This window comes from Podarcis bocagei (genome assembly GCF_964188305.1).
Source record: "Podarcis bocagei genome assembly, chromosome: 9".
NCBI lineage: Eukaryota > Metazoa > Chordata > Lepidosauria > Squamata > Lacertidae > Podarcis > Podarcis bocagei.
The window spans coordinates 78829364-78971355 of NC_138134.1; the positions used below are offsets into that span (position 1 = coordinate 78829364).

At 47.5% G+C, this 141992-nt stretch overlaps 4 protein-coding genes across 12 annotated transcripts; 3 read left to right on the forward strand and 1 right to left on the reverse strand.

Moving 5' to 3' along the window:
- Positions 1 to 3939: 3939 nt before the first annotated feature.
- Positions 3940 to 79846, forward strand: ATP6V1B1 (ATPase H+ transporting V1 subunit B1). The gene is made up of 14 exons (XM_081207147.1): positions 3940 to 4294; positions 28133 to 28188; positions 39719 to 39817; positions 50152 to 50245; positions 58002 to 58079; positions 59531 to 59670; positions 62494 to 62595; positions 65680 to 65777; positions 67831 to 67954; positions 68060 to 68210; positions 71971 to 72053; positions 75520 to 75624; positions 77314 to 77443; positions 79480 to 79846. The coding sequence occupies exons 1-14, from the start codon at positions 4183 to 4185 to the stop codon at positions 79641 to 79643; spliced, it is 1536 nt and encodes a 511-aa protein (XP_081063273.1). The 5' UTR covers positions 3940 to 4182; the 3' UTR covers positions 79644 to 79846.
- Positions 79847 to 81221: 1375 nt separating this feature from the next.
- Positions 81222 to 107592, forward strand: LOC308594216 (shootin-1-like). 7 transcript variants are annotated; one of them, XM_081207111.1, is made up of 16 exons: positions 81222 to 81342; positions 83436 to 83488; positions 84600 to 84660; positions 86683 to 86777; positions 90001 to 90157; positions 91257 to 91354; positions 91632 to 91713; positions 92236 to 92330; positions 93628 to 93774; positions 96269 to 96422; positions 97143 to 97266; positions 99691 to 99740; positions 101115 to 101230; positions 103943 to 103996; positions 105857 to 106130; positions 107379 to 107592. In XM_081207111.1, exons 1-16 carry the CDS (start codon positions 81306 to 81308, stop codon positions 107516 to 107518), a joined length of 1737 nt encoding a protein of 578 aa, XP_081063237.1. In that variant the 5' UTR covers positions 81222 to 81305; the 3' UTR covers positions 107519 to 107592. The 7 variants fall into 7 exon arrangements, with proteins under 7 accessions (XP_081063237.1, XP_081063233.1, XP_081063234.1 ...); XM_081207107.1 differs by lacking the exons at positions 81222 to 81342; positions 83436 to 83488; positions 84600 to 84660 and adding an exon at positions 84950 to 85183; XM_081207108.1 differs by lacking the exons at positions 81222 to 81342; positions 83436 to 83488; positions 84600 to 84660 and adding an exon at positions 84950 to 85183 and having other exon boundaries at positions 101118 to 101230.
- Positions 107593 to 112236: 4644 nt separating this feature from the next.
- On the forward strand, positions 112237 to 124007 carry ANKRD53 (ankyrin repeat domain 53). Of its 2 annotated transcripts, none has more exons than XM_081207220.1 (5): positions 112237 to 113437; positions 113852 to 114051; positions 119051 to 119215; positions 121287 to 121428; positions 123094 to 124007. In XM_081207220.1, the coding sequence occupies exons 2-5, from the start codon at positions 113906 to 113908 to the stop codon at positions 123844 to 123846; spliced, it is 1206 nt and encodes a 401-aa protein (XP_081063346.1). In that variant the 5' UTR covers positions 112237 to 113437; positions 113852 to 113905; the 3' UTR covers positions 123847 to 124007. The 2 variants fall into 2 exon arrangements, with proteins under 2 accessions (XP_081063346.1, XP_081063347.1); XM_081207221.1 differs by having other exon boundaries at positions 112242 to 113437; positions 121308 to 121428.
- Positions 124008 to 127413: 3406 nt separating this feature from the next.
- Positions 127414 to 135451, reverse strand: TEX261 (testis expressed 261). 2 transcript variants are annotated; one of them, XM_081209414.1, is made up of 6 exons: positions 135297 to 135451; positions 133046 to 133125; positions 131746 to 131899; positions 130734 to 130801; positions 129566 to 129604; positions 127414 to 128802 (listed from the first exon to the last, which is right to left on the reverse strand). In XM_081209414.1, exons 1-6 carry the CDS (start codon positions 135364 to 135366, stop codon positions 128467 to 128469), a joined length of 747 nt encoding a protein of 248 aa, XP_081065540.1. In that variant the 5' UTR covers positions 135367 to 135451; the 3' UTR covers positions 127414 to 128466. The 2 variants fall into 2 exon arrangements, with proteins under 2 accessions (XP_081065540.1, XP_081065541.1); XM_081209415.1 differs by having other exon boundaries at positions 128539 to 128802; positions 129566 to 129668.
- Between the last annotated feature and the right edge of the window lie 6541 nt (positions 135452 to 141992).

Consider the following 141992-nt stretch of genomic DNA (forward strand, 5'->3'; position numbering starts at 1 on the left):
GGGATGGAGTTATGTGACCCTGGAGCCAAGGAGTTAAGTAACTATACAACCTTTGGAAAACATCTGAAGGTAGCCCTTTATCATAGCTGTCAACTTTCAGATTTGAAAATAAGGGATCAGCAGCCTCACCTGTCCCGGGTACAGTCTACAGGATATCTAACAATCCGGGATAGCAGCGGAAAGCAGCGGGAAACGGTACTGGAATAAGGGAATTTCCCGCCAAAAAAGGGAAGGTTGACAGCTATGCCCTGTACAGTGGTGCCCCGCAAGACGAATGCCTCGCAAGACGGAAAACTCGCTAGACGAAAGAGTTTTCCGTTTTGGAGGTGCTTCGCAAAACGAATTTCCTATGGGCTTGCTTTGCAAGACGACAATGTCTTGCGAGTTCCTGCTGGTTTTTTCCCCTTTCCCCTCCCTTTTTCTAAGCCGCTAAGCCGCTTATCAGCTGATCCAATCAGCAGATAAGCCACTAAAAGCCGCTAATAGCGCTAATCCACTAATCCGTCAATGGGCTTGCTTCGCAAGACGAAAAAACCGCTAGACGAAGAGAATCACAGAACGGATTCTTTTCGTCTTGCGAGGCACCACTGTATAGGGAAGGTTTTTGGGGTTTTTTAATGTGTAAATGTGACGTATAAACAATACAATTATTATTATGTAATAGGACGTCCCTATTTTCATTGGAGAAATGTGGGTATGTTTCTCTGCTACCCGCATTTCTCTGTAGACCCTCATGGTCAGCCGGACCACCAAAAAGGGAGCATGCAATGAGGTTTCCCGGCCTCTCCCATCTCTGCGCAGAGACAAACAGCCGTCAGCAGGACCCGTAAAGCATGAGCAACGAACCATGTGCAGGCCGTTGAAGCTCTGCATCTGTCACAATCCTGCATGGCAACCATCGCACGACTTGCTTCCACAGAGGAGCTGTCCTTGTAGGAATTATACACCATGCAAATCAGATCCGAATGAGAAGTTTGCTTGCTTGATGTAAAGATGAAGAATTCTGGGCAATTCCAAAGTTTGCAATGTTCGAAGCCCAGATACAATCCTGCCTTTGGCTCCTCTGTTTTGCAAGACCAGGCTGCCAGTCTCTGTCTCAGTGAAATATAACTTTTGTCATAGTAATAATTTAAGGAAATTCCCTGGCCTTTTCAGGAGCAGAGAAAGAGAGGGATGTTGTCATTCCTTGCCTGGGAATTCCATGAATTTTTAACCAACAGCAGGGCATGTACAAAGCCCCCAAGTCTTTCAAGGTATGCTGCCAAAATATCCCTGTTTGGTGTTTTCTTTTGCAAACAGAAGAAAGGATGCATTTGCAATCAGCTGGTGGTTTAACAGAAAGCAGAAAGCAAAGAGAGTTAGTAGCGTTTCCCCTCCTGGGATCGAGTTAGAGAGGGAACACGGGTACTGCCAAGCCACTTAGCACAACGGTTTGGTGGTCCGGCTGGAGGTTGAAGTTACCTCATGGCTGAGTGGGCAGCCCGTTCCTCCTCTGGCGTTGTCTATAGCAGAATGGGGCGCCTTGCTGGAAAAAGTGCTAAAAGCAAAGCCCTGTACGAGATAATATTCCTGGGCAAAGACGCCTTCCTTCTGCCGGCCTAGTGCAACCCTTAAGATACATTAAGACCTCCTCCGTAGCAGGGGAGGAGAGGATCAGCCCCTCTGCAAGGAGGACTACAGCAGTGCTAATGCCTCCTGCAATTCTGCTGCTGTGTTTTATTCTAAAAGATTCAAAGAAACGATATATAAGATGGCAGGATCCCCAAGGAGGGGCTCTGTGGGGAGCAAGCTTCAGGCACCAGGCCCACTGGCAGACCAACACTGCATTGCAAAGATGTCTGCAAACACATACCCTCCAACATTTCTACGATGAAAATAGGGACATCCCATTCCATAATGATAATTTCCCTGTTTATATCCCACACAACTTACTGGGTTGCCCCAGGCACTCTGGGCAGTTTCCAACATATATAAAAACATAATACTGTAAAACATTAACTTCCCTATACAGTGGTACCTCGGGTTAAGAACTTAATTTGTTCTGGAGGTCCGTTCTTAACCTGAAACTGTTCTTAACCTGAAGCACCACTTTAGCTAATGGGGCCTCCCGCTGCCACTGCGCCACCGCTGCGTGATTTCTGTTCTCATCCTGAAGCAAAGTTCTTAACCCAAGGTACTTAGCAGAGTCTGTAACCTGAAGCGTATGTAACCTGAAGCATCTGTAACCCGAGGTACCACTGTATAGGATTGCCTTCAGATGGCTCAGGGGTCAGATAACTCCATACCCTCCAACATTTCTTCAGTGAAAATAGGGACATCCTAAGGAAAAGTGGGACATTCTGGGTTCAGATCAGAAACTGGGACAGAGTCTCCAAATCAGGGATGTCTCTGGAAAATAAGGACACTTCTTCCCTGTTTCCTCTGTGCTGCTCCTTCCCCCTCTGGCACCCATTGCCACCAACGACAATATTTTGCGTTCACAACATGTGCTGTTTATACTTTCAACAGCCCAAGCTTAGTACATTGTCAAGGAAAGATTAGTGTTTCCCTCTGGAGAGAGCAACATAGCTTGAAGCAACTGACCTTTGCTGGAAGGATCCACACACACCCCAAGTTCCCATCAAATCATCTCCCACCTTTTGTTCCTTCACAGAGCTCAAGGTGGTCATAGGTGGGGGCTTCTGGCGGGTGTCCCATTTAGACACTGGCTAGATAGCTCCTGCCCAACCTGGTTGAAGCTGCCAGACCTGCTTGCCCAGAACCAGCCGTGTGACAAAAGAAAAGAGAAACCTCTTTCTTTCTTTTTTACAAATTTATTTATTTGATTCTACACATTAAAGGTTACAATCATACCACAATACCTTCCACAGGTACAAGATTCCCACAAATCTCTGAACTTCCCTCTTCTTCCTCTGTGGGTCCCATTATTAAACCTTTTCTACTGCATCTTTTATAGTAATCCAAATTTTTATATATCTCTCTCCATTATAAACAGGGCTGCCTTCAGATGTCTTCTAAAAGCCCAATAGTTGTTTATTTCCTTCACATCTGAAGGGAGGGCGTTCCACAGGGTGGGTGCCACCACCGAGAAGGCCCTCTGCTTGGTTCCCTGTAACTTTTCTTCTCACAGTGAGGGAACCACCAGAAGACCCTCAGCGCTGGACCTCAGTGTCCGGACAGAACGATGGGGGTGGAAACACTCCTTCAGGTATACTGGGCTGAGGCCGTTTAGGGCTTTATAGGTCAGCACCAATACTTTGAATTCTGCCCGGAAATGTACTGGGAGCCAATGTAGGTCTTTCAGGACCAGTGTAATGTGGTCTCGGCAGCCGCTCCCAGTCACCAGTCTAGCTGCCGCATTCTGGATTAATTGCAGTTTCCGGGTCACCTTCAAAGGTAGCCCCACATTGCAGTAGTCCAAGGATAGATAACCAGAGCATGCACCACTCTGGTGAGACAGTCTGCTGGCAGGGAGGGTCTCAGCCTGCGTACCAGGTGGAGCTGGGAGACAGCTGCCCTGGACACAGAACTGACCTGCGCCTCCATGGACAGCTGTGAGTCCAGAATGACGCCTAGGCTGCGCACCTGGTCCTTCAAGGGCACAGTTACCCCATTCAGGACCAGGGAGTCCCCCACACCCACCCGCCTCCTGTCCCCCAAAAACAGTCCTTCTGTCTTGTCAGGATTCAATCTCACTCTGTTAGCCACCATCCGTCCTCCAACCACCTCCAGACACTCACACAGGACCTTCACTGCCTTCACTGGTTCCGATTTAAAAGAGAGGTAGATTTAAGAGAGAGGTAAATTCCTATCCTGTCGCCTCTTACTCAGTGAAAAAGGGCTGCAACCTTTCCCTCAATCATTTCGCTTGCCCTTTTCTGAACCTTCACAATCTCCTTCCTGAAGAAAGCTGGTGTATTCCCCAACTCGACATGGCAGTGAGAATATCGCTGCTTGGGAAAAAAAAGACTTACACGCCCCAGATTTCTGCAGCGAGACCTTTGCAACATGCATCTCAAACCTGCAGCTGCCGGACAGTTTACAGGCAACAAATAATTCTGTGTTCAGGGACAACACGGAGGAGGAGGCAGATCACTGCAGCTGGCCTCTGTCAGGCAGATCAGGTACAAAAACTTCAGAGAGCAGCTCTTCCATTTCGGCTTGCGTCGACTCCCCAAGGACATGGCCACCAAGGTGGAAGTGAGGGTCAACGGGCACCCCGGAGGAGTCCTGGCCGAGGCACGAGAGCACGTCCAAGCAGTGACCAGGAACTACATCACCCACCCGAGACTGAGTGAGTATTTTCGGGATGCCTTCAGGAAAAAGGGAGCTTGAGAAATCTCTTGCCTGTGCGCACTTAGCGATTGCTAAGACTTCTCCCAAAACTTTCTCACTTTCTCCCACTTTCCGTGGCTTCCTCCTTCTGAGGATAATGGAAAACATATTATGAAACTGAAGAGGAAGAGTGTGAGAAACTAGCGCAGGAGATCTCTCTCTCTCTCTCTCTCTCTCTCTCTCTCTCTCTCTCTCTCTCTCTCTGGGTTCTGTTCAGCCTTAGCCTCCTGGGCAGCACCTGATGATGATGATGATGATGATGATGATAATAATAATAATAATAATAATAATAATAATAATAATAATAATAATAATAATAATAATAATTTATTTGTATCCTGCCCATCTGGCTGGGCTTCCACAGCCACTCTGGGTGGCTTCCAACAAAAATTAAAAATACATTAAAATGTCACACATTAAAATCTTCCCTAAACAGGGCTGCCTTCAGATGTCTTCTAAAAGTCAGATAGTTGTTTATTTCCTTGACATCTGAAGGGAGGGTGTTCCACAGGGCGGGCGCCACCACCAAGAAGGCCCTCTGCCTGGTTCCCTGTAACTTGGCTTCTCACAAGGAGGGAACCACCAGAAGGCCCTCAGCGCTGGACCTCAGTGTCCAGACAGAACGATGGGGGTGGAGACGCTCCTTCAGGTAGCTTGGGTGCCTGGGGACCTGTCATTCAATGCGTTCATATGTTGCCTGGAGAATGAGGTGAACAAGAAATGGCGCCCCCAATTCCAAACCCCAGGAAAGGTTTTGCACCGTGACGAGAGAGGGAGGATTTGGGACTGGGGTCTGCAGAGCAGCCTTGGCGAACTTCTGCCTGGGGAATACCTTAAAGCAGATCAGCCCTTTCAGAGTCTGCCTCCCAGGGCCTGATCCCCAATTGCACAGGCGTGCTGCAAAGTGCAACACACTGGTGTGTGTTTGTGTGCGCACATGGACGCTTCCCTGTGGTTTGTGAGGTGTGTTGCGGGAGATGCATAATCACAAACACAATCGCGCTTCTGGGTATTGCTGAAAAAGTCCGCCCAGTAATAGGCGTTGGTGATGAGGGTGGCATGGGCGTAGCCCCCACCCACCCACCCCCATCAAGTAAATAAATAAAATTGCTTAACTAACCAAGGTAGGGCTGCCATACGTTTGCAAAAGAAAAAGCTCAACAACTGTCAACTGTGGCCAAAAAAAGCTCAATAACCTTTGTGCCTGGATTTTCACTTCTTGAAATATGGCAACCCTAAGAAAGGCTCTAGCTAATAAATCCTAGCTATGCCCATGAAAGGCAGTGGTTATTGTATCGTTACTCTCAGTGCTTTTTTTCTTTTAAAAAAATGTTTAGGGGTACTCTCATTTTGACTTATGAAAACCACCATTTTATAGTTTAAATTGGGGGAAAGAAATACGGTAAATGGACAAAAGTACAAAGATTCACAAAATGTTTAGGGGTATGCGTACCCCTGTGCCCCCCCCCCCAGAAAAAAGCAGTGATTACTCTAATTTTTAGTTTACATTTATATCCCACTTTTCCTCCAAGAAGCGCAAGTTGGCATAGGTGGTTCTTCCCCTCCCCTTTTAATCCCAACAGCCCCGTGAGGTAGGTCAGACTGAGAGGCAGTGACTGGCCCAAGGTCACCCTATGAGCTTCACAGCCAAGAGGGGATTCGAACCCTGGTCTCCTTGGTCCCAGTCCAACACTCTAACCACTAGGCCACACTGGCTCCCATGTGCCTCATCCAGTTGGAACACAGATATTGTTCTGAGTTTTATTCTTTGTGGATCAAGTAATGTGTTCCAGGCTGGGTAGCTCATGAGGATTTATTCTCAATTCACCTGCCTGCTCATGCATCTCTCTGTGTGAATACGAAACATGAAATAATAATCATCATCATCATCATCCACCCATCTGGCTGGGCTGCCTCAGCCGCTCTCTCCATACATGTGAAAACAGGCACCTAAGTCTGCAACACTGGACTTATAATATATTTGTGGGGCTGGACTCCCACAAAGTCAATGAGCAAAGTTGAAGTCCTTCTGGGCAAGGTGGCACCTATGGTCTGCAAGCACACACAAACACACGCACCTTCGGTAAGGCAATTCCCCAATGACCTTGGCAAGGTGACAGCTTTGGCCTGAAATCTCCCAGTTGCGGTTCCAGCCTGTCTGCATCTCGGCGCAGCAGGTCAGAAACAGCTCTGAGCTGCCCCAGCCCAACGTGGTCGGATGGGCTCTGGCAGGCTCCGAGGGTTTTATTATTAACCACAGCAAACAGGCGGAGTCTCGAGTCACAAGGAGTTGCTGGTATTTCCCCCCAGGTCTTGAAGGCGAGCTGACTGGGGCGTGAGAGGGAGAGAGAGGGAGAAACAGAATATTGCTGCTGCTGTTATTTCAGGCACTGTTTGATTACCACACGGGTGCCAGGTGCTGTACGTAGCAGAGCCAGCCTGTGAAAGGGCTGGCAGCCCGTTTCGCCTCCCAGCTTTGCCACTGGGGAGAGAGGGGAGATTCCACACACCCTCCATCACGACTTTGCATTGGCTTCTCCTGCAGCGAGGAACCGATGCAAAGCCCCGCTGCTGGGAAGCGGGGTGGCGCAGGATCCAGAAAGGATATTTTCTTACAAAGTAATCCAGAATGCTAGACTGGTGACTGGGCAGGCCGCTGAGACCATTTAACACCGGTCTTGAAAGACCTACACTGGCTCCCAGTATGTTTCTGAGCACAATTCAAAGTGTTGGTGCTGACCTTTAAAGCCCTAAACGGCCTCGGTCCAGTTGACCTGAAGGAGTGTCTCCACCTCCATTGTTCTGCCCGGACACTGAGGTCCAGCGCCGAGGGCCTTCTGGCGGTTCCCTCCTTGTGAGAAGCCAAGTTACAGGGAACCAGGCAGAGGGCCTTCTTGGTGGTGGCGCCCGCCCTGTGGAACACCCTCCCACCAGATGTCAAAGAGATAAACAACTACCTGACATTTAGAAGACATCTGAAGGCAGCCCTGTTTAGGGAAGTTTTTAATGTTTAGTATGTTATTGTATTTTAGTGTTTTGTTGGAAGCCGCCCAGAGTGGCTGGGGAAACCCAGCCAGATGGGTGGGGTATAAATAATAAATTATTATTATAAAGTTTGTGCAGCAGGGTGTTGAAATGCCTTGAAATGGTACATAGGGACAAGCAGAGGTGACAACTCCCTGGGGCCCTTTCAGGGTGTTCCCGGCGGCTCCCGTCTAGTTGCCCAGGAAATGATAAATACAAGGAAAAGTTTCCTATCGTCCTTTTTTATTTCAGTACTTACAGAGAGAGGCTATACAACCCAGCCTCTTGGATAATGGCGTTGTCCCAAGTGAATCTCCACCCACTTCCTCATTCGTCATTGTTTGGTTGTTTTTTTGTTGATCTAAATGAAAATCCCAAAGTTGTCTGCGATATTTTTCCAAACAGTGCAACCCCATAGACCTTTTCCTTATTGATAATTTACTTATTTCTTAAAATGTAAACTGCTTTGACGGGTTGATTCCATGATACGATTCTACAATGCCGTGTTGGGGGGGGGGGTTAACCATAAAGCAGCGTATAAATTTTATGAAATGAATAATAAACAAACAAGCAGACCAGGGCAGCTGCAATGAGTGACGTGTCAAGTTGGGCCTTGCATTTGGGTTTGTTTACCCCTCAGCTGCGCCCAGTCCATGTTCTGAGATTTAACATCTACTAAGACTGTCACACATCTGGAACTTCCCAAACATAGCTGGATTGCGGCAGTCGGAAACAATGTCCAGGTAGAAATGGCTGATGTCTGGGAACATCTGGAAGTACGTCATACCTTGGTTGTCTAATGCCTTGGTAATCATACGTTTTGGCTCCCGAACGACCAAAACCTGGGAGTGACTGCTCCGATTTCCAATGTTTTTTTGGAACCCGAATGTGTGGCGGGGCTTCCGCGGCCTTCCGATTAGCTGTAGGAGCTTCCTGCAGCCAATCAGAAACTGTCTTTTGGTTTCTGAATGCTTTGGAAGTCGAAATGACTTCCGGAACTGATTCCGTTTGACTTCCAAGGTACGACTGTATGGCAACCCATGTGAGACTCAACAATTTTGTGCCTGGATTTTCACTTTTTGAAATATGGAAACCCTAATCCAGGGGTTTGCAAGGTTTATCTTGCCTGGGCTGGATTGCTCCTGCAGAGATCCCTCCGTGGGCTGGATCGCAGGTGCGCCTGAGCATGCACGCCTGTGATTTTCAGAGTCTGTGTGTGTGCGCGCACCACAATTTTTGGCCTCTGCGTCTGTGCCGACGCGATTTACGGCGCCATGGAAGCGAGTCGCCATGCTGCGCCGGTTTAGCACAGTGCGTGAGCAGGCAGCTCGGTTTGGGGGCGGTTTGTGGGCTGGTCAAACAACCTCTGCAGGCCACTTCCGGCCCATGGGCCTTAGGTTGCTGACCCCTGCCCTAATCTAAGCACCCTTAATTTCTATGATCTGAAGCATGCACGGCAGATGGGCAACAACTCTAGCAGGAGCAAAGGCTAACCCACAAAGAGGGGGTGGGATGAACCAGGAACGCTGGGAGTTATAGGAGGTTGTGTTCCCGGCAAAAGGGCAGAGTTTATAGGTGCATAGGGAAGGAAGTGTGCATAGGCTTCTTCTCCCTGGGCGCAGGCAAGGATTGTGCATGGGTGAGCTGAAGAACATTCCCCCCCTCCCTTTCCATTCCCCTAACCCCGGAGACCCGTCTTCTGCCAGGCGTGAAGGCACACAGTGTTCTTAATGGGTGCAGCCACGGCAGGGTCAGGGGGTTACGACTGTGTCAGAATGTGCCTTTCCAATTGAAGCCCCCTCCCCTTCAAGGGCAGGCATTCACACCAGCGTAAAGGAGGAGGAGGAGGAGGACGAAGAGCGGCAAGGGGCACCCGGGAGAGCGCAAAGGCCCAGGAGGTCAAATCTGGGCTGGCAGAAGAGACACAGCCGGACCTTGCCAAAAAAAAATCCACCTTCGTGTTTAGTCGGCCCATCTCCCTAGAACCACCAAAAGTGGAGGGCAACATTGGCACCCTCAATGTGCGTGGAGGACGTAGGTGCCAGCTCCCTGGGTGCCCAAACACCCACAAAATTCCCCATGAAGGGGCCGGGCACCCACACATTTTGGTGCTAGGGCTATGCACATTCACAACCCGAGCACCCCCCAGTCACGCACTCCTAGTGGAGGATGAGAGGGATAGTATTCAGAATTCCAGCAAAGTTTAGAGAGCTGGTTTCACAACTTCTCCCCCACAGACGCCCACGTAACTGCATTGATCAGCAGAACTGGCCCAGGGCCACATAGTACCTGTTCTGCATTTTTAAGAACATCAACTTCTAGTGTGGGAGCAGCTGCCCTTTGGAACTCCCTGCCTATTGAAATCAAGCAGGCATCTTCTTGGCAGTCTTTTCGGCACCTGCTAAAAGCATTTTCGTTTAGACACGCCCACCCAGATGTTTAGAGAGATGATGCGAGTTTTTCCTTTTTGAATATTTTAAATTGTTGCTCTCAGCTGGTTTTTCTGATCGTTTTGCTCTCCTTTTCTTTCTATAAGCTGCTTTGAGGTTTTTCATTTTGCAATCTGGTGGTGGATAAGTTTTACAAAATAAATAGATAGAACAAGCAATTTAAGAGAAGTGTAAGACCAAAAAGCAGAACATAAAACCAGATAAACAAAACGTTAAAATAACTAGCATACAGCTGTATGTTCTCCATGAGATTTTACAGATAACAGTAATAATTATGATTACCATTACTATTATTATGTAGAAATGACTTGCTCAAAAAAGAGAAAAAAATCTTAATTCTGTGTCCAGATTATCATTATAAAAATAATAATATTAATATTCCACCTTTTCCCCAGAACTGGGGTTTGAGGCATACAACACAGAAAGCTGAAGTCATATAAAAGATAATAGTTACATAGTAATTAAACAGTAATGGAATTAAAATGATGCAACCCCCCACAAAATAATCTATTACAATACAGATAGTAAAAACAGTGAAGCATTATTAAAAGTCCTTTACTTGAAACCAGACAGCCCCCCAAAGCCTGTCGGAAAAAGAAAGTCCAGCAAATGAACAGCAAGGAAGGAGCCCGTCAAAGTTCTCTTGGGAGAGAGCGCCTAAGTTGTCTGGGAGGAGCCACCACTGAGAAGACCCCCTTCTGCGTCGCCACTTGGGGAAACGGCCACTCTTAAAGATCTCATAACCTAGGCAGGTTCGTACAAGGAATACTGTATTTCAAATAGCCTGGACGGATGCGGGTGGCGCTGTGGGTTAAACCACAGAGCCTAGGACTTGCCGATCAGAAGGTCGGCAGTTGGAATCCTGGCGACGGGGTGAGCTACCGTGGCTCAGTCCCTGCTCCTGCCAACCTAGCAGTTCGAAAGCACGTCAAAGTGCAAGTAGATAAATAGGTACCACTCTGGTGGGAAGGTAAACGGCGTTTCCGTGCGCTGCTCTGGTTCACCAGAAGTGGCTTAGTCATCCTGGCCACATGACCCGGAAGCTGTACGCCGGCTCCCTTGGCCAGTAAAGCGAGATGAGCGCTGCAACCCCAGAGTCGGTCACGACTGGACCTAATGGTCAGGGGCCCCTTTACCTTTAAGCCATATAGGGCATTATAATTCGGTGGCTCCCAGTTAGGGGTCCCAGGAACGCACCCAGGGGGTCTGCAGTCCCATTACTTGCCTTCCCCACCAACTGATTTCCAGCATTTTTGTGCAGTAATATAAAAAAAAATATGGTCTGTTCTGGCTTTTTTTTGAATACCTAAAATCATTTGCTTATTAGGAGCTACCCCACATTTTCTTCCAAAAATTGCTTTGCAGAGATAACTATCATAGAGTTATCAAACTTTTCAAAAGTAGAGGGTCTGTGGCTTGGCTTTTGAAAAATAGGGGCTTCCTCGGTAATTAACTAATTGGGAACCACTGTTACGGGTCATAACCTAGGGTTGCCGTATTTCAAAAGGTGAAAACCCAGATGCAGAAGTTGTTTAGCTTTTTTTTGGCAAAGTTGTTGAGCTATGCAAAGTTGTTGAGCTATTATATCTAGAGAGCACCATGGAATTGCCTATAGAACAGAACCAAAAAAAGCAGCAGCAAAAAATATGCCATTAAAAATTATCCTGACCTGTCCAATGCCTGGGGTAAGATGTACGTTTTTACCTTTCACTGAAAATATATATATATATATATATTTTAAAAAAGAGCTTTTTAGTGGGTTTTATGAACAGGTATCCTAGGAATTATTTAAATGAGACAAATAAACAGACCAATTCTTCTATGTCATTTGTACATCACAAAAATAGCACGATAAATTTGCAGTGATATCTACAACGTAACAGCTCCTTATCAGCGGTCAGTGTACAAGTTCTTGGTTCGTGGCCGTGGTTTAAAGGAAAGCAATAACAGGAACAAAGGAGAAACAGGCTACAGATGAACTATTATTTATTTATTGAATTTAAATGCCGCTCTATATCCGGAGGTCTCAGGGCGTGCACAGAACTAGGCGTTTGCATGAAGAATTCCTTTCTATTACCGGTCCTGACTCTCCCAAATTTTCCTCGGAGCCAAGTGCTGGGGGAAGGGGCCCCAATCCGTTACACGCACCTCCCGCAGCTCAATGTCCGGAGGAAAGTTTGGCATCCCTGGAAACGCCGCCGTGAGCGGAGCAAATTGTTTATTGCATTAAATTTTTTTGGAAAAGCTGGGATCTTCCTCTCTCCTTTTTTTTTGGCAGTCCAGCACATTTCGGTTCACGCTCGGGTAGAGCGGTCATTCTTTGCAAGCTCCCCACCCCCCTCCTCCCCACCCAAAAAAGGGGGGGATACCCCGTAGAGTCACATGACCGTGCAGGTGTGTATGGGAACCCTCTGCTGCGGGGTCCTAATTAGTGGCATAATGTGCAGCCCCCCCGCTGGGCCTTTCACAAGCTCCGCTCGGCTGGGACGGGCCGATGTGTTTGACAGCGCTGCGCGAAGTGACACATCGCACAATGACCAGGTTGCGCCGGGGAGGGAGGCGGAGGAAAAGCGGACCCACTAGGGACCATCGGGAAAGTTTTGGATGGCGAGCCGGGAAGGACGGAGATGTCCCTGGCGGTGATGGAGCACCCGCTTTGCAAGCGCAGAAGTTTCTGGGTTCAGTCCCGCGCGGTGGCAACTCAGAGAGCTGCCAGCCAGAGTAGGCGGTACTGAATTGCATATGGACCAACTCTTTTAATAATAATAATATTTTATTTAATAATAATAATATTTTATTTAATAATAATAATATTTTATAGTTAAAGCTATGGTTTTCCGGGGACGCGGGTGACACTGTGGGTTAAACCACAGAGCCTAGGACTTGCCGATCAGAAGGTCGGCAGTTCGAATCCCCGCAACGGGGTGAGCTCCCATTGTTTGGTCCCTGCTCCTGCCCACCTAGCAGTTCGAAAGCATGTCAAAGTGCAAGTAGATAAATAGGTACCGCTCCAGCGGGAAGGCAAACGGCGTTTCCGTGCACTGCTCTGGTTCGCCAGAAGCGGCTTAGTCATCCTGGCCACATGACCCAGAAGCTATACGCCGGCTACCTCAGCCAATAAAGTGAGATGAGGGCTGTAACCACAGAGTCGGTCACGACTGGACCTAATGGTCAGGGGTCCCTTTACCTTTACCTTTTATGGTTTTCCTAGTACAGTGGTACCTCAAGTTAATAACTTAATTCGTTCTGGAGGTCTGTTCTTAACCTGAAACTGTTCTTAACTTGAAGCACCACATTAGCTAATGGGGCCTCCTGCTGCCACGCGATTTCTGTTCTCAGCCTGAAGCAAAGTTCTTAACCCGAGGTAATATTTCTGGGTTAGCAGAGTATGTAACCTGAAGCGTATGTAATCTGAAGCATATGTAAACTGAGGTACCACTGTAGTGATGTATGGAAGTGAGAGCTGGACAATAAAGGAGGCTGATCACAGAGGAATGGATGCTTTTGAATTATGGTGCTGGAGGAGACTCTTGAGAGTCCCATGGACTACAAAAAGATCAAACCTCTCCATTCTGAAGGAAATCAGCCCTGAGTGCTCACTGGAAGGACAGATCCTGAAGCTGAGGCTCCAAGACTTTGGCCACCTCATGAGAAGAGAAGACTCCCTGGAAAAGACCCTGATGTTGGGAAAGATGGAGGGCACAAGGAGAAGGGGACGATGGAGGACGAGATGGATGGACAGTGTTCTCGAAGCTACCAGCATGAGTTTGAGCAAAGTGTCTCAGTGTCCGAACAGAACGATGGGGATGGAGACGCTCCTTCAGATATACTGGACCAAGGCTGTTTAGGGCCTTAAAGGTCAGCACCAACACTTTGAATTGTGCTCGGAAACGTACTGGGAGCCAATGTAGGTCTTTCAAGACCGGTGTGATGTGGTCTCGGCTGCCGCATTCTGGATTAGTTGTAGTTTCCGGGTCACCTTTAAAGGTAGCCCCACGTAGAGCGCATTGCAGTAGTCCAAGCGAGAGATAACCAGAGCATGCACCACTCTGGCCAGACAGTCCGCGGGCAGGTAGTGTCTCAGCAGTAATGAAATGAGTAATGAAAGCCACTAAGGGATTTAGATGCATGGAAAGCATGGAAAGAACAAGGAGGATGCAGGTTGGACGGCTGACTCTCATGGATGCTTCCGCTGAGATTCCTGCATTGAAGGGGGTTGGACTAGATGTCCCTTTCGGGTCCCTTTCAACACTACAGTTCTTTGATTCTATGACTTATTAGGTGGCTGACAATAGAAAAGGCCGCTCACCACCTACCTAGCATCTGAAGTTGGGGAGCCTGGGGAAGGAAGGAGGGTCCTTAAGAGATTAACACAAGAGGCTTGATTTAATTGTTGGCTTGCAATAGAAACAACTTTGTTGACCATCTCTCAAAGCAACAGGAAACCCCCAAAGCATCAGACCTCAAGGATGAAGATGCAGAAACAACGTGAAAATACCATGCGGGTGATCAAATAGTCACCAGGCAGCAAGGACCCCTTTCAGTTTCTCCCCAATAGGTCTTCTCATTGAAGGCAGCAACATGCACCCCAGTGCCAAAGGGGGCAGGATTCTGCTCCCAGCCCATTGGAATAGAAGGAATTCATACATATATGAGAAAACCCAAGGGAGTGTTCAGGGATACAGCTAGAAGAAGAGTTAAACTTCTGTGGATCCTCACACAGGCCTCAATTCTGGGCTGGGTGGAGAGTAGCTCTTGATGCAACTCATTTATTTATTTGTTCAACACAGTTTTATAATGCTTTCCCAAAGTAACTATGTGTATGTACACACACACACACACAGAGAGAGAGAGAGAGAGAGAGAGAGAGAGAGAGAACACACAATAATCAATAACTAACTTCTTCCCTATGACAGTTACAATTAAGCTTAAATGCATGGAATAATAATAATAATAATAATAATAATAATAATAATAATAATAATATGGTTGGGTTGCCTCAGCAGGCCCTTAAGTTCCTTTTTCTTTTTTAATTTGTCTCTGTTGATTTAAAATATCATCTTACATATATATTACAAATAGTTACATCAAAATTAAGCACAAAAATACAATAGAAAAAAGATAAAGAAAATAAAAATAAAATGCAAAGAAGAGTTAACAATAAGAAATGAATATTGGTTATAACATCCTGTCTTTTCTAATGAAGTCTTCTGAAAGAAACTTCTCGTTGTACTTTTTCTATTGTCTTAATTTTATCGCACGGTTTGTTTTATAACTTTTCCTGTATATTTATCTAGTATATTTATTCCATTATATACAAGTATCATTCAGTTCTGCTAGGATAATGTCATTTTTACAATATAATCTTATATGTTCTTTGAATAGTCTCCATTCTCTGAATATTTTTTGATTTGGGGCTCCTCTGACTTTTCCGATCAGCTTTGCTAATTGAAAGTACTCAAGCATGAGTGATTGCCAATCTGTTATTGTGGGTGTTATTTCACATTTCCAACTTCTGGCTATCAGTATTCTTGCAGCCATAACTGAATACAGGCCCTTAAGTTTCTAAGAGTTGTCAGGACAGAATAGTGCCAGGATCAGATAGTAAAACCGGGCTGCATGGTCCTTTAAGAACACCAGGAGAGCCGGCTGGATCCAGTCAATGGCCCATACCTAGCCAAGAATCCTGGTCTTGCAATGGCCAACCTAATGCTATAAATGTGTCTAATCCTCTTTTCAAGCCATCTAGGTCACTGCACGCAGTGGCAGGGAGTTCCATAGTTGAACTCTTCTCTGTGTGAATAATAAATCCTTTCCTTTATCTGTCCTAAATCTTCCAATCTTCAGCTTCATTGAAAGTCCACAAGTTCTAGCATTAGGACAGGGACAGAAACACTTTTCTCTCGCCATTCTCCTTCTATTCCATGCGTAATTTCACAAATTTATAACATCTTGCCTCTTCGAAACAGAGAGGCCCCTGAACAGCCTTGCTCCAAGAAATAAGTCTTAGGGTTGCCATATTTCAAAAAGTGAAAGTCCAGACACAAAAGATGTTGAACTTTTCTTTTGGGGCCAAAGTTGTTGAGTTTTGCTTGCAAAATCTCCCCATCCCCCCCCCCAAAGAGAAAGAAAATGTTTTTGAGCAAATTTTAAGGAAATTCACCAAAATCAATATTTCCAACGTGGGTTTCCATACGTCCGGATTTCCCCAAACATTTAAGTGGTTTCCGGACACTGTTTCCAAGGGCCGAATCCCTGCAATGTCTGGGAAATTCCAGACACATGGCAAGCCTAAATAAGTACCACGCAAAGAGGTGGCCAAGACCCCCCTGGAGACCCTCCTGTCCTCCTGCCTCTGAGTAAATGAAACCTCTGCAGGCTGAATACCAGCTAATTCATGGCGAAGGCTCCAAGGCCATTCAGCATAAGCATCTCAGGTTCTGGGCAGATGAAGTGTCCTTAAGCCCCCTTGAAATCCATGGTGCTTGAGTGCATTTGTATCATGCTCAAGAAGCAGCGTTGACAGAAAACATCCCCTCCAACTTTGGGCAGGAGAGACGACGGTGCTTGTTTTGCTCTCGGTAGACAAGGGTGTTCCAATATGGTAGCGACTAAAGGAGAGCAGTCGGGAAAGGAGCACAGCACAGCCATTTATTATTATTTATTATTATTATTATTAAAGATTTTCTTGTTTTACAGAAGTATGTGTAATGTCTCTCGTATTTTTTCGATGTAATATTTTTACAAAACAGTTTCATTTGATGAGACATGGGGGGGAGGGGATGGAGGGGGAAAGATGGGTGGGGGGGATGGAGGGGAAAAGATGGGTGGGGGGTGTCGGGTGGCGATGTTTCTATTATGCTTAATGTATGTCGGATTTGGTGTCAGTGTTGCTTGTGCTGTTCACTTGTGTTCCTTTGGTGGTGAGAGAGGTTGGGGTTGGCCTAGGGTGTGGCTGTTCATTTGTGGTTGGCTGTGGTGGTCTTTGTTTTCGTGTGTGAGTGGGGTGGGTGGGTGTTTTGGATCAGGTTAGCCATAATGATTTGTATGCTGTTGGTGGATTCTTATCATTGTCTTGTTGGGCTGTGTATGTGATAAAGGGGAGCCATACCAGGGTAAAGGCGTCTTCTGTTTGTCCCCGTGTCAGTTTCAGTTTGTTGGTTAATTTTTCTAGTAGGGCTGTTTCCCATACTATTTGGTACCATTGGTCCATGCTTACTCCTGACAGGTCTCTCCAGTGTCTGGTTATGGGGTTTCTGGCTGCTGAAAGTAGGTGGCTTACGAGTTCTTTGTGGTGTAAATGGGCATTGTTGTCTTGGAAGATGTTTAGTAGGGCCAATTCTGGGATGATGTCTAATACTTGCAGAGTTATTTTACTTATTTCTCGTGTGGCTGTTGTCCAGAATAGTTGGATTTTGGGGCACTCCCACCACATGTGGAGGTATGTGCCTGTGGAGGTGCACCCTCTCCAGCATTTTGGTGAGGTTCCTGGGCGTATTAGTGCTAGTTTTCTTGTTGTTAGGTCAGAGTTACCATTTTTGTGGGATGCCCGGAGTACAGAAGGACAAACCTGTCCATTCTGGTTGCCTTAATTTTTTCACAATCATCAATTCAGCTCTCCACACTTTCGCATCAGTTTATGAATTCAATCATCTCTGATGCAGATCAACGCTATGAATTTTATCTCACGCACAAACATTTTTGTACACAGTCTTGCACAGTGTAGACATTTTTGCAATGCTGTTTCCCCTCCTTTACCAATATAAGCAGTTATATGCACACTAATGCCTGCATTTTTGTATACGGTGCATTAGTCAGATGGGGAATTGCATTGCAAAATTCAAGAAAGTGCGAATTTTGCAGGATGGCTGCATTTCAGTTGCAGATTATCGTTATTATTCAGTTTCAGGTTATCGTTTCTGGAAGAGAAAATTTGGTTGGTTCTCCTTTAAGAACTGAACTTCTCCTCCACTGATTCAGAAAGTGCATTGATCTGCCACAAAATGTCTTGCACTTTTATTGCCTGTAAATACTTCACTGCCAAAAAAACGAAGGTGAGAGATCCAGAATTCAGAAATTCAGTACGGTTTTGCGACCTAGTTTGCAAACCAGGCCACCAAAGTCAACCTTTATTCTCAGCCCCTTAATCAACTCAAAATTTCAGTTGATTAACTGAAGCCATTTTAGCTCTCCCGATAAAGGAAACTTTTTGTTTCACGAGGAGTGATAGGTTCGAGAGCACCCAAAGATCACCCACGCAGAAGTTTTGGGGATATGCAGAATTATTTAAAGTTGACTGTTGTTGTTGTTTAGTCATTTAGTCATGTCCGACTTTTCATGACCCCCTGGACCAGAGCTCACCAGGCCCTCTTGTCTTCCACTGCCTCCCGCAGTTTGGTCAAACTCATGTTGGTAGCTTCGAGAAGACTGTTCAACCATCTCGTCCTCTGTCGTTCCCTTGTCCTTGTGTCCTCCATCTTTCCCAACATCAGGGTCTTTTCCAGGGAGTCTTCTCTTCTCATGAGGTGGCCAAAGTATTGGAGGATCAGCTTCACGATCTGTCCTTCCAGGGAGCACTCAGGGCTGATTTCCTTCAGAATGGAGAGGTTTGATCTTCTTGCAGTCCATGGGACTCTCAAGAGTCTCCTCCAGCACCAGAATTCAAAAGCATCAATTCTTCGGCGATCAGCCTTCTTTATGGTCCAGCTCTCACTTCCATACATCACTGCTGGGAAGACCATAGCTTTAACTATACGGACCTTTGTTGGCAAGGTGATGTCTCGGCTTTTTAAGATGCTGTCTAGGTTTGCCATCGCCTTTCTCCCAAGGAGTAGGCGTCTTTTAATTTCGTGACTGCTGTCACCATCTGCAGTGATCATGGAGCCCAAGAAAGTAAAATCTCTCACTGCCTCCATTTCTTCCCCTTCTATTTGCCAGGAGGTGAGGGGACCAGTGGCCATGATCTTCGTTTTTTTTGATGTTGAGCTTCAGACCATATTTTGCGCTCTCCTCTTTCACCCTCATTAAAAGGTTCTTTAATTCCTCCTCACTTTCTGCCATCAAGGTTGTGTCATCTGCATATCTGAGTTTGTTGATATGTCTCCTGGGAATCTTAATTCCGGCTAGGGATTCATCCAGTCCAGCCTTTCGCATGATGAATTCTGCATATAAGTTAAATAAGCAAGGAGACAATGACTGGCAGAATCCAAGACCAGGGAGAATAGTCGGTGGAAGAAGACTGGAAAAAGTTTAAAGAGTATTTACAGAAATACTGTAAAATTAATGAATGTTAGAAAAATGTTGGAATGAAGTTATATGGCTTTAATAGAAATGGTATAAGGAATTAAGTATAAATAGATTAATAGAGTATTAAAGGGAAAAATAAGGTTAGAATGTGTTAAGACAATTATAGGATAGAAAACAGAGGAAGATGGAAAGGAATTGCTGAAACAATTAATAGAAGTGGAATACAAAAAGGGAGGTGTGAGGAGGTCGTGGAAATAAGTGAAAGAAAGATAAGATATTGAAATTGGACTGTGTTTTAAATGGTTTTTGTTTTGTTTTGTTAGTTGTATGTGTTAGTGTTTTGTAGTTTTTTTGTATTGTATTGTATTGTTGTTGTTGTTTTGGTTTTTTGTAGTGTTGTGTTTAATTTGTTGGAAAACTAATAAATATTATTAAAAAAAAAAAGGAGGGAGACAATATACAGTTGGTTCGAAAACCAGGCAATGAATCAAGTAACAGCAGGTTGAAAATCGCCAAGCGGCCTGAATTATGTGTCCCTCTCCAGAAAAAAAGGAGACGAAGAGTCTGGGTGCCACCGCTGAAAACACAAGGAGATGTTCTCTGGCCTAGAGGGAAGCCTGAACTTTGCAGAGGACCCCTTAGGCTTGTTTGAGAAGGGGGGACCGACCCAACAGATGCCGGGAAAGGAGAGGGGGGGCTGGTGGAGTGGAAGCAATTAGCGACTTGGTGTCATTGGGCTGGTGCCCCCTTTGTCAGCACGGTCAATTTCCTTTGCTCCCTGCTCTGCCCCCCTCGCCTCTCCCTCCCGCCCCATGGGACACAATGGTCAGGGTTAATTCAGATTGTCAAGGATGGGAGCTGTGAATTTGAGGGGGGAGGAGAGCGGGCAGAGGGGAGCCTCCGGGGGGAGAAAAAACACCCTGCGCACACACACACACATTTTCCTTTTTTAATTTTTTTTATGGCATCCACAATTGGGCCCAACAGCTTTGGAGACACCTTTTCCCCTCTCCCCCTGACTCCCTTCACCTCTGCCAAGGAAGCCCACAGCCCACCCACTCTGCAGCCCCCAGGAAGCCTCAAATCCTCTTTTTCTTTTTTGCAGCGGCTCAAGCCCTTAATGATCTGAATTGGTGCTTTCCGGTGGGGCTGTGGGGGGGGGGCAGCATTCTCCCTGCCTCATTTTCCTGCTTTAAAATGAAAAATGGAAAGTCTTCCTTCTGCAAAATTCAGCCCGGTGGGCCATTCCGTCTCGCAACTTCTCCCACGGAGAGGAGCGGTTCTTCCCCTGCATATTTGCTGGGCGGGGATTTGAATTGGGCCGTGAAGTCGTGTTGCTACGGCTTATCTGCTTTGGGTTGATTTGGCCAACACTTATAAACCGCTTGCTCCAAAGAGAGGGAGGGAAAATAATATCCTTCAAGCTGCCTGTCATTCATATCATTATTATATTTATTTATATCCTACCTTTTCCCCAGACTCAAGGCGGCTCACGCAAGTTAAAAACAGCTAAATAAAATAAAATGCAAGAAGTTTAAAAACTTATAGCAGGTAGTAATTAAAAAGTAATTAAATTCTAATAATTAAAACAAGATTTTAAAAAACTAAATCTATTAAAACACATATAATAAAAACAGCACAGTGCTATTATTATTATTATTATTATTATTATTATTATTATTATTAATATGAATAAAAAAATTCCTTCCAGTAGCACCTTAAAGACCAACTAAGTTAGTTCTTGGTATGAGCTTTCGTGTGCATGCACACTTCTTCAGGTTTTTTTTATTTTGACTATGGCAGACCAACACGGCTACCTATCTGTAATAATAATATGAATAGCATTAATGTAATTAATTAAATTTGTATACTGCCCTTCATCTGTAGATCAACCCTTTCCTTTAAATCGCTGTCAGTTCCCAAAGGAAATTGTCTTCTCCTGCTGGTGGAAAGACAACAAGGAGATTTAATTATATGCAAATATTCAATTATATATAAAACATGACTGAAACGCACAAACCAATTTTTAAAAAAACAACAAAACAAAATTTGCATTGTTAAACATATCAGTAAAGCATTTAAAAGAAGCTTTAATTAAATCATCCTGTCTGGATATTCTTCCTGGAACAGGAAAACTTTCAGCCGGTGTCTAAAACAGCATAACAACAACAACAACAACAATTTTATTGTTTGTGCCCCACCCATCTGCCTGCGTTTCCCCAGCCATTCTGGACGGCTTCAAGCGGATACAAGAACACAATAAAACATCATTATATTCAAAACTTGCCTATACAGGGCAGCCTTCCAATGTCTTCTAAAAGTTGTGTAGTTATTTTGAGGGTTGCCCTACCTTGAAGAGCAAAAAAGAGGGAAGTCTGGGCTGCTGCCTGCCTGAGACAGGGGAAGAGGTGTGCCTTTCCCCCCAGCTTAGGCTGGCAGTGGCTGCAGCATGCAGACCAACCTGCCCCCCCAAAACCTTGACATTTCCTTTAAAATGTAAAAATCTCCCCAGAATGGCATGTTGCCCCCCCAAAAGAGGACATGTCTGGGTTTTCCCGGACGTATGGCAACCCCATCTCCTTGACATCTCATGGGAGAGTGTTCCACAGGGCAGGTGCCACCACCAAGAAGGTCTTTGAAGACGCTCGAACTCAGGACGCAAGGGAGAAACGTGCTAAGAGGAAGGCACACTTGGCAAATCCACACCATGATCAACTCCCGCCTGGAAACCAATGTCCCCACTGTGGAAGGACGTGTGGGTCCAGAATTGGCCTCCACAGTCACATATGGACTCATTGTTAAAACCGTGTTTATGGAAGACAATCTTACTCGGCTATGAGGGATCGCCAAAGAAGAAGAAGAATGCAGGAATCTCAACTCAGGCATCAGATGGCCATCCAACCTCTGCTTAAAAACCTTCAAGGAAGGAGAGTCCAGTTCATTATATATCAGCTGGATCTATAATGATCTATAATGAAATGAAAAGGGTATTTAAATATACCTTCCTGAAGAAACCAGAGGCCTTTCTCCTGGGCATGGTCGGCCAATTGGTGCCAAAGAAGGACAGAACTTTTTTTATGTATGCTACAACAGCAGCAAGAATACTCATTGCAAAGTATTGGAAGACACAAGATTTACCCACTCTGGAAGAATGGCAGATGAAGTTGATGGACTACATGGAATTGGCAGAAATGACTGGCAGAATCCGAGACCAGGGAGAAGAGTCGGTGGAAGAAGATTGGAAGAAATTTAAAGACTATTTACAGAAATATTGTAAACTTAATGAATGTTAGAAGGATGCTGGATAGAAACTAAGGGGTTTCCAGCTGTAATGCTTTAGGAGATACGAAAAAAAAGGTTTATAAATGGGTAAAAGCTTAATGGTAAGGATTTGCTGAACTAACAAATGGAAGTGGAATACAAAGAAGGGAGGTATGAGGAGGTCTGGGGAAATAAGCGTAAGGAAGATATGTTATGGAAAACTATTTGTTTTTTAACTGTTTTTATGTTGTATTTTGTATTTTGTTTCTTTTTATTTTTATTTTTTTTCATTGTTATATTTTAAAAACTTTAATAAATATATTTGGGGGGGGAGGAAGGAGAGTCCACCCCCCCACCCCCCCAAGGGAGACCCATTCCACTGAGTTGGGTGTGAGCAGGGAAGTGGCAAAGTTTGCGGACGCTCCTAAATTGCTCAGGGCTGCTAAAACCCAAAGAGATTGCAAAGGTCTCCAAGAAGAGCTCTCCAAATGGAGAGCTGTTCTTGTGCCAGATAGAAATGGGGGGAAAGAGTTGGGTGGATCCATCCCCTCTTTCATCTCAGGGGTTAATGATGATAATGATAACGATAACGATAATAGCCGTGTGTCCCAGAAATTCTTCTGGCCTCTGAGGACTTTCCGGGGAGGCGCGTTTTCTCTGGCAGCTTCCCCCCCCCCGTCCGCCCGCGTCTCGCAGCCTCAGCCCCATTAGGCCTGACACGTACAGCCACCATTTCTGTAAAGGTCGTAACCTGCTCAGTGGGGCTCGGCAAGGCCAGGTTCCTTGAGCTCACACATCTGCGCGCTGGAGCCTAGACTGCCCCGCGGAGAGGAGGACAGAGGCCAGGAGGACGGAGGGCCCAGGAGGATCCCACATGCACTTTTGGGGTGGTGCATGTTCCCTGGAGCTTTTGGAGGAAGGGCTTTCCGTCTCTCCCTCCCATAAATAAACAGAGAGAGTGGCCTCTGCAACACCAATGTGTCTCTATATTTCTATTATTTCTATTATTTCTATTATTTCTATTATTTCTATTATTTTCCTGTTTGTAGAACGCTCTCCCCAGGAAAGTTCGCTGGGCGCCTTCACTATACACTAACACCTTTAGGCACCAGGCAAAAATGTTCCTTTTTAACCAGGCCTTTACCTTTACTTTGCCTGACTTTATCTACATCCTATACTCTTTTTAAAATGCTGGCTCTTTTTTTGGGGGGGGGGGGTTATTGGGTTGTTGTTTGATTTTGTGTACAGTGGTACCTCGGGTTAAGAACTTAATTTGTTCCGGAGGTCCGTTCTTAACCTGAAACTGTTCTTAACCTGAAGCACCACTTTAGCTAATGGGGCCTCCCACTGCTGCCGTGCCGTCGGAGCACGATATATATAATGGGATATATATATATCCCATTTCCCCCATCCCCTCAAGGCAGGGAGGGCTTACTGCTAAAACAGAAACAACTAAAAGCAGAGAGGCAGCAGGGAAGTCAACATTAAAAACCAATTAAGCATTAATAGAATCTATCTATCTATCTTGCTATCAATCTATAACCAGTTTGTTTTGTTTTGGTTGGTTGGTTTGGCTTGGCTTGCTTGTTTGTAAGTCACATTGGGTTGCCTTGGGTAATAATAATAATAATATTAATAGTAAGTTATTATTTATATGCTGCCCATCTGACTGGGTTGCCCCGACAAAATAAAAACACAGTGAAACATTGAACCAAAGCAACTAACAAATTTAATAGGGTAATACAGTGGTACCTCTGGATGTGAACGGGATTCATTCTGGAGCTCCGTTTGCATCCAGAAGCGAATGCAACCCACGTCTGCGCATGCACGGGTCGCGATTTGCCGCTTCTGTGCATGCGCCTGACGTCATTTTGACCGTCTGCGCATGCACGAGCGACGAAACCCGTTACTTACTGCTGGGTCGTCGCAGCACGCAACCCGAAAATACTTATCCCGAAGCTACTTCAACCCGAGGTATGACTGTAAATAAACAGCCTCAGCACCAGCCCTCTCCTTAAAGGGCCACAGCAACATGTGCCCCATTCTGCGCCCACATTCCACCGCCACAGATGCCCCCCTCAACCCCCGCCATTGGCCAAATTGCCTAATGTGTAATTAACGTGGGATTAGCACTCCTCAGCGTCCCCCCCCCCAACACACACAAATTCCTCTCTGCGCTGAGGATTCTGGTGACATCATTTGCAGTGACAGTGGAGTGACTGGGCGAGAAATTAGCTGCGCACGCTTCAAAATGTCACCGTGCGCCTTCTGCTGCGGCAAATCGAGAGGCGCGGCCTTCGGTGGCAAAAGCCCCATCGCGGTTGAGCTTGGAAAGTCACCGGATCGGAAGCAAATGGCGTCAATAAATAAGCAAGGGATCTTGTCTTTTTTCATGGGGGTTTCCTTCCAGTAACTGGAAGATGGACAAAGCTCAATCAAAATGGGTTTGCTTGCAGCAGCTGTGCCTGTGTGTCTAGAGCAGGGGTCGGCAAGACTTGCCGAGCATGGGCTGGATCACTCCTGCGGAGATCCAACATGGGCCGGACCAGCACAGCGCGACACCAGAAATAGCTTCTGCGCATGCCCAGACGCTGAAAATCACGCATGCACAGAAGCGATTTCCGGTGTCTGGGCATGTGCAGAAGCACTTTCTGACGTCTGGCCATGCGCAGGTGTGATTTCCGGCATCTGGGCATGTGCAGAAGTGATATCCAGCGTCTGGGCATGCGCAGGTGCGATTTCCGGCGTCTGGGCATGCGCAGAAGCTATTTCTGGTATCTGGGCATGCGCAAAAGTGATTTCCAGCGTCTGGGCATGCGCAGAAGCGATTTCTGGTATCTGGGCATGCGCAGAAGTGATTTCCAGCATCTGGGCATGCGCAGATGCGATTTCTGGCATCTGGGCATGTGCAGAAGCGATTTCCGGAGCCACAGAAGAGAGTCCCCATGCTGCGCCGGTTTAGTGCAGCGCGCGGGGACTCGCCAAGTGGGCAGCTCTGTTTGGGGCAGCTTGGGGGCCCACTTCTGGCCCACGGGCCACAGGTTGGGAACCCCTGATCTTGAGGCTGGAGGAAGAAGCAGGCTGGAGGCTGTGAGGGAGAGACATGCCTGATTTCTGCTCACATCCAAGGCCATGGCGGCGGGAGAAGCAAAACCCTCTTGGGGTGTCAGTGCTGTGAACCCCTCAGGATGTGTGTGAATAAATCATATATCATACAGCTGCACATATGCGCAGCTTGCAGACTTAACATATAGAACAAGAGAACAAGAAGCACATGTGTTTAGAGAAGATCGCAAAACGTTTATTGAATATATGGGGGGGAATTGAGTACACTTGAAAACGCTGGCAGCATTAAGATCAATTCAACAGCGTCAATAAGTTTTGATGCATGCAGTAATGGAACAATGAATGGTTTGGTTTTTGTAAAATATGCAGAGGTTTGTGATATGCAAAATGACCCATGGAAAGAGAAGAAGGGAAGTCATTGATATTTTAAGGATGTAAAAATGAGTATTTTAAATTGTAAAATAGAAAAATTAATTTAAAAGTGTGTGTGTGTGTGTGTGTGTGTGTGTGTAATATATCTTACAGAAACCGCAGTCTGCACTTTCCCTCATTCCAAGGAAACACAAACTTTGCATAAGCAAACCATTTTTTGTTGTTATCTATAGATACAAATTGCTTTTTTAATTTTAATTGTTCATTTTCACTTTTTACAAATATGTTAAACAATAAAAGCAAAACCTTTACGAATCTAATATACCTTCCCCTCGTCTTCCCTCCCCTCCTTTCTGTAGTTATTCATTTCCTATCCTTTTATTCCTGCGTATCCAATTCAAATCTATTAGCCAATTTCCCCTTATCTTCCCCTTAAGTATCTCTTACTGCATGCGTTTATATCAGTCCCACTAATGTTTGAATTTGTTTACAATTTATCTTCAAATAATCAATACATTTCCCCCATTCAATTTTTAAAAGCCTCTCTGCTTGATTTCTTATTCTTCCGGTGAGTCTCGCCATTTCTTCGCACTCCATGGATTTTAGTTGCCAATCTTCCTTTGTCGGAACTGTTCCTTCCTTCCATCTTTGGGCGTAAATCCTTTGAGCAGCCGTGGTAGCAGACTTGAAGAATTTTTTTCTGCTCGCTGAGTACTTCTCCAAGGATTATACCTAAAAGAAAAGCTTCTGTTTCTTTTCGTAAAAGTCATTTTAATCATTTTTCTCATTTCCCAGAAAGTCCTATGTACATTCATGCAAAATGCAAAGCTCCTCTGTCCTCTGAACTTACCTATTCAGTGCTGCTATTATTATTATTATTATTATTATTATTATTATTATTATTATTATTATTGTTATACCCCACCCATCCGGGTAGCTCCCAACAGAATATTAAACAGAATGAAACTTCAAACATTAAAAGCTTCCCTAAACAGGGCTATAATAACAGCCACTCTGGGAGGCTTCCAGCAAAAGATTTAAAGTACATTAAAAAATGTCTTCTAAAAGTCAGATAGTTGTTTATTTCCTTGACATCTGATGGGAGTGCATTCCACAGGGCGGGCGCCACCACCAAAAAGGCCCTCTGCCTGGTTCCCTGTAACCTCACTTCTCGTAGGGAGGGAACCACCAGAAGGCCCTTGGAGCTGGACCTCTGTAGTGCTCCCTAATGCTTACTTTTTTTTATTCTCATATAATGCATCCTTATTCTCCTTATTCTAGTCCTCCTGAAATCTATGGTGCCTGACACCAGGGGCAGAGGAAGGGGGTGTGTGGTGGGGGTGAGCCGCCACAGGTGTCACCATTGAGGGGGGTGACAAAATGCTGGGCAGCACTCACCGCGGGGTCTGGAGTGTGCCCGAGCTACACATCTCTCCTGGGAGTGATGCGGTGGCTTGGGCACCCGTAGGCTCCACAATACCCCAAAAGGTTCACCCACCGCCTCCCCACCAGTTGTAGGGTGGCCGAGTGGGAGGAGGCAGGCAGATTCCTCGGAGACCCCACAGTGCGTTCTGCCGCAGCTGGCTGTGGGATGTGAAACACAAGAGTAGTCAAGTACAACATTCCTGGAGTGAACATGTTTCCACATGGGGAGGAATGTTTGTCCAGCCAGCAGGTCAACTTCCTGTTTCCTTCTGGGCTGGGACAGACTTCCTCTGCATGTGATTAGAGGTGGGCGTGGCCTCACCTGTGCAGGTAACGACAAAAGCAGGGCAGGGCAGCCATCTCTCTCTCTGTGACTACTTTAATCAAAGAAGCAACATCTGCTTAGCCAAAGATGCTCTCTTGGCTTCCAGCCAAGAGATGACAAAGGGACTGTCTTCTTATGAGATAGTTTCTAGGTATATGTTACTTTTCTAAGCTAAGTCTGCCTTCTGGGATCCGATTGTGAACAGAATGATGTGTGAGTAAACCTTTTAATACTTTTATAGAAGACTGTGTCATGTCATACCTTTTATGAGGGAATAAGGGGAAAATACCAGAACAGTTATTATAGAGGCTTTAGCGAGCCTGAGCAAACGCATCCGCTGCAAGTTTAAAAAGGGGAATGTTACTCTGCTAAATTGTGAACTTGTTAACACAAGTTGGAAAGGCTATAATCAAACAATATATCCTCTCCTGCATCCCTGAACATTCCCACACTGGCCCCACCCACAGCTGGCTCAGAGCAGGTGCGCCGCTCCCAGGTGCCCGATTGGCTTGCTCCGCCGCTGCCTGACACAGCTACTTTTTTTATTCCCCCCCCCCCAATCTGTGCATGTTTTCCTTCCTCTCCAGACATCCCCATAATTCGCTCTTCCTCCACTTTCTCTCCACAGCCTACTGGACCGTGAGTGGCGTGAATGGACCGCTGGTTGTCCTGGACAATGTTAAGGTATGACACCCTTGCCTTTCAAATGCCATTTGAAATAAATATATGGATATGTTAGGGATGCAGGTGGCACTGTGGTCTAAAACACTGAGCCTCTTGGGTTTGCTGATCGGAAGGTCGGTGGTTCAAATCCCTGCTACGGGGTGAGCTCCCGTTGCTTGGTCCCAGCTCCTGCCAACCTAGCAGTTCGAAAGCACGCCAGTGCAAGTAGATAAATAGGTACTGCTCTGAAGGGAAGGTAAATGGCATTTCCGTGCGCTCTGGTTTCCATCACGGTATCCCGTTGCACCAGAAGCAGTTTAGTCATGCTGGCCACATGACCCGGAAAGCTGTCTGTGGACAAACGGCGGCTCCCTCGGAGTGGTACCTATTTATCTACTTGCACTTTGACGTGCTTTTGAACTGCTAGGTTGGCAAAAGCAGGGACCGAGCAATGGGAGCTCACCCCGTCGCAGGGATTCGAACCGCCGACCTTCTGATCGGCAATCCCAAGGCTCTGTGGTTTAACCCACAGCACCATCCACGTTCCATATAGCATATATTCAAGAACAAAAACCAGCGACAATTTGTTGTTGACAAAGGACAGCTGGACATAGAAAGGGCCCCATCCTCACCAAACCTAAATCCAGCCCTGCGTGACCCCTAAGTTACTATTGAAATCCTGCATCCTTTTATTATTATTTTTTAAATAATATTTATTAGTTTTCCAACAAATTGAACACAACACTACAAAACACCAAAAAAGAAAAAACATACAATACAATACAAAAAAGAAACAAACAAAACAAAAGAAAACAAAAACCATTTAAAACACAATCCAATTTCAATATCTTATCTTTCTTTCCCTTATTTCCTCGACCTCCTCACACCTCCCTTTTTGTATTCCACTTCTGTTAATTATTTCAGCAATTCCTTTCCATCTTCCTCTGTTTTCTATCCTATAATTGTCTTAACACATTCTAACCATATTTTTCCCTTTAAAGCTCTATTAATCTATTTATACTTAATTCCTTGTAACATTTCTACTAAAGCCATATAACTTCATTCCAACATTTTTCTAACATTCATCTGCCATTCTTCCCTGGTGGGTAAATCTTGTGTCTTCCAATATTTCGCGATGAATATTCTTGCTGCTGTTGTTGCATACATAAAAAAAGTTCTATCCTTCTTTAACACCAATTGGCCAACCATGCCCAGGAGAAAGGCCTCTGGTTTCTTAAGGAATGTATATTTAAATACCTTTTTCATTTCATTATATATCATCTCCCAGAATGTCTTAATCCTTGGGCACGTCCACCAAAGGTGAAAGAATTTACCTTCGGTCTCATTACATTTCCAACATTTATTATCGGGCAAATGATAGATTTTTTCAAGCTTAACTGGTGTCATGTACCACCTGTAAATCATTTTCATTATTTTCTCTTAGGGCATTACATGCCGTAAATTTCATACCTGTGGTCCATAACCGTTCCCAGTCAGCCATCATTATGTTATGTCCAACATCTTGTGCCCATTTAATCATAGCTGATTTCACCGTTTCATCCTGATTGTTCCATTTCAACAGCAAGTTATACATTCTTGACAAATTCTTGGTTTTTGGATCTAACAATTCTGTTTCCAATTTTGATTTTTCCACCAGGAAACCAACTTTTTTGTCCCATTTGTATGCCTCCATTATTTGATAATAATGGAGCCAATCTCACACTTTGTTTTTCAATTTTTCAAAGCTCTGCAATTTTATTCTCTCTCCATCTTGTTCCAGAATTTCCCAATATTTCGGCCATTTGGCCTCCATATTGAGTTTTTTCTGTGCCTTCGCTTCCATTGGTGACAACCATCTTGGGGGTTTTTTTCCTAACAAATCCTTATATCTTATCCAAACATTAAACAATGATTTTCTAACAATATGATTTTTAAATGCTTTATGTACTTTTACCTTATCGTACCACAAATATGCATGCCAACCAAATACATTGTTAAAACCTTCTAAATCCAACACTTCAGTGTTTTCAAGAATCAGCCATTCTCTCAGCCAGCAAAAAGCAGCTGATTCATAGTAAAGTTTAAGGTCTGGCAGGGCAAATCCACCTCTTTCTTTAGCATCAGTTAGTATCTTAAATTTTATTCGAGGCTTCTTGCCCTGCCAAACAAATCTAGAAATATCCTTCTGCCACTTCTTGAAACAATCCATCTTATCCAAAATTTGCAATGTTTGGAACAAAAATAACATCCTTGGCAGCATGAAATCCCGCATCCTTTTAAACTGCAAGTGTTCTGGTTTAATTTTTGTCCAGCTATGGATCGCAGGTTTCCCTTCCAGAGGGCAATAATGTCATAACACCGGGAAAGCCTCGCAATACAACAAACAAAGCGGAATTGTGTTCGGAGAGTGCAGTATAAAACCCCCCACAAATGCATCCATGGCATGTTGCAGAGAACACCCCCCCCCATCGGTTAAAACCCTACTGGTGCTAAGCTCTGGGAGCAGAAGAATTTTCCACTGGGATAAAGTGGGAATCTAGCCCCTTTGTCCCCCCTCCCCACCAAAAAAGGAAGCCTGGTTTCTGTAGTCAGCTAGGTCTGTTGGACACAATCTGGGCTTTACCTGTATTTTAAGAAGGCAAAAAAACACATTGGTTTGAAAGACTGACCTCTAGTGACCAAAGAGAGCCATGCCTCATCAAGAGAAGGAAAAGTTGCATTTTATTGGGCCAACTGGTGATTTGATAAAGCTTAATTATTGGGGGGGGTAAAAATGGGGGGGATGTTGCATATTTATCATCATAAATATACCTGAAGGAGCGTCTCCACCCCCATCGTTCTGCCCGGACACTGAGGTCCAGCTCTGAGGGCCTTCTGGCGGTTCCCTCATTGCGAGAAGTGAGGCTACAGGGAACCAGGCAGAGGGCCTTCTCGGTAGTGGCGCCCGCCCTTTGGAACGCCCTCCCATCAGATGTCAAAGAGATAAATAATTACCTGACATTCAGAAGACATCTTAAGGCAGCCCTGTTCAGGGAAGTTTTATAATATGTAACGCTGTACTGTTTTTAACACTGATTGGAAGCCGCCCAGAGTGGCTGGGGAAACTCAGCCAGATGGGCGGGGTATAAATAAATTATTATTATTATTATTATTATTATTATTATTATTATTATTATTATTATCATCATCATCATCATCATCACCATCAATTTGTATGTTGCTTTTCCATGCTCAAAGCAGGTTGAAAAGCTTGCATATAATTCGCAAACGGTTACAAGACATAAAGGTAAAGGTAAAGGTACCCCTGCCCGTACGGGCCAGTCGTGTCCGACTCTAGGGTTGTGCGCCCATCTCACTTAAGAGGCCGGGGGCCAGCACTGTCCGAGACACTTCCGGGTCACGTGGCCAGCGTGACGAAGCTGCTCTGGCGAGCCAACACCAGCGCAGCACACAGAAACGCCGTTTACCTTCCCGCAATAAAGCGGTACCTATTTATCTACTTGCACTTAGGGGTGCTTTCGAACTGCTAGGTGGGCAGGAGCTGGGACCAAACGACGGGAGCTCACCCCGCCGCGGGGATTCGAACCGCCGACCATGCGATCGGCAAGCCTTAGGCGCTGAGGTTTTACCCACAGTGCCACCCACAGCCAACCTACAAGACATAAGAAATTTTAAATTCTTCTTTGCAAACCGCTTTGAGGTTTTCTACAATCAAACGGCACATAAATGTCATTAAATGGCTAATAAATAAATAATTTGTCATAAACAGCAGGCAAATGGAAACCTTTAATTATATGGGGTGGTTGCTGGAGTCCATTGGAGATGCACTATTTTTGCCTTTATTTTTGTCATCTTATTCTTAAGCTTTATTATGATTTATCCATAGACTGCTTAATGTTATTGTATATTTATTTGTACAGGATGTTTTCATTAGCTTGCTGTTTAAAGCTATTTAAGCAATGTGTGAACTGAAGCAGAGCCATCCTTCAAAATTCTCACCTCTCCAGTTTTTTTGCACTGCATTTCTTCAGCTAAGCAACATGTACCATAATGTCTCTGCAATGGTACAGTGTGCATATCAACACACACGTATTTCCAGAAATAACATGCAGAGGTGCATTATTTTAGGGTCAATGGCGCTGCAGAAATGTGCATATTGGGGTGATTTTATGCAAAGATGTGTACGTTACGAGAAATTTGCACCGAAATGCTGCTGAATTTTCACGAGGATTTGTTTAAACAAAAATTCACGGACGAATGTGGAAACCAAAAAATCACAGATTGGTAGAGTCAGAAGGGACCCTGAGGGCCATCTAGTCCAACCGCCTGCAATGCAGGAATCTTTGACCCAAGGTGGGGCTCAAAGTCCCAACCCTGAGATTAAGAGACTTCTGCTCTACCGAGTGAGCTATGTGAAGAACTGAACGTAGAACTGGGGAAGAAACTGAGAGAAATCAAAATCGATATAATTAACCCATCTTTATCTCTCATGGGAGCAATTTCCATAGTTTAACAATGAGCTGTGTAAACAAGTAAATGAGCACATGCAGAGTCCTGATTTGTTTCTTTATAATTACTTAATTAATTAATTCACGTCCCTTCACCGAAATGCCACAGGGCAGTTTACGACATAGTAACATAATAAGAGAAACATACCATACAAGCAGGTGTATTTAATTTAACTTAAAGCAGGTGCATTAAACTATATTTAAGCTGATTTGCTGTGCCTCGCTCTGGGATCACTTCGAATGAAGCGTGGACCAGAAATACATTAATAAATAGCATAATATCCATACAATCACATGACATCCATAAAACACAGGAGAATTCAAACTGTTATATAAATACATTCCATAATAAGCAGTGCATTGTTTTTAGTTTTTATTTTATTAATTACCCACTCTTCACCCGAGCAATCGAAAATACAACATTGAAAGCAATTCTAAAAGCTTACAAGTACAAAAAATGCAACTGCAAAAAATCACATCTAACAAGAATAGCAATCACAGCAGTCTGATAAAAATAACAGAAGTCCTCCCAGTTGCTTATTTTTCTGACTTTAATTCAAATTTGGGATTTCTCTATCCAATGCTGGACTTTGCTCAAAATTTCTTCCACTGGAAGATCTGGGTTCTTGTTTGTACTGTTACCTCGCTTGCATTTCAATCTTTTTGTTTTCTAATTCAGACATAGCTCCCTCCCACCCCAACCCAGGCTTAACTGTTGTTGTTGTTTAGTCGTGTGAAGCCATGGACCAGAGCACACCAGGCACTCCTGTCTTCCACCGCCTCCCGCAGTTTGGTCAAACTCATGCTGGCACCTTTGAGAACACTGTCCCACCATCTCGTCCTCTGTCATCCTCTTCTCCTTGTGCCCTCCATCTTTCCCAACATCAGGGTCTTTTCCAGGGAGTCTTCTCTTCTCATGAGGTGGGCAAAGTCTTGCAGCCTCAGCTTCAGGATCCGTCCTTCCAGTGAGCCCTCAGGGCTGATTTCCTTCAGAATGGAGAGGTTTGATCTTCTTGCAGTCCATGGGACTCTCCAGAGTCTCCTCCAGCACCAGAATTCAAAAGCATCAATTCTTCGGTGATCAGCCTTCTTTATGGCCCAGCTCTCACTTCCATACATCACTACAGTGGTACCTCGGGTTACATACAAACTCTGCCTGAACCCACTTCGAAAGGTATCCAGATGGCCCCTATCCTCCAGAAACTCCTGCCACTGCTCTGCCCGCCACTCTCTCCACCACCTTGCCCAGGAAAGGGGCATTCATGTGCAGGTGGTCATTGGTCATGAGGAAGAAGAAGAAGAAGAAGAAGAAGAAGAAGAAGAAGAAGAAGAAGAAGAAGAAGAAGAAGAAGAAGAAGAAGAAGTTGTTTTATTTATACCCCGCCCTCCCCAGCCAAGACCAGGCTCAGGGTGGACAACACCAGGTATAAAAACAATTGATTAAAATGCAACTTAAAAACAAGACTAAAATACAACATTAAAATGCAGCCTAATTTCAATGGAAACTCAAATCAAAAAATTTTGGGGATGGAAACGTCAAGTCTTCACCAAGGCCAACTATCTAGACTGGTCCTACGTGGGCCAGAAAAAAGCCAGGGAAGTCCCCAAATAGGAGTTCCATCACAGAAGGAGAAAGGAAAGAGGGGGAGGGGATCAAGTTGATTCCAAGCCAAAAGCCAGGCAGAACAATTATTGTCAACTGTAGTTACATTATCGGCTAAAAAGCTCTTTGGTCAAAAGAGCCCGGCAGAGGGTTCCAAATGGTCAAGCATTTCCCTTCCACAGCAAGCCAGCTGCCTCTGCAAAACTGGGCATGAATTGCTCCTTTCCTTTGTCCTCAGTGCCTGGGGTCCAAAGATAGATTGCCCCTGGCTATGGAAGTTCCACTGAGCCATCATAACTTCTAACCGTTCAGCCCGGACACTGAGATCCAGCGCCGAGGGCCTTCTGGCGGTTCCCTCATTGCAAGAAGTGAGGTTACAGGGAACCAGGCAGAGGGCCTTCTCGGTGGTGGCACCCGCCCTGTGGAACGCCCTCCCTTCAGATGTGAAGGAAATAAGAAGCTATCTTCTCTTTAAAAGACATCTGAAGGCAGCCCTGTTTAGGGAAGTTTTTAATATTTAATGCTGTATTATTTTTAACACTTGAGCGGAAGCTGCCCAGAGTGGCTGGGGAGACTTAGCCAGATGGGTGGGGTATAAATATATTATTATTATTATTATTATTATTATTATTATTATTATTATTATCCACTGGCAGCCACAAAGGGTCGTAGTGGGTGGCAGGTGAGCAGGCTTACTTGGAAATAAGTTCCATTAAAATCAAAGGGGCTTACTTTCCAACAAATCTGTTTAGTCCCCAAGTGAGGAACAGTAGGAATGTAGAAAGGACCTAATTTCTGGCACTCCCTGCCCAGTTGACAGGTCTCCAAGTGAGCTATGATACGGCCAATTAAAAAACCCGCATTCCAAATTCAAGCAGTGATGAATTGAAGCTTTGTGGGGCCGTGCCCAGCACAATACACCGTTTCTATGCGGCCCTTTCATCCTGATAGGTGCAGGAAGGGGGATTAATAAGATCAATTAAAGAGCCGGATCACAGAGGTTTTCCCCCTCCGTTGTGCTGGTTGGCAAGGCTTAAAGTCCAAAGTACAGGCTCAGCAGAAAAGAGGTACATTTGGGAGGATGGAGGAGGGCAGGACAAGACTAAACTTGGGGATGTGAGTAGATGCCAAGAATTAAGGCGCAGTCTGTGGGTGGCTAAAGCCAAAAAAACCCTCCAAGTCCCAGTGCACTATACCACTGAGTAATTGGTTTTAGGGGCAAAGTCTCAATAACTATCATCAATATTATATTTATTTTGTTGTTGTTGTTGAGTTGTTTAGTCGTGTCCGCCTCTTCGTGACCATAGACCAGAGCACGTCAGGCACTCCTGTCTTCCACTGCCTCCTGCAATTTGGTCAAACTCATGCTGGTAGCTTCGAGAACACTGTCCAACCATCTCATCCTTTGTCGTCCCCTTCTCCTTGTGCCTTCCATCAGGGTCTTTTCCAGGGAGTCTTCTCTTCTCATGGGGTGGCCAAAGTCTTGGAGCCTCAGCTTCAGGATCTGTCCTTCCAGTGAGCACTCAGGGCTGATTTCCTTCTGAATGGAGAGGTTGGATCTTCTTGCAGTCCATGGGACTCTCAAGAGTCTCCTCCAGCACCAGAATTCAAAAGCATCAATTCTTCGGCGATCAGCCTTCTTTATGGTCCAGCTCTCACTTCCATAACTCACTACTGGGGAAACCATAGCTTTAACTATACGGACCTTTGTGGGCAAGGTGATGCCTCTGCTTTTTAAGATGCTGTCTAGGTTTATTTATTTATACCCTGCCTTTTCTCGTGACAGGGACTCAAGGCACCTTACGCAAATTAAAACAGCACGATATCTAAACCTTACGAAAGATAATAGTGAAAGAGTAATTAAACTACGCAGAATGAAAACAATATAAAAATGGATCTGTTAAAAGACAGCACAGCATTATTAAAAAGCCCTTTTCTTTTTTAAAAACAAACGAACTGTCAGTTCCCAAAGGCCTGTTGGAATAAAATGGTCCTCACCTGCCGGAGGAAGGACTGCAAAGTAGGAGTCTTGCTGGCTTCTCTAGGGAAGGAATTCCAATGTCTGGGAGCCACCACCAATAAGGCTCTGTCCGGCGTCCCCACCAGGTGTGCCTGTGAGGGTGGCAGGACTGAGAGCAAGGCCTCCCCTGAAGAGCTCTGAGCCCAGGCAGGTGGGGGGACGGACACGAATGTGGTCCTTCAGATAGCCTGGGCCAACGGGATGGCTTCCACCTTCATGGCTGGCTTGTGAGCGCCATCGGGTGAAGTGCTCTGACTATTCCTTGAGGGCGTCAGTGCATTTCTTTAAAATATTGCAACCTGTTTGTTTAAAGTATGCGGCCCTCCTGTCATTCCGAATGCTTTGCAACAACAACAACAAAATCCGCAACGTGATTGAAGTCGGTCTCCGTTAAAACATCGATCTGGAGCATGGGACAGCTCAGTTGGGAGACCATGGGACTCGTAATCTCTTGTCTTGGGTTCAAGTCTCACGTTTGGCAAAAGATCCCTGCCTTGCACGGGGTTGGACTAGATGACCCTCGTGGTCCCTTCCAAGTCTATGAAAAGAGCTCCAGAGCTTGTTTGTGCCTTAAAATCACTAGAGGAGCCACTGCTTCACATCTTCGCCCTTGTTTCCTTCATCCTGCCTCGGCAGTCAGTCTATGCATAGTTAACCTATGGAACCTCCTCCCACATGAGGCAGTGATGACCAGTAACTTGGATGGCTTTAAAAGAGAATCAGACAAATTCATGGAAGAGGAGAGGGCTATCGATGGGCTAATAGTCAGGATGGCTCTGCTCTGCTTCCACGGCTGGAAGAAGCAATGCTTCTGAATCCCAGTAGCTAGAAACTGCAGGAGGGGAGAGCTGTGTTCGAATCCTGCTTGCAGGTTTCCTACAGGCATCTGTCTGGCCACTGTGGGAACAGGAGGCTAGACTAGGTGGGCCACTGGCTTGATCCTGCAGGCTCCTCCTATGGAAGCATCATTTCACTAGGACAGGCATAGGCAAACTCGGCCCTCCAGATGTTCCGGGACTACAACTCCCATCATCCCTGACCACTGGTCCTGCCAGCTAGGGATGATGGGAGTTGTAGTCACAAAACGTCTGGAGGGCCGAGTTTGCCTATGCCTGCACTAGGATGACCCCCCTGCTACCATCTTTGGGTCTTCCTGGCAGCTGCGTTGCTCCTGCCGTTCCTCTAACCCAGGGGTCCCCAAACTAAGGCCCACGGGCAGGATAAGGCCCAAGGGACTCATTTATCCGGCCCGCAGCAATGCCGCCTGCTCTTACCAGCGCTGCGCTGTGCGGCTGCCCACTTCTGGGTCAGAGGAGTACCGGAAATAACTTGTGCACATGCGCGAGCATTATTTGTGTATGCACAAGTGTTATTTGCGCATGCACAAGCGTTATTTCCGGTGCACATCCAGGTCGGAGGAGGCCCGTGCACAGGCGCACAAGCGATTTCCGGTGCTCTTTGACCCGGAAGTGCGCCGGAAATAGCATGTGCGCATGCGTAAGGGCACGCGCTCACCCACCTTCTAGCCCGCCGCGCAATCGGCGCTGGAGACACCGGCCCGAGGCACAGTAAGTTTGCTGACCCCTGCTCTAACCTTTTTTTCAAAAAAAAATATTTCCCAAAAACATGTCATCTTTGGTGGTTCTGTAGCAGCCTGCTTGTGGTTAACGCTTAGCTGGAATGAAATATTCAACGCAGCAATAGAGAAATTAAAATAATAATTTATTTGTCAGACAAATAAATGAGAGGCACAGTGGTATATGGTTACCAAGCTCTGGCCTGGTCTCCTGCCATTATGGCCAGCACTTATATTCCCTCAGCCCAGGCCCCTTGCTCCTCCTTTGGCTGCCTCTGTCCAATCAGCCTGGTTGAATTTCCTATTGGCTGATTGCTATAACCAATCCTAAAAGATACACCCATTTCCTATTGCCTTTTATGGGATACAAAAAGCTATATATTCTTCTATCTATAAATGACAAATAAGTAGTCATATATCTTACATTTGTCTCAACAAGGAACCTTAATTACCAGCTCACCTCTTGCCCTCCTTGCCCTATTGCCCTCCAAAACAGATGGTTAATAGTTTTAAATTTTTATCTTAGACAGATGTCAGGGATCTTGGGTTCACATTCTCATGCATCATCAATGAAATATCTCCTTTTTGGAGGTCTTTAAACAATGGCCTGACAACCATATGTCTGGAGTGCTCGATGGCGTCTCCTGTCTGGCAGGGGGCTGGGCTCATCTGCCCCTCTGGTCTCCTACAGCAATATGACTCTATGAAATAAGAATTTAACATTTCTTTCTTTCTAGATCCTTTGCATAATTACATTTAAGCCAGCATATTTCATACATTATCATAGATAGCTTTTTAGAAGAATAAACCTTCTCAAAGGAAAGGATGGACCAGTTTACAGCCTCAAAATAAAAGTCTCTTCTTCTATTTACACTTCCCTTCTCAGCCAGTTGTTTTCTTTTCCATTTACTCTTGGCCTTTAACCTTAGAAGATATGGCTCAAGTTTAAGGCACATGGTTTTATTTTACTGTTTACCAACTATTAATTATGTAGGGTCAGTGTAACCTTGGTCTTAGCCTGTAATTCCTTTTTTTTACGACTTTGAGAATTGTTTTCTGCTATAAATCAGGGGGCCCCCTTGTCCAGGAGGATAAACATCTTGCCAAAGTACTTAGGCAGTTGGTCTTCTGCCTGGCATAACATTTGAAAATCTTTAAGCTCATTTTAAAATACAGACCCTAATCAAACTATAAGCCTTGATAAAAATGCAGGCTATGGTTAGATACCTCAGTTCCCTACCCCCCACCCCCATTTTCCTCCATCCCTCCCCCCACCCTCCCATACAAACCCCCACCCCACCCCACCCCGACTTCCCTCAGTTCCAATCTTTGGTTTCTCTGTAAAAGCTATTCTCTGCATGTTACAAAATTGTATAAAAAATTATCTAACTGATTTTTGTAAATAAAGAGTTTGTGAGTGTTTATTCAAAACCTGCCAAGGAGTCCAATTCACTTTGTTGCGTCTTCAAATATTTTGTAAAGGGTTCCCATTCATCTTTCAAGTCACAGTTATCCTTGTTCCATAGCTTATGTGTCAATTTTGCCAATTCTGCATAATCCATCAGTTTCTCTTGCCATGATTCTTTGGTTGGAATTTCTTCAGTCTTCCATCCTTGTGCTATTAGGACTCTTGCGGCCATTGTCACATACATGAAAATATTTTTCAGCTTTTTTGGCAGGTCTTTCCCTGCAATCCCTAACAAAAATGCTTCAGGTCTTTTAACAAATGTTAAGTGGAACGTTTTCTTCAATTCATTATATATCATTTCCCAATTTTTTTTGATTATATTACAATCCCACCAGAGCCCTGATCTAACCTTTGCCTTGCTTCTCTCTCCTTGCAGTTTGCCCAGTATGCAGAGATTGTCAACTTCACTCTCCCAAACGGCACGCAGCGAAGCGGCCAAGTGCTGGAAGTATCCGGCTCCAAAGCCATTATCCAGGTGGGTGAGAACGACTCTGTTGACCCCGTGTCTCAGTGGGACTCGGTTTGAACCAGAGCCTCCAAGTGTCCCTGTTTACCAGGGACGTCCCTGATTTAGAGAAGACGTCCCGGTTTCTGATTTGATCCCAGGATGTCCCACTTTTCCTTAGGACATCCTTATTTTCATTGGAGGGGATGGAGCTTCAATTCATTTCAACGTCATCAACATTCAAAAATTTTACAATGTTTCTGTAAATAAGTTTTAAATTTCCTCCAATCTTCTTCCACCGACTCTTCTCCCTGGTCTCGGATTCTGCCAGTCATTTCCGCCATTTCCATGTAGTCCATTAATTGCATTTGCCATTCTTCCAGAGTGGGTAAATCTTGTGTCTTCCAGTGCTTTGCGATAAGAATTCTTGCTGCTGCTGTAGCATACATAAAGAAAGTTCTATCCTTCTTTAACACCGATTGGCCAACTATGCCCAGGAGAAAGGCCTCTGGTTTCTTCAGGAAGGTATATTTAAATACCTTTTTCATTTCATTATAGATCATTTCCCAGAAAGCCTTAATCCTTGGGCATGTCCACCAAAGGTGAAAGAATGTACCTTCAGTTTCTTTACATTTCCAACATTTATTATCGGGCAAGTGATAGATTTTTGCAAGCTTGACTGGAGTCATGTACCACCTATACATCATTTTCATAATATTCTCTCTTAAGGCATTACATGCCGTGAATTTAATCCCGGTGGGTCGCTTTGCATTTATACCCCACCTTTTCTCTAAGAAGCACAAGGTGCTGTACACAGAATCAGAGGACCATAGAACTGGAGAGTTGGAAGGGACCCCAATGGCCATCTAGTCCAACCCCCTGCAATGGAGGAATCTCAGCTACAGCGTCCATGATAGAGGGCCACCCAACCTCTGCTTAAAAACATCCAAGGAAGGAGAGTTGAATTCTCCCACATCCTCATTTACCGTATTTTTCACTCCAAAAGATGCACCTTTTTCTTCCTAAAAAGTAAGGGGGAATGTCTGTGTGTCTTATGGGGCGAATGGTGGTCCCTGGAGCCGAATTACCCAGGGGAGAAAAGCAGATCATGCTTGCTTTTTTTTTTTTTTTTTGAAAGAGGGAAGTGGGTGTTGAAACAAAGCCGCAGATCATTTGCCGATCGGGGAGAGAGATAAGGGACGCTAGGGATAAGGGAGGCTGCCTGGAAGAGGGGAGGTAAAGACAGCAAACTTGCAAAGGGGGGAAAGAGGAAGACTAAAGCAATAAGGAGAGAAATTAGAAGAAAAGGAGGAGCAAAAAACTGCGCCAGCTAAGGAAAAGACACTAAGGCAAACAAGAGGGAAGGGAGTGTTGAAAGGAAACAGCTGATCAGTCGGATCAGAAGAGAGATAAGGGACAAGACTGCCTGGGAGGGGGGAGGTAAAAGCCCATGGAACCTCAGGATTTTTGCATTGGGTCACCCCAAATTCACCATCAGATCACATAGCATGTCCATGGCTACAGCCTGCAGCAAAAAATCACGCACCCACTGTTGTGTGGGGCCGCAATGGTGCAAAAACGTGGTTACAAAGCACGGATCCACATGGATCCTCAGGATTTTTGCACTGGCCTACCCCAAACTCAGCGTCAAATCATATATCATGTCTGTGGCCACAGCATGAACAACAAAAATCATACATCCACTGTTTCGTTCAGAATATTTTTTTTCTCTCGTTTTCCTCCTCTAAAAGCTAGGTGCGTCTTATGGTCAGGTGCGTCTGATGGAGCGAAAAATACGGTAATTCCCACAAAAACCCTGTGGTGTAGGCTAGGCTGGGAGGCAGTGCCTGGCCCAAGCTCGTCCAGTGAGCATCATGGCTGTGCGGGGATTTGAACCCTGCTCTCTCCCAGTAGTCTAGCCACTGAACCACAGTGGTTCCCATTACCATTTATATTAAACTACACTGGTTTTGGATGGCTACTGACTTTGTTGGCTTTTTCAAAGAGGATTGGGCAAATTCATGGAGGAGGAACGGGCTATTGATGGCTCCCAGCCATCTTGGCTCTGCTCTACTTCCACAATCAGAGGCAAAAATGCTTCTGAAGACCAGTTTCTGGAAACCACAGGAGGTGAGAGTCGGTCTTGTGTTCGAATCCTGCTTGTGGGTTTCTCACAGGCATCTGCTTGGCCACTGTGGGAAGAGGCTTTGGCCGGATTGAGCAATGCTCTTATATTTTTATTTACAACTTTCCTCTGCCATAACCTGTGCTGTTTTCTCCCTATCTGCTATGGCTGAGCCAACATAATTAATTATGTCATTTCAATGCGTTCCAGTGGCAGGGATACGTCAAAAACAATGCAGAAAACAAAGTAATTATTTACAGAACGTTTGAAGGCTCCAAAGAAAATCATGGTAGCGAAAGCTTCTTGTAGGAGCATGCAGATTGTAGCAGATTTAAACCATTTTGGGGGGAGGACAAAAACACAAAGATCCAGCCCAGCTCCAAAGAGATAGTAGAAGTATCAGCTCATACAAAGATCCCCTTTACAAATAATAAAAGTTGAATGAAAATAAAAGTATTTCCCCCGTGAGCTCAATTATTGACAATAAGATTTAAATGAGCCACACGCAATATTCGTATAAGAAATAACATATACTTTTTAGTCTGTGGGATACCTTTTCAAAAAGCACAATTTGCCGGAGTTTTGAATGCTATCCATCCAAATGGTGGCAGTTTTCTGTTTTCCTTTGGGACAGAATTCTTCCCCTTCCGTACTCCCGAGTAAAAGCAGACAGGGCAGCAGCCTTTGCCCTTTGCCTTTTCAGGATGTGGTTCGTTCTCTGCTTAAGACGTCTCTGCAGCAGAGAGAAACTGATGCTTCATGTTGTTCTTGAACTGCGAGCCAAAAGTCAAGGCTGAGACACCTGGGCAGGTGAGGAAGACCTGGACGTACAAGGGCCATAAATACATAATGCCCTAGAGGGATACTGACTTGAGACTCGGAGAAGCAAATAGAAGGCTAAAATCTCTGGGAGTCCAATCGAAATCTCTAGCGCAGATAGAGAAAGCAGGAAGCCGGAAAGGATGTTGGTGGGTGGGGAAGATTTCGGGCCACGTCCCTTTCAGGGTAGCCTTCCGGGGGCCACATAGCCATGGTGGGTGGGTCCAGAGGGAAAAGTGGGCGAGCCCTTTGTAAGGGAAGCCAAGTCTCTCCAGAGAGACACACACACAGCAGAACATGGCCCATGGTGTGTGGGGCGACTTTTGAACTGGGGCACTGGGGAGATTTCAAAAAACAGCAACCATTAAAAAAAAAAAGTTTCTCGTCTTCTGGCGGTTCCCTCATTGAGAGAAGTGAGGTTACAGGGAACCAGGCAGAGGGCCTTCTCGGTGGTGGCACCCGCCCTATGGAACACTCTCCCATCAGATGTCAAGGAAATAAGCAGCTATCTTATTTTTAAAAGACATCTGAAGGCAGCCCTGTTTAGGGAAGTTTTTAATATTTAGTGCTGTATTGTTTTTAGCACTCAATTGGGAGCCGCCCAGAGTGGCTGGGGAAACTCAGCCAGATGGACGGGGTATAAATTATTATTATTATTATTATTATTATTATTATTATTATTATTATTATTATTATTATTATAGGTTGCTTTTCTCCTAGTCATTTGTACCTCTCATTCGGCTCCACCCGTCTTTCCCTTTCTTACTCCAATCTTCCAACCTGCACCTGTCCCTCACTAGCGCATCACCTCCTATTCCTGAGAGGGTTGCCAACTATTTCGCCAGCAGTGCTGCCATGCCTCTAACAGAAGCCCGAGCTAGCAGATGAAGCTAGCTAGACCTCACTTGGAGACAACAGCTCTCCTTGCTAAATTCCCTCCGCCATCTGGCTGTTGTTAAGGGCAGTGGCGCCCGGGAAAGGAAGGAAGGAAGGAAGGAAGGAAGGAAGGAAGGAAGGAAGGAAGGAAGGAAGGAGTTCGCAATCTCAACCCTGCAGGTTTTCTTCCAGCCAAATTGTCCTTCCACAGCGTCAATGTACGAGGACGGACCTTTCCCTCGCCAGCACCCAGAATGTTTGTCCGCATTCCGTGACTGCACAGCAGCTCTATCCAGAGGACCAGATCATGAAAGGAGCAGACCCTCTCTAAGCGCAGCCCCCGTGCTTTGGATCTGGGGGTGAGTGGCTGGCTGGGACTTCGGCTTAGCAAGGGTCTTCTTCTATCTGCTGGGAGGGGGCTGCACAGTTTGCCCCTCCATGCAGAGAAGCAGGTGCCTCCCCAGGGATGCTCGCTTCTCTAAGCCCCCTGACCTTTCCTCACCCTCTGAGATCGCGCAGAATGCCCTTTCCCGCCTGCCCTGCTCTGATGAGCAACGCCTTGAGCCTAGTAGCCCTGTGGAGGCGAGGGACCCGCGAGGTTGACCTGCGGGGGACCTCTGCTGGCGAGCGGCCAGACTTCAGCCCTCTAATGCCACAGAGACCTCTGCAGGGCCCTTCTAATCCTATTAGGGAGTCAGCCTCTCCGGCACCCCCTGCCCGGCCTTTGGCAGAAGCCGCTTAGGGAAAGCCTGATATACACGGAGCTGGGGTGGGGGGCTTATTCCATCCTTCCCAGCCCCCCACCCCACCCTGCCGCAACAGCTGGCCGACGTGTGAACATTCTTTCGCAAGGGGCACACGGATCTAATTAAAGCGGCGGTCCGGAGGTCACTGCCTTCAAACGGTGTCAAATATTATTCCGATCAAAGGGAGCCTTTCGGGGGTCCCTTCGGGATGGATAGGGGAGGGGGAGGCACGCTGGACCCAATTAGAACATAGCTGTCAAGGTTTCCCCCTTTTTAAGGGAAAATCCCTTAAAAGACGCCTGCTTCTCGGGAGAAAAGCAATGACAAACCTAGACAGCATCTTAAAAAGCAGAGACATCACCTGGCTGACAAAGGTCCATATAGTTAAAGCTATGGTTTTCCCAGTAGTGATGTATGGAAGTGAAAGCTGGGCCATAAAGAAGGCTGATCGCCGAAGAATTGATGTTTTGAATTCTGGTGCTGGAGGAGACTCTTGAGAGTCCCATGGACAGCAAGAAGATCAAACCTCTCCATTCTGAAGGAAATCAGCCCTGAGTGCTCACTGGAAGGACAGATTCTGAAGCTGAGGCTCCAAGACTTTGGCCACCTCATGAGAAGAGAAGACTCCCTGGAAGAGACCCTGATGTTGGGAAAGATGGAGGGCACAAGGAGAAGGGGACGACAGAGGACGAGATGGTTGGACAGTGTTCTTGAAGCTACCAGCATGAGTTTGACCAAACTGCGGGAGACAGTGGAAGACAGGAGTGCCTGGTGTGCTCTGGTCCAGGGGGTCACGAAGAGGCGAACACACCTAAACGACTCAACAACAACAACCGCTTTTCCAAATAGGATTCCTCGCAAGAAAAGGGAAAAGTGGGCAGCTATGAATTAGAAGAAGGTGCTTTTCCCTCCGGCTAACCACGGCCTGCATTGGCCATGGGAGCAATGCTGCGCTACTCCTTCCTTTGCAGCGGTTTTCCAAAAATGCAAGTTCAGAAGGGATGTTGGTGACCCGGGTCCCCTCTCCCCCAAGGAAGCCGGGAAGGATCCAGGCGGCGCCAAGCAACTGCGGCCAGTTGCTCCAAACATAGCGCATCATGTGTGGGAGAGAGAGGAGGGCGCGTTGGGCCACCCAATGGGGTCTGCACACCTCAGTTTCCCTCTTCACGCAACCAACTGGGTGGGGGCTGTGGAAGCAAAAAGGGTGGGGGGGCAACCAGGATGATTAAGGGTCTGGAAACCAAGCCTGCTGAGGAATGGTTGAAGGAGCTGGGCATGTTTAGCCAGGGAAAGAGGATACTTGAGAGGAAATAATAATAATAATAATAATAATAATAATAATAATAATAATAATAATAAATATAATAAATATAATAAATATAATATATTTATTTATTTATCTATTTATCTATTTATTTATTTATTTATTTATACCCCACCCATCTGGCTGAGTTTCCCCAGCCACTCTGGGCAGCTCCCAATCAAGTGTTAAAAACAATACAGCATTAAATATTAAAAATTTCCCTAAACAGGGCTGCCTTCAGATGTCTTTTAAAGACAAAATAGCTGCTTATTTCCTTGACATCTGGTGGGAGGGCGTTCCACAGGGCGGGTGCCACTACCGAGAAGGCCCTCTGCCTGGATCCCTGTAAACTTGGCTTCTCTCAGGGAGGGAACCACCAGAAGGGAACCACCAGAAGTATCCAGTCAGAATGATGTGGGTGGAAACGCTTCTTCAGATATACTGGACCGAGGCCATTTAGGGCTTTAAAGGTCAGTACTAACACTCTGAATTGTGCTCGGAAATGTACTGGGAGCCAATGTAGGTCTTTCAGGACCAGTGTTATATGGTCTCGGCAGCCACTCCCAGTCACCAGTCTGGCTGCCGCATTCTGGATTAGTTGCAGTTTCTGGGTCTCCTTCAAAGGTAGCCCCATGTAGAGCGCATTGCAGTAGTCCCAGCGGGAGATAACCAGAGCATGAACCACTCTGGCGAGACAGTCTGCGGGCAGGGAGGGTCTCATTCTGCGTACCAGATGGAGCTGATAAACAGCTGCCCTGGACACAGAATTGACCTGCGCCTCTATGGACAGCTGCGAGTCCAGGATGACTCCCAGGCTGCGCACCTGGTCCTTCAGGGGCACAGTTGCCCCATTCAGGACCAGGGGTCCTTTGTCCTTTGTCCTCCCTCCACTCTTGGAGGCATCAATGCTTCTGAATGCCAGTTGCTGCAAACCACAACGGAGGAGGGTTGCCACTGCTGCGCTCTGGTCCTGCCTGGGCGATTCCCATTGGCTTGCTTCTTTCTTTGTCATTCTGTTGTGTATTTTCATGTTTTATACGGCAAATCGTCTGCAATCTTCGGATGAAGGGCCATATATACATTTTGTAAATAAAATATACCTGAAGGAGCATCTCCACCCCTATCGTTCAGCTCGGAAACTGAGGTCCAGCACTGAGGGCCTTCTGGCGGTTCCCTCACTGCCAGAAGTGAAGCTGCAGGGAACCAGGCAGAGGGCCTTCTCGGTGGTGGCACCCGCCCTGTGGAATGCCCTCCCATCAGATGTCAAGCAGATGGGCAATTATATATCTTTTAGGAGACATCTGAAGGCAGCCCTGTATAGTGAAGCTTTTTAATGCTTAATGTTTTACTATATTTTTATATATGCTAGAAGCTGCCCAGAGTGGCAGTGGCAACCCAATCGGTGGAGTACAAATAAAGTACAGTCATTTCTCGGGTTACAGACACTTCAGGTTGCGTTTTTTTGGGTTGTGGACGCGCTGAAACCCAGAAGTACCGAAACGGGTTACTTCCGGGATTCGGCAGTCGTGCATGCGCAGAAGCGCCTAATTGCAACCCGCACATGTGCAGATGCGGGTTGCAAACATGCCTTCTGCACGGAACACATTCACAACCCAAGTGTCCACTGTATTACTATTATTATTATTATTAAATAAATGAATGACTTTCCAAACCACAAGTGTTTAGCAGAGGGAAGGTACTTGCCCACTTTTGTGGTGAGGCAGTAACAGCAATAGCACTGTAGTGTTGAGGAGGCATCACAAAGAACAACCAAACGAGCAGAAGGACATGCCCTGCAACATCCTGCTGATCAAAATCGGGACACTCAATTTTCCATCCGGTACTTTGGCGCAAGCTAGCTGACTCGCATCACCAGAGTGCCGGGCCAAAAAACAGGACATTCCGGGAACCATTCAGAAGCCAGGATGGCTCTTGTAATTTGGGGACGCCCTGCTCAAATTGGGACGGTTGAGGGGTATGGAATGAATCCCCCACAAGACTGTTGTGTCCATAACATGCGGCAGAATACGTCCCCTGCAACCAAACATCCATCTGGAGAATACCTGAGCTGTTCTTCCTTATCTGCTCACTTCCAGTCTCTGCTGGGTGATCCAAGCCGCAGGGAAGGGGGTGACAATATAGAGTGCCAAAGGTCCAATTAACACTTGTTTTCCTTTTTTCCCTTCCAAATTTTTCTTTGTTTTTAAACAAATGCAAGAACCGTCAAACACTTAGGCAGCAGTGCACCTAATGTTTGTTTTATCCATTGACTCTAGGCATAAACTAACACATTCAGCATTCAAACATATTACTTAATGTAACCTCTCCATGGAGAATATTGAGTACAGTGGATGCTCGGGTTGTGAACGTGATCTGTGCGGGAGGCACGTTCGCAACCCCCAGCGCCGCATCTGCGCACACATGGGTCACGATTCGGTGCTTCTGCACATGCACAAAGCGCGATTTAGTGTTTCTGCACATGCATGAGTGCCAAAACCCGGAGGTAACCCGTTCCGGTACCTCCGGGTTCGGTGCGGTGTGCAACCCGAAAACACGCAACCTGAAGCGTCTGTAACCCGAGGTATGATTGTAGTTGGTATAACAAGGTCTTGAGTTGGGCCGTGGACATAGTGAAAGAAAGGGGCCCCTGTTTCTTGGAAGGTGTCTCTGTTCATTATGTCTCCAATTGCCCTCCTGTGTCTGGTAAAATATTCAGACATTGCTGCAGCCCTGATATTATTTACCCTTGTGTTCATGAAGCCACTTTGGTGCTGCTAGCACAGCGATTTCACTTCACCCCTGGAGGCAAACTCCATTGTCGTTCGTGACATCAGGGAATGGGGTGGGCCACAGTGAGAACAGGACGCTGAGTTGTGGGGACCCATTGGCCTGATCCGGCAAACTCTCCTTCAGTTCCAGAGGCAGTCTACTGAGATTCCTAGGTTCATATATATATATAGTATTTTTTTGCTCTATAAGACTCACTTTTTCCCTCCTAAAAAGTAAGGGGAAATGTGTGTGCGTCTTATGGAGTGAATGCAGGCTGCGCAGCTATCCCAGAAGCCAGAACAGCAAGAGGGATTGTTGCTTTCACTGTGCAGCGATCCCTCTTGCTGTTCTGGCTTCTGAGAGTCAGAATATTTTTTTTCTTGTTTTCCTCCTCCAAAAACTAGGTGCATCTTGTGGTCTGGTGCATCTTATAGAGTGAAAAATACGACACACACACAGAGAGACATTTTTATTGGTTTTTTTAACATATCATTTCCAACAATCATATAACATACCTTCTTATCTTATACAATGTTTTAGACTTCCGTCAACACCTCTGATGATTTGTCGCTCTTATCACTTATTCTGCATTTCTTACTATCTTTATTTCTCTTAATTATCATTAACTAATAATTCTCCTCATAATCTTTCTTGCAATATTTCAAATAATCCTCCTTACAGAACTTCTTGCAGTCCTACTAGTGTAATCTGTTCATAACAAATAGTTTTCAAATAGTTCATATATTTACTCCAGTCCTCTAAGAATCTCTGATCCCGCAGGTTTCGATCCCTTCCTGTTAATTTACCTAGTTCTGCATAGTCCATCAATTTCATCTGCCATTCTTCTTTCCTTGGTAATTCTTCTTGCTTCCATTTTTGTGCCAATAATGAGATTCCTGGGTTCTATGAGGAGTTTGGTAGGGTTGCCATATGTCCTCCTTTTCCAGGACACACCCTCCTTTTTGTGAGGAGAGTCCTCACAGCGACCCATAGTTATAAGTAAAGGTAAAGGGACCCCTGACCATTAAGGTCCAGTCGTGGCCGACTCTGGGGTTGCGGCACTCATCTCGCTTTACTGGCCAAGGGAGCCGGCATACAGCTTCTGGCTCATATAGCCAGCATAACTAAGTCACTTCTGGCAAACCAGAGCAGTGCACGGAAACGCCGTTTACCTTCCCACCAGAGTGGTACCTATTGATCTACTTGTACTTTGACGTGCTTTTGAACTGCTAGGTTGGCAGGAGCTGGGACCAAGCAACGGGAGCTCACCCCGTCGCGGGGATTCGAACCGACGACCTTCTGATCGGCAAGCCCAAGGCTCTGTGGTTTAACCCACAGCGCCACCCGCGTCCCATAGTTATAGGTAAAAGTCGGCAAATGTGTCCTTTTTTGCTCTTCAAAATATAACAACCCTAGAGATTGGGCACTGTGAAAACGGGCTGCTGGACTAGACGAGCCACTGGCTATTTTTATGTTCTTAGGCTTAAATGGGAGATTGCGACCCAGAGAGCCAAAGTGTCTGGGGAGGAGCGAAAGAAGCAATGAGAGAGACGCTTCCTTTTCATCTTGCTGGCGAAAATTCCTCCAAATGCAGATCGCCCAGCGCAAAACCGCAGCCCCCTCTCCCTGCTCCCTTCCCATCTGGACCTGCCTGGCCTCATTTGCCGTTAATCCTCCCTAATTGCCCGTAATTGGGTCCTTGCCCTCTGGGGCCCTTGCCTTGCAGGTGTTCGAAGGAACATCTGGGATCGATGCGAGGAAGACGTCCTGCGAGTTCACGGGGGACATTCTCCGCACACCTGTTTCCGAGGACATGCTTGGTACGTAGAAAACAGGGGAATCGGGGAGGAGGGAGAGTCCGTCTCGGGTAATGCGTTGCTACAGCTGCAAAGTGAAGTGTGAGCTAATCCCGTCGGGGGAGCGAAAAGGCCGCCAGAGGCTGCAGGAACAAAGGAAAGAGAAGGGAAAGGCCAAAGGGCAGCGGGAGATGGCCCTGGCTGCCATGGAAGGAGCTGAAGCAGGGAGAAGCTTTCGGGTGCCGGAGTGGGAGACAGGAACTGGCTCTGAGCCACAGGAGCCATGGGCATAGCCAGGATTTTTGTTAGTTTAATAATACCTCAGTTTAATAATAATAATAATAAATTTTATTTGTACCCCACCGTCGCCAGGCTCAGGGCAGCTAGCACCAGTAAAATTACAGTAAAAACATAATAGGGAGGGGAAAACCAATTTAAAATACAGGTTAACATGCAATTTAAAATGCAGCCTCATTTTAAAAGTAGCCCATAGATCAAGACCATAAGGGGAGGGCAACATAAGGGTCAGACTGAGTCCAAACCAAAGGCCAGGTGGAACAGCTCTGTCTTGCAGGCCCTGCGGAAAGATGTCAAGTCCCGCAGGGCCTAGTCTCTTGGGACAGAGTGTCGGGGCCAGTACCAAAAAGGCCCTGGTCCTAGTGGAGACCAGTCTAAGCGCCTTGCGACTTGGGATCTCCAAGGTGTTGTCATTTGTGGACCTTAAGGTCCTCCGTGGGGCATACCAGGAGAGATGGTCCCATAGGTACCTGGGTCCTAGGCCATATAGGGCTTTAAAAGTCAAAATCAGTACCTTAAACCTGACCCTGAACTCCACCGGGAGCAAGTGCAGTTGGTAAAGCACTGGATGAATGTGACCTCGTGGCAAGGACCCCGTAAGGAGCCTCGCTGCGACATTCTGCACCCGCTGGAGTTTCTGGGTCAGCTTCAAGGGCAGCCCCGCATAAAGCGAATTACAATAATGAAGCCTGCAATGTGCTTTTATTGATTTTTATTAATTTGGGAGACAGCTGCCCCTCTCTGCCCCCCAGGAGTCATCTGGGGGTTCACTCCAGCAATGCTTGATGGGGGAGCGCTGAAAGGAGTTAGAATCATAGAACTGTAGAGCTGGAAGGGAGCCGAGGGTCATCTAGTCCAGCCCCCTGCAATGAAGGAATTTCAGATAAGCATTCATGGCTTTGGAGTTGTCTAGGGTTGCCATATTCCAAAAAGTGAAAATCCAGACCCAAAAGTTGTTTGGGGTTGCCAAAGCTGTGGAGCTTTTTAAAGTTTCACCCAGAACTTTTGCAAAATCTCAAAAAAAATAAGAAGAATTTTTGGATCTATTTTTAAGTAAATTCACCAAAATCTTCACTCCCAGCATGGGTTGGCCTACGCCCAGATTTTCCTGAACATTTCAGCAATTTCCACCCAGACACTGTTTTCAACAGCCGAATCCCGGTAATGTCTGGAAAATTCCAGACATATGGCAACCCTAGAGTTGTCATCCCAAACATTAGGAGGGCACCAGGTTGGCAAATGCTGGCCTAGACACTGACCCTGGGATTAGGCTGGTCCGTCTCCTCCCTTGGGGTGTAGCTGAGGATTCCAGCAGTGGGAGAACTGGGAAGTGGAGCTCCCTCCATCCTGAGCTCTGCTGTGCTATGGATCTGTCTTTTGATGCACCGAGTGGAAGATTATGAGCCATGGCGGCAGGGAGAGAGAGGGAGTGTGAATTCAGCAGGGCTGGGTTTGCTGCGGGTTGTGAGCTTGGCCAACGTTGTCAATGCTGCTTTGTGGATTATGAGTGCTGTAACGCTTTGTGAAGTTCATAATAGGACTTTCCTTGCGGTTTTGCGGTTCAGCCTATTTTTTAAGCCATTTTGCAAAGTGCTTTATAGAAGGCGCTAGTTTTACTGATGGTTCATAATTGTTTTACACGATTCAAGTTGCAGTTGTGATGTTCTGTTATATCTGGCCTTTGGTTTGGACTCGGTCTGACCCTTATGTTTCCCTCCCCTTATGGTCTTGATTTATCAGCTACTTTAAAATGAGGCTGCATTTTAATTTGCATTTTAACCTGTATTTTAAATTGGGGTTTGCTTGTTTTTTTCTCCCCCCCTCCCGTCTCCCCCCCCCATTATGTTTTAACTGTGATTTTATTGGTGTTAGCCGCCCTGAGCCCGGCTCTGGTTGTGGAAGGTGGGGTATAAATAAAATTATTATTAATAATAATAATAATAATAATAATAATAATAATAATGCAATTTATTGTATGTAAGCCGTACTGTATTCTGACTCATGTCAGTGAAAATTGGCATAGAAATATAATTAATGAATGAGCTGTGAAAAGGCTAGCTCCATCAGGCCTCAGGCACCACCATCCCATCACTATCCCTTCTCATTTCATCACCTTTGCTGGAGGCCCAGCTCCATCGAGCACCTCTTTGCCTCTGGACTGTGCCAGCTGCCCATTATCGGAACAACAGCTTACAAATTGGAGCCTGACTTTTGGTTTTCCTCTGCCATCCCTGTGTCCTTTTCCTTGTGTGTCGTGCCATGGCATGCCATTCTATTTTTTAAAACAGATTGTAAGCCTGCAGGGTAAGGGCTGCTGTGTTCAGATTGTATGGATGCTCTGAGAGCCTTTTTGGCTCAAGAGCTGGGTTCAGAAGCTCTAGATAAATAAATGAGGAGCGGAAGAAGAGCCTGAGGAAAAGCACCCAGCAGGATTGGACCCACGGCTCACCAGGGTTCAGTGCAGCTGGCTGCGGGGTTCTACTTCACCAGTGTGTTTTCTGCAGCGAAGGTCTCCAGGGTTTGGGGCAGCTGTCCCCAACCCAGCATGGAGACACCAGCGTTCGAACCTGACACCTTCTGCATGCAAAGCCAATGCTCTTACCACTGTACCATGGAGGAGGGGGTCACCCAGTGGGTATTATCAGCCCTTATGGCTAAAAACAGGAGGAGACCAGAGGCTACTGGGCCAAAAATTGGCCATGGCTGTCCTCCTCCCAGGCTGCCACCTCCCTCCAACCATGGTTGTCCTCCTACCTTTTAGTAGGAGGGGGCGGGATCTTAGGGGGCCAGACCCACCTGGACCAGGTGGGTCTTTGCCTTGATTGTGCAAAGGCCACGCTTGAGTTTGGCAGAGCAGGAGACAGGCCTGAGCACCCGAGTCAAGGTGAGCTTCAGCGCACGGCCGCATCTCCTGCACCTATAATAATAATAATGATAATAATTCATTATTTATACCCTGCGCATCTGGCTGGGCCTCTCCAGCCACTCTGGGCAGCTCACAACAGAATTAAAAGCACAACAGAACCTCAAACATTAAAATCTTCCCTAAACAGGGCTGCCTTCAGATGTCTTCTAAAAGTCAGATAGCTGTTTATTTCCTTGACATCTGATGGGAGGGTGTTCCACAGGGCGGGCGCCACCACCGAGAAGGCCCTCTGCCTGGTTTCCTGTAACTTGGCTTCTCACAGGGAGGGAAAAGCCAGAAGGCTCTCAGAGCTGGACCTCAGTGTCTGGGCAGAACGATGGGGGTGGAGATGCTCCTTCAGGTATACTGAGCCAAAGATATTTAGGGCTTTCAAGGTCAGCGCCAACACTTTGAATTTGCTCGGAAACGTACTGGGAGCCAATGTAGGTCTTTCAGGACCGGTGTTATATGGTCTTGGCGGCTGCTCCCAGTCACCAGTCTAGCTGCCGCATTCTGGACCTCAGTGTCCGGACAGAACGATGGAGGTGGAGATGCTCCTTCAGGTATACTGGACCGAGACCATTTAGGGCTTTAAAGGTCAGCACCAACACTCTGAATTGTGCTCGGAAACGAACTGGGAGCCAATGTAGGTATTTCAAGACCGGTGTTATGTGGTCTCAGCAGCCACTCCTAGTCACCAGTCTAGCTGCTGCATTCTGGATTAGTTGTAGTTTCACCTTCAAAGGTAGCCCCACATAATGTGCATGGCAGTAGTCCAAGCAGGAGATAACCAGAGCATGCACCACTCTGGCGAGGCAGTCCGCAGGCAGTTAGGTCCTCAGCCTGCATACCAGATGGAGCTGGTAGACAGCTGCCCTGGACACAGAATTGACCTGCGCCTCCAAAATGACTCCCAGGCTGCGCACCTGGTCCTTCAGGGGCACAGTTACCCCATTCAGGACCAGGGAGTCCCCCATACCCGCCTGCCCCCTGTCCCCCAAAAACAGTACTTGTCAGGATTCAACCTCAATCTGTTAGCCACCATCCATCATCTTCCTCTGCCCCCCACCGACTCATTTCCTTAGGTGGCCAAATTAACCTTTCCGCCCAAAGATCCATCTTGAACATCCGCCAGACCACCTCCTCTTTATAGATTGGCTATCGGCCACCGCAGGGGAGGAATCAATACAGCTGCATTCGCCCTCCCTGCCTCCCCCTCGCCAACGAGCCCCCCCCCCCAACACGCAACAACTTTCTTCCGGTCCTTTAAGAGGGACGGTAGAAAAGCACTGTCCTTGTCACAGCAAATGAAGATCAATGCCAAGATGGAAATGGGAGGAAGGAGCCAGAGGACCATGAAAGGCCAGTAAGCTTGGTATTCACCACGACGCGTTCTATTTGTCTTAGACACACATCACTGAAGCACAAAAAAGAAAAGGAGAGAGAGAGAGGGATGAGGGATGAGGGAGGAGAGAAAGAGCAGAGAGAAACCTTTGCTCAATCGAAGCACCTGCAGCTGCAAAACAAGGCTAGAGTCCTGTGCTTGCAAGATCTGCAGCTTAGCCACTCGGAGTGACACACCATAGGTGCCAACTCCCTGGAGCCCTGGGTGCCCCAGCACCCGCAAAATTCCCCATGAAGGGGCCGGGCACAAATTTTGGTGCCAGGGCCAGGCACGCTGCATGGCACCATGGCCCCAGGCACCCACAGTCTCAGGGCCAAGTTGGCACTCCTGCCACACACATACCTCTTGGACCTACCTCCCGGTCTCCTTTGCCCGCTCCCTTCCTGAGGATTGTTGTTGTTTAGTCATTTACTTGTGTCCGACTCTTCGTGACCCCCTGGACCAGAGCACACCAGGCACTCCTGTCTTCCACTGCCTCCCGCAGTTTGGTCAAATTCATGCTGGTAGCTTTGAGAACACTGTCCTACCATCTCGCCCTCTGTCATCCCCTTCTCCTTGTGCCCTCCATCTTTCCCAACATCAGGGTCTTTTCCAGGGAGTCTTCTCTTCTCATGAGGTGACCAAAGTACTGGAGCCTCAGCTTCAGGATCTGTCCTTCCAGTGAGCACTCAGGGCTGATTTCCTTCAGAATGGAGAGGTTGGATCTTCTTGCAGTCCATGGGACTCTCCAGAGTCTCCTCCAGCACCTGAGGATTAGGTGCAGCAAAACCACAAGCCACACACACTGCCAATCCTGCCCAGGACGTGCCACTCCCACCATGGCACTTCTGAAATGCAGTCGGCACCCTCTGCTGGTGGGGTAGAACTTGGCTGCTTTATGCACAGTCCTGTACAGGACTATCAGCTCACATTCTGTTTTATATGATGATGATGATGATGATGATGATGATGATGATGATGATGATTGATCCCTTTCATCAGGCTGGGTTAAAAATACAGAATATCCTATACAGGCAACAAATCAATCAATCAATCAATCAATCAACAGAAACTAGTAATAACAATAACAACAAAAACAACAATAATAAACCATTTACAGTTACACCCAAATTATAATAACCACCAACCCCAGCTATACACTTAACTAACCCCAATCTGACAAAAACAAAAGAGTGGAATCAAAATTAGAACTGTTTAATACATTGTAAAACATTTTAGCCAGTTGCCCCAACCCAAGAATTGTTCCAGCAAGGGCCCTCTGGCCTCTCAGGAGCCTCTTTTAATTCTTTATATTTATTTATGTGTCCCCCCCCCTTTTCCCCTTTACTGAAGGCACCCTGCAGATAAAATAGAAACAGCCAGAAACATAGGAGAAAAAGCACATTAAAAACAATTTAAGATTAATAGAATTAAAGAAAGATGGATAGATGATAGATAGATGATGATGATAGAGAGAGAGAGAGAGAGAGAGAGAGAGAGAGAGAGAGAGAGAGAGAGAGATGATAGATAGATGATAGATAGATAGATGATGATAGATAGATAGATAGATAGATAGATAGATAGATAGATAGATGATAGATAGATAGATAGATAGATAGATGATAGATAGATAGATAGATGATAGATAGATAGATAGATAGATAGATAGATAGATAGATAGATAGATAGATAGATGATAGATAGATAGATAGATAGATGGTATAGATGATAGATAGATAGATAATGATAGATAGTCAAGTACTTTATTACGGTCATAGTCCAGCATAAGCAAACATCTAAATAAATAGCATAAAAGTATGAATCTAAATGAATAATTATTAAATAAATAGGAGCAAGAACCAAACATAGATTTAAACATATACAGTGATACCTCGGGTTAAGTACTTAATTCGTTCCGGAGGTCTGTTCTTAACCTGAAACTGTTCTTAACCTGAAGCACCACTTTAGCTAATGGAGCTTCCTGCTGCCGCCGTGCCGCAGGAGCACGATTTCTGTTCTCATCCTGAAGCAAAGTTCTTAACCCAAGTTAATATTTCTGGGTTAGCGGAGTCTGTAACCTGAAGGGTATGTAACCTGAAGCGTATGTAACCTGAGATACCACTGTATATAGAATATTTAATTAAGCATAGATAATGGGTGCGTAAAAGTTTATAAGAAAAATTAAAAGATCGGTTAAAACAGCTATATGGGCTTGGCTTCAGAAGTGCAGATCTAACAATATGGGTCTTCAGTTTAGGGTTGAATTGTAGCATAGACCTTTCTTCATATATATATATGAAGGCGATGCACAAGGGATCATAGAACCATAGAATCATAGAATCCTAGAGTTGGAAGAGACCACAAGGGCCACCGAGGCCAACCCCCTGCCAAGCAGGAAACACCATCAGAGCACTCCTGACATATGGTTGTCAAGCCTCTGCTTAAAGACCTCCAAAGAAGGAGACTACACCACACTCCTTGGCAGCAAATTCCACTGTCAAACAGGGATGTCTCTGATTTCCACATTTCTCCTGGCGCAGTGAGAAAATCATGTTGACTGTTCTCATATACGAAAGATCTATTGAAAGATTGTATGACATATCTATTAAAGCATAGAATCATAGAGTTGGGACCGTGAGGATGATGTAGTCCAGTCCACTGCAACACAGGAATATGGATCAAACCTGCAACCTTAACCTTGTCAGCTCCACCCTCTAACCAACAGCTGATGATCATTGCAGCAAAAACATCACATCACCAGCCCTTTCCTTAAAAAGAGGCAATTCCCCAAAGTCTGTTGGATAAGGCTATGGAATGGCTCTACTCTGCTGCCCACAGCTGGAGGCATAGCTGTCAACTTTTCCCTTTTCTTGCGAGGAATCCTATTCGGAATAAGGGAATTTCCCTTTAAAAAAGGGAAACATTGACAGCTATGGCTGGAGGCAGTAATTGCTTCTGAATGCTGGTTATTGGAAACCACAGAAGGAGAGAGATGCTCTTGTGGTTACAGCCTTCTCGCAGGTACCCGGTTGGCCCCTGTGAGAACTGGAGGCTGGACTAGATGGGCCACTGGCCGGATCCAGCAGCCTCTCCTCATGCTCTTAGGGCGATAGGTGTCCAAAGATGATTCCCGCGCATGCCTGCGGTTGTGTCTCACACCAGGCCCTCCTTCTCACACCTGTGTCTCTCCACAGGTCGAGTCTTCAACGGTTCTGCCAAACCCATCGACAAAGGACCAACCGTTATGGCAGAAGATTTCCTGGACATTAACGGTGAGACCTTAGTCTGATCTGTGCAGGTGGGGAGGGATTCAGCTGGACCCATCCCTTCCGAAAAAGACGCTGTCAAAGGGAACCGGTGAAAGTCCTGACCTCCCTCTGCTCTTAAACAGGTCTCCCATATCTAGAAGCAGAGTGTCACGGTCATAAGTAAGGAACTACCGTAAATTTTTCCAGGCAGAGAAAACCTGTGGTTTTTCCTCTGTTCACCCACGTTTATTTATCTACTTCCTTTATATCTGGCTGCTGGGGTCTCCCCACCTCTATTCCCCCCTCTCCTTTTTTGCCAGCACTGCCAAAATCAGTAGGGTCTTAGGGAGGGACCCAGTTCAGGCAACAAAATAGGGTTTCAGTATCCCTGGTATAGGTAAAAGGTAAAGGGACCCCTGACCATTAGGTCCAGTCGTGGCTGACTCCGGGGTTGTGGTGCTCATCTCACTTTATTGGCCGAGGGAGCCAGCGTACAGCTTCCGGGTCATGTGGCCAGCATGACTAAGCCGCTTCTGGCGAACCAGAGCAGCGCACAGAAACGCCGTTTACCTTCCCGCCAGAGCAGTACCTATTTATCTACTTGCACTTCATGCTTTTGAACTGCTAAGTTGGCAGGAGCAGGGACCGAGCAACGGAAGCTCACCCCGTCGCAGGGATTTGAACCGCTGACCTTCTGATCAGCAAGCCCTAGGCTCTGTGGTTTAGACCACAGCGCCACCCACGTCCCTGGTATAGGGCTCCTTTATTTATTTTTTGCATTTATACCTCAAGATGGTCTACATGGTTCTCTCCCGCCCCTTATTTAATCCCCACAACACCCCTGTGAGGTAGATTAGGCTGAGACTAAGGGCTTCTCTACATTTACCTTCGGCATTGCTCTTTCCAGCGAAGTCTGCATTTAAAAGCTCCGTGTCTGAGCTTTTTTGGTTTTGTTGTGGGGGTTTTTGGGGGGCCTGAATCTTTCCCCACGAAAACCCACTCTTTAGCATTGAATCAGAACAAATGCCAATTCTTCCGTTTGCTCCTATTGAGTGATAAGAGCAGGATTTCACAAAGAAAGCTCCGGGACAGAAAAAAGATTGGAGTTCTCAGACATAGAACTTTAAATCTGTGCTTGCCGCTTTTAACAAGACAGGAATGGCGACTGTTTTGTGGGTCCTGCTGCATCTTTCACCAGGCTTTGAACTGAGACTCCCATCAGCCCCAGCCCACCACGTAGTTCAAAACATCTGGAGGGCACCAGGTTGGCAACCGCTGGTCTACCAACATCAGCGAGGCAGCAAAGCCTTATGTCTGCTTCGATATGACCATTGCTCTCTGCTTAGTGACTAGCCATCCCTGACTGGCCAGCTGTGATTGCTGCATTTGAGCTGCGATTCCTGCACTGCGGGGGTTGGACTCAACTCTATGATTCTATGACCCCCCCCCCTCTCCTCCTGCCTCGTTTTCCCCAGGCCAGCCCATCAACCCGCACGGGCGCATCTACCCAGAAGAGATGATCCAGACTGGGATCTCCCCCATCGATGTCATGAACAGCATTGCCAGGGGTCAGAAGATCCCCATCTTCTCTGCCGCAGGTCTCCCCCACAATGAGGTAAGCGTATGAACCTGAGGTCCGGATCCTAACCCCCACCCACCCCGTTTTGCGCCATCCGGAATTTGTTCTGTCTGGATTCTCACGTTCGTTTTTAAAATCGAAGAGCCACACACTAGAGAATTAACGCTCTCTGGGACCAAGATCTCAGCAGGCAATTAAACGTTGGCACAGAAGTTGCCTGCTGAATTTCCAGTGGGAGAGAGTTCCACAGGACTGGGCCCATGACACTCAAGGTTCAGCTTCTCCTTGTTTTGAAACCAGCCTGCAGGTGATTTCATTTGGGACACAAGGGCTCAGGCGGACCCTGAGGCACCCTTAACAGATGTTGCTCTGGACTTTTTGTAAATCAATTTAAGGACCCTGGACCTGGTTCACACAGACACTCCTGTCCTATTTCCTGGCGGGAAATCTGGACCTCTGCTGACACGCCAGCCTGCTTTGCCCCACAGTGCCCTGTGACGGACTTAATAATAATGATGATAATAAATTTTATTTATACCCCGCCCTCCCTGGCCAGAGCTGGGCTCAGGGTGGCTAACACCAATAAAATTACAGTAAAAACATAATGGGGGGGGACAATTTAAAATACAGGTTAAAATGCAATTTAAAATGCAGCCTCATTTTAAAAGTAGCCCATAGATCAAGACCATAAGGGGAGGGAAACAGAAGGGTCAGACTGAGTCCAAACCAAAGGCCAGGCAGAACAGCTCTGTCTTGCAGGCCCTGCGGAAAGATGTCAAGTCCCCGCAGGGCCCTAGTCTCTTGGGACAGAGCGTTCCACCAAGTCGGGGCCAGTACTGAAAAGGCCCTGGCCCTAGTTGAGACTTGGAACATTGAGGCTCATCTCCGTGTGAATGCACCTGGGGGCAGGGTGTGCAGCCCGGGATAGAGACCAGGGTTCGAATCCTTGGCCATGCAGCTCACTGGGTCTCTGTCTCTCCCAGCCCAGCCTACCTCACAGAGTTGTTGTGAGGATTGAATGAAGAAGAGGGGAAACCATGATGCCATCTTGAGCCCCATGGAGGAAAAGGTGGGGTATATATCCAATAGACAAATGAATAAGCAGACCAGTTTCCTTGCCACAGATACACACCCAGGGAGGAAGTCAGGTGGAAACTGTTCTGACTAATCAGGAGTGACAGGCGAGAGTGAATATGATAAACTCAGGACCTGGCGTGTTGGGCGCTCCGCCGCCTGACAGGAGGGTAACGGAGGGAGGTGGGTTGAGAGGCCAGCAAAGGCCCTTCATTTATTTATTTCGTAGAGTTGCAGAGTTGTGGGAAGGCCTGTAAAGGGTCCAACCCCCCCTGCAATGTAAGAATCACAGTTTTGGGCACACAGCTTGCTTTTTTCCACCAAGGACCTAAAGATGGCACAAAAGATGTTCTCTCTCTCCTCGTTCTCCTGCGGCAGGAATGCATATGTGTTTTTGTCCAAAACACAGTACAGTGGTACCTCGGGTTAAGAACTTAATTCGTTCCAGAGGTCCATTCTTAATCTGAAATTGTTCTTATCCTGAGGTACCACTTTAGTTAATTGGGCCTCCTGCTGCTGCCATGCCGCCAGAGCACGATTTCTGTTCTCATCCTGAAGCAAAGTTCTTAACCTGAGGTACTATTTCTGGGTTAGCGGAGTCTGTAACCTGAAGCGTCTGTAACCCGAGGTACCACTGTAATATCCAAGGCAACACAATGACCAAGTACAACAATGCAATATCAATATGAACTCTTTATATAATCTATATGGAACATTGAACAATATGAAAAACCAAATAGAAGAAGAAGAGTTTGGATTTGATATCCCGCCTTTCACTCCCTTTAAGGAGTCTCAAAGTGGCTAACATTCTCCTTTCCCTTCCTCCCCCACAACAAACACTCTGTGAGGTGAGCGGAGCTGAGAGACTTCAGAGAAGCTCCTCCCAGCAGCTGCATGTGGAGGAGCGGAGACGCGAACCCAGTTCCCCAGATTAGGAGACTACCGCTCTTAACCACTACACCACACTGGCTCTCACTTATAAATCTCTGAAGACACAAAATGTGCACTCTTAATGGTTTCTCTTGAAAACATAGAACCAAATAGACATAAGTTTTATAAGTCTCTGAAAGTCTTTGTAGACTATGCAAGTCTCTGAAAGAAGGTGGCACTGTGGGTTAAACCACAGAGCCTTGGGCTTGCCGATCAGAAGGTCAGCGGTTCGAATCCCCGCAACGGGGTGAGCTCCCGTTGCTCGGTCCCTGCTCCTGCCAGCCTAGCAGTTTGAAAGCACATCAAAGTGCAAGTAGATAAATAGGTACCACTCCAGCGGGAAGGTAAACGGCATTTCTGTGCGCTGCTCTGGTTCGCCAGAAGCGGCTTAGTCATGCTGGCCACATGACCCAGAAGCTGTATACCGGCTCCCTCGGCTAATAAAGCGAGATGAGCGCCGCAACCCCAGAGTCGGTCACGACTGGACCTAATGGTCAGGGGTCCCTTTACCTTTACCTATACACATGAACTATAATGACAATTCAATATGAAATAAAACCAAAAGTACATACCCCATCTACCGTATATGGTGAAGGGAAGTGTATAACAACAATTATCTGTGGAGCAGTGGTCATAAAGTTATGTCCAAAACACCCCAGAAACTGGGACAGAGGGTTAAAAACTCACTAGCTGATTGAGGGGGTATGTGCAAGAAATGGGAGAGGAGTCGAGGAAGGTCAGGGGTGTGGGTGTGTGACGTCCTTATTTTCATCTGAGGAATGTTGGAGGGTGCGCCATCTCCTCTGTTCTGTCCTTGCGACGGTAGCCTTGCCTTCCTTTCACCTCTCCCCTCAGATCGCGGCCCAGATCTGCAGACAAGCAGGGCTGGTGAAGAAATCCAAAGACGTCATGGATTACCACGAGGACAACTTTGCCATCGTCTTTGCCGCCATGGGGGTGAGTTTTTGTTCCCGTTGGAGCATCACTTAGCTGTTGGTCAGCTTTCTCCCCATTCACGTTGCACCAGAGTAGGCCGCGATCCTTGCTTTGACACATGAGGAGCCATTGGGATCTCATAGAATCACAGAATCACAGCATTGGAAGAGACCCTAAGGATGATCTAGTTCAACCCTCTGCAATGCAGGAAAAAGAAGTTGTCCCGTCAGGGGATCAAACCTGCAACCTTGGCATTATTGGTATAATAATAATAATAATAATAATAATAATAATAATAATAATTATTATTATTATTATTATTATTTATTTATTTATTTATTTATTTATTTATTTATTTATTTATTTATTTATACCCCGCCCTCCCTGGCCAAGACTCAGGGCGGCTAACACCCAATATAAATACAGTAAAAACATTAAAAACAAAACGAACAGTTGGTTAAAATATAAGTTAGAATACAGTTTAAAATGCAGTCTCGTTTTAGTGGTAACCTATAGATCAAAGCCATAAGCGGAGACAATGTCAAATATCATGCTCTAGCCAGTGATGTAGGAACCTTCCTGGAGGGATGCTCAGCAGAGGCGGCAGGGCTGGTGGCGCAAGAGGCCTCCCTCTGGGAAAAGACAAGCTTCCCTGCTGCATCCTCAGGCTTTGAGCATCTCCCAGGCAGCCAGGTGAGCTAATTGGCAGCATCTTGCTCCCCCCTAGTGGACAGCCACGTCCTTGCAAGCACTTCCTTTTGGCAGCCCACCTTTGACGCTGGTCCCCAGGTCATCTTTATTGGCAGGTGGGATAAAAGAAAGTCCTTCCTCCCGCAGCGCACAGTTTAAACTATGGAACTCGCTGCCACCGGAGGCAGGGATCGCCAGCAACTTGGATGGCTCTGAAAGAGGACAAGGCAAATTCATGGAGGAAGAGATGACTATTGATGGCTGCTAATTGTGATGTCTACGCTCTGCCCTCCACCTGAGGCAGAATGGAATTTTTATTTTTATTATTATTATTAAGGATATTTAGCCGCATCTTGATGGAGGGAGGTTTTCCTCAACTGCTCTTGTGGATGTGATTTTATAAGACTCAGAAGTGTGGGAATGTTCAGGGATGCAGGAGAGGATATATTGTCTGATTATAGCTTTTGCAACTTGTGTTAACAAGTTCCCCAATTTAGCAGAGTAGCATTCCCCCTTTTAAACTCACAGTGGATGCGTTTGCTCAGGCTCGCTAAAGCCTCTATAATAACTGTCCTGGTATTTTCCCCTTATTCCCTCATAAAAGATAAGACACGACACAGTCTTCTATAAAAGTATAAAAGGAGTTTACTCACATTCTGTTCACAGTCGGGTCCCAGAAGGCAGACTTATCTTAGAAAAGTAACATATACCTAGAAACTATCTCATAAGGAGACAGCCCCTTTGTCCTCTCTTGGCTGGAGGCCAAGAGGGCATCTTTGGCTAAGCAGATGTTGCTTCTTCGATGCATGTAGTCACAGAGAGAGAGATGGCTGCCCCGCCCTGTGCTTTTGTCGTTACCTGCACAGGTGAGGCCACGCCCACCTCTAGTCACATACAGAGGAAGTCTGTCCCAGACCAGAAGGAAACAGGATCCAAACTACAAGAAAGAAGATTCCACCTAAACATTAGGAAGAACTTCCTGACAGTAAGAGCTGTTCAACAGTGGAATTTGCTGCCAAGGAGTGTGGTGGAGTCTCCTACTTTGGAGGTCTTTAAGCAGAGGCTTGACAACCATATGTCAGGAGTGCTCTGATGGTGTTTCCTGCTTGGCAGGGGGTTGTACTCGATGGCCCTTGTGGTCTCTTCCAACTCTATGATTCTATGATTCTAGGAAGTTGACCTGCTGGCTGGACAAACATTCCTCCCCATGTGTAAACATGTTCCCTCTAGGAATGTTGTACTTGACTGTTCATGTGTTTCACATCCCACAAGAACACTTCACGCCTGAAGAAAGCTATATACAGCTGATAAGGACCTAAGATTTGCCTGCTGGATCAGGCCCCTGACCCATCTAGTCCAGCACCCTGTTCTCACGACGACTGACCAGAGCAACTCTCCATTTAACTTTCCATTTGAAAATGCTGTTTGACAATATTAAAGGAAGAAAACAAAGCTAGCCTATTTTCTGGCTAAACACAGAGGTACCATACTTATTTGTGCCAACCCAGCATACATTTTCTTTTTTCTTTTTTCATTAATATTTTATTAAGTTTTATCAATAGAAAAGTTCAGAAAAATACAAAAACAAAAAAATACAAAATTACAAAATACAAAAATACAAACATTAAACACAAAAAAGAAGAAGAAAAAACACATATAAAAGAAAACATTCTTGATTTCTCATCTTTAGTTAACTTATTTTCCTGACTTCCTCACGCCTCCCTTTTTTGTATCCCTTTTAAAAATTGGTTCAGCAAATTCATATCCTATTAGTTTATCTATTATCAATCCCATCTTACATTTTACCTTGTTGCTAGAACCCCTTCAATTCATTTACCCAGCATACATTTTCTGACCGGCTAAAAGGATTTGCAGTTTTGCTAAAACCTGGAAACAAAATTATATACATAAGGGCTGTTGCCATCCAAAGACAGATGATGTCTTGGTCACAGTCCTCTGCTATTCTGACTGATCTTGGATGTCAATTTATATTTGCAGCGCTGTTCCGGAATGTTGGCCGGTTGGGCAGTCGGAAACCCTTAGAAATTTGTTGGTTTGTAGGTTTTTGACATAGGTCTTTAAATGCCTGAACTGGCTCTAGCTGTCTTTGACTAAAACCTTCATCACTCTGGTTACAGGTAGGTTGCCGGGTTGGTCTGCCGTAGTTGAAACAAAATAAAATAAAAATAAAAATTCCTTCCAGTAGCACCTTAGAGACCAACTCAGTTTGTTATTGGTATGAGCTTTCATGTGCATGCACACTTCTTCATGCACACGAAAACTCATAACAAAAACAAACTTAGTCGGTCTCTAAGGTGCTACTGGAAGGGATTTATTTTATTTTATTATTTTGTTTCTTCACCAATCTGGTTTGTGTTGCAAACTACAACTCAGCCTCTGTTCCTTTGCTGGCAGGTAAACATGGAGACCGCCCGCTTCTTCAAGTCGGACTTTGAGGAGAACGGCTCCATGGAGAACGTCTGCCTCTTTCTGAACCTTGCCAATGACCCCACGTGAGTTTTTTGTAAACTGCTTTGGGGTTTTCTTACAATCAAGCCTTGTATAAACTTAATTAAATAAATACACGAATCAGAACAACCTGGCAGCACCCCTGATTAAATCACTGTCCATCCTGGGGGTTTCTGTGAGTTCAATGGAAGACGACCCACCCAGCAGCAGTAGGAATGAAGGAGCCTCTTCCCAGAGTGCAGGTGTGCTTCTCCCACCTGCAAGCAGCACCTGTGCATCAGCTGATACCACTTCTCCACCCATCCATGCAACAGCGCACAGGGACCTCGTGGGCTTTTGTGACACGGGATATGTCAGGCAAGGAGTAATTTTTGCATGCAAAAACCCACACCTTATTGTAATGGTGTGTGCAGATAATGGCTACAGAGCCCTGCAATGAAGACCCTTCTAGTGTCCCTATTTTCCAGGAACAGTCAGATTTACAGAAGCTGTCCTGGTTTCTGATCTGATCCCAAAATGTCCCGCTTTCCCTTAGGGTGGCCCTATTTTCATTGGATAAATGTAGGAGGGTGTGGAATAGAACATCCTTATTTTCATTGGAGAAAGGTAGGAGGGTATGTTGGGATACTGCCAGGGAGACAAAGTCCATCATGGCCCCACGTCGCCTCCGGACGTCCATCGATCTCCCGTAGACATGCAGTATCAGCAATTAGCGACATGAGCTCCAGAAATAGCTTCCCACATTCTGGAACTGATGCACGCTCTTATCAGCAGATAATGCACAGCGTAAGATGCACGCAGGAGAGCATTTTTCATAAGTTTATTCTGCGTTAGTCAGAACAGAGAAAAACATGACTGCCTTCTTCAGTGTTGAGGCACCGAGAGAGAAAACGAAAGCAATAGAAAACATAAACATCCTGTGAACAGGAAATGCGCAGACTGTGACTCACAAAGCCTGCTCCCTTTTAAGGTGGAACGGAAATATCCTAACAGGGTATGGAATAGAACATCTTTATTTTCATTGGAGAAGTGTTGGAGGGTGTGGAATAGAACATCTTTATTTTCATTGGAGAAATGTTGGAGGGTATGGAATAGAACATCTTTATTTTCATTGGATAAATGTTTGGATAGCCATATTTTCTTTTTCTTTTATTCCCTTTTTTTAAAAACAACAACTTTATTCCAAAACCAAAAAAGAGTTACAAACATCAAATTCAAAATCCATGTTCATTTTGTAACATAAGCCTATTACATAGCTGACTAGATTAAAATATGCCTAATTGCTATAGGCTTACCTTTGCTATATATAAATGCAATGCAATTAGAAATATTATATTAGAAATTTTTATAAATTCCCCTATACCCCCCACTCCCCTTCACCCATGTGTGACCTCAATATTATTTTCTTTTACTTCTTCCATCTTGTTGTGTTGCTGTAGTTTAATAATTATTCAGTCGATCCTTTTATTATTTCCTTGCTTACCCTTGCACATTTTACACATTATCTATTAATATTCCAGTTCCGGAACCATATTTTTTCATGTATTCCTTCATCGGATAAATGTAGGAGGGTATGGAATAAAGGTAAAGGGACCCTTGACCATTAGGTCCAGTCATGACTGACTCTGGGGTTGCGGCGCTCATCTCACTTTACTGGCCGAGGGAGCTGGCGTACAGCTTCCGGGTCACGCGGCCAGCATGACTAAGCCGCTTCTGGTGAACCAGAGGAGCGCACGGAAATGCCATTTACCCTCCCGCCAGAGTGTTACCTATTTATCTACGTGCTTTCGAACTGCTAGGTGGGCAGGAGCAGGGACCAAGCAACGGGAGCTCATCCCGCCGAGGGGCTTCGAACCACCAACTTTCTGATCAGCAAGTCCTAGGCTCTGTGGTTTAACCCACAGCACCACCCGCGTCCCTTCAGGGTATGGAATAGGACACCCTTATTTTCATTGGAGAAATGTTGTGATGTCCTATTTTCATCAGAGAACTGTTGGGGGGTATGTAGTAAAGAGAAGACTTGGGCAAGACTGGATGCTCGGCTTGCAAGGCTCCGCACTCCAGACCCCCGTGCTGACACCTCCCTCCTTCCCACAGGATTGAGCGCATCATCACCCCACGCCTGGCCCTGACCACAGCCGAGTTCCTTGCCTATCAATGCGAGAAGCACGTCCTCGTGATCTTGACGGACATGAGCTCCTACGCTGAGGCGCTGCGCGAGGTCAGAGGGGCACCCCGCGGCTCAGGGTGTGGGCCGGGGCACCTAACATGGCAGGGAATGGACCCCCTCTCTGTGCCCCATAATTCACCCCTTTTCCCCCACCAGGTCTCGGCTGCCAGGGAGGAAGTCCCCGGGCGCAGAGGCTTCCCAGGATACATGTATACTGACCTGGCGACCATCTACGAGAGAGCCGGGCGCGTGGAGGGCAGGAACGGCTCCATCACTCAGATCCCCATCCTGACCATGCCCAACGATGGTGAGCGGGGAGGGGGCGCTGGGAAAAGGCTCAGGGAAAGCCTGGGAAGGTAACTTCTATGGGGAAAGTGGTTTGGGGAAAATGTCCGGCAGCAACAGCAGCTGGGAGTGAGGAGTGGCTGACAAGGGGGAATGGAGGAAGGCAAATTTTACTGGGAGTCTATACCCCCCCCAAAAAAAAGCACTCACACACTGTGGGAATGTTCAAGGAGGTAGGAGAGGATATATTGCTTAATTATATCCTTCCCAACTTGTGTTAACAAGTTCTACAATTTAGCAGAGTAACACCCCCCTTTTTAAACTTGTACAGAGGATAACGTCTTTGCCAGGCTTGTGTAAGCCTCTAAAATAAGTTTCCATGGTAATTCCCCTTTATTCCCTCATAAAAAGATAGACACGACACAGTCTTGTATAAAAGTATATGAAATAGTTTACTCACATTCTGTTCACAAATGGATCCCAGAAGGCAGACTTAAGTTATAATATTAATAATAATAATTTATTATTTATTCCCCAGCCATCCTGGGCGGCCTCCAACAAAGTATAAAAATACAGTGGTCTGTTAAACATTAAAAGCTTCCCTAAACAGGGCTGCCTTCAGATGTCTTCTAAAAGTCTGGTAGTTGTTCTTCTCTTTGACATCTGGTGGGAGGGCGTTCCACAAGGCGGGTGCCACTACTAAGGAGGCCCTCTGCCTGGTTCCCTGTAACTTGACTTCTTGCAGTGAGGGAACAGCCAGAAGGCCCTCGGCGCTGGACCTCAGTGTCCGGGCAGAACAATGGGGGTTACAAAATATATACACCTTGAATCTATCCCATAATGAGATAGTCCCTTTGTCCTCTCTTGGCTGGAAGCCAAGAGAGCATCTCAGGCTAAGGAGATGTTGCTTCTTCAAGGAATGAAATTAGAAAGAGATATGGCTGCCTCCACTGAGGTATTTTGTTACCTGCACAGGTAAGGTCATGCCCACCTCTGCAGAGGAAGTCTGTCCCAGCCCAGGAGGAAACAGGAAGTTCTGACTGGCTGGTCCAGACACCTCCTTTTTATGTCCATGCTAGGAATGTTGTATTTGACTGCTCTGTGTTTCACATCCCACATACACTCCAACTTGAGATCAGTTGATCTGCAAGATTGCCCAATCCCATATATGCCCACTGGTCTGCTTCGATCGGCAGAACTGGAAATGTTACAGGTGCCACGTAACACCTGCTCCACGTTGGTAAGAAATCAACCTTTTAGTGTGGCAGCACCTGCACTTTGGAACTCCCTGCTGATTGACATCAGGCAGATGCCTTTGCTGTACTCTTTTTGGCACCCACTAAAAGCTTTTCTGATGCTTTTGAATTCTGGTGCTGGAGGAGACTCTTGAGAGTCCCATGGACTGCAAGAAGATCAAACCTCTCCATTCTGAAGGAAATCAGCCCTGAGTGCTCACTGGAAGGACAGATCCTGAAGCTGAGGCTCCAATACTTTGGCCACCTCATGAGAAGAGAAAACTCCTTGGACAAGACCCTGATGTTGGGAAAGATGGAGGGCACAAGGAGAAGGGGACGGCAGAGGACAAGATGGTGGAACAGTGATCTCGAAGCTACAAACATGAGTTTGACCAAACTGTGGGAGGCAGGGGAAGAGAGGAGTGCCTGGTGTGCTTTGGTCCAGGGGGTCACGACTAAACAACTAAACAACAACAACAACAACAAAAATCTTTTTTGGGGGGTTAGATGTTTAGAAAGCTGGTACAAATTTAAATCCGTTTTTAGCCTATTGTTGTTTAAACCTTTAGAAAGTTTTCTGTGAGCTTCGCTCAGGAGGTGCATCTCTGCATCAAAAGTCGACGCTGATTCTCGATGGTCTTCCGCATTGCTTCCTGTATTCCTTGCATGGAATTTTATTGCATTGCAACCTGAAGTCTGTGGGATGCAAATTGCAATGGGATGAAATGTGATGTAAAGGACACAAGAAGCAGCAGAAACAGGATTAAAACCTTGCAGCGCAGTTGATTAGAGTTGCCACTGCAGGGTGAAAAAATCATTTGGTCGTTTGCTGAGACCCTCAGTGTTTTTCAAGTGGTCCAGTGGGTTGGACTGTGGAGTCCAATCACGGACTCCAGTGGGTTGGTCTGTGGAGCATTGCTTGAAAGCCTCCTGCAACAAACTTCCCAGTTCAAGGCACTGCTGGCTGAGAAACCACAGCCTCGCCAAACACTGCATCTCTCTCAGCCCATTCAAGTTTAGACCACCTTCCTGCCGCAGCTCAGCGGCTGCCTTAGCTTTTTAAAGGAAAGGGAGCTGCTTCTGTTTGAGCAGGGATCAAGAGAAGCAAGCGATAAAAAGCAAATTCTAGTTCCTCATACGGTCTTCCGCACGTTCTCTCGGTTCCTTTGGTGAAATCAGTCATCATCGGGGCTGAAACGTACCTTAGGATGAAATCTGTAGGTATTTATTTCTGCAGGGGAAGAAGTGAGACAGGGAGGGGCATTTGAAATAATGGGGAAGATGTTAGAGGATAAGATAGAGATGAGTGTTTCTAAAAGTCATACACACCCTTGTAAAATATAGCGGGGAGGGAGGTGTTTCTGAATGTTGGGGATGATGTTAAGAGTCTTAAGATATGAGGTAAGTATTTGCAAACAGAGGTAAGTTAAGGCTCAGGTGTCCTTGAGGAATACAGAGCTCTCCTTGGACCTGTCAGTGGTGGGGAAGTTTCCTAATTCAGGTGGATGTGCAAGATGGGGAATTATTTTGGGGGCACTGGGAAGGGGGGAATGGCATACAGAGCTTCCAGGTGTCTTTTTTATTGTGCATTCATGGTGGTTTCATAAAAGCATAGAATTGGGAGGGGTTCCCCAGGGGTCATCTAGTCCAACCCCCTGCAATGCAGGAATCCCATACCAAGATCCCATACCTTTTTCTACCACAAATGCCACGTTTCTTAGTTCTGCTTTGGTTGTGCCAGAACGCACAAGTAAAACAGTCAGAGCCATTTGAAACTGGAACAGATGCACTCGTTGTGGGAATGTTCAGGGATGCAGGAGAGGATATATTGTTCGATTATAGCCTTTCCAACTTGTGTTAACAAGTTCACAATTTAGCAGAGTAACATTCCTCTTTTTAAGCTCACAGCAGATGCATTTGCTCAGGCTCGCTAAAGCCTCTATAATAACTGTTCTGGTATTTCCTCCTTATTCCCTCATAAAAGATAAGACACGACACAGTCTTCTATAAAAGTATAAAAAGAGTTTACTCACTCATATTCTGTTCACAATTGGATTCCAGAAGGCAGACTTAGCTTACTTGCCGTGAGTCTCTTCGTCTAGCGGTTTTTTCGTCTTGCGAAGCAACCCTATTAGCAGCTTAACGGATTAGTGCTATTAGCGGTTTAGCGGCTATTAAAGGCTTAGCGGATAAGCGGCTAAAAGGCTATTAGCGGCTTAGCGGTTTAGAAAAAGGGGGGGGGGATGGAAAAAAATCGGAACACTCGCAAGACGTTTTCATCTTGCGAAGCAAGCCCACAGGGAAATTCGTCTTGCGAAGCAGCTCAAAAACGGAAAACCCTTTCGTCTAGCGGGTTTTCCGTCTTGCGAGGCATTTGTCTTGCGGGGCACCACTGTATATGTTGCATCAGTTGCACCTGCAAAAAAACAGCACCACACCTGCCTGGAGAGGCCCCTAGTGAGAAACCACATTATCCCAGGGAACGGAGAAGTCACTTGCAATGTTAGCAGGGCCAGCAGCTAATCTACCTGCTTCCCCCCCTTACAGATATCACTCACCCCATTCCTGACTTGACCGGATTCATCACCGAAGGGCAAATTTATGTGGACAGGCAGCTCCACAACAGACAGGTAGGTTTACCTGTGGCTTCCCTTTCCCCTTTGATCCTTACCTCTGCCCGTGGTTCTATCCTTGCAAAGGAAAAGGAAGTGGACATATTGGGGATGCTTCCTCCACTGAGTAGACTGCTGTAGAAAGGACACATCCTTGGAAAGAGGTTGACATTGTTGATGCTCATGCCATATGATGGTAACAAAAATTTGTGGAAGGGAAAGGCTTGTGGGAGATGGCTTGAAGGTGCAGACCCAGAATATGCCCCTAATCCTTCTGAGTTATAGAGTCTGTTCAAGTAAGGATAAGGGTCTCTGTGCTCTTGACTAGTCTAGGGGTGAGACCGTAACTGGGCTGTTGTGGGCGCTTGAGCTTTTCAAACTTTGGTCTGGACTACTTCTTGCTGACGTGGGTAGCACTGTGGGTTAAACCACAGAGCCAAGAACTTGCCGATCAGAAGGTCGGTAGTTCGAATCCCCGTGACGGGGTGAGCTCCTGTTGCTCGGTCCCTGCTCCTGCCAACCTAGCAGTTCGAAAGCACGTCAAAGTGCGAGTAGATAAACAGGTACCACTCTGGCGGGAAGGTAAACGGCATTTCCGTGCACTGCTCTGGTTTGCCAGAAGCGGCTTAGTCATGCTGGCCACATGACCCAGAAACTGTACGCCGGCTCCCTCGGCCAGTAAAGCGAGATGAGCGCCGCAACCCCAGAGTCGGTCACGACTGGACCTAACGGTCAGGGGTCCCTTTACCTTTACCTTTACTTCTTGCTGAGGGGCTCGGTGTGGTAGAAGACTGGATAGGTGAGTGGGCAATGTAACCTGGCCTCTCAATCCTGTAAGCCTTCAGGCAATCTTCAAGGATGGGCTGTCAGATTGGGTAGACAATAGGAGGATACAAAGGCTTTTCAGCACTACAAATTTTTCTCAAGCCCTCCAAGTCTTTTTCCTATGTGGATAAATGTGGCTATAAAGTAAGTCCTTTCCTTTGAAGTGAGCATATTAAACATGGGGCATTGCTTCCCCTGCTAAGGAGTTAATAATAATAATAATAATAATAATAGTTTATTATTTATACCCCAGCCACTCTAGAAAACTCCCTGCGAGTTTCTGGGAACTGCTCTGAGGCCTCCAGGTATAGGGTGGTATAAATTTTCAGTTGATAATAATAATAATAATAATAATAATAATAATAATAATAATAATAATAATAATAATGTCTTCCTAAAGAACTTTTCTCCTGCTGTTTCAGCTAAGGGCTCTTCCACACCTTGGCTTAATGTGGATTTGAGACCCTTTGTGGATTTTGAACCCTCAGCCCATGCGTTGTTCACCTCCTGCTTTCCCACGCTGTCTCCTCCCTGAACCCAGAGATCCCCTGTCCTCTTAAATTCTGTTTCTTAAAAAAAACCAGTTCATTTTTAGTTTTCCATTTTACAACAAATACATGGTTACTGAAATCATCTCACTATCCACGACTTCCCTTCCCCACCTTCTGTGTTTCGTTAACATTTCCCCTGTTCCACTGCATATGCAAAATGCTCCTTTTATTTTCACCTCGTTTCATTTTATTAAACTTTCTCTACTCTGGTTATTCTAGTCCTGCTAGCGTTTTATGATGTTTACAGGAATTCTTCATGTATTCCACTTCCCCCATTCTTTCTTTAAAATCTCCTTCTCTTGGTCTCGAACTCTGCTTGTTAACACAGCCAGCTCAACATATTCCCACAATTTCATCAGCCTTTCCTCTTTTGTCAGTATTACTGCTTCCTTCCATAAATTCCGAACAGGAGAGTTACATTGATTGTCAGCAAGATTCCCTGCGAGCCAGTGGTGGTACAGTGAGGTTTTGCCCCCTCCCCTAACAAAAACCCTAGCTAAGCCCATGGTGTCAGACTAGGATCTGGGTTCAAATCCACACTCAGCCAGGAAATGTCACCGGGTGTGACTTCGGGCTGGTTGCTGCCCCTCAGCCTAACCTACCTCACAGGAACAAAATAAAAAGCACCTTAGAGACCAACTAAGTTTGTTCTTGGTATGAGCTTTCATGTGCATGCACACTTCTTCAGATACACTGAAACAGAAGTCACGGGACCCTTCTATATAGTGAGAGGGTGGGGAGAGGTATTACTCAGAAGGGTGGTGGGAATGGGTGATTGGCTGATAGGTGTGGTAAACCTGTTGACGACTGTTAACGACTGCAATTGGTCTTACAGGAAAAAGCAAGGGGTGAGATGGCTAAAAATAGCTTTATCGTGTATAATGAGATAAGAATCCAATGTCTCTATTCAGACCAGGTCTCTCCATGGTTTTAAGTTTGGTAAAGGTAAAGGGACCCCTGACCATTAGGTCCAGTCATGGCCGACTCTGGGGTTGCGGCGCTCATCTTGCTTTATTGGCCGAGGGAGCCGGCGTACGGCTTCCGGGTCATATGGCCAGCATGACTAAGCTGCTTCTGGCGAACCAGAGCAGCGCATGGAAACACCATTTACCTTTTCGCCAGAGCGGTACCTGTTTATCTACTTGCACTTTGACGTGCTTTCGAACTGCTAGGTTGGCAGGAGCAGGGACCGAGCAACGGGAGCTCACCCCGTCGCGGGGATTCGAACCGCCGACCTTCTGATCAGCAAGCCCTAGGCTCTGGGGTTTAACCCACATAAGTTGCAATTCAGCAACTTCTCTTTAAGTCTGTTTCTGAAATTCTTTTGTAATAAGACAGCTACTTTGAGATCCTGTATTGAATGTCCTGGGAAATTGAAGTGTTCTTCTACTGGTTGCTCTGATTCCTGATATTAGATTTATGTCCATTTATCCATTGGCATAGGGTTTGGCCTGTTTGTCCAATATAGAGAGCTGAAGGGCACTGTTGGCATTTGGTGGCATACACAATGTTAGAAGATGAGCAATTAAATAGCTCTGAGATGGTATGTTTGATGTGGTTGGGGCCAGTAATGGTGTTGTCCGGGTGTATGTGGCAGCAAAGTTGGCCTACCTCACCGGCCGCCTGAGTGTCTTCCTGGCTCAGTCGCCCCCGAACTCGTGGCGCAGAGCCACCCGCAGTAGAAGAGCCCGCTGTGGCGCTCCGACCGACAGGCAGGCTCTTCTGTGGACTCAACTCTCGTGCCCCGGACGCTTGGCCTGGCGCCCCTGAGACCATGGCGCCCGGGTGCCCCGCACCCCTAGCACCTATGGGTAAGACGGCCCTGGTGGGGATTAATCAGCAGGAGAACCACGTACACCAATTTGAACCCCTTGCAGCAAAGGTGGGGCATAAATGTAAATACATAGAGTATTTCCAGATTTAAGGAGGAGAATGTGTGGGGCAGCAGTAGCTGGAGAGATACGCCACACAGGCAAGGAGGAATTCAAGGAGGCACAGGGTGTCCTGGAATCTACCTTAAGCCGAGACACAGATGGGCCCGTAGGCTAAACATACACAGAGTGTATTTCCAAAAACTAGAGGTGCCCGTCTGCTTTCTCTTGCCACAGATCTACCCTCCCATAAATGTCCTCCCGTCCCTCTCCCGTCTGATGAAGTCGGCCATCGGGGAAGGCATGACCAGGAAGGACCACGGAGATGTCTCCAATCAGCTGGTGAGTGTTTGAGCCTCTGTGGAAAAGGGTCTTCCATTTCAGGAGCCTTTTGGACGCCTGCACTGCCAGGGTTTTGGGGTGGGTGACCTGTGGGATCCCAGCTCTACACTTCTATGATTCTATGCCTGTTGGAAAGCTACAAGCAGGATTCGAACACAAGACCACCTCTCCCCTCCTGTGGGTTTCCAGCAACTGAGATTCAGAAGCATTCCTGCCTCAAACGGCGGGGTGTGGAGAGCCCATAGCCATCGAGAGAACGGAGCAACAAATATTGTTGCACGCCACCCGAGGTTCCAGGCTCTTACCTGGAGTCCGTGTTTTCTTTCAGAAATGAGGCTGTTGTAAACAAAAATCTACCCTTTATGGGGTATCCAAGAGCCCACATAGAGTCCTTACGTAGGTTCTCCATCGTTCAGAGAAAATAACAGAGGCCAACCAGAGAATATTGAGAAGCAAAGCAGCTAGTAGGCCTGATCTTTATTGATCTGTTGCAACAGGGTGCTTCCCTCACCCACAGGAAAGGAGGAGGAACCCAGAACAAAGGTGTGCCTGCCCTTATATAGACATTTTAAATTGCCAGCCCTGGAGTCCAAGACCACCCCCAGAAACATCATACCTACATCACAGAAAGGGGCGGTCTACAACAGAAATCTGAGTGCGTTGTTTACCTCCTGTCTGGCAGGTTACCTGTTAATGCTCACTTGATTGGATACCCTGGGGAGTCTGGCCAGTCTTTTGTAATGATAAATACTTAGTTCCTGAGCCAGGTCACAGGCTCACCCTATTCATACACAGACATACACTTAAGACAGGATTTGTGAAGGAAAAGACAATGGGGAGGCTTTTCCATTTCCCTTTGACTTTTCAGAGAAAACATTTGGTCAGTTTGGGAGCCAAAATGGCTTCATGGCTCTTTTCCTGTTCTTCCTCAGAGCTGTGGGTTATATATTTATGTACGTGTTTGCTTGGTACATTTATGAACATTTATTATATATTTAAGACCTTAAAAGTCTAATCACAAGGCACAGCAGAGACTGTGGAGTCTTTTACATATATCCATATCCATATTTATGTATATATACAACCTGATGGAGGGGCTCACATTATTGACACCCCCGAATAGTCTTGCTTTTCCCATCGCTGCAGCCCAGGATTCAAAATAGGCTCCAAAACTTCTGAGTTTTTCCTCCAGCTTGCTGACTTTTATAGACAGGAACCTTTCTGCAGAAACCCAGTCCTAAACTATGTCTGAAACTCTGACCTAATCTAACTCTGAGCTGAAGGAAAAGTCTGTCTCCCTGGTGAGATTCCTAATGGCTGGTCGTTTTCCTTAATGGTCCACCCCAGGTGATCTCCTGAACACAGAAATCCAGACTTGCTTGATTTTAACATGCTAAATCCAGTGTCCAGCACCCAGACATTAGAAGGGCAGTCCAGGCACCCCAAAATCTTGTAGCAAACCCCACAAATAAGAACACTGTGGCTAAATGCACAAGATGCCTTGATGCAGAGGGTAGATTTCGTGCATCTACGATGCCCATGTTTTTAAAAAAACCAGACACCTTTATAGCTAAGACTTCAGAGCTTCTTTTTGAGGGTGGTTCTGGGGTTTTCCTGGCTGCCTCGGGGTCAGGGCGCTTGTCTCGGGCAGGACCCTGACTCATGCCCTCCCTGTGGTTTCCCGCTCAGTACGCCTGCTACGCCATCGGCAAGGACGTGCAAGCCATGAAGGCCGTGGTCGGGGAGGAAGCCCTGTCAGCTGACGACCTCCTCTTCTTGGAGTTTCTGCAGAAGTTCGAGAAGCAGTTCATTGCACAAGGTAGGCGGGGGACGTAGGTGGCCAGGAAGCGCTGACCTGGGAGGGACCTTTGTCCTCCTCGCTCGGCAGGGAGGTGGGAAGGAGCAGCGTGGCCTTAGAGCAGGGCGAGGGGAACTCATGACAAATGCGGCCCTCCAGCATCTCCAGTTGGCTCCAGGTCACACCCCTTCCCCCAGGATGAAGCCTGTGCTTTTCCTGCTTTGCATCTTCCTTATGCGTTTCTGCAGGGCTGGAATGTGCCTCTGGACTTGGTTAATGCCTCTTGCTTGTCTGGGTGGAGAAATAAGGTCTCTCTCTCTCTCTCTCTCTCTCTCTCTCTCTCTCTCTCTCTCTCTCACATGTGTGTGTGTGTTGGAATCTAGACACATATAAAAAACGTGAAAATGATTTTCTTAAAAAGCGTTTTGAAAAATATATTGAATTTGCCATTAGCTCACCATCGCCATCTAGTGTCACATTTGTAAAGGGAAAGGGAAAGGTATCCCTGACCGTTAGGTCCAGTCGCAAACGACTCTGGGGTTGCGGCGTTCATCTCGCTTTACTGGCCGAGGGAGCCGGCGTACAGCTTCTGGGTCATGTGGCCAGCATGACTAAGACGCTTCTGGCGAACCAGAGCAGCGCATGGAAACGCCGTTTACCTTCCCACCGGAGCGGTACCTATTTATCTACTTGCACTTTTATGTGCTTTCAAACTGCTAGGTGGGCAGGAGCAGGGACCGAGCAATGGGAGCTCACCCCATCGCGGGGATTCGAACCACCGACCTTCTTATCGGCAAGTCCTAGGCTCTGTGGTTTAACCCACAGCGCCACCCGCGTCCCTGTCACATTTGTATAACACACTTAAAACACGCTTAAAATGTTATACTTGCAGGTGTATAGCTGAGTCCCAGGTGTTTAAACTACCTTACTGTGCAAAAAGTAGCATGATTGATTCATTGATTGATTGATTCCCCAGCCACTCTGGGCGGCTTTGAACAGAACATTAAAAACAGAATAGAACTTAAACATTAAAAACTTCCCTAAACATCTGTTGCTCCTCCCACTTTTTCCTCTGGTCCCAACCACCACTGCTATGAGGCCCCTGGAAGGCTACCCAGAAGGAAATGTGGCTTATCTGGACCTTATGGGATGACCAAGAGGACAGGTCATAACCAGGCCACGTACATCCTGTACAGTAAATGCACCTGGAGCCCTTCTCTGCCTCACTCGGAGACAACGGCAAGGTCTTAAATGTGTAGTGTTGCCTCTAAACCATCACCTTTTTCTTTTCCTTCTTTTGAATGTGCAATATTAACTGTCTTGGACTGGCTGGATGCAGAGGAACAGTAGGAGGCCCCAGCTGGGGAACCCCGGATGAAGCCCCCCGAGGCATCCCATTGAGGCTCCCATCCTTTGTGTGTGGACGCAAATGCACATCGGTTTGCGTGCCAAACTGGGTCTTTGACCCAGGTGAAATAAAGCCTTGTTTCGCCCCTGCCCAAGGGAGGAAGGCTCAGAGTCCGGGGATTGGTGGTGGGACGATGATGAGTGGTCAGAGGGAGAAAATTGGGAAGAGGAGGTGTCAAAACCTGGAGAGATAACAGGGCTCTGTGAGCGGGGAGAGTCGGTGGCAGAGAGCAGTCCAGACTCAGAGGCAGAAGATGAAGCGGGAGACAAGGGAGACCAAGAGGCAGAGAGGAGTCTGGCTGAGGAAGAGTCACGGGTGTCTCCCCCTCCTGCGGAGACCAGCTCCCATCCCTGGTCTCCCAGGACCAGAAGAGGCATGAAAAGGGCGGAGGAGAGGTTTAGCTGCAGATAGGCATAGTCTCTGATTGTCTGGGGAAAACCCTGGAGAGGAGGGGACTTAGATGACTGTGGAGAGTCAGGGACCTTTAGTCTCATGGGGGCAAGATCTGCCGGAGATGAGGTGCTGTGCTCATTAGGCCTGACTCTCCTGTGCTTTTGCTCATCAAGAGTTAATTCCAGCTTGCTTGCTGGCGATTTACCGCTGGCTCGCTCCTGTCCTTAGCCCACCGATGATGTTGGTTTTTTCCCAGGCGCCTACGAAAACAGGACCGTATTTGAGTCGCTCGACATCGGCTGGCAGCTGCTGCGGATCTTCCCCAAAGAGCTGCTGAAACGGATTCCGGAGAATATCCTGGCAGAGTACTACCCCCGGGAGGCCAGAGGGGCCGATGGGTCCTCCAACACGGCCCTCTGAGCCTCAGGGCTTGTCCACGGTGGGACGCAACCCACTTAACTGACTTGGCGGCGGGTGGGGTGGCTGGTCCAAGGCTGTGGGGGCATTCACACATCACCTCCAGAAAGGGCACTATGAGCCTGGATGTATGCACACCCTTTTATTGCTGTGAAATAATCAGTTGTCATTGCTGTCCTGATTCAAAATAAAAGTGTCTACCCAAATCTTGATTTTTTTATTTTTAGAAGACTTTCTCAGGATGCTTCCTCTCTGCCTCCCCCGTTTCCCTACAACGTACCACTAAAATCAAAACTGTAGTGCGGTGTAGTGGTTAGAGCATCAGACTAGGACCTGGGAGAGACAAGGGTTCGAATCTGCACTCAGCCGGGAGCCCCTCTGGGAGTGACCTGGGGCCAGCCACTCACTCTCAGCCCAATCTACCTCACAGGGTTGTTGTGAGGACAGGACAAGGAGAGAACTGCATTTCCACCTTCAGCTTCTTGGGAGAATGGTGGGCGATAAATGTAATAAAATGAGAGAGAGGGAGAGGGGGCAAAATCTCAGAAATCCTTAAGGCTGACCTCTTAGGGGAAGTCTAAAGAGGAAATGGCGTCTCCCTGGAGGAAATGAGACTTTGCAGGGAGATAACGGGGAGGCGTTGGGGGGCGGGTGTGCCCATGACAGAAGTCATAAAGAAAGGCACCCAGTTCCTGGTTTTCCTGAAACACCCAAGTTGCAACTCTGAGGCAGAAGCCATTGGCAAACGCTGCTGGATAGCAGGGCCAGACTCTTAATATTAGGGACTCCTAATATCCACAATATCCTCCTAATATTCGTGACCCCCTTGGCCAGAGCATGCCAGGCCCTCCTGTCTTCCACTGCCTCCCACAGTTTGGTCAAACTCATGCTGGTAGTTTCGAGAACACCATCCAACCATCTCATCCTCTGTCGTCCCCTTCTCCTTGTGCCCTCCATGTTTCCCAACATCAGGATCTTTTCCAGGGAGTCTTCTCTTCTCATGAGGTGGCCAAAGTCTTGGAGCCTCAGCTTCAGGATCTGTCCTTCCAGTGAGCACTCAGGGCTGATTTCCTTCAGAATGGAGAGGTTTGATCTTCTTGCAGTCCATGGGACTCTCAAGAGTCTCCTCCAGCACCATAATTCAAAAGCATCAATTCTTCGGCAATCAGCCTTCTTTATGGTCCAGCTCTCACTTCCATACATCACTACTGGGAAAACCATAGCTTTAACTATACGGACCTTGGTCGGCAAGGTGATGGCTCTGCTTTTTAAGATGCTGTCTAGGTTTGTCATTGCTTTTCTCCCAAGAAGCAGGCGTCTTTTAATTTGATTGCATATGAGGCGGTAAATCGTATATCTTCTCGCCAGAGTTTCGATGAGCTCTGAAATCTGTTGGCCTCTTGCTAGCTTCTGCAAAAGAGAGCTCCTGGCTGCTGTTGCAAATGCAATTACCAGGTCAGTAAAAAGAGAAACCTAGCAGATTTTTAAAAAAGGAAAAAAAGCCCTGTGGCTTCTTGTGACTCCTCTCATGCTGGAGGAGGAGGAGGAGGAGAGGTTTCACTTCCCAGTTCTCTGGGGAAGCCTCATCCCTTTCATGCAACTGTGGAGAGAAGGGGCAGAGCAGGCTGGGCAGATCTTGCCTGAGCACAGACAGTCCGGACCTGAATGGAGCCTTTGGTGGAGGATCTCAGCCAGCTGGCAGGTAAGGATGGGAAATCTGCCTGCCCCAAAAGCAGGTTGAGAGGGGAAGCACAGAAAACGCTGTGGCATAGTGGTTAGAGCAGGGGCAGGAAACCTAAGGCTCATGGGCCGGATGCGGCCCAATCGACTTCTCAATCCAGACCGCAGGCGGTCCAGGAATCAGAGTGTTTTTACATGAGTAGAACGTGTGCTTTTATTTAAAATGCTTGGCAGGGGGTTGGACTCGATGGCCCTTGTGGTCTCTTCCAACTCTATGATTCTATGATTCTATCTCTGGGTTATTTGTGGGGCATAGGAATTCGCTCATATGTTTTTTTTTTCAAAATATAGTCCGGCCCCCCACAAGGTCTGAGGGACGGGGGACCGGCCAATGGCTGAAAAAGGTTGCTGACCCCTGGGTTAGAGTGTCAGGCTGGGTCCTGGCAGACACGGATTCAAATCCTCCCGTGGCCCCAAAGTTCTTAGGGTTGCCATATTTCAAGTGAAAATCCAGACACATAAAATAAAATCATCATCATAGTTGTTGTTGTTGTTGTTGTTGTTGTTGTTGTTGTTGTTGTTGTTGTTATACCCCACCCATCTGACTGGGTTTCCCCAGCCACTCTGGGCGGCTTCCAGCATATAAAAAAACACAGTAAAACATTAAACCTTAAAAGCTTCCCTAAACAGAAGAGGAGGTTAAGGGGTGATATGATAGCCATGTTCAAATATATAAAAGGATGTCACATAGAGGAGGGAGAAAGGTTGTTTTCTGCTGCTCCAGAGAAGCGGACACGGAGCAATGGATCCAAACTACAAGAAAGAAGATTCCACCTAAACATTAGGAAGAACTTCCTGACAGTAAGAGCTGTTTGACAGTGGAATTTGCTGCCAAGGAGTGTGGTGGAGTCTCCTACTTTGGAGGTCTTTAAGCAGAGGCTTGACAACCATATGTCAGGAGTGCTCTGATGGTGTTTCCTGCTTGGCAGGGGGTTGGACTCGATGGCCCTTGTGGTCTCTTCCAATTCTATGATTCTATGATTCTATGATTCTAGGGCTGCCTTCAGATGTCTTCTAGTCAGACAGTTGTCTATTTCCTTGACATCTGATGGGAGGGCGTTCCACAGGGCGGGTGCCACCACTGAGAAGGCCCTCTGCCTGGTTGCCTGTAACCTCACTTCTCGCATTGAGGGAACTGCCAGAAGGCCCTCGGAGCTGGACCTCAGTGTCCGGGCTGAACGATGGGCGTGGAGATGCTCCTTCAGGTCTACTGGGCAGAGGCCGTTGGCAGAGTTGTTGAGCTTATTCTGCAAAATCTCAAAAAAGAAGTTGTTTTGAGCTATTTTCCTGGACGTTCAAGCTATTTCCGCCTGGGCAATGTTTACAAGAGTTGAATCCCATCTATGTCCTGGAAATTTCGGACGTATGGCAGCCCTAAGCTGCAGTGGGCAAGTTATGCTATGTGCCTTGATGGATAACCTAAGATGCTAAAGGCAGTGAAGGAAAGAATGAAAAGAATGTTGCCGAAAGGAGGTTGTAAAGGTATAAAGTCGAGATGGCCGTGAAGATGTGTGAAGGAATTTGCAGACACCAATAAATAAGCCCGTGGCCTGGGTCTCCCTCACTCCCTGTCTGGGAAGTTGCCTTTTGCTTTGTGCAATAAGGCCTGGTTGCAATTCTGCTTCTTGCAAGACTTAATTTCCACATGTACAAAGCTAAGGTGGGGGAATTCCTCTGTAGGAGCCCGTGCAATTTATTGACCTGCGGACTCCACTTTGGAGGGTCCCCGCTTCAGACGCCACTTGGCCCCAGGTGTTTATGTGGTCTTAAGCATCACAACTGAAGGAAATCCACTGTATGACTTTGGGCCAGTGACCTCCCTCACAGGGTGGTTGTGAGGACAACGTGGAGAGAGGGAGAGCGGCAAGAACTGAATGTTTCAGGAGAGAGGAGATTTCTAACTAGCGATATGACCATCAAGGACAGATGGATTGATGGGCTGATGGGAGTTGTAGTCCAGAACATCTGGAGGGTGCCAGGTTGGGGGAGGCTAGCAGAGCCTCAGTGCTGCCCCTGGGCATTTCGTGGCGACGTTCTCTTTCTGTTCTTCTGCAGCCATTTTGGAATCTGACAGTGACTCCGATTCGGAGAAAGATGAAGAAGCCGAGGTATGTGGGTCCTTTCATTTTTTAAAATTCATTTATTAAATATTTGTATAGTTGATGCAGTTTCAAGCATAAAAACATAAAACCATACAATAAAAAGCACAATAAAAAGTTTTTTTTTTTTAAATAATAATCAATGATCAACAAAATAAGCTTCTATTTCTCATGGGGAAAGAATGGGAAATAGGTGTCAGGGTCAGGTTCTGGAGTGAAGCCCTGGCAAATCGTGACTCAAAGAAAGTCCTATTCTCACAATCATTCACTGTGGGTTTCTAATCACTCCCACTGTTTTGCTTCAGAGGGCAGGACTCGAACCCGTGCGTAATGGGTATGAGTTACTCGTGCGTAAACTGGTGCCTTTCTCGGTTAATTTGCCTTGTTAAACCTTTCTGACTGCACAGCCCCTTCTCATCGCGGCTGCCTCAGTCACTGGCAGAATCCGTCAGTGGGCGTTTCTTGAACCTCTTCCAACATAAAAGTTGTTTGACACCCAGTCTCCTCCTCCTCTCACTGTGCGGGAGTCTTCTGCGCAGGGAAGGCGTGGGTAGCGGAGGACCTGGGCTCTCCTCACTGATGTCCAGTGAAGAGTCCTGGAGCCCTCTCTCCACTTCCCCCGTCTGCCCCCCTTTATCCCCGGTGTTGCGCTGATTGGCTTCCCCCTCTACTGAGCTATTTCTCCCCCTGCTGCTGGGTCCTTCGCCAGCATCATCTGGGAGCCTCCCCTTCACCTCTCCCTCCGATGTCAGCTCCCTGACACCGTGCATTCAGATGATGAGAAATGAGACCTTTTTGACAGTAAGAGTTGTCCAACAATGGGATAAACCACCTCCTTCCTTGGGAGTTTTTAAGCCAAGGTCGGGCGGTCCTCTGTCAGGGTTGCTTTAGTTGTGATTCCTTCATTGCAGGGGGTTGGACTGGATGACCTTTAGGGGTCCCTTCCAGAATTCTATGATTCTAAATTCTGGGGTGGGGAAACGATTTTGAAGTCTGCATGAGCAGCTGTGCTGAGGATGGCGGTGGTGGGGATGATTGCTCAGCAAAAGCAACTCTGCTGGCAGGACTGGAATCGGAAACATCAGTGACCCAGAAACATTTCTTCCCTTCCATCTTCCAGGAAGCGGCTGCTTGTCAGGAAAGGGATGAAGCCAAGAAAAAGCTAGCCGAATTTGAGTATGGTAAGCATGATCTGTTGGGGTGTTAATGCTGTGAGCCCCTTACGCTCAGGTTGCATAGATGTATAAATACAACTCTGAATCCCGAAGACGCCACAGTCTCTGCTGATTCTCATTCCAAGGAAACCAAACCTGCTGAACGCTTGGAGCAGGGGTCCCCAAGCTAAGGCCCATGGGCCAGATAAGGCCTGAGGGACTCATTTATCTGGCCCTCGGCGACCCCTGCTGCCCGCTGTCACCCCCCGCTCTTACCAGCACTGCACTGCGTGGCTGCCCACGTCTGGGTCGGAGAAGCACCGGAAATATCTTGTGCACATGCGCAAGCATTATTTGCGCCTGCGCAAGTGTTATTTCTGGTGCACATCCGGGTCGGAGGAGGCCCGTGCACATGCGCACAAGCTATTTCCAGTGCTCCTCCGACCCAAAGGTGCGCCGGAAATAGCATGTGCGCACGCGTGTGGGCACGTGCTCCCCCGCCCTCCGGCCCACCGTGCGATCGGCACTGGAGACACCGGCCCGAGGCACAGTAAGTTTGCTGACCGCTGGCCTGGAGCCTCTCGCTGCTCAGAGATTGGGATGGCAACTAGCTGTGTCCTGCATTTCCTGATCCCGAGTATTCACAGTGATGAACCTCAGGGTGAGAGGGGGCGATTGCACCCGTGTCCGGCTTGTGGGCATCTCAGAGGACTCTGATCGGGCATTTTGGGAACAGGGTGCAGAACCAGGTCCCAGGCATATGGGATTTGTGGATGTGCTCAGGACACTGCCGTTGTTGGCAGCGGACAGTGGGCAGTAGCGACCCCTGAAAGGGCTTCGGGATTCCCTATGCAGCCGAGGGCTCACGACAACATGACTCATGACAACATTTTGGAGGTCCCAGATCACAAGGTAGTTAGATTGGTCTCAACTAGGGCCAGGGTCTTTTCAGTAGTGGCCCCGACGTGGTGGAACGCTCTGTCACAAGAGACTAGGGCCCTGCGGGACTTGACGTCTTTCCGCAGGGCCTGCAAGACAGAGCTGTTCCACCTGGCCTTTGGGTCGGACTCAGTCTGACCCTTCTGTTTCCCTCCCCTTATGGTTTTGATCTGTGGGCTACTTTTAAAATGAGGCTGCATTTTAAATTGCATTTTAACCTGTATTTTAAATTGGGTCCCCCTCCCATTATGTTTTTACTGTAATTTTACTGGTGTTAGCCACCCTGAGCCCGGCTCTGGCCAGGGAGGGCAGGGTATAAATAAAATTATATATTATTATTATTATTATTATTATTATTAGTGGGGCAATAAGAGGCAAGACTACCAGACTTTGGAAATTTGGTATCACTGGATCAAGTTCACCAGTTTTGTCCAATGGATTAAACAGAATACGTTTAATATGTAAATTAATATGGTTTATTTGTTTGCTTGGTTGTTGTTGTTGTTAATTGAATTTGTATACCGCCTTTCATCCGCAGATCTCAGGCTGGTTTACAACACCTGAATAGTTTAAATAGAGTAAATGTGCAATTAATGGTTTCTGTTTTGAATTTGATTGCGTATTATTATTGTTTTGTATTCAGTGGCCTGTGTTGGCCTGAGCTTGAGTCTCCACTAAGGATTCTGAGCTCCTGTGTTCTAGTTCGATACATGATGTCCAATCACAGAACATTTTAGGATTTGGGCCTCTGCCATTGGCCCTTGAACTCTGAGTCGTGATTCGCAGCTTGGAAGTTTAGACAGCCAATCACGTTGGGAGTGGGAGGGGCTCAGGCTTTCAGGAATGTATATAAGCAGTTGCATTGCCCCTGTTTCCCAGTTATGTAGCTCAATAAAGGTTCTTGCTGTTATTGCTGTGTCTTGCCTTGTGGGAACCCACCTACACTTTAGTTATCTTCCTTAGTGGGTCGTGCAAACTGCTATTCTGAAGGATGCTTTTTGCAGGGTAGGGTCATGGACATTGAGGATCAATTTATGTCACCAAGTGGGGGAAGTCTGGGGAAACTGCTCTAGAGATGATCTTCAGCCTTCCCCCTCCTTTCATTCCCAGCTTCGCAGGCTTTGCTCGCTGAGCTGTCCACCCTGGAAGCAGAGTATGAAATCGAAAAGTCGTGCCGAGAACAGGCAGAAGCCTACGCAGCCCAGGTGAGCCAGGCGAGCTGGTGGACATGGCAAGGCGTCTAACCTGGGAAACAGCTGTAACTCAGGAGTCTAGCCCTTGTTTTGCATGCAAAGAATCCCTGCTCCAACCCCACATACAGCAAACGACTTTAGATACCTATTTTGTTGTTGTTTAGTCGTTTAGTCGTGTCCAACTCTTTGTGACCCCATGGACCAGAGCACGCCAGGCACTCCTGTCTTCCACTGCCTCCCGCAGTTTGGTCAGACTCATGCTGGTAGCTTTGAGAACACTGTCCCACCATCTCGTCCTCTGTCGTCCCCTTCTCCTTGTGCCCTCCATCTTTCCCAACATCAGGGTCTTTTCCAGGGAGTCTTCTCTTCTCATGAGGCGGCCAGAGTATTGGAGCCTCAGCTTCAGGATCTGTCCTTCCAGTGAGCACTCATGGCTGATTTCCTTTAGAATGGAGAGGTTTGATCTTCCTGCAGTCCATGGGACTCTCAAGAGTCTCCTCCAGCACCATCATTCAAAAGCATCAATTCTTCTTTATCAGTTCTCAGCCTTCTTTATGGTCCAGCTCTCACTTCCATACATCACTACTGGGAAAACCATGGCTTTAACTATATGGACCTTTGTTGGCAAGGTGATGTCTCTGCTTTTCAAAATGCTGTCTAGGTTTGCCATCGCCTTTCTCCCAAGGAGCAGGCGTCTTTTAATTTCATGACTGCTGTCACCATCTGCAGTGATCATGGAGCCCAAAAAAGTAAAATCTCTCACTGCCTCCATTTATTCCCCTTCTATTTGCCAGGAGGTAATGGGCCCAGTGGCCATGATCTTCGTTTTTTTGATGTTGAGCTTCAGACCATTTTTTGCGCTCTCCTCTTTCACCCTCATTAAAAGGTTCTTTAATTCCTCCTCACTTTCTGCCATCAAGGTCATCTGCATATCCAAGGTTGTTGATATTTCTTCCAGCAATCTTAATTCTGGTTTGGGATTCATCCAGCCCAAACAGAGACAATTTGTTGTTCATCCAGCCCAAACAGAGACAATTTGTTGTTGACGAAGGACAGCTGGACATAGAAAGGGCCCCATTACCTTCAGTAGCCGAGGGCCTCATCAAACCTAAATCTGGCCCTGTGTCTCCTGCAGGAGTGAGTTCCATAGTTTAACTTTCTTTTATCTGTCCCGCAAGACACCTTGGTTTGCAGCCCAGTCTCTAAGCCAGTGTTTCCCAACCGGTGTTCCGCGGCACACTAGTGTGCCGTGAGACATCGGCTGGTGTGCCGTGGGAGGGAGGCGGGCGAGTCGGGCGGTGAGAGGCGGCGGCGGCGAGGATCCGCGTCGAGCCGGGGGCGGCTCCGCGGTGGTGGTGCCGAGCGGCGGGGCAGCGCGTGCAAAAGGAAGGAGCGCGAGACAGCGGAGGAGGAGGAGGCCGGCATGTCCGGGCAGCAGCAGCAACAACAACAACAGCAGCAACTCCCGCCGCCGCCCCCTCCTCCGCCCGCTATCGCCGCCACCACCACAACAGCCGCCGCCGCCTCAGCTGCCCTCGCTCTGCTGCCTCCTCCCACCCCCAAAGCTTGGAGGTTCCCCAGCAAGGGGGAGGGGAAAAACTTTCACTTTTGTGCGTCCCTCCCGGCGTGACGCTGCGCGCTGACGTCACGGGGCGGGGCTTTAATGGTGGTGTGCCGCGAGATTTTTTTTCAGTAAACAGGTGTGCCGTTGCCCAAAAAAGTTTGGGAAACACTGCTCTAAGCCAGTGTTTCCCAACCACTGTTCCGCGGCACACTAGTGTGCCGCGGGATGTTGCCTGGTGTGCCGCGGGAAAAATTAAAAAATTCAAAAGATTTTTTTTTTAAAGTCAAATTTTCGATTGGGGCGCCGTCACTAGATGACCCCTGGGGTTCCCTCCCTCCCTCCCGCTCTGCGCCTCCCTCCTCCTCCTCCTCCTCCTCCAGGGAGGCCCTTCCTGGCTCTCGGCCAAGGCTTGGCGGCTGCCACTCACTCACTCGCTCGCCCACCCGTCCCTCCATCCCTGCACCTGGCCTCTCCCCCTCCGTCCCCGGCGCGGGGGCTGCCGGGATCCGTAGTCCCCTCGCCCTTGGGCTCCGTGCCCACGCGGGGTGCGCGAACTACGTTTCCCAGGGTGGCCTGGCGGGCTGGGCGTTTTGTTTGAAGCGCTCTTCTCCCGGCCATGGAATGAGCGCAGCGGCGGCGGCCGGGCAGGGGCTCTTCCGCGCAGACCCCGCGCAGCCTGCCTGCGCCCCCACGGAGATCGGCCGGCAGGATGGAGCCCGGGGATCCCCGCGGAGGCGGAGCGGCGGAGGCTGCCCTCCCAGGTAGGGCTGCGTCGGGGGGGTTTTATTTTTGCAATGCTGCATCCGCGCCGGAGGGGACGCATCGGACCGCGGGGAGACCCCTTGGCGGGCGTGCAAGGCAATGCATGTGTGCAGGCGTTGCATGGAGTGCAGTGCAATGCAATGGCAACGCGGCGCCCTGCATGCATGCATGCAACTTCCACCGGCGCTCCGGACTTGGCAGGTGAGGGGGGTCCCCAGTGGGCGGCAGAGAGAGCCGGGAGGGCGAAGGGGAGCCGGGGGTAGCAGCGCTGCTCCCCGAGCCGAGCCCGGGGGGGAACTTCGGCGTTGTTGCGCCGGGTGTTAGAAGCGGAGGCTGGCGGGGGCCCCACACCTGCAAAACCTGGTCGCCTCTCATATATTTCGTGCATTGCATTCATCGCCCGCTTTCTCCTCCAAGGAGCTCCCGGGGGCGCGCGTGGTTCTCCCCGTGTTATCCTCGCAACAACAGCCCTGCGAGATGGGTCAGGCGAGTGGCCCAAGGGAGCACCCAGGGATTGTCCTGGCCAGGTGGGGTGATTTGAACCCTGCTCTCTGCCCGGTCTTCGTCCTCAGTTAGCCCCCACATGTGCATGACTGTGCATGACTGAGGTTTTCCCCCCTCATCTTGGCTATGGTGTGAGTCTGTCCTGTTAATTAATGGGGTTCTGCCTTCGGAGAAGATGAGCCAGCCCTCAAGGAGGTGATTATGTAATTTGCTAGCAATTCATGTCCCTCCCGGCGTGACGCTGCGCGCTGACTTCACGGGGCTGTAATGGTGGTGTGCCTCGAGATTTTTTTCATGAAACAAGTGTGCCTTTGCCCAAAAAAGGTTGGGAAACACTGCTCTAAGCCACCCTTCCACTGTGATCATCCTGGGCTTACCTTTGCCATTGCATCCCGACTCCTGCAGGTGAGCAGAGAGAACAAGAAGCTGAAGCGCATTAGCGCAGCTTTGCTCCCCATGCTCACCCACCTCCCGGCGGACCTCATCGACCCGGGCAACGAGGAGGAGATCCCCGCCGAGCAAGTCCTGGATCCAGTGGGCCAATACCTGCAGCAAATCAAAGGTGAGTCATGTTGTCGCTTCCCCTCTGGCTCAAAGGCCACCAAGGGGGAGCTGCTGCTGCTGTAGAATGGCAGGGAGCGGTCTGGGCAGGGACTGTGCAAAATGCACTGATCCTGCAACAGTGGAGAAGACCAACCTTGGAGGAAGAGAGGAAGCATCCTTAAGGATGGAGAGGCAGTGTTCAATAGATGCCTCTCATAATAATTTATAATAATAATTTATTATTTATACCCCACCCATCTGGCTGGGTTTCCCCAGCCACTCTGGGCGGCTTCCAACAGAATATTAAAATGCAATAGTCTATTAAACATGGCCCTCGCTGCCTCCTGTGTCAGGGGGTTCCCCTGTTTAACCATGTGATGTGTGAAGAACTTTCTTTTACCTGTCCCGACTTTCCCAACTTTCAGCTGCCAGGAGGTGAAGTCGAGGTGGACTCATATAAAAATGCTTTTTTAAAACGCGTTTTGAAAAATATACTGAATTTGCCATAAGCTCACCATCGCCATCTAGTGTCACATTTGTATAATGCACTTAAAATGTTTTATTTTCAGCTGTATGGCTGAGTCCCAAGAGTCTGTCCTGTGGTCTAGCTGCTAAGTTGGCTGTTAGGTACTGAGTTGAATAGGATCCAAAAGGCAGCACCTTGATTGGTCCTAGAACAATAGGATTCAGAATGCAGCAGTCTGATTGGTCCTAGAACAATAGGTTCCAGAATGCAGCAGTCTGATTGATTGGTCCTAGAACAATAGGATTCAGAATGCAGCAGTCTGATTGGTCCTAGAACAATAGGTTCCAGAATGCAGCAGTCTGATTGGTCCACAGGAGCCACCCAGTCCAACTCCAGGTGGAAGTGAATCTGCAACCTGATTGGCCTACAGGAGAATCCCGGAATTAGCCAGTCACGTGGGGCCCATTGTGTAAATAATGTATATAAAGCAGGCATTCTGGGGGAACTTCCATTCCTCCTCACCACTATGAGCTGGACAAAGAGCATGAAATCCACTTTCAGCTCCGAGTATATTTCATTGGCAACAGTCTCTCCTCTAAGGAGCCAGCTTCCCTCAAATTCACCTTTCCATTTCTCCTCCTTTTTTACCCAGACCTTCAAGCGAAGGTTTCCCTGCTGCTGGATGAAAAGAAGGAACTGGCCGTGCAAGTGACGGAGCTCCAGGGTCGGGTCCAGCAGCTCCAGGAACAGGTATTGTGGGTTACTCCATGGGCACAGCCAGGATTTATGTTCGCAGGGACAAGACAGCCACCTGTCAGTGTCCTCTGTCTGGCTCTGTCTAGCAGATCCGGAACGAAAGGCCTCAAGAGCAGCTGTTTTAAGTTGCTTTCTTTTGAACCCCAGTCAACACAAAGTCGAGTTTCGAAATGTTAGAATGATTGTAGAACTATTGAAATGTATATAACTGAAAATCATAAATAAAAATGAAACAGAAATGAAACAGAAGCAAAATCTCCTTTGTGCAAAGGTGGAAGAAGAGCAGTTTGAGAAGAAATCCTTGCAAGCTCTGGTGGCGGAGCGTCAGAGGGCTTTGAAGAGGGTCAAGCGAGGTGAGTTGTGGGGAAAGGTCACAGGAAGAGCCTATTCTTGCACCCAGAGCTCCCTCCCTTCCTGAGCTGGCATTTACTTCCTTTTCCCCACCTAGTCCAGCACCCTCTTCTCGCAGCGGCCAGCCAGATGCCCATTACGGGAAACCCGCGAGCAGGATCCGAGTGCGAAAGCCACTCTCCCCTCCTGTGGTTTCCTGGTATTCAGAAGCATGGCTGTCCCCAGAGGCAGAGCTTCCAGATGAGCTATGCATTTCCATCCTGATCTCTTTGAAGGGAGATTAGACAACGTTGGCTCTTTGAACTTGCATTTGTTCCCATTTGTTTGTGGGGAGGATAGAGGAAGTTGCACCCAAGCAAATGTCACTCAAGCCAAATTAAAGTGGGAGCTAGGAAGGAGCTGCAGAGTCGACGCAGAGGGCATCTCAGCCTCTGCTCGCTCCAGGGACACACACACACCTTTCCCTCCACATCCTTCATTTGATGCGCAGGTGATTGATGGTTCTTCTGCCCTCTCTCTCCCAGTGTCCCGGCTACTCACTGAGGAGTACGGCAAGGTGTCCCAACAGCTGGATCTGGAAGAGGAACTGAGGCAGCAAGCAGAGACCTTTGCCTGCCAGGTAGGAATTCAAGGGGCAAGCCTTTCTCTACAATACCATGCTTCGTTTCCCTCTGGAAACCATGAGCCTGTTAGAATTCCTGCTCCGTGATTGCAGTCATGGGATTGTGGTCTTTCACATGACGGTATATGTTTTGACTCCACAGAGTGGGATGTGATGGAGACAGGATGTTTGTGTTATTGTGTTCTTTGAAGTCGGACTATTGTCCTTTGTTCTTTTTCTCTTTCCTGTCTGATGCTAGAGAGAGAGGGCGCCATGTTGCAGTGCTCCGGGTGTGTTTATATGTAAATAAAGTCGATTAGCCAAAATGCTGAGTTGCTGAGGTCTGTCATGTGCATGATGCACAAACTCTGTGGATCCCTAAGTGTGCCGGTGTCTGTTGGCATCGGTCACTGTGATTTCGGGCTGAAGGAAGTTTATGAAGCTCCCAAACGATCGACCAGGAGGGAGAGAACATGCCTGGCGGGCATGTGTCACTGCCAGGGTTCTACTCGAGTGTAGGACGAGCTCCTGACAGAGCCAACCACGTGATGCAGCAGCAAAAAAAGCTGGTGCTATTCCAGGCTGCATCAATAGAAGTCTAGTGTCCTGATCAAGGAAAGTCATAATACTGCTCTCTTCTGCCTTGGTCAAACCACACCTGGAATACTGTGTCCAGTTCTGGACACCGCAATTTAAGAAGGATGTTGACAAGCTGGAAGGTGTGCAGAGGAGGGAGACCAAGATGATCAAGGGTCTGGAAACCAAGCCTGATGAGGAACGGTTGAAGGAGCTGGGTACGTTTAGCCTGGAAAAGAGGAGACTAAGAAGAGTTATGGGGGCCATCTTCAAATATCTGAAGGGCTGTCACGTTGAAGATGGAGCATGTTTGTTTTCTCCTGCTCTGGAGGGTAGGACTCGAACCCATGGCTTCAAGTTACAAGGAAGGAGATTCCAACGAAACATCAGGAAGAACTTTCTGACAGTAAGAGCTGTTCAACAGTGGAACGGACTCCCTCAGAAGGTGGTAGACTCTCCTTCCTTGGAGGTTTTGAAGCAGAGGTTGGGTGGCCATCTGTCAGGGATGCTTGAGCTGAAATTCCTGCATTGCAGGGGGTTGGACTAGATTTCCTTTGGGGGTCCCTTCCATCACTCCTATTCTACGATTTGGTACTCTGGACCTCAGGAAGCTGACGGGCAGTCACTCATGTTCCTCTTGGCTTATTTGAGATAAGGGCTCAACTCTGGAACTGACTGGTTCTAAATTGCAGCCCCTGCTCTAACCACTGAACTCCCACTCCCTTTTCTCATGTCACAGATGCTGGTGAAGCAGAAGGAAGCCAACCGGCAGAGCATGATCCTGATGCAGAATATTGGGCCAGAGACCCAGCTTCTCCAGGCCATGGAGGAGGTGGCCAAGATGACCCGGGAACTGGAAGAAGCCCAGCAAGAGCACCAGGCTAAGGTGGGTTTGGGGCGCCACCTGCCCAAGGACCTCAGCAGAGACTGGTTCCTGCCCTTTCAATCCATCCATCCATCCACTTTCTTTATTTTACAAATTTATTTATTTGGTTTTCCAACTTAAATCATAAAAACGAGATTCCAAGGAATCTCCTGGATTTCCTTCCTCCCTTTTGTGGGTCCTACTGTATTATTAATCCTTTCCTTCTGCATCTTTTATGATACTCCAAATCCTTCACCTCTTCCATTATGTCCAGAATTCAACCTTAAACTACAAGTGTTACTCCAAACCTACTAACAATTTTAACTGTCTGCAATGCTCTTTAAGATAAGTTATAAATTTTCCCCATTCCTTATTAAAATTTTGGTCTTCCTGATTTCTGATTCTTCCGGTCATTTTAGCCATTTCATTTAGTCCATCAACTTGATCTGCCATTCTTCTCTGGTCGGGACTTGATCTTTTTTCCATCTCTGGACCAGTAACGTCCGCACAGCTGTGGTCATATACATAAATAGTCTTTTCTGTTCCTTTCGGATTTCAGCACCTAGAATTCCTAAAAGGAAGGCTTCAGGCTTTTTAACAAAGGTTGTTTTAAACATTTTTTTTCAACTCATTATATATCATTTCCCAAAATTCTTTTACTACCTTACATTTCCACCACATATGATAAAAGGTGCCTTCTTTTTCCTTACATTTCCAGCAATCCATTCATTTTCTGTCCAGCCTGCCTGTTTCGCAAAGAAGCCCAGGACATCAAACACCAGAGCTGCAAAAACATTGCAATTAAAAAATATTAATGAATTAATTGATCCCATTTATGGATCACTTCCTGTAATGGCTTGAAGAGTGCCCAGGAAGGCTCGTCTGGCTTCTTCATTATATATCTTTGTTGTTGTTGTTGTTGTTGTTTAGTTGTTTAGTCGTTTAGTCATGTCCGACTCTTCCTGACCCCCTGGACCAGAGCACGCCAGGCACTCCTGTCTTCCACTGCCTCCCGCAGTTTGGTCAAACTCATGCTGGTAGCTTCGAGAACACTGTCCCACCATCTCGTCCTCTGTCGTCCCCTTCTCCTTGTGCCCTCCATCTTTCCCAACATCAGGGTCTTTTCCAGGGAGTCTTCTCTTCTTATGAGGTGGCCAAAGTCTTGGAGCCTCAGCTTCAGGATCTGTCCTTCCAGTGAGCCCTCAGGGCTGATTTCCTTCAGAATGGATCGGTTTGATCTTCTTGCAGTCCATGGGACTCTCAAGAGTCTCCTCCAGCACATATATCTTTAGGCACCAGTAAAAACATTCCTCTTCTGCCAGGCTTTGGGCTAGTTAAGCAATCTATGGCATTTTAAACTGGGGGGCGGGCAATGTTTTCGTTTGTTACCATGGTGTATATTTTTGTGTTTTTATATTGCAAACCACCCTGTGATCCTTGGATGAAGGGTGGTGTAGAAATTTAATAAATCATAAGTTTATGAATATAACGCATCTCAAAGCAATCTCAGAACGCATCTTTAAAAGTGCATAGATCAGTTGTATATGTAAAAACCGTTAAAATAGTTGCACATATTAAAACAATTAAAAACCATTACACTTTAAAACACACACACACACACACACATATATAATTAAAATTAAAACATTCTTTAAAACAATTAAGAAAATCTAAAACGTGTAAAACCCTTAAGAACCCCTAAAACCAGTGCTTTTTTCTGGGGTGGTACGCAGGGGTACGCATACCCCTAAACATTTTGTGAAACTTCGTACTTTGGTCCATTTACTGTATTTATTTTTCCTGATTTGAACTACAAAATGGTGATTTTCTTGAGTCAAAAGGAGAGTACCCCCAAACAGTTTGTTGTTGTTTTTAAGGAAAAAAACCGCTGCCTAAAACTGTTTAAAAACAGACACACAGCCTCACAGCTAATCATATGAAGGTTGCCGGGAGCAGAATCTTCCAGCCATCAAATGACTGAATAGGAAATGTTTTAAAAATTGCGCCTAAATGTGAATATTGAGAGAGGCAGACTCCCAGCCTCAACCTTATCGGTTTAGACTGGAATGTGGCAGGGAGTTCCAGAGGTCAACTCTGCAGCATGCAAAGGAAGGACTGCGTCTTGTCTTTCCTGAATCTCCTGCCAATCCACAGAGGTATCCGGTGACCCAGTGCTGGCTCAGGACATTTCGCTGCCTGGGCAAAACCCAACCCAACAATCATAGAATTGTAGAGTTAGAAGGGAACCCCAAAGGTCATCTAGTCCAACCCCCTGCAAGGCAAGGACTGCTTTTTCAGAAATGGTGATGGGGCAGCATCCTTAGGGGGAGCTCTGTCCCTCTTGCCCCTCTCAGCATCTCAGCTTGCCTCACCTTGCCTAATTGGGGAGGCGAGTCCTGAGTTCAAGTGCTACCGGGAGGGAAGCCTCTTTCCTGGTCCACGTCCCTCTGATGTCCTGGGGGAAGGGGCTTGGCTTTGGGCTCCGCATCTGCTCACGTTGCTCCTTGCTCTCCAGGTGAAGGACCTGGAGGCGCAGCTGCTGGGACGGCCGCAGGCAGAAGAACTCCACAGGCTCCTGGCTGCGCTGGCAGCAGCGGAGGAAGAGAAGGTCTGCCTGGGGGGAAGGCTTCTCCGAGCGGAGGAGAGGAACGCGGCTCTGGAAGAGAGAGGTACGGCATTTTCGGTTGCGTGGCTTAGAAAAGCAAGATAGGCTATGGTATAGATACAACCTGTCAGAGATTCTTTCGCTGCAATGATGGCATGGCAGGGGTCAGACTGGATGACCTTCGGAGGTGCCCTCCAACTTTACTCTTCTGTCATTCCGTGATTCTATGGCTTCAGAACCTTCAAAAAGGATCAACATATTACTTAAAACTCTTTTTTCCACAAAATAAAATAGAGAAAGTGTTTAAGCCATTCCAATAATAAAGAAAAAATAACGTTAATCATTACTCTCACCTCGGTATCAGGAAATAACAGGTACAGTCACATCCATTTTTTTAAAGGAGTATTTATAAAGCGTCAACTCCTAAAGAATACCAATGCAATGGACAATAAAGTGATTAAGACGTCATTTTGCTTATACAACTTCCAAAGCCACTTTCCCTGTATTGTTGTCCTGAGTCATTCTGCCGTGCAGCCAGCCTCTCTCGGTGTGTCTTTCAGGAGAGAGATGACCCCTTATTTTTCCTTTCCAGTTCTTCAAACTGCTGCAAAAGTGCAAAACCGTTGCAAGGATTGCGGCGGTGGGTGGGTGACGTCACAAGGAGTGGCCAATCAGTGCCATGCACAGCCACACACAGCCTTATCAAGGGCTGCCACCCTGCAGAAAAACAAAACAAAGGCCACCTTCTTTGTGGGGGCCTGAGACCCTGCCTTTCTCATTGCAGTGAAATCCCTGGAAGAAGAGGCGAAGGCGACTGGGACCCCGTCTCCCAAAACATGTCCTGAGGCTCCTCCCCCTCCCCCTCCCCCTCCTCCTCCTCTCCCTCCAGCATGTCATGTCCCAGTGGAGTAAGTATCATTTGCCATATATTATTATTATTATTATTATTATTATTATTATTATTATTATTATTAATGAAATGATTTTAGAATGTTGTATCATTTTACTGTTGTTAGCAGCTCTGAGCCCGGCTTCAGCTGGGGAGGGTGGGATATAAATAAAAAAGTTGTTTTATTATTATTATTATTATTATTATTATTATTATTATTATTATTTATTAAACTTTATATGCTGCTTGAATATATTAAAATCCATCAAAGTGGTTGAAATGGAGAGTGAAACAATCAGCTTATCAGTAAACACAGATAAATGCAACTGTTCTAAACACTTGAAAACAATGGTTTTTTTGTTAAATCGTTTTTATTAATTTTCCAATAAAAACCATTCAGTTAACATATCAAATCATAATCCAATTAAAATAAAAAACTAAAATAAAAAAGACCAAATTATCATCCAAATTATAATTATTTATTTTTCGGGGCTTCCCATAGTCTGGACCTTGAAGCATATCTCCAAATCTCAAACCGCGTTGTTTCCAGATTTTCCACATCTCAATTTTAACACTTTAAAGTTCTCCCTCTCTGGCTCTCCGATTCTCAATCATGTCAGACATCATATATCCTTGCATCCATCAAGTACAGCTTTATTTGTGTGTGTGTGTGTGTGTGTGTGTGTGTGTGTGTGTGTGTGTGTGTATATATTCAACTGTCTCTTTGCCAGCGCAGCTTCCTTTGGCTCCATTCCAATCCAGGCTGATGAGATGACATCCAGACATGCAGAATTTCAATCTGTGCTTTAACTGTAAACACTTGAAAACACTTGAAGCACAGATCGAAATTCTGCATGTCTGGACAGGCTCATCTCAACAAAAACGCCACCCGAGGGTCATCTAGTCCAACCCGCTGCAAGGCGGGAATCTCAGCTTAAGCATCCACCACTAGGGCTGCCATATGTCTGGGTTTTCCTGGACATGTCCGGGAATCGCTCAGAAAATTGGCTTCTGGGAGGATTTTTGCTGAATTGGCAAAATGTCCTGGAAAACATGGACGTCTTAAAAGATCATTTTAAAAATCAAAGAAAAGCCCCAAATGATTTTTTTTTGGGGGGGGGGAGATGTTCCCCAAACATAAAACTCTCCAAAAGACAAGTTCAACAACTCTGCCTGGATTTTATTTATAAAATTTTATTATTATGGCCAAGGCACAGTCTGACCCCCTCCTTCAGTAATCCTCACAGAACTCTAACCCAATGGTTGCCATTAATTTGATTCTGAATTGATTTTTGAATGAATTGATTTTAGAATGCTGTGTTACTTTTATTGTTGTTAGCCGCTCTGAGCCCGGCTTCGGCTGGGGAGGGTGGGATATAAATAAAAATTTATTATTATTATTATTATTATTATTATTATTATTATTATTATTTTCACTTTGGGGGATATGGCAACCCTCTCCATGCCAGGTGGCCAGCAGATGGTGGAGTGGGGAGACCAACAGCATCATTGTTCTACCTCTATTACGGGGGTTGGACTAGATGGCCCCTGGGTGTCCCTTTCAACTCTCCAATCATGCAATTCTATGATTCCACAGTTGGAAGCAGTGATTCTTCTGAATCTCAGTTGCTGGAAACTACGGGACAGGAGAGTCCTCCTCTCTTGCTCATGTTCTGGTTTCCCATAGTGGGCACCTGGTTGGTGTTGTAAACAAAGTCTGCCCTTTTTCCCTTATGGGGTATCCAAGAGCCCATATAGAGTCCTTACGTGGGTTCCCCATTGGTAGGAGAAAATAACAGAGGCCAACCAGAGAATATTGAGAAGCAAAGCAGCTCGTAAGTCTGATCTTTATTGATCTGTTGCAACAGGGTCCTCACTCACCACACGCAGGAGGAACCCAGAACCAAGGTGTGAAAGCCCTTATATAGACTTTTGAAATTGGCACCCTGTAGATCAAGACCACCCCCCAAATACATCATACCTACATCACAGAAAGGGCGGTCTACAGTGCTTTGTTCACCTTCTGTCTGCAAGGTCACCTGTTTAATGGTCACTTGGTGGGATTACCTGGGGAGCCTGGCCAGTCTTTTGTAAAGATAAATACTTAGTTCCTGAGCCAGGTCAGGCTCACACCCTATTCATATCTTAAATGTGCCCTTAAGACAGGATTTGTGAGGAAAGAGGCAATGGGGAGGTTAATTGAGGTCAGTTTGGGAATCAAAAATGGTTTCAGGTCGGTCTTCCTGTGCTGATCTATGTACGTGCTTGGTTGGTACACTTATGAACATTTAACATATATCTAAGACCTCACAATTCCTATCACATTGGCCACGGTAAGACCAGGATGCTGGGAGACACAGACTATGGGCCTGAGCCTGCAGGGCTCTTCGGATGTACCTGGACCGGTCTTGACTTTTCTTCTTCCGTTCTTGCATCTCTTCAGCCCCCTGATGGCCCTCAGGCAGAGGAAAGGAAGGCAGCAAGCAAAATGTGGTAAGCAGATCTGGGAAGGAGAGAGGTTTCGGGGTGCGTCCCCCTCAATCACTTACCTGCACCGAGCTCAGCTGCAGGGCAGTGACCCTGTAGCCAGAAGGCATCTGGATGCGACCAAGGAAACAGATTGAGGTTGAATCCTGACAAGACAGAAGTACTGTTTTTGGGGGACAGGGGGCGGGTGGGTGTGGGGGACTCTCTGGTCCTGAATAGGGTAACTGTGCCCCTGAAGGACCAGGTGCGCAGCCTGGGAGTCATTCTGGACTCACAGCTGTCCATGGAGGCACAGGTTAAATCTGCGTCCAGAGCGGCTGTCTCCCAGCTCTATCTGGTACGCAGGATGAGACCCTCCCTGCCTGCGGACTGTCTCGCCAGAGTGGTGCATGCTCTGGTTATCTCCCACTTGGACTACTGCAATGTGCTCTACGTGGGGCTACCTTTGAAGGTGAAACGGAAACTGCAACTAATCCAGAATGCGGCAGCCAGACTGGTGACTGGGAGCAGCTGCCAAGACCACATAACACCGGTCTTGAAAGACCTACATTGGCTCTCAGTACATTTCTGAGCACAATTCAAAGTGTTGGTGCTGACCTTTAAAGCCCTAAATGGCCTTGGTCCAGTAGACCTGAAGGAGCCCCCATCGTTCTGCCCAGATGGATGGAACTGCCAGAAGGCCTCAGAGCTAGACCTCAGTGTCTGGGCTGAACGGTGGGGGTGGAGACGCTCCTTCATGTATATTCTAAAGACAGACCGGACGGCCAACTGTCAGGGCTATGTTTCCCCCATTGCAGGGGGTTGGGTCCCTTCCGACTCTACAATCCCAGATTCTAAGCCAACCCCTCCTGCTTGCGGTACAGGTAAAGGGACCCCTGACCTTTAGGTCCAGTCGTGGCCGACTCTGGGGTTGCAGCGCTCATCTCGCTTTACTGGCCGAGGGAGCCGGCGTACAGCTTCCGGGTCATGTGGCCAGCATGCCTAAGCCGCTTCTGGCGAACCAGAGAAGCACACGGAAACGCCGTTTACCTTCCCGCCGGAGTGGAACCTATTGATCTACTTGCACTTTGGCGTGCTTTCGAACTGCTAGGTTGGCAGGAGCAGGGAGCGAGCAACGGGAGCTCACCCCATCGCTGGGATTCGAACAGCCGATAGGCAAGTCCTAGGCTCTGTGGTTTAACCCACAGCGCCACCCGCATCCCCCTGCTTGCTGTACAAGTCTCATACTGGTGGTGGGAAAGGAGGCCCTTTGAAGAAGGCCCTTTTGCATGCATCCAGGCCCCCTGGGAAGGGGAAAAGCCAATATTGCTGGGGGGTTTTTTACCCTTCACCCCATGAAAAATAAATATCCCTACAAATATCCCTTTTCCCTCTGGGCAGCAGCAAACTCCTGCACGGACGATGTGAAATCGAAAGCAGTGGAAGAAATGATGGCCAGGATCAAAAGCGGGGTGGTCCTGAGGCCAGCCAGAAAGGACGCTGGGGACTTCTCCAAGGTAAAGAAGCAGAGTGGGAGCGCAGAACATAAAAACCTGCCTTATCCAGAGTCACTGGCGCATCTAGCTCAATGCTGTCTACCCAGAATGGCAGCCGCAATCCCAGGTTTTGGGCAGGGGACATTCCCCATCTGGAGACGCCAGAAGGACCCAGGCTCCATCCCTGGCGCTGAGGATTGTGGGAAGCTGCCGTATAGGGAACAAGACCCACTGGTTTATCTTGCTTGGTATTGTCCACTCTGACTGGCAGCCTCTCGTAGCCCTGCCTGGAGATGATGATGATGATTTTATTTATTTCATTTCTATACTGCTTTATATTTTTCAAGAAAAATCTCAGAGCACTTCACAGCACATCAGAACATCAATAAAACATCAATACAACAATCCGAAGAAAGTCAAATACAGTGGTACCTCAGGTTACATATGCTTCAGGTTACAGACTCCGCTAACCCAGAAATAATACCTTGGGTTAAGAACTTTGCTTCAGGATGAGAACAGAAATCATGCTCCAGTGGCGCGGCGGCAGCGGGAGGTCCCATTAGCTAAAGTGGTGCTTCAGGTTAAGAACAGTTTCAGGTTAAGAACGGACCTCCAGAATGAATTAAGTACGTAACCAGAGGTACCACTGTATAGAGTTTACAGTCAAAGCAACATCATTAACAGAAAACTAAAATATTATCTTAAAGATTTCAAAATAAAACATGACAAAGGAGGTCAAAAACCGAATATGTATTTAACACAAAGTTAACAAAAAATTAAACGTTTTTCCAAAAAACAAAACATTAAAACACTCATAAGTGAAGTCACATTTAAAATGCACATTTACAACAGCATTTTTTAAATCAGGGATGGTGCCTTCTGCCTTCAGAGCAGGTGTTCCACTTCTAAGCTGCAACCCTGCGCTCAGCAAAGCAAAGTCTCCTTTCTCTAGCGGTGGCAACATCCCTCCTCAAAACCGCTGGCTTCTTTCCTGTAAATCTCGCCGCAAGGGGATGCCTGTGTGGGAATGTTCAGGGTGGCAGGAAAGGATATATTGTTTATTAATATCCTTCCTAACTTGCACTAGCAAGTTCCTTTACTTAGCAGAGTTTACATTCCCTCTTTTTATATGCACAGCAGATAGCTGGCTGCAGGCTCGTGTCAGCCTCTCACTCATAGCTGTCAACTTTCAGATTTGAAAATAAGGGATCAGCAGCCTCACCTGTCCCAGGGACAGTCTACGGGATATCTAACAATCCGGGATAGCAGCGGGAAACAGCGCTGGAATAAGGGAATTTTCTGCAAAAAAGGGAAGGTTGACAGCTATACTCTCACTATTATACAATTCAATCTCAGACTGAATTGTACGTTCCTGGTAAATTCCCTTGAATACCTCTTAAAAGAATAAAGACACCACAATCTTATTCAAAACCAATAAAAGAAGTTTACTCACATCAGTTCACAGTTGGATCCCTGAAGGCAGACTTAGTTACAAATATGTACATGTGGATCTACCCCATATGGGGGAATAATCCCAGTTCTTCTGCAAGTTGAGAGCTAGCAGAGCAGTCCTAGCTAGAAGCTGGTCAAACAAAGAAGGAGGTCAAAAAGAGAGAGGTGTGCTGCATGATTCGTCCTTTTTGTTACCTGGACAGGTAAGGCCACACCCACCTTCTATCACATGCAAAAGGAAGGATGCTCCAGCCAGGAAGAACAGGAAGTTTCGACTGGCTGGACCAAACATTCCCTCGCATGTCTTCTCTATCATTACAAGGAATGTTGTACTTGACTGCCTCTCATTGATCACATCCCACAGCCTGTGGTTCTTCTCCTCTTTCTCCTCACAACGGCTCTGCCAGGTAGGCTAGGCTGAGAGGAGACAGCGTTAAATAAGTTGGAGTTCTTGTTATTAAATATAGCCAAAAAAAGCACATCAAGAACTCAGACCAATGTAAGTTTCAGTAGTGGGAGTGGTCCCTCCTCGCGAATCAATAGTCAATTGTAACAAAAACTAATCCATTCAAAAGTATGAATTCTGACAAGGATTACAAACTCAAACAGAGATTACAAACTCAAACTCATAAAGATATGCATAACACAATAATTCATTACAGTATTAAAGATAAGAGTTTATGAGTAGAGATAAATTCATTAGTCCATAGTCAGATTTGACGTGAAGGTCTGAGTTTCAATCATTGAGGAGAAGTCAGAAGTCAGTTATGGATCAGAAACCAGGACAGGGCCCTGTTTCAATGTATTCACCTTCATCAGCTGGAAGTATCAAATATTACATAAAAATACATTTAAATTCTAAATTATCATAAATTATAAAACAGTCATAAATTATAAAACAATATTATACAACATTTGTTTCCTTACCTAATTTTTAAGGGGTTGTATAAGTTTGAAGAATTCCTATAAATATATCCTGTTATTTTCTACGTTTCTTAGAGATAACAACTGAAAATCATGAATATTAATAATGATTACATGTGTTGAATCAAAGACCCTAAGGCAGCATATAATCATATGATTCCTCACCTAAGTGTGAGAGGAGACAGCATCTCCAAGTCCACCCTGTCAGCTTCCTTGCGGAGTGAGGCTCTGAAACCTGGTCTCCCCTGTCCTCAAGGGACGCTCTAACCGCTACTCCACACTGCCTCTCCTTGGAGGAGGAGATGGGAGCAAGTTCCTTCCTAATGGGCTCCCCATCTGTGTCTTCTCCACCTGCAGGCAGCCGCCATGAGCAAGCGCCGAAGCACCACGATGGAGCTGCAGGGTCTCCTGGTAAGAATCATAGAATCATAGAATCCTAGAGTTGGAAGAGACCACAAGGGCCATCGAGTCCAACCCCCTGCCAAGCAGGAAACACCATCAGAGCACTCCTGACATATGGTTGTCAAGCCTTTGCTTAAAGACCTCCAAAGTAGGAGACTCCACCACACTCCTTGGCAGCAAATTCCACTGTCAAACAGCTCTTACTGTCAGGAAGTTCTTCCTAATGTTTAGCTGGAATCTTCTTTCTTGTAGTTTGGATCCATTGCTCCGTGTCCGCTTCTCTGGAGCAGCAGAAAACAACCTTTCTCCCTCCTCTATGTGACATCCTTTTATATATTTGAACATGGCTATCATATCACCCCTTAACCTCCTCTTCTCCAGGCTAAACATGCCCAGCTCCCTTAGCCATTCCTCATAAGGCATCGTTTCCAGGCCTTTGACCATTTTGGTTGCCCTCCTCTGGACACGTTCCAGTTTGTCAGTGTCCTTCTTGAATTCTGGTGCCCAGAACTGGACACAGTACTCCAGGTGAGGTCTGACCAGAGCAGAATACAGTGGCACTATTACTTCCCTTGATCTAGATGCTATACTCCTATTGATGATGCCCAGAATTGCATTGGCTTTTTTAGCTGCCGCGTCACACTGTTGGCTCATGTCAAGTTTGTGGTCAACCAAGACTCCTAGATCCTTTTCACATGTACTGCTCTCAAGCCAGGTGTCCCCCATCTTGTATTTGTGCCTCTCATTTTTTTTGCCCAAGTGCAATACTTTACATTTCTCCCTGTTAAAATTCATCTTGTTTGTTTTTGCCCAGAAACACAGACAAAAGCACAACATCGTCTGTGTGTGTGGATAATAATAATAATAGTAGTAGTAGTAGTAGTAGTAGTAGTAGTAGTAGTAGATGGGGTCCATCACTACAGCAACAATGCTGGTGGGGGGGCACTTGGGTCATTTATTAATTAACCAAATACATTTGGTTGTTGCTTTGCTCTTTATTAACAACAACAAAGAGCAAACATAGAAAAGGGAGGGGGACAGAGACAAAGAATCAAAACTCCAAACCATAAAGCATCAAAGGCTGGAAGGACAAATAATAATAATAATAATAATAATAATAATAATAATAATAATAATAATAATTGTACCCCCACCCATCTGACTGGGTTGCCCCAGTCACTCTGGGCAGCTTCCAAAAAATTATAAAACCACAATAAAACATAACACATTAAAAACTTCCCCATTCAGGGCTGCTTTCAGATATCTTCAAAAAGTCAGATAGTGGACCAGCGGAACTACTGAGAAGGCAGTTCATCAAGTATTTACTAATACAAGGATATATATAAAAAATAGAAGTATTTGCTACCTGTAAGTTCCATTATTGTTGAGAATAAGAGCTATATATAGTCTTAAATGAGCCAGACGTTTGCATATACCAATGGCAGCGAGTGACCATGTGCCTCAATATTTGCATAAGAAATAAAATCAGGCCCTATGTGAAGAGAAGTGGTCTTTTGAGCTCTGCGCTTTGGAAACTTTTCGTAAGGGTCATTTGACAGTGGAACATGGTGACCTCTCCTTCCTTGGAGATTTTTAAGCAGCAGTTAACTCTACAATTCTATGGTTCTAACAGCACCCTAGTGCATTTAATTCCGACCTTCTCGTCTTTTTTTGTAAATTAATTTTTCATTGATAACAATCCAATGGAGGCCACACTAATACAATGCCAAATCACAATACAATCAAAAGAGCCAATTAAACAGTTCCAAATTAAACATTTTTGGATAACTTCCCATGTTCCGGCTATCAGGAGTTGATGTTGTTCCTTGATCCTGCGCCAGTTATTTTAATTAATTCCAACCTTCTCAGGCCCAGAGCGGCACCATGAGTCTGGGGCGGAGATCAAGCCGACGTCAAGGCAGCCAGAGGAAGCTCACAGACAACCAGCTGGAGTCCATCCTGCAGAGACGTCGCCAGATGGTTGACTGTCCAGCACAGGGCCAGGTCCCACAACTGCAACCTGTCGTGTCCACAAAATACATCACGTCCGTTGGAGTGCGGGAGACCGTGGCGGGTGTCCTCTCTGCTACAGACCCACATCCTTCCACAAAGAGCTCTGGGGATCTTGGCAAAACTCCAACAGGTGGGCAAGCTTCTTGCTGAAACCGGGGTGGAATCTAGACACATATTTTAAAAAGTGAAAATACTTTTTTTAAAAAAACAACCCGTTTTGAAAAATATATCAAATTTTCCATGGCTCACCATCGCCATCTAGTGTTGCATTTGTATAATGCACTTTACAACATATTTAAAATGTTTTATTTGCAGCTTTAGAGCTGAGTCCTGGCTGCCCTCATCAGCCAGGAAGGAACAAGGAGCCTGGTTCCCAGCAAAATAGCCGTCCCTGGCTCCTCCTTACTTTTGCCAGTTGTTGGTGAAAGGTATCAAGATGCTGTGAGTCGCCAGAGGGACTTAGCACTGCCAGATTACCAAATAAGTATTGGTCTATAGGCACTGCAGCAATGGATCAAAATGATATTGATTTGAGCTTGCCAGAAAATTACAGAAACGTATTAGGAGATAATTTGCAAGGGGGTCACTGAGATTTTGACTGCCTAGCAGTGGCGTAGCGTGGGTTGTCAGCACCCGGGGCAAGGCAAGTAATTTGCGCCCCCTAACCCGTGGATTTGCGCCCCCTAACCCTAACCCCCAGATGTTGCGCCCGGTGCGGCCGGCCCCCCCTGCACCCCCCACGCTACGCCACTGCTGCCTAGGGGCCTCCACAGGGTTCAGTCCAGCACATTAGGAACAAATGGTTAACATGTGATAAGTAAGACAGCCTGCGGTCAACATGTATGTAATTAGGACAATCTTGCAATAAAAATATAGTGCGTATACATCAATAAATTTATATGGGGGGCAGCTTTTGGCCATATTTGCACAATGAGTAACATAGGAAGTGGAATGATAATATGTTATTAAGGTAAATGCGATATCCTGGGGTCAGCAAACTTTTTCGGCAGGGGGCCAGTCCGCTGTCCCTCAGACCTTGTGGGGGGGGCAGGACTATATCTTGGGGCGGGTGAACAAATCCTTATGCTCCACAAATAACCCAGAGATGCATTTTAAATAAAAGGACACATTCTACTCATGTAAAAACACACTGATTCCTGGACAGTCCACAGGCAGGATTGAGAAGGAGATTGGGCCGGATCCGCCCCCCAGGCCTTAGTTTGCCTACCCATGAGATACGCTGTAAACTCTGCTTGCTCTCTGCAAGTGTGTATCAATAACATTTTACTATTTCACCAATTTTGTCCAGATCATTTTATTTAAAGGATCCTGGTTTTTTTAATCTCTCACAATGACCAACATCTCTTTGTTCTCTAAGGTGACCCTGGCAGCCTGGAAGCTATGATCCCACCATGTTCAGAGGAAGAGCCTGCCCTCGCTCAGTCGCAGCTCAGAGTAGCGCCCCTTCAGATGAGCAGAAGGATCGTGCTCGCGTCAGGGAGTCGAGATCCCCCCTGAAGCAGCCTGAAACTATATTATGAGGCTGCCTGTATTGCTTTGATTTGGGACTGGATTAAATTAGAAAATACAGATTTGCTAAACCTTGAAGGACATGATAATAGATTGGGATGGCATGCATACTTGTGGTATGACAAAGGGAAAGTGCACAAAGGATAACCATATAATTAGGAGATCATTTCTAACAGTCTGGGAAAGATATAAAGATTAACTAGAACAGAAAACTCTGTTGTGGTTGTCGCCAATAGAAGCAATATCAATAAAAAATAATAATAATAAAAGAAAATGGTTTACATATAGAGATATTTTAATAGAAAGGGAAGGGACATTAAAACTGAAAGATTTTGAAGAGATTCGAGAAAACGTTAATGATTGGTTGCAGTACAGTGGTACCTCGGGTTACAGACTCTTCAGGTTATGTGTTTTCAGGTTGTGCACCGCGCCGAACCCGGAAGTACCAGAATGGGTTACTTCCAGGGTTTGGCGCTCGCACATGCGCAGAAGCACTAAATTGCAACCAGCGCATGTGCAGATGCAGCACTGCAAGTTGCGAAAGCTGGAGGTTACGAACGTGCCTCCCGCACGGATCACGTTCACAACCCAAGGTTCCACTGTACCTTCAATTAAATGAGGTATTTAAAGAAGATAATAAGAAAGGATTTAATTACACTCTATCTAGTTTTCAAGGAGAAATTATAGAGGACGATATAGAGATACAATATGTTGCTCAGAGTAGCACCCCTTCAGACGAGCAGGATGATTGCGCTCACCTCAGGGAGTCGGGATCCCCCCCCCCCGAAACTGCAAGTCGTCCCATCTCCCGGAGCCATTTCCCCAGCCTCTTGCCAATGGCAAAGTGATGAAGACAAGCACAAGATAAACGCAAAGCAAATTGTTCCGTTGCAGCGGAGCCTGAATTCATTTGCCCAGGAGTCTTCCTCCCTCGCCTGATTTTGGGGTGCTCAGGTCCCTTTCCTGGTAGACGCAGCTCTTTGCATCATGTGGAGCTGCTCTGAACTGGGACACGGGTCTGTAAGAAGTTCAACAGGTGGAGCTTTCGGCTCATAGCAGCCTCACATAGTGCAAAGGTTGCTGATAACCTTGCTTGTAGATTCAGGTAGGTAGCCGTGTTGGTCTGATGCAGTCAAAATAAAGAAATAAAAATAAAAATTGTCCAGTAGCACCTTAGAAACCAACTAAGTTTGCTCTAGGTATAAGCTTCTGTGTGCATGCATTAAGGTTATACCCAGACCTTGGTTGCTCTGGTATCTGAAGAAGTGTGCATGCACACGAAAGCTTATACCCAGAACAAACTTAGTTGGTCTCTAAGGTGCTACTGGACAATTTGATTTTTTTATTTATTTCAACCTTGTTTGTCTTCAGGATTGCAAGGCCAGGGCAAATTTGAGCCTCCAGCCAGGAAGGGGGGGGGGGAACCCCACACAGAGACAAGATTTTCTCAAAGGCTGTTGTACAAGTCTTACTATGATCCTGGGATCGAAGCACTAGGTCAATGCCACTAAAGTAAACATGTCAGTGACACATCATCCTAGATCTCCTTTCGGACTAGTACAGTAAGTAGGTTGTTATTTTTAACTGTACTAAATCCCTGAAAGCGTATTTGAAAGAGTATTTGAACAGCATCATTCAGCTGATGTCTAATGACTGACTCTCAGTAACGATTGACTTTCGAGTAGCTAAGGGGTGAAATTATTTCCAAAGTATTTGCGGCATCAGCAAATCTTGAATTTTTAAAAAGCCTGATTATTATTTTTTTTAGAAAAATGTACATAGATTGTTTCAAAGGCCACAATGGGGTGGAAGGGTGCTCATGTCAAAGACAACCAATCTATAAAACTAGCCTTTTAACTTTTCTCTTGGTATAACTTGTCGTTCTAACCCCTCTTTTGTCTGGTAGTTGGCACAAACTACGAATGAACCTTGGGGCTGAGGATATTCTGAGATTACTCATCAATTATAAATGCCTTCCTTTAAAGTTACTATCAGTTATGAATTGTGTATATGTAGTTAGTCTGCTCATTCTAATTCGGTTTTTATTAAAAAAAAATACCTTTGATATTTGTTATCCTTGTTTGTGGTGCAAAATGTCTCAGTCGCTAAACGCTTTTATGTTTCTCTGGGTGTGCATCATATCTGCACAATTCTTTTATCAAGCATTTTTTAAAGTATATTCTAGTCCAATCATCTTGCAAGGCAGGAATCTTAGGCCCAATATTGGGCTTGAACCCACAACAATGAGACTCAAAGGAGTCTCCCTTCCAACTCTCCGGTCCTGTGGATAAAGAGATGTCCCCCCTGGACCCATAAGCGGGTGTTCAGGCCATGCATGCAAAATAACAAAATAAATTCATGCATGTGCATGTATATACAGTCATACCTTGGGTTACAGATGCTTCAGGTTGCGCGTTTTCGGGTTACAGACGCGCCAAAACCCGGAAGTACTGGAATGGGTTACTTCTGGGTTTCAGCACTCACACATGTGCAGAAGCACTAAATCATGCTTTGCACATGCGCAGAAGTGCCGAATTGCAGCCTGCGCATGCGCAGACATGGCGCTGCGGGTTGCGGACGTGCCCGAGCGTCCGGTGTGTGTGTGTGTGTGTGTGTGTGTGTACAGTGGTACCTCTAGGTGCAAACTGGATCCGTTCCAGAGCCCCATTCGCATCTAGAAGCAAACGTAACCAGCAATGGCACGTCTGCGCACGCGCACATCGCTTTTTGCCGCTTCTGCGCATGCGTGTGACGTCATTTTGAGCGTCTGCGCATGCGCAAGCAACGAAACCCAGAAGTAACGCGCTCTGTTACTTCCGGATTGCCGCGGAGCACACACACATATATATTTATTACGTGGGGAAGGGGGTGTATTATTGGGTGGTGATTGGGTTTTATTTTGATTCTGTATTTTGTGGTTTTATATTTTCATTTTATCCTGTGAACCACCCTGAGACCTGAGGGCATAGGACGGTATATTAGAATCATAGAATCATAGAATCCTAGAGTTGGAAGAGCCCACAAGGGCCATCGAGTCCAACCCCCTGCCAAGCAGGAAACACCATCAGAGCACTCCTGACATATGGTTGTCAAGCCTCTGCTTAAAGACCTCCAAAGTAGGAGACTCCACCACACTCCTTGGCAGCAAATTCCACTGTCAAACAGCTCTTACTGTCAGGAAGTTCTTCCTAATGTTGAGGTGGAATCTTCTTTCTTGTAGTTTGGATCCATTGCTCCTTTCTCCCTCCTCTATGTGACATCCTTTTATATATTTGAACATGGCTATCATATCACCCCTTAACCTCCTCTTCTCCAGGCTAAACATGCCCAGCTCCCTTATCCGTTCCTCATAAGGCATCGTTTCCAGGCCTTTGACCATTTTGGTTGCCCTCCTCTGGACACGTTCCAGTTTGTCAGTGTCCTTCTTGAGCTGTGGTGCCCAGAACTGGACACAGTACTCCAGGTGAGGTCTGACCAGAGCAGAATACAGTGACACTATTACTTCCCTTGATCTAGATGCTATACTCCTATTGATGCAGCCCAGAATTGCATTGGCTTTTTTAGCTGCCGCGTGACACTGTTGGCTCATGTCAAGTTTATTATTATTATTATTATTATTATTATTATTATTATTATTAATGCACACATACAATAAATGTATTTATACAATAACATGTAGACAGAGAGAGAGAGCAATGCAAGAGTTGCGGAATGAAAAACAGCAAACCAGGGTAGCAAATTACATTCTCCCATCACAGTGATTCTCAGGAGGCGGGTGACATCCATTCTTATCATTTTGGGTTGCCACAATTCATTAATTATAAATTAATTTTAATTAATTAACTAATTTCGGGAGGTGGGGGCAAAGCGGGTTTTTTTGCAAAATCTCAAATAAAGAAAAGGAAATCAGTTTGGGGGTATTTTGAGGGGCCGCTTGCTCTCGCCTTCCGCGTCGGGGCCTCGAACCCGCGTCTCCCGGGTGGCGCCAGGGGGCGGCACTTCCGCCCTCCCCGCCCACGTCAGCGCGCCTCTTCCGGCCTGCGCGGGTTGCCCTGGCAACGGCGCCGGCGGCGGCGGGATGGCGAGGCCCAAGAGCGGCTCGGAAGCGCACGGCCGCCTCAGCGCCGCCCCAAGGCCAGTGGGGGCGGGGGGCGGGGCAGGAGGGTGGGGGCGGGGCCGGGAGGGAGGGGGCGGGGCGGACGCCGCGGTGGCAAGACACGCGTCTCGACCTCCCCCGACGCGCGTCTCCCTCCCTCTCTCTCTCCCTCCAGCCACCCCTCTCGGCCAGGGCAGGTGGTGCGGTCCTGAGCGGGTGCAGGCGGAGCGGGGCTGTACCATTTCGCGCCGCAAGGGGGGGCGGCTGTCACTGAGTATTTTCAGTCCTCGCTGGGAAACTGGGCTGGGGGTCCCTGCTTTATCTCCCTCCCACCCCCAAAATAGATCCTTTGGGGCAAACATAGGGGACCTCCACCCCCCCTCCAAAGAAACACCCCCCTTTAAAAAAAATAATTTAATTTTATTGAGTACAAATTAGAAAAAAAAGAAAAATGTACAAATGTACAAAAGGAAGAAAATACATGTAATCAAGCGAAAATTAGAAAACATTTTACCTCTTCTCATTTTGACAATTTTGTAGAGGTGTAAACAAAGAAACAGCCTCCTAATGCCTCCTTCTTGCATGGAGGGGGCTGATTGGGCTGCATCAAGGGAGGGGAATTCTGCCAATCATCGTTTTAGCCACACTTGCCTTTGTTTGTTTGTTTGTTTTGTTTTGTTTGTTTCATCCTGCTCTCCAGCCTTAAAGGCTTGCCCACGGTCAACTTCTGCAATTCTAACCTCAAGGACAGACACAGCACAAGAGGGCAAAGGGACAGGGAGGGAAGAGGAAGATCAAAGCTCCAGCACCAATCTCTAACTATAGTGGCCGGCTGGCCCATTTGAGGAGCAGTTGGTGCCCAGCTCCCTCCCACAGAGGCTGTCTTTTGGGATTCCCATAGAAAGGATTGCAAAATGGATTCATCCGTCCCAGACTTTTAAAAACAACCCCTAAAACAGCAATTTAACATGAATTTTACTATCTAACGAGACCCTTGAGCCATAAAATGAAAGCAATAAACAATGTACTGCAGTCACACAATCAATCAATCAATCAATCAATAGCTGAACTGGGTTCCACACAGCCACAAAAACAAAACAAAAAAGCCACAAAAACGCAAAATAAATAGCAGAAACAGACAGACTTCAGCATAACACTCAAAACAGAAGTGTGGCACTCAAAACAGAACATGTTCGGCTTCTGAAAAAAGTTCCTAAACCGGAACACATACTTCTTGTTTTGCTGTGTTTGGGTTCCAAGTTGTTCAAGTCCCAAGGCGTTTGAGAACCAAGGTACCACTGTGCGAGAGATTCTGCAAAATGTAGTGTCATCAGACAGGATCTGATGGTCTATATACAGACATAAAATAAACCACAAGGAAGTGAATTTGTGGGAGGTAGCAACTTGAACTATTTTATGGCACCGACATAATGGTTAAGTACGACAAGGCTACAAAACATGGGCCCTGTTACACCAAGGGAAAGTAATTGGAGTAGTCAGATGCCCCTGAATGGGCCCAATTCCCGCAGAGGACAGCTGGGGGGGAGAGGATTCCTGATGCAGCAGAGCCAATGATGGAGTGAGCTCTGTCTCCCAGGTCCTTGGATTTTGCAAATGGGTCCAAAAGGGGTGATTGACTTGGCCATGCCTTTTCCATCTTCTTCTTCAGTCTTCTCACCAGGAAGTTCTCTAAGCAGGCTCCATCAAAGGTCCTGTCAAAAGACTCGCAGTACGCTGCCAGCAGCGGACAAGTTCACTGGCTCAAGATCTGTATCCAAAAAGCCGAAAGCCCGACTCAGGCTGACATTAATGTAAATATCACCTCGTTTGCACAAATTTGGGGTGCGACTGGGGGCACATGCAGTCTGATCCACACTTCAGAACTCCCTGCCTGTTGAGATCCGGGAGGTGCCTTCGCGGTATTATTTTCGGCACCTGCTAAAAACATTCTTGCTTAAGCAAGGCTAGCCAGACGCTCAGAAAGTGGTGTACTTTTTAACCTGTTTTAGTGTTGGAGATGCTCCTTCAGGTATATTGGACCAAGGCCATTTAGGGCTTTAAAAGTCAGCACTTTGAATTGTGCTCGGAAATGTCCTGGGAGCCAATGTAGGTCTTTCAAGACCGGTGTTACGTGGTCTCGGCAGCCGCTCCCAGTCACCAGTCCAGCTGCCTCATTCTGTATTGCAGTTTCCGGGTCACCTTCAAAGGTCTTCTCTTCCTGCCAGGGCTTCTCTGCGCTGCACACGGCAGCTTTGTATGGGCGCCTGGACTGCATTCAGATGCTGGTGGAGAAATTCAAGGTTGACGTGAACCTGGCCAGCCTGACGGGCTGGAGACCCATCCACCTGGTGCTGAGCAAGGAGAGCCGGAATGCGGCGCTGGAGTGCCTGCAGTACCTCATCAAGAAGCAGGCAGACGTCAACGTGTGAGCTGGCCGGCCCTTGCCTCCTCTTCCCATCGTTCCCGTGTGCGCACCTGGCTATGCGCAGGAGGGGCAAGTGCAGGCAAAGTGGAGCCTCATCCCTTCGCTTAGTGGGATTTCCCTGGAGGGGGAGCGGCAGTCATTCGGTCCCGGGGCAGGCACAGTGAAAAAAGGGCCAAGTCTGGCTTCCCCAACCTCGCCCCTCCAGATGTTTTTGGCCTACAACTCCCATGAACCCTCGCTAGCAGGACCAGTGGTCAGGGATGATGGAAATTGTAGTCTCAAACATCTGGAGGGCGAGGCTGAGGAAGCCTGGGCTAAGTGATGGACAATCCCCGATCTCCGTCGTCCACAGCCAGCCCTACTGAGGATGGTGAGCATTTCAGACAATGCTTAGAACAGGATCAGGCCAGTGGACCGTCCAGTCCAGCATCCTGTTCTCACAGGGGCTGGAAAGTGGCTGGATTGCCTGCCAATTAGTTTCTGTGCCCAACTCCAAGTGCTGGTTTTGACCTATGAATCCTTAAATGATTCAGGACCACAGTACCTCAAGGACTGCCTCTCGCCATAGGAACCTACCCAGACCCTGAGATCATCCTCTGAGGCCCTTCTTTGAGAGGTCCAGAGGGTGGCAGCACAAGAACGAGGCCTTTTCTGTGGTGACTCCCCTTTTGTGGGATGCTCTTCCCAGGGAGGCTTGCCTGACACTTCATTGCACATCTTTAGGTGCCAGGCGAAAACTTTCCTCTTCAACCAGGCCTTTGACTGGTTGACATCCCATGCCCTTTTAAATGTGTTGCGGGAGGGAGGATTATTGGCTTGATTTTCTTCTTATTTTTATTATGTATTTTGTGCTTTTTATATTGTAATTTAATAATAATAATAATAATAATAATAATAATAATAATAATAATAATACAGTGGTGCCCCGCAAGACGAAATTAATTCGTTCCGCAAGTTTTGTCGTCCAGCGAATTTTTCGTCTTGCGAATCACGAAATCCCATAGGAATGCATTGAAAATCAATTAATGCGTTCCTATGGTCAAAAAAAGTCCAAACAAAGCCAAATTTGGTACAACAAGAGTTTATTAACTGCTCTTTAAAGTCACACATACTGTAAAGAGCAGTTCAAAAATTGAAGGGAAAATAAATTAACTTTATAAACATGACAGAAAAACATTTAAAAATCAACAAAGTGTACAGTACATTTTCTAAGACTCTGGGGGACCACTCGAAGAAGGCTCCTCTTCCACTCTTTGCTTCTTGCTCAAGAACCTGTCCATAGTCTGCTGCTTCATCCGCCTTTTCAGCACCTCCCTGAAAGGCGACATGACCCTCGTATCAAAAATGTTCCCAACGTCATGTGCCACATGCTTCTCAGGGTGGTGCTGCTCTGCAAAAGTCTGCACCTCCTTCCACTTCAGGCAAATGTCCCTCAGTTTTTCGGAGGACAGCCATTCCTCAGTTGCTTCCTCCTCTTCCAGTGAGGCCTGCTCCTGCGCAGCCTCTGCCTGCAGTTTGACCAGCTCCACGGTGGTCAGCTCGTCGTCGTGCTCCTCCACCAGCTCGCAGACGTCCTCCTCCGTGACCTCCAGGCCCATGGTCCTCCCCAAGGCAACAATGTCCTGCACCACTGTTGACTCTGGTGCATCAGAGTCACTTGGTGCCACACAGTCCGGCCACAGGCTGCGCCAAGCGCAATTCAAATTTCTCTGGCTGATCCCGTTCCAGGCCGTGGTGATCATCTTCAAGCAGGTGACGATGTCGAAGTGGTCCTTCCAGAATTCCCGCAGGGTGATGGTGGTGCAGTCAGTCACCTCGAAGCATCGCCTGAAAAGCTCCTTGGTGTAGAGTTTTTTGAAATTGGCGATGACCTGCTGATCCATCGGCTGGAGCAGTGGCGTGGTGTTAGGCGGCAGGAACATGATGTTGATGAAGCTGAACTCCTCCAACAAGTCCTCCTCAAGGCCTTTAGGATGGGCAGGAGCATTGTCCATCAGAAGCAAAGCCTTCAGCGGCAGGTCGTTGTCCAGCAGGTACTGCTTGACAGCAGGGCCAAAAGAAAGATTGACCCAGTCCACAAACAGCACACGTGTGACCCAAGCCTTGCTGTTGGATCGCCACATGACACTCAGCCGCTCCTTGTTGATCTTGTGTCTCTTGAAGGCCCGTGGGTTCTCCGAGTGGTACACCAGCAAGGGCTTGATCTTCAGGTCGCCGCTTGCATTGGCACAGAAGAGCAGGGTCAGACGGTCCTTCATGGGCTTGTGGCCAGGCAACTTGGCCTCCTCCTGTGTGATGAAAGTCCTTTTGGGCATCCTCTTCCAAAACAGCCCGGTCTCGTCGCAGTTGAAGACCTGCTGTGGAACGTAGCCCTCCGTCTTCACAACCTCCAGGAACTCCGCTGCAAAGTCTTCAGCCACAGGAACATCAGAACTAGCAGCCTCTCCATGCCTGACCACGCTGTGGATGCCAGATCTTGTCTTGAACCGTTCAAACCAACCTCTGCTTGCCTTGAAGACTTCTGGCTCGCCTGAGGTTCCTGGCTGTTCCCGGATGAGGTCAGCGTGCAAGGCCTTGGCCTTCTCACAAATGACGGCCTCAGACACTGTGTCCCCTGCACGCTGCTTCTCTTCTATCCAGATGAGCAGCAACTTCTCGACCTCCTCCAGAACAGCTGGGCGGTTCTTCACGATCCTGGTGACTCCCTTGGCTACATCAGTCGCCAGGATCTTCTCACTCATCTTCAGGATGGTCCCGATGGTTGATGGATTCCTCCCGTACTCCCTGGCGATGTCCGTCACACGCATTCCGCCGTCGTGCTTCCGGATGATCTCCTTCTTCATTTCCAGCATCACCTTCTCCTTCTTCCTCTCACCGGCCACCGCAGCAGCAGTCTTCTTGGGTCCCATGGCAGCACAGCTCTTACCTTCGTAAACTCAGAAAAAGAAAAAGAAATCAGTGATGTGCTTCAAATCCAAAAAATTCAAAATCACCCAGCCACCCACCACACAGAAATTAAAACCCAGAACCAAGTCCTTGAATCCCAAAAACCCCAACCCAAAATCCAAACCCCCCCAAAAAAAATTTGAAAGTTTAACTTACCAAATGGATGCAAGAGAAGTTCTGGAAAAGCTTCAACAATCAATCACTGAAGTCTTCAGAAACCTCAAATGGCTGCAAAATAAGTTTTGGAAAAACTTCAAAAATCACCAATGCCTTCAAAAACCTCAACTGTTCCCACAGACAACCACCCACCCACCACACAGAAATTGCAAACCCCTCCCCAACTGTTCCCCCACCCAGACAAAAAAAAAATTCAAAAAATAACAACATGGCTCAATGGTCCCAGATTCCTGCAGAAACCTCTCCAACTGTTCCCCCAGCCAGCCAGCACTCAGAAATTCAAACTCAGGAAAAAAAATTTGAAAAAAAACAACCTGGCCCAATGGTCACAGAAAATCATAAAAATTCCCAAAAAAGCCCCACAAGCTCCCAGATTATCGCAACCCCCCCCCACAACACCAAGTCCTTGAATCCCAAACACCCCAACCCAAAATCCAAAACCCCCCAAAAAAGTTTTAAAAGTTTAACTTACCAAATGGATGCAAGAGAAGTTCTGGAAAAGTTTTGGAAAAGCTTCAAAAGTGAGCAAAGTCTGAGAAAAGGCTACAAAACCACGTGCTAACAGTTGCTCCTCGAAGTCAAGTCGCAACTGCAGCTGTTCAAGCTAAGCACCCTTTGTTTTAACGGTTTTAAGAAAAAGGAAACAAAGTCGCGAGACGTTTTCGTCTTGCGAAGCAAGCCCATAGGGAAATTCGTCTTGCGAGGCAACTCGAAAACGGAAAAACCTTTCGTCTAGCGAGTTTTTTGTCTTGCGAGGCATTCGTGTTGCGAGGTACCACTGTAATTTCTTTGTACCCCACCCATCTGACTGGGTTGCCACTCATTTATGCCGTGAACCGCCCAGAGATCTACAGGCATAGGGCAGTATACAGATTTAATAAATAATAACGATAACAGTTGCCTCTGGGAATCCTGCAAGCAGGATCTGAGTGCAAGAGCAAATATCCCGTTTTTTGGTTTCCAGCAACTGGGATGACAAAAGCATTGCTGCCTTCAATTGTGGAGGCAGACCAGTTAACCTCGCCCTCCCCTCCTCCATGAACTTGTCTAAAGTTTTGATTTCGTTTCATTCGCTTCATATAACGATGAGCGCTCACAGTTCTAAGGTGTTTAAAACTGGAGGAGCGGAGAGCCCTTAGTTCTCTGGGACAATGGCCTTTTTGCTCCGGAGTGTGTGCCCTCCATAACCGTTTTGCAACTACTGCAATGCGCTCTACGTGGGGCTACCTTTGAAGGTGGCCCAGAAAGTACAACTAATCCAGAATGTGGCAGCTAGACTGGTGACTGGGAGCGGCTGCCAAGACCACATAACACCGGTCTTGAAAGACCTACACTGGCTCCCAGTATGTTTCCAAGCACAATTCAAAGTGCTGGTGTTGACCTTTAAAGCCCTAAACGGCCTCGGTCCAGTATACCTGAAGGAGCGTCTCCACCCCCATCGTTCTGCCCAGACACTGAGGTCAAGCTCTGAGGGCCTTCTGGTGGTTCCCACACTGCGAGAAGCCAAGTTACTGGGAACCAGGCAGAGGGCCTTCTCGGTAGTGGCACCCGCCCTGTGGAACATCCTCCCACGAGATGTCAAAGAGAACAACAACTACCAGACTTTCATAAGACATCTGAAGGCAGCCCTGTTTAGGGAAACTTCTAATGTTTGATGCATCACAGTATTTTAATATTCTTTTGGAAGCCGCCCAGAGTGGCTGGGGAAGCCCAGCCAGATGGGCGGGGTATAAATAATAGATTATTATTATTATTATTATTATTATTATTATTATTATTATTATTAATCTTGGGCAAATTGATTCGGATTTCTGAAAACATTCTGCAGCTGACTCCGCAAAGAGCGATGAAACCCCGGGGGGTTCTTGTTTTCCAGGCAGAACCAAAGCGGGGTGTCTCCGCTTCACAAGGCGGCCAGCGAGGGGCGTGAGAACTGCATCTGGGAACTGATCAAGGCCGGGGCCGATGTGCATATCCGGGACTGTGAGGGCCAGAAGCCCATTGACCTGTGCAGGATGTGGGGCCACAGGTCCTGTGCCAAGTGAGTATTTTGCATTGAGGCGGGATGGACCAGAGGCGGCGATGCCAGGGGGCATTATGGGCATACGCCAGGTACCCACCTGTGTGCTGCAAGTCAGGTGCACTCAGTCCTGCCCTATAATAATAATAATAATAATAATAATAATAATAATAATAATAATTTTTATTTATACCCCGACCTCCCCGACCAGAGCCAGGCTCAGGGCGGCTAACACCAATAAAATCACAGTAAAAACATACCAGGGGGAAAAGAGAAGGAGGGAGGAGAACCAATTTAAAATACCGGTTAAAATGCAATTTAAAATGCTGTCTCATTTTAAAGTAGCTGATAAATCAAGGCCATAAGGGGAGGGAAACAGAAGGGTCAGACTGAGTCCAAACCAAAGGCCAGGCGGAACAGCTCTGTCTTGCAGGCCCTGCGGAAAGATGTCAAGCCCCGCAGGGCCCTAGTCTCTTGTGACACTGTTCCACCATGTCGGGGCCAGTGCTGAAAAGGCCCTGGCCCTAGTTGAGACCAATCTAACCTCCTTGAGGCTTGGGATCTCCAAAGTATTGTTATTTGTGGGCCTTAAGGTCCTCCGTGGGGCATACCAGGAGAGGCGGTCCCGTAGGTACGTGGGTCCTAGGCTGCAAAAAGCTATATTGCCTTTGGTGGATAGAAATGTTGTTTTTTTTCTTTTTCAAAATGTTGCTTGTGGGTTGCGAGAAGGAATCCCAGTTCTGCTTTGGGGAAGGAGCATAGCTCAGCAGAGCACCTGCTGACGAGAGTGCACCCAGGCAGAGGAAGCTTCAGAGTTGGAGGAAAAGGAGGCGGAAGAGGCAGGCCAGGCAAGTGAAGGGCCGAGTGCTTCCTCACCTTCTCCTGCACCACGTTTCCCAGAACCAGGAGGGGACTGAAGGGAGAGGAGCAGGGGCAGTTTCCACCCAGGCTCAGTCTCCGGCTACATGCATGCAGCCCGTCAGGGGGAGGTACATAAACTGGTGGAGGGGAAGTGGTACCCAGATGCCGCAACTGCTGTATAGAGCTCAGACTCAGGAACAGCTGCCTAGACGCAACATTGGTGTGCATGCTTCTCCAGAGCTGTAGAAGTGACTATTACCTTGAACAATAAAGGTTTGACCCTCTGCCTTGTGCATTCCTTGGCCGGGGAGCCCCCAGGTTCCATCCCCAGCACCTGCAGGTAGGGCTGGGAAAACTCCCTGCCTGGAATCCTGGAGGGCCACTGCTGCCAGTCAATGAAATGCTGAATTAGATTGGTCAATGATCCGATTCAGAATAAAGCATCTGCTACTTCCCTGCATCTATATTTTCCACTTCGGTATACATGAGATTCTTGGCACAAGCAAGAAGCCCCTGGGGAGCTGGAGCTCCTACATATGATCCTCAGAGCATCATAGGAGAATAAGAGTCTGAGTGCAGGATCAGACCAGTGGTCCATCTGGTCCAGGCTCCTGTTCAAGCGGAAGCCCAGAAGCAGGGCCTGAGGCCAACAGACGCTCGCTCTCCCTTCCTGTGCTTTCCAGCAACTGGGGTCCCTCCAAATGACCTTATGCACCCCAAGTCTTTCTACAGGCTCTCAGTGCCTCTAGAACAGGGGTTAGCAAACTTACCGCTCCTCGGACCAGTTCTGCCGCGCCAATCGCGCAGCGGGCTGGGGAGTGCGTGTCCATACACGTGCGAACACGCTATTTATGGCGCACTTCCGGCTTGGAGGAGCACCGGAAATAGCTTGTGCGTATGTGCACAGGCCTCCTCTGACCCGGATGTGCATCGAAAATAACGCTCGCGCATGCGCACAAGCTATTTCCGGTGCTCCTCCGACCCAGAAGTGGGCAGCCGCACAGCACAGCGCTGGTACAAGCAGGTGGCAGCAGCGGGGGTCGCCGCGGGCCAGATAAACGAGTCCCTCGGGCCTTATCTTGCCCGTAGACCTTAGTTTGGGGACCCCTGCTCTAGAAGCACCTGCGCAGGAAATGGTACGGATACCAGCAGGGGAGCTTTGCGATATGGGACGGTGATGCAGGTCTTTCTCTGCCAGTCATCTGAGGCAGATCCTCCTGCACACATCCAGGGTGGTGCTCTGCCTCCGCAGGTGTCTTGCCAGCGCCATGTGGAAAGCAGACAAAGCGCACTTTGCCCAGCAGGTCGCCAAACTGAACAAGATCAAGGAGGTGTGCGAGGTGCAGAAAATCGAATTCCTTAAAAGAGAGCAGGTAAGCAGCAGCACGGATGGGCACAGGCAAAGCCCCCTTCATGGTCGTTTCGGTTACCGGTGCTCCTTACGCCACATGGCTGGGCTGTTTAAGAGAGGGCAAACCATTGAGGAGTTACAGCGCCGTCTCTGGCTGTAGAGACCAGTAGGGGAGAGATATGTTTTGTTGCAGCTGGGGCAAAGAAGGTATCTCCAGTTTTGCTGCTGCAGATGCACCATGGCATTTCTCCTCTCCACAGATATAATTAATAATAATAATAATAATAATAATAATAATAATAATAATAATAATCTAATAATAATAATCTAATAATAATAATAATAATAATAATAATAATAATAATAATAATAATAATAATAATAATAATCTAATAATAATAATAATAGTAATAATTTATTTATGCCCCCGCCCATCTGGCTGAGTTTCCCCAGCCACTCTGTGCAGCTTCCAACAAAACACTAAAATACAATGACCTATTAAACATGAAAAGCTTCCCTAAACAGGGCTGCCTTCAGATGTCTTCTAAAAGTTTGGTAGTTATTTTTCTTTTTGACATCTGGTGGGAGAGCGTTCCAAAGGGTGGGTGTCACTACCGAGAAGGCCCTCTGCCTGGTTCCCTGTAACTTGGCTTCTCACAGGGAGGGAACGGCCAGAAGGCCCTCAGAGCTGGACCTCCATGTCCAGGCTGAATGATGGGGGTGGAGACGTTCCTTCAGGTGTACTGGACCGAGGCCGTTTAGGGCTTTAAAGGTCAGCACCAACACTTTGAATTGTGCTCAGAAATGTACTAGGAGCCAGGGTAGGTCTTTCAAGACCGGTGTTATATGGTCTCGGCGGCCTCTCCCAGTCACCAGTCTAGCTGCCGCATTCTGGATTAGTTGTAGTTTCCGGGTCACTGGATTAGTTGTAGTTTCCGGGAGATAACTAGAGCATGCACCACTCTGGTGAGACAGTCCGTGGGCAGGTAGGGTCTCAGCCTGCGTACCAGATGGAGCTGGGAGACAGCTGCCCTGGACACAGAATTGACAGCTGCCCTGGACACAGAATTGACCTGCGCCTCCATGGACAGCTGTGAGTCCAGAATGACTCTCAGGCTGCGCACCTGGTCCTTCAGGGGCACAGTTGCCCCATTCAGGATCAGGGAGTCCCCCACACCCACCTGCCCCTTGTCCCCCCCCCAAAACAGTACTTCTGTCTTGTCAGGATTCAACCTCAATCTGTTAGCTGCCATCCATCCTCCAACTGCCTCCTGACACTCACACAGGACCTTCACCGCCTTCACTGATTTGAAAGAGAGGTAGAGCTGGGTATCATCCGCATATTGATGGACACCCAGCCCAAACCCCTTGGTGATCTCTGCCAGTGGCTGCATGTAGATGTTGAAAAGCATAGGGGAACCCTGAGGCACCCCACAAGTGAGAGCCCAGGGGTCTGAACACTCATCCCCCCCCCACTTTCTGATATCAATAATAATATGCAGATTGTGTTAATGAAATATATTTTATCATGAGCATTAGTAGCCACAGTGCAGGCAATGATTGTAAACTAAGGTCTTGGCTTACTTGAGAGTCAAAACCAGGGACTAGCAGATTTGATCGGCCAACCCCCCTGAAGAGGACGGACTCTGCCCCTTCGCCCACTGCCTTGTTTGTCCTTTCATTACAGATGGAAATAAATCTCAGCAACAAACTGGCCTTCGACGAGTGGCTGGCCAAAAAGCATTTGCCTCCGCCTCCGGCCAGAATCGTGCGCTGCGTGGACACGAAGCGAAAGTCTGTGCTCCCTCACAGAGGAGCCCGGAAGACCAGCCCGATCCTCTCCTTTGAAGAAATAGTCCCGCTGAGAGTGGACGACACTTACCAGCTGCGGAAGGACCGGCGCTGCCGGCCGTGGAACGTCAGCACCAACTTAGCCTCCCTGCCGGCCACCTGCATCAGCCGGCCAGAGACTGTGCGCCTGGGCATCCATCCTGACCCGCCTGCAGAGCACGACTTCACCTCCTACCTCTTCCTCTACAAGAACGGCTATGGCGACCCCGAGATCCAGGTCGACGGCATCGGCAAGATCCTGGACATGCCCGACCTGCCCTTCGAGGTCCTCAAGAAGAGCCTCTATCCCGACACCCGGGCGACCCGTTTGGATGTCCCGGGGGATCTCAGGCCCCAGCACATCTTCGGATTGCAGCACAGGCGCCGCCCCGGCCCTGAGCATCGCTGGACCGATCAGATGGCGCTGAGCTTGAGGCAGACGGTGGACCCGGCCCTTCTGGGCACGCTGAAGGCCCACCTTGCCACCTACAGCGACCCCCAAGTGCTATTGCCAAGGCTGGAGTCGGGCAGCGCCAGCGGCAAAGACATCTCCTCTTCCTCCTCTACCCAGAGCAAAGGCAGCAGCCACCAAGATTCACCCGTGGGGTAGTTCGCTCGCCCAGCACAAAAATATGTGCCTGCCCCAGTTCTGTAGCAGAGCCCAGCAGGGCTGGAAATAATCATTTGAGTCTGGATTGAAACAGTTTGCTATGAGAACATTTGCACCAGGGGAGGTGGGTGGGTGGGAATTAAACCAGCTTATTTAATGCTCATTTTTGTGGCGCTGTGGGTTAAACCACCGAGCCTCTTGGGCTTGCCGATCAGAAGGTTGGCGGTTTGAATCCCCGCAACGGGTGAACTTCTGTTGCTTGGTCCCTGCTCCTGCCAACCTAGCAGTTCCAGTTTGTACTGTGTGTTGCTTGCACCCTCTAGAGGCCAGGAGTGTGCAGAACACAAAAGCCTCAAGGAAGCTGGCTTTCAAAACGTTTTGCAGCTGTAAAGCGAATTATTCAGTACTGCAAGGCACAGTGAACTAAATACGCAGCATCAAACTCCTCTAGGGAAGAGTTGTGGGGCTGGTTCTTTTCAGTTCTAAGACATTCAGGGTTGTATAGCATAGGGATTAAAGCCTACAGAGCGTGGTCCGCTCAGAGAACTTGCCTCTTATGGGGCACAGTCTAGTGTACAGCTGCCCCACCTTTGGGAAAACTGTAAGGATTCTTAAGGACACGAGAAGAGCCTGCTGGATCAGGCCAGTGGCCCATCCAGCCCAGTTCTCACAATGGCCAGGCAGATGCCCATTATGGGAAACCCGCCAGCAGGATTTGAGCCCAAAAGCCACTCTCCCCTCCAGTGGTTTCCAGCAGCTGGGATTCAGCAGCATGGCTGCCTCCAATTGTGGAGGCAAGAGCATATAGCTGTCATGGCTAGCAGCCTTCAATAGCCCTCTCCCCCATGGATTGGTCTCATCCTTTCAAAGCCACCTAGACTGGGGACAATCATTGCCTCCTGCAGAAGGGAGTTCCACAGTTGCTTCCGCCACCTACCTCAGATCTGTCTTTGGAGGAACGTACAAGCAAAGCGTGCCCTTGCCCCATGCCTGTGAAAGCCCCCACAGCCAAGGGGGGAGAGCCACTGCCACAGCAGAGTCCGCAGCCTGGACAAAGTCCGCCTATCCCTCTTGCATGGCATCACCGCCTCTTAAGCACAACAGCCAACACTAAGGCTGGGAGTGGGCTGTCCACATGGGGCATAGCACAATCTAGCTCGGGGGTCGGCAAACTATGGGCCGCAGGCCAGATCCGGCCCAATTGCCCTCAGGATCCAGCCTGCAGACGGACGTTCCGTGGATTGGCGATTCTGCTTTTTTCCCCCGTTTATTTTTTTCCGGTGCTACCATTTTTTTCGGCGCCATCCCCCTCCCCCAAACACACACACACCAGTGCCTCCTCCCTCCCTCCCTCCCGGCTTCTCCCTGCCCTGCCAATGGTGGAGGAAGGGGGCTGAGCTGAGCTGTGCCTCTCCAGAGCCAGCCAGCCCTTTCGGGCCGCTCGTCCCTCTGCCGCCGCCAACAGCTGCACTCTCGCAACCGCGTCTCCGGTGCCTGCCCTGGCGAGCGGCAGAGGCTGTTGTAGGTGGCAGCGGGACGAGCAGTCCAAAAGCAGCTCTCACAAGGGCAGGCGCAGGAGCCACGGTTGGGAGAGCGCAGCGCCGCTGGCAGCAGCATATGTAGGCAGGGGGAGGGGAGGGGCTGGGAAGAGAGAAAGAAGCCCCCTCCGCCACACGTGTGGTCCGGCCCGCCACAAGGTCTGGGGGACGGCGAACTGGCCCCCTCCCCAAAAAGTCTGCTGACCCCTGATCTAGCTTGAATCGCCCAAGAGTCCACCCATCAGCAAATGGAAACTCCCACATAAGGCTTGGGAGGTTCTGGCAAGAGATGAATGATCACGGAGGGATCTCATAACTCTCAGCCACTCAGCAAGACCAGAGCCTGCGAAGGATTCGGGTGCAGGTAAGCAGACACAAACGTCTAGGCTTGCCAGGCGTTCAGCAGCTGCACGCAAATGTCTGCAAAGTCTCACCCCAGGAATGTGTCTTGTATTAAGTCAGGCAGCTGGGCCCATCTCAGCACCAACAGAAGGGATGGAGACTGAACAGTGCCGGCCCACTCATGAGGCAGGGTGAAGCAGGCGCCGGAGATGGCATCCCTGCCTCACTGCTTCTGCCACCGCCAGAACGCTCCGCTCTTGCTGACTCTTGGCGAGAGGGGCATTCCAGTGGCAGCAGAAGGGCTGGGGTGGTGCAGCAGGGAGGCGGATTGGGGTGAGGGGTACGGCTGCATATTCCAGGTTTGCCTCTGGGTGAAACGGGACAGGCTGCCCCTGGGGCCAAGGGATCTCTTCAGCCAGTTGCCTCTACTCCCTCCTAGCTCTGCAACAGCAATTTTGTCAAGCCCAAATGTGCCGTTAAGTAACTCCGTGTGCCGTGCCAGAACCGCCACCCCCTTGCCCTAATTAGAAAACAGCCTCAGCTCCAGCAGCGCTGTTTGTCAAGGCTAAATGCGGCAGGGGCGGCTGTTTTTGGCATAGGACCTTGCTTGCAACACATGGGAAGGTCAACCTCCCCAACTTCTGTGCTGCAGCATCCCTGCATTGCAAATAGGCTTTGAGGGGGCGGCGCAGTAATACTGCAGTAAGTTCTCCCCCACCGCCTGATTAAGGTTAAGAGTGCTGGATTGTGTGTGGCAGAAAGCACGTCATATATGTGCATGCAGGCGGGCACAGGTGCCTCTGTGCAGGTCTCCCTGCCCACGCTCTCTGCCAAGTCAGGCCAAAGGGTCTACCTCACCCCAGAACGGACTGCTCTGGCTGAAAGGGGCTCCCAAGCGCTTTCCTAAGCTGGTTATTGCAGGCTCTTTAGGTGAACACACTGGGGACCTCACCTGGGACTTTACATACGCACAAAACCAGCTCCAGGAATGAATGAAACCCCTGTACAGTGGTACCTCTGGTTACATACTTAATTCATTCCAGAAGTCCGTTCTTAACCTGAAACTGTTCTTAACCTGAAGCACCACTTTAGCTAATGGGGTCTCCTGCTGCCGCTGCACGATTTCTGTTCTCATCCTGAAGCTAAGTTCTTAACCCGATGTACTATTTCTGGGTTAGCGGAGTCTGTAACCTGAAGCGTATGTAACCCGAGGTACCACTATACGTCAAACTGCCAGACAGGGGACTCCGGATAGGCTAGACTTGTCCTCCCCCTATAGCCAAGAGGCTGACATGATGGCAAAGGCTTTAACTTCCCCTCCTCTGCTGTCAATGCAGAAGGAAGTGCCTGATAAAGGGAAAGTATTTTCTTTTTTAAAAAAACAAACCAGCTCACAGGGTTCCTTGGCAAGGAGGTGGAAAGCAAACACACCACCTCTGGGTTGGCCCACAACACACCTGAAAGCGGCAAGCATTGGGTCCACTCTGGAGATGCTTCAGCCCACAGCAGAAGCTTTGGCTCCTGCCCAGACCCCAGGTAGCCCCTCCCAAGAGGCCAGGCAAATGCTTGCCTTGCCTCCAAGTCCTTGGGCCGAAGCAACAGCCCAGAGAGGAACACCCTGCCATTCCAGAGGACTGTCCACTCCAGCTTCCGCCAGGCACCCATGAGAGGAGAGAGCGGCTTGCCCTTCTTCGCTTTTAAGGCAAATTTCACCTAACACCTTTATTAACACAGACGGTGTGCTCAGACAGAAACCAAAACGTCCATTAATTTAAGAGAGAACAATGTGGTGTCGTCAACATCCGCAACGCAGCAGGCAGCAGCAGCACAGCCCTCTTTCTTCAGAAACCATCCTAGAATACTTGAGGTGCCTGCCCACGCCTTAAGAAATCAAATGGGAACCGGAGGAACCGGATTCCAAACCTGGATGAAAACAAAAAGCCCTTTGCACTCCAGGTTTCTTATTTGCACTTTCATTGTCCTCTTCTCCCAATGTTTTCAGGTATTTGTGAAGCTTGATTTTCACTCAAGGCGGCGTTCTTCCAGGTTATTAAAACGGTTGAATTGGGGGGTGGAGGGACAGATATGCCAGCAATCTTTTTTTAAAAAACGGGGCTTTCAATTTATTACCTCGAGTGCTGCAAGAATAGTGCAGCTCTAGGAAATCTGTGCAAATGATCATCCCTAGATTGCCAAATGAAGTTATGTCTACAGCCTCCACACATACTGCCCCCCCCCCCGAAGCATCCTTGAAAGGACTCCCCAGTCAAAATAGGGCAAGAGGGGGTTCCCGCTTCCTAGTCACTGAGGCAAGATCCATTTGCACAAATGCTGATCACAGATTTGCCTCCAAAAAACAAGAGACACGTAGGATTCTGGGCTCCTGCCCACCTCTCCCCTACAAAGTCACGATATGTTCTGAACAAGTAGTGTCTATGAAAAGCCAGTCTCTCCATTGCTTCTCCATGGATTTCGACAAATAAAACTCTTTGGAAGAATCTTGGCAGTGGGAAGGGCTTGGGTGTGTCGATCATTAAGTCCATTCGAACCCCGGTCAAACCTTGGAACACCTTCACACCAGGGAAGAGGTGAGTCCATGGACAAAAGCACCTTTTGCGAAATGTTTTTGGCTTTTAAACGTGAAGAAGACGGCAACAGCTCATTGCGGGGCTCCAACCAGTTTAAGAGACGCAGGATCCAGATTTGGACAGGGCTGCTGCCTTCCTTGGCCACACACACCTCACAAGCAGGTTGTCAAGAAAGCACAACCACCCCAGAGAGTGGGCCGCCCAGGTCTGCAGCTGCTTGCCCAGCAATTTAAAGTCTGTTCGTCCCAAACGCGTCCCTTAGACAGGCGAAAGGGTGAGGGGAAGGCCGAGGCCCAGGGACCTCTCGTTTCACTTGGGGTGAGTGTGTTTCCTCGTGAGCAGAAGACGCTGAGGGGCGGCTGGGAGGAGGGCTCAATACATCTTCTGGCGGCTGGGCAAGATGGCTTCCTTAATGAACGAGAAGATGACCAGGATGCCAGACCGCTTCCCTCTCTTCCCTTTCGTGAAGTAGTTCGATACCACATCGTCTGAGGAGAGAAAGAAAAACCCAGGGAGTCATCACATCAGAGAGGGAGGGAGGGAGTCCTGCTGTAGCCGTTGCCTTTAAGCTCTGCACTATGAGACTTGTAGTTCCTAGGAGGCATCGCTCAATAGCCCAGATTGGGAGTGTGCCCCTTTGCCTAGGAGATTTGATCAGTTGGCTGGGCTGAAGGTAAGACAGGGCATTCTCTTGGCATTCTGTGCATCCACATATCCAGAAAGTCAACTTTCTTGTCCTTAAGATGGCACTGGTAAGCTTAAAATTTCCCAAAATCTAAAGCCACCAGTCCAACCCCAACCATTTCAGTCACCACCAGCCCTGACTTGTACAGCTGCCGTCTCCTCCATCCCCTGTTCTTTCCAGCAAATTCTGCTATACATCTAGGGAATGCAAAATAATAACACAAGTCATTTATTTCAGCTGCAGGATCTGCTACAGAGTTCCCACCATTCTGGTCAGCAGGCCTCTCAACCTGGTGTCTGAAATATGTTTTGGACTGCAACTCCCATCATCCCAGCGGCTGCCGTCCACCAAGGCATACCATTTGGTCCAGAAACACTGGCTTGGGATTTCAGGCAGGGGGCATCCACAGCCTCACTTGGAGGCACCAGGAGCTGAACCTGGGACCTTGAGCACAGAAAGCCTGTGCTTCTGCCGCTGAGCTGAAGACGCCCCTCCCCAGAAATTCCCTGCAGGAAACCAGGCTGGGGGAAGGCAGGGGCTGCAAAGGCCAGGCCTGCGGAACTCACCTCCTGGTTGCACCGTGGAAGGCAGCACATTCTCCCCAGCTGACAAGGAAACAAAGAAGGCAAAGGGGATTAGCCACAGGCAGAAGGTGAAGTAGGCAAGCACCTGGGGGCGAAACACGGAGAGAGCATCAAGAAGAGCCGCAACCAACGCTGCTCTGCAAATAAAATCCACAGGGTCCCAGAAAGCCACGTGAGAGACAGAGTCTTAGTCCCCAGGAACAAGAGTGGCCCTGTCCTCAAGAGTGGCCAGCCAGATGCCCGTGGGAAAGCAGCAAGCAGGATTCTCTCCTCTCCAGCACCTTGTATCCAGGTGCACTGCTGCCTCCAAGGCAGAGCAGTGTCGTCCTGCATAGCAGCCATCCAAAGCCCTCTCCTCCATGAATCAAGAGGCAGTTTCAATAGCTAGCAGTGCAAGTGTGAGATCAGATGGGAGACTGGTCCCTTTCTCTTTTTAGCAGAGGTGCTACACATGCAACACAAAACGGGAGGATTTTGTTTATGTTTATTATTAATAATAATAATTATGAATAATAATAATAATAATAATAATAATAATAATAATAATAATAATAATAATAATAATAACCTATTAAACATTAAAATCTTCCCTAAACAGGGCAGTCTTCAGATGTCTTCTAAAATCTGGCAATTGTTCTTCTCTTTGACACCTGGTGGGAGGGTGTTCCACAGGGCGGGTGCCACTACCAAGAAGGCCCTCTGCCCTGTAACTTGGCTTCTCACAGCGAGGGAACTGCCAGAAGGCCCTCGGCGCTGGACCTCAGTATCCGGGCAGAACGATGGGGGTGGAGACGCTCCTTCAGGTATACTGTACCGATAGTGATAGAACAGAGCTGCCTCTGCCTGCTGAGACGGTGGCACCCTTTAGATTGCAGTAAGGGCCCTTTAAGATCAACATCAACACCAGCAACAACCCAGAGCCAGCATAAAAACCCTTTGCCATGAGACTCTCAAACCTTTCAGCTGTCTTTTGGCTAGGTCCAGAGAAACTAGAAAATGTGGTGCAGACCCAACAGGGGAAACCCAGCCAGATGAGTGGCGTATAAATAATATAATAATTATTATTAAAAAGATTATTTACCATGGCAGCTCACCTCTGCCCTCCTCCCCAATGCCCAAGCTCCACGGGACAGCCAGTGGCATCTCTTACCTCTGAGAACGGGTAATACTCTTCCGCAAAATACTGGAACGCTAAGTAGTGGTTCAGCACAACCAACACTGCCAATCGGGGGGAAAAGCAAATTACAAGATGAGAAGCAGCGCCTCCAGCAGCCATGTCTCCCTCCTGCCCATTGCCACTAATCCATTGCGAGTTCCTGTGATCAAAACTCCAACCCCAGAAATCTGTAAAACCTCTGAATCCTGGGTTCAAACAGAAGCAACTGAATTGAGTAACTATGCAAAAAGGAGGGGAGGAAAACACCCTAGTTTTGTTGATGCAGCTGAATGAGTGTTATTATTTCTATGGCACTTTCAGAGTTCGAGGTGTTTTACAGAGTAAAAAAAGCAAGAAGGCAAGTTTGCATTCTGAATGCTGATGGGTGGGGATGGTAACAGGAAGAATATGCACATTTAACCTTTGCTTCAGTGAAGGGTGGAGCTGAGACTAAAAGGACCGAACATTGTCCTTAGCACAGAAGAGCAGTCCAGATAAGATAAATGAAGCAACCCCAGCTTCATTCGCTCATTATATGAGGCCAACAGCCTCCTCCGGTCTCCTCCTGCAGCTGCCTAACCCTCCAGAACAGATCCAACGCCAAGGAAGTGGCCAGTTGCTGCACTGTACCCTGGCATCTATTTGGGCTGTCCAGCCTTCCAGGCTGCATTCAAGCAGCCGGTCTCAGCCTATGGAGCCTTGGCTGTCTACAGGCGTAACATGCCAGCACAATTTTCCATTGCACCAACTTCCATATTGGGATCCCCCCCTGAAGGTACAAGCCTCCTTCTCAATGATTCCCACTTCTTCCACTGGGGAGAAACAGTGACCATCTTCCACCTGGGAGAGCAAGAACACAGTGACATGTGCAGAGCGATTTGCTCCTTGGCCACAAGATCCATTCAAGCAAGAGCTGAGACCCTCCGGACTCTGAGGAGATTCAGCACAGGCTGTTTCGACACTAGAGGTTGTCGTATCTGGTGCCCAGCATCTGAAAGGCACTCACCGCAGGACAGGATGAAGTTTGGAGAGGTGAGCATGATGAAAGGGAAGGTCTGCAGCAATCCAAAATAGACCAGGTTGGTGAAGAGGCCCACTCCCACCATGAGGCCCGGGAAGTGCTCAAAGAGGTACAGCCCAACCAGCACAGCTGTGGAGAACTAAGAGACACCATTGTCAGTGAAAGCTGTTGCTGCAGGGGAAAATGCCAACAGGCCGCAGACAAAAGGAAGATTCCCATCTCACCCAACAGCCTGCCTGGTTTCTCTGTGGTCTGTGCCATCCTGCTCGCTCTATATCCATTTAGATGCACATGGAACACTAATCCCCTCTGGGGGACTTACACAAATATATACAATCTTAGTTCAGAGCAGGCATTCCCAAACTTTATTGGGCCACCACCCCTTGCTTCCATAAACTCATCCCCCGTGCAACCCACCCCACCCTATAAAAAGCATTACTGTATTCACAATAGCGGTTTGCACAACCCACAAAGGAATGTAACAATGCAATAAAATTCAAAATAGCAACAATTAATTGCACATTCCTTCAAAATCCGATTAAAACAATTTAGTTTCATTAATTCAAGAAAATGGATAAATTTGATTCAGTGATACCAGTTTTTCCAAGCCTGAGAATCATTTACACCTCCATTGCCCTCTGCCTGCCCTTGCCTCTTAGCCCCAAGGTAATCCCCCTTTGAGAACAACTGGTGTAAGAGGGTACCAAAAAGAGGAAGGGCCTTTTCAGTAGCGGCTTATGGCATGCTCTCCCCAAGGAGGCTTGCCTGGCATGGACACAGACTTCTTTTCAGCAGCAGGCGAAGACATTTCTCCCAGGCAAAAGTGAACCAGCCATTTATTTTTGTAAGCTGCTTTGAGACTTCTTGGGGAAAGTGACCATGAGTGCTATCTGAACCACACCTACGCAAAAGTCCACTGAATTCAGTGGGGCTTGCTCTCAGATAAGTGGGGTTAGGATTGCAGCTGAATGCATTGAATAAATATAAATAGTAATAATGTGAAAGGAACAAAGCAGCTGTGAGCAGCCAGCAGGAAAGACAGCAAGATCATAGAAGCTGTTAGGCTTCTCGCAAGAACTATTTTTCAAGTTCAGCTTTTGTTTGGAACAAGCTTCTTGCCAAGCAACTCTCTCTCTCTGTCCCCAATAAGCCGCCTGAGGAACTCCTCCCCCTGGAACTTATTTTGGCCTTCCTAGTCTCACACTGTGCCAGTGAGGCTTGCACCACTGGATGGCATTGATAAGATAAGGAAGGGAACTTGTTCCAAAGGCAGCCAGAGACTTACCCAGATCATGTACTTAATGATCCTGCTGGTTGCCACTGTGTACTCTTCTATCAACTCGGCCAAGTAGTACAAGCCAGCCGCTGGAAGAGAGAAGAAAAGGAGCTTGAGACCAACAATTCCTACCACTTCTGGCCACATAGCTTCTGATTTATGAACTACAAAAAGAGTAAGAAATTCCAGGTCTTGTGGCTTTGGTGGGTCCATGGGAACTGAAACTTGGGGTTTCACATGCCCAGCTCACATCAAGCGCTGAGGCCAAATACTCAGTTTGCAATCATTGTCACCTCAGATTTCAAATCTCTGAGCTTTTCCGGAAAACTAGCTTGCAGTACAATAAATATGCGATTGTTACTCTTTTTAAAAAGAAGTCCATGTCTTCCCACAAGATCCCTCATAGAATCATAGAGTTGGAAGAGACCACAAGGGCCATCAAGTCCAACCCCCTGCCAAGCAGGAAACACCATCAGAGCACTCCTGACATATGGTTGTCTTAGCACTCAAGGATTCCATCACTTCCAACGGTTACACAGCAAGCAAAACAATGCTTTATTCTGCAAGTTTTCCTTATGGTGCTTATATTTCCTTTGCCATGCTCTTTCCATCCTCAGTCAATGCAGCATCCCACCAGAGGGGTTGTTCAGTGTCAGCTTTGGACAAAGTCTTTGGAGACAACAGGACAGAATGAGTGAAACTACCAAGGTGGAGCAACTGCGGCCACTGAGCGAAAGTGAGATCCTCACTTCATCCTAAAGTCAAGCTCCTCCTGCAGAGGTGCAAACTAAGAGGCTTCTTCCCGAAATCGGGCAAGCAAGGAATGAAGGCCTTGCCCCGCGTTACCCCCAGCAACAAATAATCAGAGAGAGACCAGCTTCTCCCTTGCCTAAGAGCCAGGGATTGATCCTCCATTAATTGCTCTAATCTCCTTTTGAAGGCATCTCAACCCAGTTGGCCAGTCCCTAGTAGGCTGTCTATTTGCAGCAACAGACCGAGCCACATTCAAAGAGGAATTAATCTGGGAGGGAGGGAGGGATGAGCCTTAGTGGAAAGAAAGCTCATCTCGCTTTATTGGACGAGGGAGCCGGCGTACAGCTTCCAGGTCATGTGGCCAGCATGACTAAGCCGCTTCAGGTGAAACAGCGTTTACCTTCCCACCAGAGCGGTACCTATTTATCTACTTGCACTTTGACGTGCTTTCGAATTGCTAGGTGGGCAGGAGCAGGGACCGAGCAACGGGAGCTCACCCCGTTGCGGGGACTCGAACCGCCGACCTTCTGATCGGCAAGTCCTAGGCTCTGTGGTTTAACCCACAGCACCACCCGCGTCCCTTATGGAAGGAAGGTAGGGCTGTCTAATAATAATAATAATAATAATACAGTGGTACCTCTGGTTACGTACTGAATTTGTTCTGGAGGTCCATTCTTAACCTGAAACTGTTCTTAACCTGAAGCACCACTTTATTGAATAAGTATTATCCTTCCTTCACCCACGTGAGTGAAGTGATTTAGCAGAGCAGATTCCCCTCAATATACAGTGGTACCTCGGGCTAAGTACTTAATTTGTTCCGGAGGTCCGTTCTTAACCTGAAACTGTTCTTAACCTGAAGCACCACTTTAGCTAATGGGGCCTCCCTGCTGCCGCCACGCCGCCGGAGCACGATTTCTGTTCTCATCCTGAAGCAAAGTTCTTAACCTGAGGTACTTTTTCTGGGTTAGCAGAGTCTGTAAGCTGAAGCGTATGTAACCCGAGGTACCACTGTAATAATTTATTAACACTCTGCCCATCTGGCTGAGTTTCTCCCACAGGCCGGGGGCAGAAATGCTTCTGCACAGCGGCTGTTGGAAACCGCAGGAGGAGAGACGGGGCTCTTGCGGGTTCCCCACAACAGGCACTTGGCAGTGAGCGCAGGAGGCTGAACTGGCCTGACAGCCGGCCGGGCCCCATTCCCCCCCCCCCGCTCAGCTGCTTCTCCGGGGTAGACTGCCCCTGCACGGGGAGGCTCTACGCAGGCGCAGCTCCTCGGCCACGCCCCCTCCCCTCTTCCTCGGGCGCGAGGGAAGGGAGGCCGCGACCGCCTATTGGCCGGCCGGAGCCGGGCCGTACCATTGCCACACTCGAAAGGGAGGGGGAGGAGGAGAGAGGTCGGCCGGGCCGCGGAGGAGGGAGAGACCACTTGTGGGGCTGCGGGGGGAGAGTGGCCGGGAGGGAGGGGTGTCGGCCTCCCCCTCCGCCTGGTCCCGAGGGGCCTCCTCACCGATGCCGAGCGTGACGAAGGCGGCCTGGATGAGCAGCGCGAGCCAGCTCAGCGCGTACATGAACCACATCGTCGCCGTCGTCGCCTCGCCTCACCCGGCGGATCGGCAGCCGAGGCTCCGCCCCGCCACTTCCGGCCGAGGAGGAAGGGGTGGGAGGCGGCGCGTCACGGAGGGAGGCGGCCGAGAGAGAGAGAGAGCGCCGCGGGGGCCTCTGGCGGCTCGGAGGACGCACTGCAGGGGGAGCTCCCCACACACTCCCAGCAAAGCAAAAGCGAGCGGTGCCAGCCTATGCCTCTCTCTCTCTCTCTCTCTCTCTCTCTCTCTCTCTCTCTCTCTCTCTCTCTCTCTCTCTCTCTCTCTCTCTCTCTGTGTATATATATATATATATATATATATATATATACACACACACACACACACAGTATAGGCAGGCAGTATATATATATATATATACACACACACACATATACACACACACACACACACACACACACATATATATATTGCGGGGGCGGGGCAGTGACTTGGCTGCGGTTTCTGCGTTGCCAGGGGGTTGGACTTGATGACCCCTGGAGGCCCCTTCCCAACTGCACTTCCGCGATTCCTCTGCAATTGTAGCGGCGAGCACCAGGCTCACCAGTAATGTTGACTTTGTGTTCCTAACAATGAATTAATTGTTGTTGCTGTTAATTACATTTCTACACCGCTCTTCATCCTGGAATCACAGGACGGTTTACAATATAAAAACACAAAAATTCATGCCAAAGTAACAAACAAAAACAATACTGTTATGCACTGAAGTTCTCACCCTGGGCCAGCAGGGGGATACTGTAGATAGTTATGCAAATAAGGGATTGAAAGTGACGTTCAGTGATTGGATAGTTTTAGAAAATTGTTACAGTTACGTTGTACTGGAGCTCTATATAAGCAGGCTGACTGAACCCTTCAGTTCAGTTCTGTTCTGTCCTGAGAATAAAGAAGAGCTGTTTGAAGAATCGCTGTGTTGTCTGATATGTTCACCCACAACTTAACAAATACCACCACCTTCTTCTTCTTTGGCGATCCCTTGTAGCCGAGTAAGATTGTTTTCCGTAAACACGGTTTTAACAATGAGTCTGTAAGTGACTGTGGAGGCCAATTCTGGATCCACACATCCTTCCACAGTGGGGACATTGGTTTCCAGGCAGGAGTTGATCACGGTGTGGATTTGCCAAACGTGACTTCCTCTTGTCACGTTTCTCCCTTGTGTCCTGAGTTTGAGCATCTTCAAAGCCCATGACACTTTTGGTCAAGGCTGTTCTCCAACTGGAGCGCTCGCAGGCCAGTGTTTCCCAGATGCCAGTGTTTATACTACATTTTTGGTTCGAAAACCAAAGCAGTTACTTCCGGGTTTTCGGCGTTCGAAAACTGAAATGTCCGACTTCCGAGACGTTCGAGAACCAAGGTACCACTGTATTGCAATTAGTAAGCTGAATCAAAATTAGTTGCATTATTGTCTGAAAAGCTGCAGAAGAGTCTTCAGCAGGCGTTTAAAAGGAGGAGGAGAGAAAGTCCCAGGCTTTTTTTCCAAGTCCCCATTGACCGTCCCAGAAAAGCAAGATCATTTGATGACCTGCATGTGTGAAAGAGCTGCCACGGATTGAACACTTGAACACCGCAGGCGTCTCTGTCCTTTTTGTGGCCCTCCATTTGTATCATGGGTAGGGAAATGTAAGAACATCCAGATGGTCTTTGGGCCTACCAGGCCCCCCATATTTTTGACCCTCAGCAGGATAAAGCCCAGTTAATGTGATATTTTCAGCTGAACCCAGGAAGCAGCTTCGGGTGTCCGTCTCTAGCTGCCTGGCATGTGGAACGGCTGATCCTTAGCGTACTTCTTGGTCCAGCCCCAAGCCGCCACCCCAATCGGCTCCTTTCTGGGTCTCCAGCAGACATGGGAGCCCAGGAGATGACCTTCTGCATCGGATCAGAGCCCTTTAAATGTCATGGAGGCTCTGGGTGAGAAGATGGGAGGCAGGCGTTCCTTCTCCTTCCCTCCCTCCGACCTGCAATAACCGCAGCATTTCCCCTTCGGGAAAGTAGAGCCAGAGAACATTGGAGGCACAAGCCAGGAAAAGTCCTTTAGAAAAGGTAAAGGAACATAAAACGCACGTAATTAGAGACGTTTGGCAATTGCAATGTCACGGACATCGAGGCGGATCTGCTTCCCCGAGGTTTACGGCTGGGATCAGGAAGGCTGGAGACGAGTAGTAGCAGCAGACTCAGCTCCACGTTGGCCTCATCCTGAAGCCCGACAGCAGCTATTTGCCCAGCTGGCTGCGCAGGCGGGGGCTGCTTGCAGATGTAGGTGAAAACATCTGCGAGTGGTCCAAGTTGGGGAAGGCCGCCTGTATTTATTTTCATAAAACATATGCACTTCTTGATTGCAAAAACCAACCAACCTCAAAGCGGTTTACCAAAAAGGTGGAACAAGAAAATTATCCACAAGGAAAATTAACCACAATAATTTAAGACTTTGGAAAAGTTAAACCAACAATTGTTTAGAAACAGATCCAAATTCGCAGCAGTTTTCTAAACGTCTGGCTGGGCCTGTCTGAACAAAAATATTTTTAGCAGGCGCCAATAAGAGTACAGCAAAGGCACCGCTGCTTGATGTCAATAGGCAGGGAGTTCCAAAGTGCAGGTGCTGAGAGACGGAGAGGCGATACAAGAGCCACCTTCAAATATCTCAAGGGTTGTCACGTTGAAGATGGAGCGTGTTTGTTTTCTCCTGCTCTGGAGGGCAGGACTCGAACTCATGGCCTCAAGTTACAAGAACTCAACAGCAGGAAAATCTTTCTGACAGTAAGAGCTGTTCAACAGTGGGATGGAAGGTGGTGGACTGTCCTTCCTTGGAGGTTTTGAAGCAGAGGCTGGAGATTTCTTGAGCTGAGATTCCTGCATTGCAGGGGGGTTGGACTAGATGACCCTCGGGGTACCTTCCAACTCTACAATTCTACGAAATGTCAAATGGGTCTTATGGGGCACCAATTCTACACATCAAAGAGGTCAGGTGGTCGTAGGTTGCTGAAGCAGGAGCCAGGTGGAATGCCAATAAATCACTTCATCTTGAAATGAAGGGTACAACCTTTACTTGAAAGCACGGCCTTGTACATTTATGAACATTTACCATATTTTTCGCTCTATAAGATGCACCAGACCACAAGACGCACCTAGTTTTTGGAGGAGGAAAACAAGAAAAAAAAATATTCTGAATCTCAGAAGCCAGAACAGCAAGAGGGATCGCTGCACAGTGAAAGCAGCAATCCCTCTTGCTGTTCTGGCTTTTGGGATAGCTGCGCAGCCTGCATTCACTCCATAAGATGCACACACATTTCCCCTTACTTTTTAGGAGGGGAAAAGTGAGTCTTATATAGCAAAAAATACGGTATATCTGAGACCTTAGAATTCTTATAAGAGTGTAGAGCGGGGACCATAGTTACACAAACTATTCCAGAAGGAACAGGACATGTCCCCCACCAGAAGTACCATCCTTCCCCTAACACCCCATCAAAAGTCAAAGGGACCCCTGACCATTAGGTCCAGTCGTGGCCGACTCTGGGGTTGCGGCGCTCATCTCATTTTCCTGGCCGAGGGAGCCGGCGTACAGCTTCCGGGTCATGTGGCCAGGATGACTAAGCCACTTCTGGCGAACCAGAGCAGCGCACGGAAACACCGTTTACCTTCCCGCCATAGCTGTACCTATTTATCTACTTGTACTTTGACGTGCTTTTGAACTGCCAGGTTGGCAGGAGCAGGGACCGAGCAATGGGAGCTCACCCCGTCGTGGGGATTCGAACCGCTGACCTTCTATTCGGCAAGCCCTAGGCTCTGTGGTTTAAGCCACAGCGCCACCCACACAAATGCAATAAATAAACAAATGCCCTGACTTCCTGCCTTCAACTAGGGTTGCCATATGTCCGGAATTTCCTGGACATATCCAGAATACTGAGGTCGGCAGCAGTGCCGGGGTGGAAACAAGGGAAATGTCCGGGATAATCCAGACATAGGGTGTCAATTTTCCATAAAAATAGCTCGGAAACGTCTTTTTTTTTTTGCAATTTTACCAACTTTTCTGTCCAGATTTTCACTGTTTGAAACAAGGCAACCCTACTTCAGCTTGCCTGGGCACAATCCTGCCCTGTGCTTGCCTTCCTTTCCCTTGCACCCACCTTCCCCTTGCACCCACCTTCCCCTTGCACCCAGAGCACGTTCCCTTCCGCTCCCCGGCTTTGACGCTGCTGATGCCATTTCCAGGCGCTTGCACCCAGACTTCCTTTCATGCACCGACTCCACTCTTGGGGGGGAAAGGAGGCTGGGGGGGCGGCAGTGGCGAGGAGCACCGCGCTTGCGAGTGGCACTCCATCTGACCCCACCAGAGAGGCTAACGCAGAGGGACGTTTGCACATGCCTCTGATCTCCCTTGACCCGGCTTCAAAAGGGGTCTGTCTCTTCGGCACCTGTCTCGCCTGGCCCTAATGCTTGTGGACAGAGAGGCCTCGCGTGGCACACAGATCAAGGGCACGAAGGAGGATTTGTGCCAGGCAAAGCTGGCACACGGGGAGTGGGGGAATATGCCACGGATTCCCATCAGCGATGAAACGGGAGGGATGGAGCTCAGGTGTCAGGTGAGTCGCCCCGGAGGGATACAGACAGAGACCCTCATGAAGCGCCAGGCCGGTTACCATGCATTCCCTGACATGAAGTCATTGGGCAAAACAGTCTTAGCAACCATGAGGACTAGAATCGGTGGGGTGTAATGCATTGGTGCAGTCAAATGCAACATTCCTTACCATATTTTTCGCTCTATAAGACACACTTTTCCCCTCCTAAAATGTAAGGGGAAATGTTTGTGCGTCTTATGGAGCGAATGCAGGCTGCGCAGCTATCGCTGAAGCCAGGAGAGCGAGAGGGATTGGTGCGCACCGATCCCTCTCGCTCTCCTGGCTTCAGGGATAGCCATGCAAAGCCTCTTCAGGGCAATGGGAGGAACGCTTCCCCTGCCCTGAAGAGGCTTGGCATAGCTATCCCAGAAGCCAGAGCAACAAGAGGGTTCGCTGCGCAGCGATCCCTCTTGCTGTTCTGACTTCGCTTTGCTGGAGAGGCGCTGCGCAGAGAGAGAAAGCTGCGCACAGCCCCTTCAGCAGAGCAGCAGGAGAAAGGAAGCCCCTTCCATTTCTCCTCCCGCTTTGCTGGAGAGGTGCTGTGCAGAGAAGGAGAGAATATTTTTTTTCTTGTTCTCCTCCTCTAAAACTAGGTGTGTCTTATGGTTGTGTGCGTTTTATAGAGCGAAAAATAAGGTATTTCCCTAGCGTGGGCACAGGCAGGGAGACATCCATTCAGTATAACTTTCTATTCCACTGCTCTGGAGCATCCTTCCCCCTGCATGTGACCTGGGAGATGGGCATGGCCCTGGCTGACTCCATAAAAGAGCCGAGTCACACAGCCATTTTCTCAGTCCAGTTCCATCTATTCTTGCTTGCTCTCTTCTATCTTTTGCTGCCATGCTGTTCTCCTGCAGCGCTTTTGTTATCTTAATGTAATTTTGCTGTCTGCTGGCTCTCAGCCCGCAGCACGTGAGTTCAGTCTCCAAATGAGACAAACTCAGACTTTTGTTTATGTCACCACCAAGTAAAGCCTGTCTTTCAGGGATCATACCGTGAACTGATCAAATTTGCAGATGACACCAAACTGGGAGGGGTGGCTAACACCCCAGAGGACAGGATCACACTTCAAAACGACCTTGACAGATTAGAGAACTGGGCCAAAACAAACAAGATGAATTTTAACAGGGAGAAATGTAAAGTATTGCACTTGGGCAAAAAAAATGAGAGGCACAAATACAAGATGGGGGACACCTGGCTTGAGAGCAGTACATGTGAAAAGGATCTAGGAGTCTTGGTTGACCACAAACTTGACATGAGCCAACAGTGTGACGCGGCAGCTAAAAAAGCCAATGCAATTCTGGGCTGTATCAATAGGAGTATAGCATCTAGATCAAGGGAAGTAATAGTGCCACTGTATTCTGCTCTGGTCAGACCTCACCTGGAGTACTGTGTCCAGTTCTGGGCACCACAGTTCAAGAAGGACACTGACAAACTGGAACGTGTCCAGAGGAGGGCAACCAAAATGGTCAAAGGCCTGGAAACGATGCCTTATGAGGAACAGCTAAGGGAGCTGGGCATGTTTAGCCTGGAGAAGAGGAGGTTAAGGGGTGATATGATAGCCATGTTCAAAAATATAAAAGGATGTCACATAGAGGAGGGAGAAAGGTTGTTTTCTGCTGCTCCAGAGAAGCGGACACGGAGCAATGGATCCAAACTACAAGAAAGAAGATTCCACCTAAACATTAGGAAGAACTTCCTGACAGTAAGAGCTGTTCGACAGTGGAATTTGCTGCCAAGGAGTGTGGTGGAGTCTCCTACTTTGGAGGTCTTTAAGCAGAGGCTTGACAACCCTATGTCAGGAGTGCTCTGATGGTGTTTCCTGCTTGGCAGGGGGTTGGACTCGATGGCCCTTGTGGTCTCTTCCAACTCTAGGATTCTGTGATTCTAACTGAAATGTTAGTAAACTGTTACTTTACTCAGAAAGACTCTCGTGTCTTTATTCTTTTACGAGGCATTAAAGGGGGCACCAGGAAATAAGTAGGGACGCGG

Coding starts and splice junctions, on each gene's coding strand:
- ATP6V1B1 (XM_081207147.1), top strand. CDS start 4,183: ATGGCCACCAAGGTGGAAGTGAGGGTCAACGGGCACCCCGGAGGAGTC. Junction 58,080..59,530: donor AGATTTCCTGGACATTAACG/GTGAGACCTTAG, acceptor CGTTTTCCCCAG/GCCAGCCCATCAACCCGCAC. Junction 62,596..65,679: donor TCGTCTTTGCCGCCATGGGG/GTGAGTTTTTGT, acceptor CTTTGCTGGCAG/GTAAACATGGAGACCGCCCG.
- LOC308594216 (XM_081207107.1), top strand. CDS start 84,973: ATGCGCAAGCATTATTTGCGCCTGCGCAAGTGTTATTTCTGGTGCACA. Junction 86,778..90,000: donor CAGAAGCCTACGCAGCCCAG/GTGAGCCAGGCG, acceptor CGACTCCTGCAG/GTGAGCAGAGAGAACAAGAA. Junction 106,131..107,378: donor TCTTGGCAAAACTCCAACAG/GTGGGCAAGCTT, acceptor TTGTTCTCTAAG/GTGACCCTGGCAGCCTGGAA.
- ANKRD53 (XM_081207220.1), top strand. CDS start 113,906: ATGCTGGTGGAGAAATTCAAGGTTGACGTGAACCTGGCCAGCCTGACG. Junction 114,052..119,050: donor AAGCAGGCAGACGTCAACGT/GTGAGCTGGCCG, acceptor CTTGTTTTCCAG/GCAGAACCAAAGCGGGGTGT. Junction 119,216..121,286: donor GGCCACAGGTCCTGTGCCAA/GTGAGTATTTTG, acceptor GCACACATCCAG/GGTGGTGCTCTGCCTCCGCA.
- TEX261 (XM_081209414.1), bottom strand. CDS start 135,366: ATGTGGTTCATGTACGCGCTGAGCTGGCTCGCGCTGCTCATCCAGGCC. Junction 133,126..135,296: donor CTTCGTCACGCTCGGCATCG/GTGAGGAGGCCC, acceptor TCTCTCTTCCAG/CGGCTGGCTTGTACTACTTG. Junction 130,802..131,745: donor AAACTTCATCCTGTCCTGCG/GTGAGTGCCTTT, acceptor CCCGATTGGCAG/TGTTGGTTGTGCTGAACCAC.